At 36.1% G+C, this 144,179-nt stretch overlaps 2 protein-coding genes across 3 annotated transcripts; both read left to right on the top strand.

The window, feature by feature from the left end:
• Positions 1-28,397: 28,397 nt before the first annotated feature.
• Positions 28,398-81,400, top strand: LOC131037185 (uncharacterized). 2 transcript variants are annotated; one of them, XM_059211180.1, is made up of 11 exons: positions 28,399-28,732; positions 28,947-29,004; positions 31,493-31,619; positions 31,735-31,821; positions 53,147-53,232; positions 53,336-53,557; positions 67,040-67,242; positions 80,248-80,406; positions 80,504-80,584; positions 80,719-80,773; positions 80,865-81,400. In XM_059211180.1, exons 4-11 carry the CDS (start codon positions 31,737-31,739, stop codon positions 81,075-81,077), a joined length of 1,104 nt encoding a protein of 367 aa, XP_059067163.1. In that variant the 5' UTR covers positions 28,399-28,732; positions 28,947-29,004; positions 31,493-31,619; positions 31,735-31,736; the 3' UTR covers positions 81,078-81,400. The 2 variants fall into 2 exon arrangements, with proteins under 2 accessions (XP_059067162.1, XP_059067163.1); XM_059211179.1 differs by lacking the exon at positions 28,947-29,004 and having other exon boundaries at positions 28,398-28,732.
• Positions 81,401-122,799: 41,399 nt separating this feature from the next.
• LOC131037179 (thylakoid lumenal 15.0 kDa protein 2, chloroplastic) lies at positions 122,800-123,450 on the top strand. The gene has a single exon (XM_057969248.2). The coding sequence runs from the start codon at positions 122,800-122,802 to the stop codon at positions 123,448-123,450; it is 651 nt and encodes a 216-aa protein (XP_057825231.2).
• Positions 123,451-144,179: the final 20,729 nt, after the last annotated feature.

Here is a 144,179-nt window from a genome sequence, read left to right as displayed (position 1 = left end):
CTTTGGATTGGCTAGATAAGCATGGGCCAGTAAATTTTTGTTGCAAGATCATGATTATATTTGAAGATTTTAAAGTTTCTATTTTTGAAAGTTGTGAAAAAAAGTTGTAGAGTCAATTTTGAGGGCTTTAGAGGCTTTTAAATGGCTTGAAAGATAGAGCACATCATGACCTTTTGGCACTTCAAATGGTTCATCAATCAAAACCTAATTCAAAAGTTATGGCCTCTGAAAGTTGGGTCTCATGAAATGAGAAATATAAAAATGCATTAGACTCATAAATGAGTTGTAAAAGGGAGGCACACATGTTGATGTGTATTTTGACACTAGGGCTAGATATAAGATGGGTTCCACTTCATTGGTTGGTTTTAGTCCATGGTTTTGTAATATCATTTGATGGTTTCACATATTGTATCTTCTATATATGAGGTCCATGACATGGAGGTTGTGTATAAGAGTCTTATAACTATTAAATTTCCTCTAAATCTCTGATTGGTGATACTCTTGTGAAAAGCTTTCTTTGCAAGTATAGTGTAATCTATTATTGATTATTGAATGATATATTGGGCAGCTTTTGGAGTGTGGGGTTTTTCTCCCGAAAGGGTTTTTCCCACGTAAATCACTGCGTTGTGGTATGCATGTTATCTATGTTTATTTATGTTAAGTTTTTGTGACTATTGTAAGGATATCTATTTTTTTTTGCATTACTCTCCTCTCAAGGTTACTGTAGGAATTGTTTTCAGTACCTAACTTCCTTACAGTACTAGCCTACTAATGAATTAAAATTATAGAAACAAGTTCAGTAGCTACAACTGCAATAAAATAAGCTAATTGATGAGAAGATATGGTTACAACATAAATTTGAGGAAGAAATATAGGAGAAAGAAAATGAAATTGCAAGGTTAAGAGGTAAGGTAGATACTATGGCTACCATGGTCCCCCAAGTCGTTAATTGTAGACTGTTGGAAAGAGTTTATACATTTGATGTAGGAGCATCCAAGGTGTAAGAGCAATCTTGCATCACCCAAAAATATTGTCTAGTTTGTCAATAAGGGATAATAATGACAGGGTTACTATTTTTAGTAAGTTATCAATTTTGCACAACATAAGCCTTCTGAATGTTGGAATGAAGCTAGTGGTGAAGGAATTATCCCAATATATTGTGGCATTCAAGACATATTCATTTTTATTTTTTTTGAAATTTCTCCAATAAAACTTCAAATGCATTTTTTAGGGCCTTAGAGGCTCTAGATGGGCTTGAAAGTTGATTGAAGAATGTACACTCCATCACTATAGGTCTTCTCACAAGCTTTCCAACGTTGTTTGGCGATTGAAGATCCAACGATCAATTTGAAAATATGGCCCCTAAAGCTTCGCGTACTAAAAATTGATAGAATATTTTCTTAAGCCAAAAGTTGGTTGGTTAGGATTTTTGCGCCCAAAAATAAGGGATTCCACTTTCCAAAACATTCTACGATGGTTATACATTCCATATAAATAAGGTTAATGGGGGTTACCAAGAGAGAGTTCCAGTAGTGCAGATTGTGGCTCTCACTTACAAATTATTGTAATGAAAAAGCCCATGTGGTTGTAGCATGTTATTTTTTGAATGTTGTAATCTCTTTTCAATGAGATGAGAGAAAGAAAGTGTTTCATTTCTTGCATTTTTTGTCTATTTATCTATTGTTGTTGTGTATTTGGGTTTGTAAGGGGAGTACCTTTCATCAAGTGGTATCAAAGCATAATTTCCTAAGTGTGTAAACAGATCGCCAAACGTGACGTAGTTTGCACTAGGATTGTGGTTCCGGGTTTGTGAGAAAAGTGAGAAAAATGCCTCCATGAAGGAACCATGGTGGAAGAAATGTTGGTGTTACAGAAGAGAGTTTTAGAGCCCTCCAAAGACAAGTTCGGGCAATACAAGAGGATTTAATATTAGGGAAAGAGATGAAAGTAAGGATGAATTTGAAGAAGAATATCAATTCAAAGGAGAACAAGAAGTAGCCACATATCCTGATAAGGCTAGGTTTATGAGGGCCAATTCAAAGATTGGACAAAGGCCAAAAAGTGAAGTGTTCACATTTTTTTGAAAATTTTAATCCAAAAGAGTTGATTGATTGGATCAATGATATAGAAGAATATTTTGAGTATGATGAAGTGGATGATCCCAAAAGGGTCAAGCTTGCAAAGAGCAAGCTAAAGGATCATACAAGTATTTGGTGGAAAGAAGTTCAATTAAAAAGAAATAGAAGAGGAAAAGAGAAAATAACAAGATGGGATTGTTGGCAAAAATGCAACAAACTAAGAGGGGGGTGAATCAGTTTGCACAAAAACTTTACTTAACTTAATCACCATTTTAGATCTGATAATTAATAATAAAAGCATAAATGAACACCACATCAATAACACACATAACACCGAGATTTTTGACATGGAAAACCCGGTTAAGGGAAAAACCACAGTGGGAACCTTCCCACAAAGAGATGATACCCTGTTAGAAGTATATGAAATATTACAATGGGGAATACACATCAATTTAGGCACACTACCTAGAGCTCACTGCTCAAAACACAATAATAACAAGGGCCATAACCTTGGGGAAGACTCACTGTCTTACAAAAGGATTCAGATTACATCAAGAAGATCATGAACTGATAAAATAGAATCTCCTCATGCCTGGTTACATTCCGGTTAAGCACACAATCTGATCTGTTTTGTCACACTTCTACACACTTCTAAAAGATCAAAACACTTATTTGCACACCTCACACATTCGTAGATACCACGCAGATACATATCTCATATGACTATTACATATATTTCAAGGTCGGCTCAACCCATAACACAAATAACAAACATACAATCATACACGCTACAACAACATATGCAGACCAAAACAATGTTGACTAAGACATAGTTTGGACCCAAATCAACTCCTTGAACACAAAACACCTCCAATAATTATGGCTCGAACATCTGCAACATGCCACAATCATCTAGTCACCAAGAAAGTCACATAACATGAACATACTAGAGAAATTCATCAACAACGAGCACAACGATCAATGGGGACCATCAACACAAATAGGTCACAATCTAGAAACATCCACAAGCAATGTGAATTACCACAACATCACCACTTACTAGAATCTCCAACACCATTTTATCGAACCTCAAGAACACTTACTGAACTAACTATCAAACTAAAAGATTCACTTGTGGAGCACCAAATCATGAACCATTTAAAATTAAGGAAACACCAAAATGTCCCAAACACACTGCCAAATCCACAAACCAAAATATTGGAACACGAAGCAAAATCTAGAACACTGATCAACACTGAATAACTAAAAAAATAACCTCAATACCAGACCTCGTAACTCAATCAAATCACTATGCGGATCACAGAAACTTCAGCTGAATCAACTAGAGATACTTATCTCAAAACCCTTTAATCTGCAACAACTCATCTACAACACACTGGCCAAACCAACTCATTTAATCTGACTACAACACTGGAACACATAGAGGAATATGTTGACATCAATGACAAAACATTGTTCCAGCAAACTTCTCAACAATATCCAACAGGGATTGGATGGTGAAAAATTCGAAGCAATAATTGATTCATTCCTAATGATTATGAGCTTGATGCGTTAAAAAATATGCAAAGGTTAAAGCGAGTGGGAAAATATCAAAGAATATACAAAAGAGTTCTATCGAGTCCTAATTAGAAAATGCCATTGAACTAGGCCAACAAGTAGAAAGTTGTCAATTACATAAATAGGTTGAAGTCAAGTTTTCAAAAAGAGTTGATTGTTGGAAATTGACACTCATTTGATTGGTTTCAATATGTTGTCATTTATGGCAACATGTTCCAACTTTCATATTTTGGTTTGGTTATTTACTTCCAAACACTTCACCGACATCGATAGGTATTTTCATCGGTAGGAGAAACTCTATGGGTATTGGCATTGTAGGCCGACATGACTTCATCATTTTGGGAGATCCGACAATCGACAATTGATTTTGATATTTATGTATATATGTAATTGAGTCGACATGTATATTCACTTTGCAATTATCTATATAAGCCAACATAAGGCATAAAGGATTGTAAGGGTATATAGGTCAGTTGATTAGATCATTTTGTAATGGGAAAGGTGTGTTGAAAGATATGGAATGTTGCAATGCGAAGATTATGTAAGAGGTTATTCTAGTAAGGGTTTAGGGTAGTAGACCCGGAACAGACAGAGCTTGAACCAGAATGCTATCAGGCATAGCAGATGCAGTTTATGAGTTCAGTTTTATGTTTTCTTATTCAGAGTAACTGTAGTCAGTGAGACTCTTTGTGATGAGCAGTGTGCTCTAGGCTGTAAGCCTTCCTGCAAGTGTAGGCCCCCATATTTTATAATATCTTTTCATATGGATAGTGGATTGATATTGCGGGTCACAAATCCCACCATGGTTTTTCTTCTTTGAGGTTTTCCACGTATAATTCTTTGTGTTATGGTATTCATTTGTGTGATTGGATTATTGATTGCTTTACTTCTTTCATTCTTATATATATATATATATATATATATATATATATATATATATATATATATATATATATATATATATATATATATATATATATATATATATATATATATATATATCAATTTACTGGTTGGTGAATGCATGTTTTAATAAGGTTAAAATTGATCATTCTGGTATAACACTGATTCATCCCCCCCCCTCTCAATGTTCTTGGATTCCAACAATTGGTATTTGAGCTTTGTGCCTCAGAGGAAGTTTAACAGCTTGAGGAAGATCCTGAATTCGGAATCCATGGATATGAGTTTGGAAAAGAAACTTGAGATAGAGGATGAAGAACTTGAAGTTACAAGATGAATTAAATTTTGCTCAGGAATTCATTCTTATCCTACAGGAGAGGTTGTCGTTTGTTCAAGCTAGGAGGAAGGAACTTCTGCAAAACTGGGATAATAAAGAGAAGGATGCCTTTAATGAAAGATGTTAGAAGCTGAGTTAGAAGAACATGGTCATGAGGAATGAAATGCAAGACCTAACTATGAGGATGTCAAAGGAGATTGAAGACCAAAAGATGAATGAAGAAAACCTTGGGAGATCCCTGAAAGATAGATCTGAAGAATGCATTCAGTTGGTTCATGAAAATGATATGTTGAGAACTGATTTAGTGCAATCGCAGAGCAATGAATAAGAACTTGAGAGACAAATGATAATTCTGAGAGATGATCTGGCTATTGCAAGTGAGTATAAGGACAAATTCAAGGCTAGTTCAGCACAACTTGATGAATTATTGAAAATTCAAAGATAGAATGGAGATTCCAGTGGACTTGAATTTGAACAAGGTCAGAGCTCTGGTACTGCAAATGAAGATCAAAATTAGAAGGCATTGGTAAGGCAGCTTAATGCTCACAAATTTAATGGTAGATGCTTTATTTGTAATAAATTTGGTCACATGGCTAGGCAATGTAGAAATAAAGCAAATCAGAACTATAATTTTGCTCTTGGACAATGTTATAAATGCAATAAGTATGATCATAAGACAGAAGATTGTAGAATGAATGTTAAATGTTATGCATGTGGAAAATTTGGACATATGGCTAATCAGTGTAGGTCAAGCAATTATATCTGTTTTAGCAAAGCAATTCAAAAGAACAATGTTACATGCTATGCATGCAACAAGATTGGACACATAGCTAAGTTCAGTAGAAGCAGAAATCCACCGGTTAACAATGATGGATCAAATGATAAAGGAAAAGAGAAGGTTAATGAAATCCGGTAAGATCATATCAAGAAATGGGTCAAGAAGTCAGATGATCAATATGCAGATGGAAATGCTCCGGTTGCTCAACTGACAGAGGAGTTTGCTCATGCACCGGTAGGAAGCTCATCCGGTAGCTAAGGCAGATGCCTTAGGGGTAGGTAAAAATTCATGATAATACTGCTTAAGCTCCGGGAAGAGGTTTTGGAAGATGTTCTAGACATTGGAAATACTTATTCGGCATGGAGATGTTCGACCGAGATCATGTATCTTTCATCGGAAGTCATTCATATCAATGACAGATTAGGGTTTCTTGAAGGATAAAAGGTTGAATCCACTTCATTTCTGATCACTTTTCATTCAGAGCGATTCAAAGCGAGTCTAAGGAAATTTAGTGCGATCGATATCTTCTTGAGCGATTTTAACAACGATTGGAAGAGTTCTTTAGGGTTTCACTGACAACTATTTCTTAGGTACTTATCAAAATTATCTTTCATCATGGAAGCAGGATTATCCTTTACACCTACTTTTATTGCAAATCCTACTTTTGTTGAGGTAAAGGATCATCCTAGGCCAATATTTCAAACGATGTCCGCATATTGCCACCTTGGATGATTTGGTTGGCACTTTTTACCATGTCCCGGAAGGACTTGTATATGTTGAAGATGTCAGATCATACATCATTGCCACAATGAGGATTTGGGAACCAGTGATATTAAGAGCATGTATATGAGCAAGTTAATGGGAGATTCTGGAAAGATTAAGCCTGAGTACAAACATATTGAGGATCTAGGGTTTACCGACATTCTGGATATTCCTGAATTTGAGGATGATATTGTCATGTATGTTTTGAGCAGAGTGCATGGAGAATTCATCTGGTTGGACATAACTTAAAAGATCCCAAAGGAGGTCATTAAGGCCATCATCGGTTTGTCGCAGATTGGTCAGTGTCCAAAGAAGAAGATTTCTAATGATTAGGTTAACAAGCTCACCGACGCAACTTCAGACTGTTGATCGATGAGGGTTAGCACCATCACAGATAGAGACATCAAATTTAGAAGCATGATTATTGGATACAAGGCAACTCAATCAAATCGTCTGAACTCTGTTTCTAGCTCCTGCATTTATGCATCACATAAGATCATGAGGGAAAATGAGAAGTTAGATCTTTGTGGATGGATGTTAGATGAGTTGTTAATTAACTTAGGGAAGATCAAAGGAGAAAAGAATGGAACATTCCGGTATGGAAATCTTATTATCTATTTGATGCTATTTTTCATTAATGAAACTCTTAGTTTTGGGAAGAGACAATGGGCATTTGATATCCCGGTAGGAAGACAATTGAAACAATCTATTGCTACATTGGGTAGTTAGCGAGATGATAAGGTATGGGGTTACTTCAGGGCATTCTAGAAGGCTATGAATTCTAGAGAGAGGGTTCCAAGCAAATTATTGAGAAATACTCAACCGAGATATGCTTCATGGTTAAAAAGGATGAAACTTTGATGGAATTTGTCAAGCCCTGGAAGATATGGATTGAAGAGATAGGTTATGAAGTTGATGCACAGATTTTGGATGCTTTTGCAAAGTTGTTAATTGATGCACCTATTGATGAAGCTGAGAAATCCTTTGGTACTGCAAAATAGAAGAAGCAAGAGGTTGAAACTGAGTTTAACCGGGAGAAGAGGGAGAAATAATAGGGCAAGGTAAGAAAATGTGTTGAACAAGTATCTCGGGATATCAAGGCATTAATGGATGTTGTTCCAGAAAAAGGAAGGAAGAGGAAAGAGCCTGAAATTTTTATTGAACCTATTCCATCAAACTCTAGATCTGAAGATAACAAACCCTTAGCATTCAAGAGGGTATTGAGTAAGAAAGGTGAAGAGACTAAGGAGGAAGCAACGAAGCAACTAGTTAGGAAGGTTACAATCAAGGTACCTACACAAAAGAGAGCTCCAAAGGAAACACCTTCTGCTCCATCTGGTACTGGAAGAAGAAAGAAGATGAATGGCACTGATCTTACACTTGTCACTGATAATATAACTATTATTCCACCCTAGACTTGTGCAGAATTGGTTGATGAAATAACTAAGGATGGTATGTTGAAAAATGTGCAATTTTATTATGAGCATTTAGATGATGATGAACAAAGAGAAGTTGAGGAAGCAGTTTTATTGTATTTGCATATATATAAGAAAGCTTTGTTAGTAATTGAAAATCAAATACCGACACGGTTATATGACAATTTAGATGCTAGAAGATTATCAGCTATGGGGGAGGATAAGCATATAAAGATTCAAGAGTTGTTAACTACTTGTGCATCCATTACTCTAGAGGAGTTGGACAAGACTCTTGAGGTTGCAGACAGAAAGATCTTTCACAACAAGCACAGGATAGTTAGTCTTATGTTAGGTAGGGTTAATGAGATAATCACTGAGACCCACAAGGCATGGGTTCAATTCTTTGCTAAAAACCCTGGTTTCTATACTTCACCGAAGGCTAAAACAGATACTATAGACATCCCGGTTGAAGGGAAAGGTAAAGGTATAGTGGGTACCTCATCTACAATTTTGAAGGATATTAAGATATTGGATATAGAGCCCTCGATAGAATCTAATGTATAGGACACAGAGGTGATAGCGATAAATGTTAAGATACTGGAAGATTCAGAGAGTGTAAAGGTTACTAATGTTGAGGACAATAGTCCTCCAGGTCAAAATGTATAGGTTGAGGTTATAGTCCATAAGGAGGAACCGATAGTAACTTTTACTGCACCAAGTGGTGAAGCCACCAGTGCAAGAGAGGAAGCTATAAAAGTTAATAAGCCATTAGAGGAGAAGAGAGAGGAATCCAACAGGGAACCGGTATTGAGCGCATCATTGTTGTCAATTGACACCTCACAGGTAGAGCAGAAAAGCATAACCAAGATGAGTTCTACAGAGCTAATGATGATGGTTGCACAGATGATGATGAAGAAAGGATCTGTGGACAAAGGAGTTATTGATCAGTATATCCCTATTTTACATAGACTTGTCTTGGAGTACAAATTTGAAAAAAGGAGCAAGCCCATCCAGCAAGCTTAAAATAATCACAGAGCACATTTCTAAGGACTTTCAATCTTTACAACAGATATTAAATCGATAGGCATTGGAGAGGTTTACACAGGCTAAGAGAGCAACATTTGATTAGATGATTGAGTCAGAGAAGAAGGAGATTAATGATAAGTTGAAGTTGATTGATAATGCTTTGAGGCAATGTACTAATATTTACAGAGTATGTTGTAACACAGGTTTACTTACAACAGATTTAGATAAAGGGATTAAGGATATTCAGGAGAAGGTTGTAGGTATAGTCAATTCTTTTGATGGTTCAAATTCTTTGACTACGTCTATTGATGGTCAGATTTTGGTTTTGGAAGCTCAAGTTTCATCTCTTGAGAGGGATAAAGATAAAATTATAAGGAGAGCTAGAGGTCTTAGAGGATTGGTGAGTCCCCGGTTGGACTATTTAAGTGTACATAAGGAGTGTATTGATATGGTTGGTAAGCCCACACCGACAAAACTTAAGGATAAAGAGTCATATACCCATATGCGTAATGGACTTGTATCTATTTCTGGCACACTCAAATCGGGTTGGGATACCTATCTAGATATTTTGGAGAAAGCCTATCCAGAAATTTTCAAATATATTTATCTTCGGTAAGGTGTTTTGGGACATTCTTTGTATAGGCTTTCATTCTTCATCTCGATTTTTGGTATTTTTTTTGGCATTGATGTCAAAGGGGGAGGTATAGGTGAAAAATATATTCTTGACATTGGGAGGTATGGAGTATTTTATTTAGATCATGATCACAGATGGATATTCAACTCAGGGGGAATAGTCTCAGAGTGAAATCGACAGATGGAAACCATTATCATTTTTCACATGAGTGTTGTCATCAATGCCAAAGTGGGAGATTGTTGGCAATTGACACTCATTTGATTGGTTTCAATATGTTGTCATTGATGGCAACATGTTCCATCTTTCAAATTTTGGTTTGGTTGTTTACCGGTAGACACTTCACCGACACCGACATCGGCATCGACACCGACAGGTATCTTCACCGGTAGGAGAAACTCTATGGGTACCGACATTGCAGGCCAACATGACTTCATCAGGATACATGTATTAGAGGATGACATCATTTGGGGAGATCTGGAAATCGACAATTGATTTTGATATTTATGTATATATGTAATTGAGTCGACATGTATATTCACTTTGTAATTATCTATGTAAGCTGACATAAGCATGAAGGATTGTAAGGGTATATAGGTCAGTTGATTAGATCATTTTGTAATAGGAAAGATGTGTTGAGAGATATGGAATGTTTTAATGCAAAGATTATGTAAGAGGTTATTTGGGTAATGGTTTAGGGTAGCAGAACTAGAACAGACAGAGCTTGAACCAGAACTCTATCAGGCATAGCAGATGTAGTTTATGAGTTCAGTTTTATGTTTTCTTATTCAGAGTAACTGTAGTCAGTGAGACTCTTTTGTAATGAGCAGTGTGCTCTAGGCTGTAAGCCTTCCTGCAAGTGCATGCCCCCATATTTTGTATTATATTTTCATATGGCCAGTGGATTGATATTGTGGGTCACAAATCCCAACGTGGTTTTTCCTCTTTGAGGTTTCCACGTATAATTCTCTGTGTTATGATATTCATTTGTGTGATTGGATTATTTATTGCTTTACTTATTTTATTATTATATATATCAGTTTACTAGTTGATGAATGCATGTTTTAATAAGGTTAAAATTGATCATTCCGGTAGAAAACTGATTCACCCCCCCCCCCCCCCCTCAGTTTTCTTTGATTCCAACAAAGTTTGGTAAGAATGTTCACCATTGAAGATGCATATCAATGTGCTTTCAAGGTAGAAGAGAAGCTAAATAGAAGATTAAAAACAAAGCAAAATGGAAGAGGTTTAGTTGGAAAGACTGGTGGGTGGTCTTATGGAAGTTGAAATCAAGACCCGAAGAAGAATGAAGAATCTAGTAGTAGTTAGAAACATAAGGTAAATAATTCATATTGTCCTTGTGATAAAAATAATGGGGATAAAAGAGGAAGAGGAAGAGGATAAGGATCAAGAAGAGGAGGCTTCCATGGGACATGTTTCCAGTGTGGAGAAGAAGGACATAAAGCCTATGACTGTCCCCAACATCAAGGGACCTCTTAGACAAATAGAAAACTCAAGGGTAATGCACAAGCTACCCATGTAGATGAAGATGTCCAGTCTTCACATTTTGAAGATGCAGAGAGAGGAGAGGTTCTTGCTACTAGAAGAGTCTTGTTGAATGATGAGAAATAACCAACCCAAAGGAAGTATCTGTTTCACACAAGATGTAAGTGTAATGGTAAAGTTTGCGATATTATTATATATGGTGGAAGTATTGATAACCTTCTTTTAGAGGAAATGGTTAATAAATTAAAGGTAGAAAGAAGAATGTACCTGAATCCCTATCGGATTGCTTGGTTGCAAGAGGACCATAAGGCTTTGGTCAATGAATAATGTATGGTAATGTTCAAGATTGGAAACTATCATGATGAGGTATTGTGTGATATTATGCCTATGGATGTTTGTCATATGTTGTTAGGGAGACCACATGGAAATTTTATTGTCATGCAATGCATGATGGGTATGAAAATGCCTATTCTTTCACAAAAGATGGAGTTTGACACAAGCTAAAGCCATTGAAGGAGACATATAAAAAGGTATGCAATAATGCAAGAATATGTTTAGTTGATGGAAGAAAATTTATAGATGCCACGAAGCATGTGCATCTATGTTTTTCTCTAATTTCTAAAGCTAACAAAGAAGAAGTAGAAGATAAACCTATGGAAGTTGCAGATTTGTCAGATGAGTTTCAAGATATTGTATCTAATCATAATGTGTCTGATGGCTTACCACTAATGAGAAAGATTAACCATCAAATAGATCTAATTCCTAGAGCCAGATTGTCAAATAAGGCAACCCATAGAATGACTCTAGCAGAGAGTGAAGAGTTGAATAGACAAGTGCAGGATTTGTTGTAGAAAAGGTTGATTCAAGAGAGTTTGAGTGCATGTGCAATACTTGAAGTACTAGCACCAAAGAAAAATGGAGAATGAAGGATGTGTACAAACTCCTGAGCTATCAATAAGATTACTATCATGTATGGAACTGAGTACTTCACAAAGATATGTCTAAAGAGTGGATATCACTAAATCCAAATTAGAGAAGAAGATGAACAACCTTGGAAACAAAGGAGGGCTTGTATGAGTGGTTAGTCATACCTTTTGGGCTAACCAATGCACCAAGCACATTCATGCATGCGGCTCATGAACGGACATTAAAAGAGTTTTTGGATAAGTTTGTTGTCATTTTCTTGGATGATATTCTAATTTTTAGTAAAACATTGGAGGAGCATATAATGTATATTTGTAGGGTTTCTAAAAAATTAAGAGAAGAAAGGTTATTGATTAACCTGAAGAAGTGCAGTTTTGTGAAGGAGTTGATGTAGCTCGGATTTGTCGTCTCATTAAATGGTCTAAAAATGGACTCAAAGAAAGTAAAGTCTTTCCTTAAATGGCCTACCCTAAGGAGTGCTATTGAGGTGATATCTTTTCATGACTTGGCTAGTTTTAATAGAAAGTTTATCTAAATTTTTAATAGTATTTGTAGACCCCTAACTGAAACAATGAGAAGGGATAGAAAAGAGTATAAGTGGGCTATAGGATCAACAAAGAGTTTTGATTATTTGAAAAGAAAAGTTATCGAGCAACTTGTTTTGGCACTTCTAGAGTTTAATAAGTTATTTCGAGTAGATTGTGTAGCTAGTGGCAATGCTATTACATATGCTTTGAGTCGGAGAGATAAACCCATTGCTTATTTTGGTGAAAAGTTGAATGATGCCAAGATAAAATATTTTGTTTATGATCATAATTTTTTTGCTATAGTTCAAGCATTGAATAATTGGAGACATTATCTTTTTCCAAATGAACTTGTTTTATTTATTGATCAGCAAGATTTATAGAATTTGAATAGTCAAGGAAAGTTGAATTAAAGGCATTTAAAATGAGTTGATTTTTTCCAAAGTTACACATTTGTTTTGAAGCACAATAGTGCAAAGTCTAACAAAGTTGCAAATTTTTTGAGTAGAAGGAAAAATTTGTTGGTAGAGATGTAGATCAAAGTTGTTGCGTTCTATGAACTCAAGAGCTTGTATTTGGTGGATCCTGATTTTGGAGAGGCTTGGAGAGGTTGTATGGAGCCCATTACTTTAGACATGACCATATGGTTGGATTTTATAATCCAAGATGGCATTTTATTTAGAGGAATCCAGTTGTGCATTCCAAATAGTTCCATGAGGGGGGACTTGATTAAGGAGAAGCATCATGGAGGGTTGGTTGGACACTTTGGTCGAGATAAGACTACTCTTATTAGCGAGCATTATTATTGGCCACAGTTATAGAAAGATGTTAAGAAGTCTATGCACATTGTAGAGTATGTTAGATGGAAAAGGGAACTAGACAGAATAGAGGGCTTTATCAGTCATTGCCTATACTAGAGAGGGCATGGGAGGATAATAGTATGGATTTTCTTGGTTTACTAAGTACTCAAAGAGGGCATGATTCCACTTTTGTGGTGGTGGATAGATTCTTGAAGATGACACATTGCATTCCTTGTAAGAAGACTAATGATGTTGTTCACATGGCAAAGTTATTCTTTAGAGAGGTGGTGAGACTACATGGTCTACCAAAGACTATAGTTTTGGATCAAGATACCAAGTTTATTGGGTACTTTTGGAGGACAATGTGGAAAAATTTGAAGATAGATTTGAAGTTCAATTAAGCACATCATCCATAGATTGATAGGCAGTTGAATTGGTGAATAGAAGTTTAGGTAATTTGTTGAGATTCTTAGTAAGAGATAAACCCAAGGGGTGGGATTTGATATTTTTCCATAGGTAAAGTTTTCATACAATATTTTTGTCAATAGGAGCACTAGTAAATTACCATTCCAGATTGTATATGGAAGTAGTCCTAGAAATGCTTTAGAGTTAAGAAAGATGGACAAAGGAGAAAAGAGTTGTGCTAAAGCTAAAGACTTTGCAAAGCACTTGAAGAATTTGCATGAAGAAGTGAGAAAGAACATTAATAAGATGAATACTCAATACAAGTCTAAGGTAGATCATAGAAGGAGACATAAGAAATTTTAGATTGGAGATGAAGTCGGGATTCATTTGAGAAAAAAGAGGTTTCCAATGGGAACATATAATAAGTTGAAGATGAAGAAATTTGGGCCATGCAGAATGTTGAAGAAACATGATTTAGGAAATACTTATGAGATAGAGTTTCCAATTAGACTTAACATTTCACACATGTTTAATATTTTAGATTTGATAGAGTATCAGGAAGGAACTATTGAAGATGAAATAGCAGAAGTACAGTGGAATATTCTAGCACCTACTTCAAATAAGGAGGAGATAGAAGACATCTTGGATAGTTGTGTGGGTAGAAGCACACAGAACGCGCATTATGAAGGGTACCTAGTTAAATGGAAATAAAGACCTATTGAAGTTTCATCATGGCTATCCAAGGCAGAGGTTGACCATCTTGGTTTTCCTCAGAACACCTGAGATGTGACAAGGTCACTTCTCAAACTACCTCAGGTGTTTGATGCAAGAGCATCCAAGGTGTAAGAGCAATCTTGCATCACCCAAAAATATTGTTTAGCTTGTTAATAAGGGCTAATAATGATAGGGTTACTATTTTTGGCAAGGTTACTATTTTTAGTAAGTTATCAGTTTTGCATGAAATCTTACACAGACCTCCTTAAAGTTGAAATGAGGCCAATGGTGAAGGAAATATCCCAATATCTTGTGGCATTCAAGAGATATTCAATTTTTTAGGGAAATTTCTACAATAAAACTTCAAATGCATTTTTGAGGCCTTAGAGGCTCCATATGGGCTCAAAAGTTGATGGGAGTGATGCACACTTCATTGATGCATGTATCCTCAAAAGGTTTCCAACGATGTATGATGATTGAAGATCTAACAGTCGATTTGAAACTTATGGTTCGTAGAGCTTCATGTACCATAAATTTAATAAAATATTTTCATAAGCTGAAAGTTGGTCGGTTAGGGTTTTGGTGCCTAAAAATAGGGGATTCAACTTTTTAGAACATTATACAACAATTATACATTCCAGATAAAGAAGGCGAACATGGTTTATAGGAAGATATTTCCGGTAGTGAAGATTGTGGCTCTGGCTTGTAGATTATTGTAATGAGAAATCCCGTGTGGCTGTAACAAGTTATTTTTTGAATGTTGTAATTTCCTTTCCTTGAGATAATAGAAATCTAGTGTTTCCTTTCTTGCATTTTCTGTTTATTTCATATGTTCAATCAAGAGCATTATGCTCTTATATAATAGATGAAAAAAATAGAGGAAAACAAATGGTCACCTATAGAGAAATTGAAAAGACTACTATCTTGGCCCTTAGAGCAGAATCAAACAATGCAAATGTCATTCTTAATGACTGGGTGTTATTGACAAATAAACTTGTTGTTCAACAACAAGTGCTGACAGCTAGAGGGGAGCTTTATGCTATGTATGACAGAATGACACATATAATAGGTAGGGATGTGTTAGAATTTCTAGCACAAAGATGGCAGGAGCTTATAGATGAACTCAAAAAGAAGGATCTGCATTCTCTATACAACTATCATGCAACTATCAAAAGGGGAAATAAGTATATATAGCTAGTAAGAAGTTAGTAGCTTAAATGGACGACTCTTCTCTTTCAACCACCATTTATTTTATGGCTAGTACTTGATTGGAGAGGCGAAGAATAATACAGTGATAAAGCTGAGAAGCCTAGATGGTGAGGGATTGGTAGAGCCAACAGGTTCTACTCAAACTTCACGACATAGTATTTGGGTGTAGCAACTCATTCTGATTTTAGGGAAATGACATTGATGAGAAATAGGTTACTTATGCTTGCTTTGGAACAAGCAGGAGATTAAGTTGGGGGGGATGATGAGCTTATATTTTGTATATTTTCATAGCTTTCCATCAGACTTTAGTTAAGTTCTTATGTCATATATGTTGTAGATTTTTGCCATACTTGACTCTTTGCATTGCCAAAACCTCATATGAACACATTAATATGTTTATTTAAATGGACGATGATATAATATAAATATAATTATAATTATATGTGTGATGTTATGATATTGGATAGTTGGTATGATTTGTGATGTTTTGTATACTAGTTTGTTATGTAGTGGTCCGGTCAAGCTGACTGAAGATGTTCCTATAGCCAATACTCTATATCTTCTTATAGAAAAGGCATAATTTAGTCTGAACTAGTCAACAAATGACCTAATCAGTTGAGTTGTTGGAAGAATGTTGCTCACCTTTGGACTTCTTCAATGACATGATCAACCACATGTAGAAGTGTCAATGATTTGTTATGTTGTTGGAAGTGGATATTATACTCTGATATGGTTATGAGTTTTAGTCCTATTAGGACTCTTAGATGTTTTATGCTTCTCTTACTTGCAAATATAATCTCTTCCTATATCAGAGGAATGAGTCCTAGTTAGTTATAGATTGAGTCATCAAATTGAAGACTATATATGAGTTCAAATAGAACATGCAGAGGTTAATCCTATTAATATTATTAACATCTCCTTTTTTAATACACGTCTATAAAGAAGTAGCATGTATGGTTTTCAAGTATGAATGAAAATATATATTTTGGAGTAATTATTTGATTCTGTTGATTCTTTGAAGAGTGATTTACCCAAGGGATCCCACTTGAGAAAATGTAACTCGAAGTTTTGTTTATGCATTTCAATTATTAATCTTTAATTCATTGTTAGATTTCATGAAGTTGTAAGATTAGTAATTTAGATATAACTGTTATCTTGTAGTAACACTATTCCTTTCATTAAGATAGTAAGAGTTAGTTATATATGCTCTGATTATAATTAATTTTGTTGTCATTTTTTGTTTTCATTGTACTTGTTCCTTTTGCAATATTTCATTATCACTCATAGTAATCTCAAGCAGTTGATTTCCAGCATTTTTCTTTGCTGCAATTTTTCATGTTAACACGAGATAACAACCTAGGTGAAATCATAATGTGCACATACAGTGCAATCCCATTTCAATTTCTATGATCCCTAGGTTTGACAAGTTAAATGTAGCTTCTAGTCCGTGAAGGGTTGCTCAGGTTTGGATGCTTAATCCTTGAGTTGTGAAAAACTATTAGGTTTGCACCAAATCATAAGTGGAATTATTAAGCTATACACATCCTACTCAATTTTCAATATTAATATGCAATCTTGTATCACCCTTTAATGTGTACATCTCATTGTTGTGAATGAATTTGAGATTAAAATGAGGAGTAGAAGGGACTGTTTGCATAGCATGGAACCATGGTCTAACTAGGAATTACATGGATAGGTATGGGTAAGATCACGTGACTTACTTTAATAGGCAATGTAATTGTACCTAACAACTGTCTACCAACGTTATCAAAGTGACAAATACAAAGAGAATTTGTTTGAATGAGGGAGGTAACCACTTTGATCTTATGTAATAAGTCAATGCTACAAATATTAAGACTTGATATCTTACAATATTACCAATAAGGAGGACAATAATCATGAGGGGGTCATATTGATTTTGAACTTCTAAGGGGGGTAACTCATGTTGTGAGAACACACTATTTGTCATTGTTTTATACATGTGATCAAGAAAGCTTGCTACATCATTTGGTCTAGAAAAAGGTGAGGCAACTACCTTGTATAAGGCTTCTTGGAGCAACCCATAGCATGTATGTTAAGTTTGAATAAAATCCCAAAGGAAGATATTGGTTGGAGTAGCATGAAGTTGCTCAATAAGATCATAATCTTTACCACTATGTTGTGAAAGATGAGGGGGTGGAGGAAGGTGTTGGCATTTTGATGATGTTTTGATTGTCATTGATGGACACACACTTTCTTGATGTATGAGTTATGCTCAACCGGTAATTGTTCCAACCGATATTATGTATTATAGTCTTTTGACTATCGATGTTTTGCAGAAGATGTTTACCGATCACAAATTGACTGAAGACCTCAAGCGGTTCAAGGATCTCAAGCGGTACGAAGTAACAAAGTGATAGTTAACATTTTCTAGTCTTCATTTTTGACAACTGTCAATCGGTATATTTTATGAACCAGTATTACTCTGTGATGAGTTACCAACCAGTATTTCTATGATGAGTTATCATCCACCGACACTTTGGTGGTGATTTTGTGTTGTGTTACCAAATATGTCTAGATGCCCTGAACCTAGAAACTTGTAGTTTAATCCTATTGGACTAACATGAAATCGGTTTCCTTTATAAGGACATCATGTCTAGGGTTTGCATATGTGAGAGATGTATGAGAAGGTTATGTGCGATCTTTGCAGAGAAGATTAGGTCTGTGTGAAGAGTTAGAGTGTGGAGATATTGAAGATTGAAGTAATGCTGAAATGCATTAACAATGAGCTATCAAGGATTTAATCAAGCATATTGTGCTAGTATCTAGATCACTCACTTCTTGATTACTCACATCTTCGACAAGTCTGAAACCCTTAACCGAGTAGGCCTAGAAAAGCCTTTGTAAATCCTCTAACAAGGTGGTTCACAACTGTGGATCTGAAATCCTCTCAAAAGGTAGTCTTTAACAGGACTTATCTCCTAATAGAGATCTAGATTCCTAACAGGATCTATTCTGGCGAAGAACATTGTATGACCTTAACTGGTCTGGTTTCTATTCTGCAGATAGTTACTTGTGAGTTTTTTCTCACCGTGGTTTTTCCCATTTGGGTTTCCACGTCGAATATATTGTGTTATGGTGATTGTGCTCTTGTGGGTGAATGCTTTATTTTCTATTTGGTTTGCATTTATCTTAACCGGTTTATTAGTGAAACTGTTATACCGGTTATCTGCTAAACTATTTAAGAGTTTAAGTACAATATTTTTTGGTATACTAATTCACCCCCCTCTTAGTATTCATCAATTGGTATTAGAGCCAACCTTTATATAAGTCTAACCACTTGGAAGGAGATATGGGGGAATACACTATGAGGGAACTTACTCATCGTCTCACTCAAACTGAGAGAGCCTACGATGAACTCAAAGTCAAGTATAAAGCCTCTTTGGCCAATAGAAGAGAGCATGCTGAGAAACTAAAGGAACTTACTGAGTCAAAGGAGATACTTTCCAAATTCAATCAGAGTACTGCTAAGGTAGAGAAAAAGCTTGAATCGGCAAAACCGGTAAAGAATACCACTGGACTTGGTTTCTCTGGGTATGAGGAAGGTGAGACCTCTGGAACAAAAGCTGAAGCATCAAAGAAGAAACCAACATCCAAGGATAAAGGTAGGAAAAAGTTTAAACCTGTTTGCTTCAATTATCTCAAGGAAGGACATACTGCTAATGTGTGTAGAAGCAAGGCCTACAATAATTTTCCAAGTATTTTCTAAACAATAAGCCTAGATCCAATAGATTCAATCAAAACTGCTATGCATGCAACAAGTTTGGGCATAGAGCATTTGAATGCAAGTCTGTTTTGCACAACACTGGGAGATACCCCCCAAGGACTCAAGGAGTTATCCCGGAACCCTTTGTGAACCGGGATCCCAACCGGTATAATACCTATGACCATCGGTCAGGTGGCTATCAAGCGACAACTGGTTGGAGAGCAACCTGTTTGATCTGTCATGGTAGCGGTCACACTGATGCAACATGCAGAAGGAAGAATGGTAGTATGAATAATGGACCATGGAGAATACCTGGAATGGTATGTTATCATTGCAACAAACAGGGACACACTGCCAGAACCTGCAGAATGAGAAAGAACCTATCAGATGATATACCGATCACTCCAGAAGGGAAGATTGATGTTGAAACCATTCAAGCGGGAATGAATAAAACTTGGAAAAAGAAACCTGAAGAAGTGTCACAAGATGAACCAGTTTCTGCACCTAGTGTGGAAGTCTCTGAACTGGTAAACTGAGCTTCAAAAAAGCTTAGGGGGAGCATATCGGTGAAATATTTGAACCCTCGGTTTATATTGGTAAAGACCTTAACTGGTATACATTACTTGTCAATCGACAGAAGACTTGAAGTGGTAAAAGGCAAAATTAGGGTTTGTACCCTAATGGTGATGCATTTATTATGGTAGGTGAAAGATTGTTTAAAAGGGATTTTTGTCGTCATTTTCACTTATCTATTTTCGAGTGAAGAATTTTCAAGAGTAGAGCAACAAAGAGTGATTCGTCTAGTGATTCAAAGTGAATTCAAAAATCTTGCAGAGGAATCCAACGATCGTTTTCAATCTATTAGTGAAGAACACTAAGCGGTATTCAAGCAACCGAAGTGGTGTATTGTGGGAGACATTGCTAAACCCTAAATTTTAGTTTGTGAAGGTATTTCTAAAATTTCTTTCTTATCATGGCATCTACATCGTACTCTAGTTCTAGTGCACATGTAGATTCAGCTGAATTTATTCAAAAGAAGATGAAATACAATGCCCTATCTCAGATACCCATCGGAGTTATAATTGAGGAAGATATTTCAGGATATATTGATTGTAAATTAGAAGACCTAGGATCCCTGGTGATTCATTCCCAGCTAGGTCTGTTCTGTGGGGATGACAAGAAAATCAAACCTGAATATAGCATCCTAGAGAAGATGAAACTGCACAATGCGGTGTATTTTCTAGAAGAATTCACAGAAGATCACATTTGCATCATCCTTAGCAGAGTGCACGGTGATAAAATGTATCTCAAGTAGATGCATGACATCACACCATAAGTAATTCATGTCATCACCGGTTTCTGTAACATTGGAGAGGTGCCAACTCTAAGGAAGGTCACCAAGACTAAAATGACTAAGCTCATCGATTCTTTGAGTGACCAATGGGCGATGACCGTCGACACCATCAAAGATGATTTGGTGAAGTATGCTTGCATGGTGATTGGTTACCGGATATTCTATGCAAGAAAAATGAACTCTGTCCCTACTGTTGTAGTGAATGCCGCTTACCGGATGATTAAGGAAGGCACTACATTTGACTTATGTACTTGTTTGCAGAAGCAACTGCTATTGAACCTAAAGTCCATCAAATGGGACAATGCTCTAAGGTTCAGGTTTGGACAACTTTTGGTCGACCTATTCTTCTACTTTCAAGGCTATTTCCCTGGAGTAGGTGATGTTCAATGGTCTGCTGACCAACCAGTCTCCAAGCAAATTAGGGAAAGTCTTCAAGCAGTGGGAACCAGATATCCTGAGGTTCTTAATAAATATTTTGATGAATTCAATCGGAAAATGAGCCAGAGAATGAGGATATCTGGTGATATTGTGAAGAAATATGAAGATGACATCTGCTTCACAATAAGGATTGATGACTGCATAATGGAAGTAGTGGAACTAAGAAAGGAAGCAGTTGAACCAATGGGGTATGAAGTGATGTATGATATGTTGATTGGGTATGCCTTTACCCTACTTGCCTCACCATTAGATGCGAAGAAAAAGCGAACCGGTACCTACTTGGAGAGGGTAACACTGGTTGAAGAACCAAAACAGAAAAAGGATAAAGCAGTGCCATCAGTATCTGCAGCGGTTACCTCTGCCGGTCCAAAAGTGACCAAGTGGTCACCTGCTAAGAAGAAACCGAAGGTTATTCCTGCTAAAGTCTTTGAGAGGAAGCAGAAAACCAAAACCAGCTCACCGGAGTCAGAGGATACTGAACTGGAAATCCAACTGAAGAAGACAAGGCAAACAAGCAAGAAAGCCAAGTCTACCGGTAATGTTCCTGTAACCTCTGCACCGGTAAATATAGATATTTCCTCTTATAAGCCGATGGCACATTGTCAGAGGACTTTAAATAATATAAAGAGGAAAGTGCTTGATGATTTAAAAGAGTATTTTGATGATTTCACTGATAATGAGAAAGAAGAAGTAAAGCAGAAAGTTATCAAATATTTGTGTGTTAATGACCAATCGCCGTCTGAAATTAGATCGGTTACAATAGATTCTTTGTACAATTCTTTAGATAATAAATGGCACATTACCATTGAAAAGGAACAGGAAATAAGGGAGAGAGTCTTTGCACAATACTTTCCTAATGCCTCTAATTCTGAATTATTTGAGATAATGGATAAGAACAAAGGCCTCTTCTTCATGAGAAAAAGAAGACTTAGGCTACTCGAAGGTAAAGCTTCTGAAGTAGAGAAGGACACACATTTACATGCCAAAGCTACTGTCCGGTTACACCAAGTGTCTGAGGCCAATTTGAAGGCTAAACAAGCACCTGATCTAACATCAGGCAAACCAGATGAAGCATTTGATAGTGAAGGGGAAAGAGTGATAGAGCAAAATGATCCCATTGATGTGGATGCATTATATGTTGAGGATGTCACTCCAGACATAGAGAAGGAGAAACAAGACAAAGAAAAAGCATAGAAAGAGAAACAGGATAAGAAAAAAGCTGAAAAAGAGAAGCAGGACAAAGAACAAATGAAGAAAGAGCGAGCGGAAAAAGCAAAGAAAGAGGAAGACAAGAGGAAAGAGGAAGAGAAAAAGAAAGAGAAAGACACAAGGAAAGAGGAAGATAAAAAGAAAAAGGAGGAGAAGAGGAAACAAGAAGAAGAGAAGAGAAAAGAAGAGGAGAAGAGAAAAGAAGAGGAGAAGAAACAAGAAGAAGAGAAGAGAAAAGAAGAGGAGAAAAAGGAGGATGAAGAAAAGAAAAAGCAGGAAGAAGACAAGAAGAGGGAAGAATTGAAGAAGAAACAAGAAGAGGAGCAAAAGAAGAAAGAAGAGGAAAAGAAAAGAGCAGCAGAGGAGAAGGAAGCAGAGAAAACCAAACAAGCGGAGACTCCCAAGGCAACCGGTGGTCAAGCCAAACTAGTTGACACCACCAATCCGATTGACCTTCAATCAACAGATGAGTCCGAGCTGCTGTGAGGCATAAAAATGGCACAAGAAAGACTATAAGAGTTGAGGAAGAAGAAGTAAAGGGATGTCATACAGACTGCGGTTGATACCTTTACCAGTCTGATTCTCGGTACTAACCTCCCCAGTACCGATTCCTCTCTATCCAAGCTGAAACTTCTTTGTACTGTAGTGGAGGACCAGGTACAATGCTTGGAAGATGTTGTTGCAGCCACTGCCAAGAAGAACCATGAAAAGGAACTCAACACTGCCTTAGTCAAGAAACTGAATGAGCTCTGGCCACAACTTCTGAAGCAATAGAAGGATATTAAGGGTGCTATGGATGAGGGCAAATTACTGTTGAGTAAAATCTGCCAACCCCATCTATTTTGTGATGATGTGCTTGAGCAGAAAGATAAACTACAATCGGAGTTCCAGGCATACATCAACACCTTCAAGATGCAATATGATTCATTTACTACATATGGGCAAATAGTTCATCATTATCAGCCGCAGACTGCCATGGCGGAATCAGAAATCTACAACCGGATAAAAGATTTGAGGAGCTTCAACTGGTCTTATTACCCAGACTGCAAATTCTTCAGAAATGTTTTCTCAATCTGGAAGCCATCACGGTAACTCAAGAGATGAGTACCATTGATGCTATGGAAGAACTGGTATTCCAGATGCAGACAAAAAAGTGAGGTTGCTACCTCATTACTTGAGTCATGGACATTGGCCATGAAAACTTTTATGCAGGATTTTAAATCTGTTTTTGATAAGTTTTATTTCTTATTGTCATAAACATTTACTCTATTTTTATATATAAGGAAACAAGGGTTATTCTGCATTACTTTGTCATTGTTGGCAAAGGGGGAGTAGTATTTAATATTTTGGTGAATGTTACCATTTCATGTATACTTTCATGTTACCACTTTGAGGGAGTAGTATGCATTGTAATTTCTGCAAAAAGGATAGTGTATATGCTTAGGGGGAGTAATTTTGGTTATGGCATATTTTTTGTTGTAAAAACACTTAGATGTCAAAATTTTCATAAGTGTTGCCATCAATGCCAAAGGGGGAGATTGTTGGCATTTTGATGATGTTTTGATTGTCATTGATGGACACACACTTTTTTGATGTATGAGTTATGCTCAACCGGTAATTGTTCCAACCGGTATTATGTATTATAGTCTTTAGACTATTGGTGTTTTGCAGAAGATGTTTACCGGTCACAAATTGACTAAAGACCTCAAGCGGTTCGAGGATGTCAAGTGATACGAAGGAACAAAGCGGTAGTTAACATTTTCCAGTCTTCATTTTTGACAACCGATAATCAGTATATTGTATGAACCAGTATTACTCTATGATGAGTTACCAACCGGTATTTCTATGATGAGTTATCATCCACCAACACTTTGGCAGTGATTTTGTGTCGTGTTACCAAATGTGTCTAGATGCACTGAACCTAGGAACTTGTAGTTTAATCCTATTGGACCGAAATGAAATCAGTTTCCTTTATAAGGACATCATGTCTAGGGTTTGCATATGTGAGAGATGTATTATGTATGAGAAGGTTATGTGCAATCTTTGTAGAGAAGATTAGGTTTGTGTGAAGAGTTAGAGTGTGGAGATATTGAAGACTGCAGTAATGTTGAAATGCATTAACAATGAGCTATCAAGGATCTAACCAAGCATACTGTGCTAGTATCTAGATCACTCACTTCTTGATTACTCACATCTTCGACAAGTCTGAAACCCTTAACAGGACTTATCTCCTAACAGAGATCTAGATTCCTAACAGGATCTATTCTGGCGAAGAACATTGTATGACCTTAATCGGTTTGGTTTCTATTCTGCAGATAGTTACTTGTGAGTTTCTGCTTACCGTGGTTTTTCCCATTTGGGTTTCCACATCAAATATCTTGTGTTATGGTGATTGTGCTCTTGTGGGTGAATGCTTTATTTGCTATTTGGTTTGCATTTATCTTAATCATTTTATTAGTGAATCTGTTACACCGGTTATCTACTAAACTGTTTAAGAGTTTAAGTACAGTATTTTTTGGTATACTAATTCACCCTCCCTCTTAGTATTCATCAAAAGGAAAGGTTGGGTAGGAATAACATTAGATTCTTTCTTTTTGTTTCAAGCGTTATATGTGTGAGCTACTACATGATAATTGGGTTGTTTAACATTTTCACAAACAAGCATATGTTTCTTTTAATGCTGAGGGGCATCTTGACGAAGGTGGACAACAATTTTTGGCTTCATTTCATTGAATTGATTTGATTAGGTAATATATCCATAAAAGCTTCACATCTTTAGGATAGAGAGAATTAGAAAAGTTTCTAGTGATATCCTACTCTTGCACCAAAATTTCCTCATAAATAGGATTAATTGTGGGAGAGGGACAAGCATGATTCATCAAAACTTCATCTCTAGAAGGGATGCCATTAAAGTGAATGGTAGGCAAATTATCATGAAGAGAAGTATTAATGAGATTCATCCTCTTTCACTTAAATATCCTCATGGGCGGGACCAATTTTGGGAGAAGGGACGAGCATGATTCATCAATGCTCCATCTTTATAGGGGAGAGCATTGAGAAAGGTGCTAGTATGATCATCTTCTTGCCTCAAAATGTCCTTATGCATGAGAGGATCTTTAGGAGAGGGATGGGGGGTCATAAGCTAAAAAAGTATCACATCCATGAAATAACCTCATTGTAAAAGAAAATTAACTGGTCATACTTAAGCACACAATGATATTTTCAAATAAAATTATGCAATTGACAATGATATAATTAACCAAATGATAGAGAATTTTTCATAAAAAAAAATGTGATTAATTAACCAATGCAAGCACATAAGCAATAGTTTTAGAAATGAATGCACCTAAATCTAAAAAATCATGAAATTAATTAGATCTAAAAATAAAAATAAGAAAATATGCAAGTGCAAGACATGTTGAGTTCACCAAAATGTAATATAGTGGAAAGGGGGTTCACTAGTCTAAACATGCAAACTAGGAATCAAAGACAATCCCATCAATTACATTGGAGAACAACCAATTAGGCCCTACTTTAGACCCTTGGAAGAGTTGGACACTTGTAGTTTTGATTGTTCTCTTTTGATTTGATCAAATTAGTATTGAAAATGCAAGAACTAGGCTAAATGATTCAAATTTGATAATAATCAACATAAACAAATAGACATAGAAGTACAAATCAACTAAAAAGTACAAATTTAGAAATTATATGTAGAGAGGAACTTGTATCTGTAATCTAAGCTCAAAATAGTTGTACACTGGGGCTAGACACCCTAGTCTTGATACGTGTACAAGTGCAAAACAAGGATAAAAGTAGCCTCAAGAGCCTTTGAACTGCTTTTGGTCAAATTTTAGGTCAAAACACCTAGACTATGGTGCTAAGTGCCCTTGTCTTTAGGACAATGGCACTTGTTGTCATTGTCTTTAGGACAATGGCGCTTGTTGTCATTGTCCAGGGCTTTTCTAAAAAAAAATTCCTAAGCATTTCTATTTTCGAGTCCCAAGTGCTTCTGTACCTTCAAACTTTGATTGAGACCTATTTTCGAACTTGCAACAAGGAGGAGAAGGTGGCATTGGATGTATAGGGGCTTGCCTAATTCAAACCCTAGGTAGGTGTTAACCTCCATTACATCAATGATGATTAGAAAGAGATCTTACCCTTGTAGAATAGAGGCTAAATTTACAATGAAATGTCTGAATTGAAATATTAAAATGAAATGATTATACCTTTGATTGATGATGCAGTGACCTTAAGATAAGTCCTCCGAGTGTTGATACAATAACATGCTAAATCATAACAACATCCATCATGAAAACATGCTTGAAGATAGATTATTGTAGCTTGATACTCCTTGTACTCATATCTGCTCTTGATAGAAGAATATTTTTCTCCTGAAATGAAACTTGTGTATATGAGATGCGATAATGAATTATAGGTGATGTGTTCTATAGGGTTCTCAAGGTATTTTTGTATTTTGGCCAACTTAGAATGGTCATAGCTGAATATCAAGACTAGATCTAATAATGTTAATGCCAAAACACTACTCTCCCAAAATTTCAGACAAAAAGTGTCATATTATAGTGCCAATCCCCATAGTCTTAACAAAATAAGCCCCAATTTTTAGGGAAGTGATATAATAGAGCTCTAATATTAAATCTGAAATTTATATTAAGATTGACGATATTTAAGTGGGAAATAAAGTGCATCGATATTTAGGTGGGAAATAAATTGCATTAAAATTTAAAATAAGATAGAACCCTAAATAAGCTTGAAATGGCATAGGAGAAGGCACACTAAATCAAGGGCCCACTGAGGAGTGTGAAATTGTAAGGGGTTACAATTTATGACACTATAACTTATTTCATTGTATCTTACATGTACACTAAAGTAAGGTCGAATATAGAGATGAAAAGCGCACACTCAACACTATTCCCTTTCATTTCAATTCACTTAAAAAACCCCATTAAACAAGCACGATTTCAATTATTTTTAACCATTTAGAGACCCAATTGCTCTAAAATTTTCATCCCATATCAAAATGAGACCCTTTCCACATTTGTATGTTGTCCCTTTCTTGCCCTCATCCATCCATGTGATCTTGGACTCTAGCACGTTGCACTCCTATCCTCCAAATAAGATTATGTGCACTTATGCCCCCTAAATTCATAATAAAAATTTCCACCCAAACACTAACTTTTTCACTTCCAAAAACCCTAATCGACTTCCAATAATTAAAGAGAGTAGGATCCACTTCTAAAAAAAGACTTCAATTGGCTAATGCACATAAGAGGAAAATAAGAGAGAACCAATGCACACACTGTAGCACTTAGTGCATTCAAGTGAACACTAACTCACATAGGCAACAACAATCTCATATAACATGATCTCCATTACTAGACCACCATTGCTATAACACCAAACATCCTCCTATGATTAAAAGCTTTTAACACATTATCTAAACTTTCCCCAAATATGCCACATTGACCATTTCATCCAAGAATAGAGATTTTAGTGTAGCTATAGGTGCAAAGGGCATAATCAAAGTTTACATGTTCTTTTCAAAATTTATAGAGGATGACATGCTACTATACAAGAGTCTAGTGTGTAAGTTAGATGCCAACATGATTGTACATTAGTACGAGGATTGGATAGTATTATGATCAAACAAACAATATTGTGAGCAAATAGTTAGAATTGTGTTCGACATGATAGTATTGCCATAGTCCATTCCCTATTAACAAAAAAACTAGAATGAAAAATAAAACTGAAATTGAACAATTTTATTCCTCTGCAAACCTCCTCCATCTATTTATATCTAAAATAACCATATTATCATTGTAAATATACCTCTTTTTTCTTTTTTCTTTCCCTTCACATTTTCTTTCCTTTTTTAATCATAGAACTCTCGATTCATGATTCAATCTTAAAATCTGATATATACTTTAAATGTTTTAATATTTTTAATTATAAATTTTAAACCAAAAAAGAACAAATTTAGTAAGTAAATTAGTGAATCACATTGAATCTATTTCTATTTTACACACGAGAGCCCCACTTTATGTACTTCCTCCCAGCAGGACTTAGTTTGTGGTTCAGTCGACTATTTTCAATAGCGTCAAATATCTTCTTTCCTCTTTGGCTGCAATTTTTTAATTTTTGGGGTAGCATGCTTCCCTGGAAATATTTAGGCAACTACTTTCGGATTCCCACGTTATAGAACATTATAAACAAACAATTGCGAAGCAAAAGCAAATCTCACCGCAGCAGAATTACATAAGAGAGTGAAAAATGTCTTTGACAGGTCTTAAAATGTGTGAAGAGGTATGGCTCACATGCCTCACGCATGCCCTCTCTACCGAAACAGAGGAGGTCATGGGCCTTTTGTTCGGAGACATCGAGGTATTTCGATCATTTTCTTTTCTCTGTACATTGCTTTTTTGTGGGAAGTTTTCACGATTCAGAACGACCCTTGTCAATGAATTTTGCAACACAGCATGAAATATGGAGGAAGGAAAGTCAAAACTAAATCAGTTTTAATAGTCATTCATTTCAACATGCTAATTTGTAAAAATGCTCTTTATACTTTCTGAATGTAAGTGTTTTGTGTTGGTAGGTGAGTTAAGTTATCGGCTCAAACCTCATTGGGGTGCTGAGCAAGCTGGCAAATATTGGTTTTCAACTAGACCTTTTAAAACATTCCCTTTTTGAGGTTTAATTCAATTCGATCAGGGTTGCAGATTGGGTTTCGGCTAGTCCTTACGAAATCGTCAGCTCGTTGAAGTTCTAGTTTAATTTTGCTAGTTCTGCACATAAGCTGGCTAGGCTTGATCATATATACTTCCAACATTATCTACCAACCATGTTTATCAAAAGGGTCTGGATAGATGGTTGAAGAAATTGGGGTCTCTGTAATGGTCTGACATGTGGATAGCTGTGATGATCTTACATCAATAAGCTTGAACAATCGAAAATTCAGTCTCTAGAACAATAAAGCTATACTGTAATCTTAATGAATAAAGACGAGGAATTTGGCCATAGATTTCATTATAACTACTTCTAAGTGAAATACACTCTGAATTATAACTCTTGATATGCATTTAGCGGAGTCATCAGCATGTGGATGGCTAATGGTATGACGACACATATATACAGAGATCTTCTGTTACAGCTGAAAGCTCCATGTGTCGTAGATGGAAGAAATACAATAACAATATTTAGAATAACTAATCAGTTTAAAACCTTAATCTGTCCAGATGACAATAGAGTATTGAATCATCCTGCATAAAAATGGTAAAATAATTCATTTACACTTTAAAGGTACTATTTGTGATAAGATTCCATATTTCCCAACTATTATTCAAACAAAATTTTAGCATTTTTATTTGTTATTAATAGACTCGCAATCTTGAAAACTACAAAAAATATTAATAACAAGAAACTAGAGCAGCACTACCTCGTAGAATAGTTAGTGTAGCAATCATAAATGTGAGTTATATATATTCATAGTATAAAGACACATTGACTTAGGAATTAAGTGCACAGAATTAAAACAGAACAGCGTGCTTTACAAAACTAAGTAATAAGGATGGGTACATTCATAAACCTTTTACGTTAAGTTTAGCTGACAATTGGTTGGTTGTATGTCTCACTTTATGTAGTTACCCATTTCATTTTCTTATTTACTTGGAGAATAACACAGAAAGATTTGTCTAATTCTCCAAGTTTGTCTCTTGTCTTTGCTTCCTTTACTTTCACTACCCACATAAGGTAACGAAATCAGTAGCAACATCTGAAGAAATGAAAAATATTACTAATCCAAACTAGAGCATTCCATCTCCTGCATTAGGTAACTAGTCACAGAAGTAAAATGATATCAGTAATAGCACCAAACCCATAGTTGATGTCAACACTGGAACCGATTTTACTACTCAGTTGATGCCTATATCTTCTTGCATCTGTTGGCACATGAGGCCCTAGATGCTAGATCTCCTCAGGCTCAACTTCATACCCCTATGTTGTGGGCAGGAGCCAGGAGCCTTCCATGTGGCATGAGGGATTTCCTTCTGTGGTGAAGGGCAGCACCCTGTGGGGCTACGACTGACTGTTGCTTCCTGATGCAGCTCATCTGTAGCTGACAGAAGATGAAGAGCCCAACTAGACAGCAATCATTCATCTTTGATAATTGGTCTTTTGCCTTATATATCATTAACTAGATAGTTATGGTCATAGAAGAGATACATAAAGGAGGGAGCAATTGGTGACCTCCTTCAACAGAATGTCATGTATGGAATGTTCAGATTATTAAAATTTGTTTACTGTTCTATATAATTCTTTTGAATGTTTGGATGAATATTGTTTTGTTTCTAATTCTTATTTTTAATTCATTTCCATGTACAACAGATCCAAATTCTAGCTATTTAGAGTGTTGGTCACTGAATATCTTTTGGGATCTTAGATTGAAAAACTAAGAACTAAATCACATAAACTACAAAGTGAAACTTGTAATTTGTTCTGAACAGAAATCTGTAACGTATGTAGCTTAAAATTTGTAGTTTTATGTTTACTTGGACATGAAATCAGGCATACTTACACATATATGGGCAACACTAACCTAGTAAATGAAATTTTAAATCGAGGCAATCAGCTAAAGCATTGGAAATTTATTTTATAACTGAATGCTCATAGAGATCGTTTTCTAAAATCTGAAAAAGTAGACACTTTTTTAGATCCAAAATACTAGTGTGGCCTAATTGATGTTAAAATTCATCTTATCTAGTTGTTTGAACTGCTCAAAGCTAATTGGAAAATCGCATAATGGCTTATATGTTGGGTTAGTGCATCAAGAAGCTTAAGCTTATGAAAGCACAATTGTGGTTGGGATTGGGGGTTAGTAAGTTCCCTTTCTCAAATGCTTTGTTAAATTTGATTAGTATTTTGAATCTGCAGAGTGTAATTTCGAGTAGCAGTTGTTTTACATTCTCAAAGCAAATTGGAATATTACATTATTGTGTATTGTTGTTATTTGGATTGAGATACTGGGAAGCTTAAGCATTTAGAAATGTGGAAGGCAAGTTTTAGATGAGATTAGGTTGTAGTCTCTAGAGTCTAGACACGGGATTGAGAGTGAGGTGTCCCTGACATTTAATTGTGGTGCTGCAGTATTTGAGCAATGGGAGTGCCACTGCACTTGTTTGGGGTGCAGCTCCTCAGACCCGTTCTGACCGCCGGAAGGACCGTGTTGAGACAAATCCTGAGCAGTTAGCAACAGCATCTGCCCAAGCTGAGATATCCATTTTTAAAGCTTATCTATGCCATTGCATTTGAATTTCACATGTCATCTTTTTGCTTAAATATGCAATATGTGTTTCTATTGCCATTGTTTATCTTAACTTTATAGCACAAAATGTCAACTGCAATGGGAAGAACAACCAGAGTGATTGGGTGGTACCATTCACATCCTCACATTACTGTTCTTCCTTCACATGTTGGTAAGAGCGACAAGCCTTGGAGTTTCCACTCTAAATCATATTCTGAAATGTCCCAAATTTCATGCTTTTACATTGTATTCATAAAATTTTGAGAAGGAAAATAGCTTGATGCTGTACTTATGAGTGTTCCTCATTAGGATTTGAGTGGTCATATAATCAGCTGAATGGTATAATCTTGAAAATATTAATACTAGAAGCATCATTAATTTGCTATTAGGCAGTGAAACTTCGAAGAGGAAGAAAATGCTACATAGTTTTGAGATGAATTCCACTGGTTCAAAGACCTTTTATGCAATGTATACTACTATACAGCATAAAATATTGAATAAAATGCTTTTTAATTTTAAATTTGCATCCTTCAGCAATATGTACTATAGAACCTCCAGACTTAATAGTTTTCATGATTACTATTAGAGAGTTCATAATGGTCCATGTACTTGCCATATCTTGACTATCTTTATTTTGGCTTACTACAAACTAGCTTTCCTTACTTGGAGGGAAAAAAAAAAGAAAACTGATAGCCGGAGTATTTGTATGAATGCATCCATACTTGGACACTGAAGAAAATTTTGATTGAGCTAGCATTGTGCTTGGTCTAAACTACCCCTGTAGGGAAAGCATATATGGCTCTTCCACTCCTTCCATAGACAACATGCTACGGTTGTTGATCTTGATGCTATTTGTTGTTACCATTGCCTTTTTAATTTTTGAGTTTTTGGAGGTCACCCTTAAGTGAGCACACACATTTTTCTACCAATCATGAAAAGAAAGATATTCTAGCTTGTTCTTCAAAACCTGTTGCCTCCAAAGAGTAATAATTTAGTGTATGTGCACAAAGTACAACTCATCACATAATACATCTCTTATACTCGGTTAGCACAACCTCTATGAGTTTGCATTCTAGGAGTCGTCAAATTTTTAAGCTCAGAAATATCTAACAAGCAAAAACTGTATCTCCTAGTTAGGATTTTCTGTTGCATTCTATATTAAGGGATTGCTTCAACATGCCAATTTTGCACCATAAACATATATTTCATGGAGTGTGATCTGAAATGTTGATGCAACAAAATACTTACACAGTTATTTCCAGAAGCATACTAACTCATTTATGGAAACATCATGTCTACTGTATATTTCACAATATGTTTGTATTCTTAATTTATTTGTACTGCTTACATTATAATTCTTCTATGGATGCATACAATGTCACTTCAAGGGGAGTAACTAGTTTGGTCACTTAACCAGCATGAATTTTCTCATGTACGATGGATACACACGGGATATATATTATATTTGTGCATGCATACTTATAAGCATATGTTTATATTCACATTATGATTTCTTATTACATTTTTTTTTTACAATTCGTATCCGCCATGCCAAATGCTTAATCATCATAATGAGAACAAGGCACTGCAACTCCTGAATTTTCTTCAAGAATTGAATTTTTTGAACTTAAATATATATGGTATGTTTAATCATGTAAATTGGCCGTAGCCATAAGTGTAATAGGATATGCCAATGGATCAGCAAAATGCAAAGTTTTTTCTGAATCAAAATAATACTAGCTCATTTGTGACTGACAAATCATACGATTCACCTCCTTTGCTTAATTTTTAAAAAAAATTATGTTATGATATAATTCTTGGTTTTATCAAAGTGTAACATTAAAATCTATGGGTTGCAATCTTCTGGTCTGCATGTATAAACAACTTTGTTACACAAAGGAGATTAACATTGTATGCATTTTCACATTCATTCTTAGAGTTGCCATGGTACAATTACGAGCACTAGTATACCAATTACAAAATCTAATTATGCAGGAGTATGTGGGTGTTTTGGTTCACATGCATACACAAATATCTAAATTTTAAATGAATACGATTAGTTAGCAGTCATACCATGAGTCATGTCAACAAGGACAACTCTATCCTTATATCTTTTTTAATTTTTCGATCTTCAAGCTGTGCATGGCGCATGCTAGAGTTAAACTTTTATCCAACACCAGAGACAGGTAATAAAATATAATGTTTCATGACTAGGTAGTTGCAAAACCACACAAACTCATTCAATTGCAGTTTTTGCTGTTGCAGTGAAGCCAAATTCTTTGGAAATTGCAAGTAGCAAACGTTTTGTCTTGTTTTGAGTGAACTCTACAGTCTAGTGACCTTGCTTCAAGTCTGACATGTCTGTTTTGCTAAGGGGTTAATTTGATTATTATCTTTTATAAACATTTTGATATCAATCTTCTCTGCATACTTTTAACTATTTACATTTCCTTGTTTTCTGAACTGTTGACGATGCTTAAAAATAAAAATAACAAGAATCTGATTGATAGCTCAAGCAATATAACAGACTATAAAAATGAACGTTGAATGTGAATAGCATGCAGTATTCTTTTCAAATTTCTGCCTTAAATTGTACAACTGTTTTTTCATTTCTGCCTCAAATCAAACAATGTTTTGTTTCCTTGATGCCCCAAACCAGGCAATGTTTTGCTTTTTCACTGTCTTGATTCATGCAATTTTTCTTTTATTTTGTACCTTAGGACTCAGGAGTGCCACATATGATCTTTTAACGCACTGGTTAGTCCATGATAGGGATATCTCATTGTTTTTCACTTTAGTTTGGAATCCAACAGCCATCATATTGGAAGTTCAGTTATAGTTTTAGTTCTATCCAGTTAAATTCTGGAAGTAAGATTTGTCAATGCCAAATCCCTTTTTTGTGTATTAAGGAATAGTTTCTAGGGTCTTTGTTTTCTATCCCATTTCGAGTACTTTTTGAAATAAATGATACAACTATAAAATTGCAGTGTTTGTTTCCAGGACGGAGAGACCAGTGAAGGTGGGGGGGGTAGGTTTCAGGGATGGCAAACTCTTTTCCTGATTTAGTGGACAGAGATGCCTGTTAAAATTAAAAAATAATGCATAAAAATTAATATTTGAAAAATTAATTGCAGAAAACGGTAAAAGAAGTTGCAAGTTTATCATTGTAATATTATCAATATGAGTAAAAGAAGCGGAAATTCTATACAAAGTTGTACTGTGATATGACATTTTGCTCCAGAGACAACAAATCTTAATGTCTTTATCCCTATCTTCACTGGCAATTGTACTATTGACCAAGACTCCACTGTTAAAATTTGTAGGATCATCTTCTGCACTATCTGATGTCTCAGATTTGGAGCAATCCAAGCATATTACGGCACTGTTTCTCCAGTTTCTGTTTTAAAGATAATAAAACCTATCATCTTCTGCGCTACCTGATGTCTCAATTTTGGCAATGCTGTAAGCAATCCAAGCATATTGTGGCACTGTTTCTGCAGTTGCAGTTTTCATAGATGATAAAAGCCTGTTTCCATTCATCATCTGAGAAAAGGTTACTAGGCTCCAACATTAATCAATCAAATAAAAGTAGATACACCAATGCCAGCCAAATTTTGTATGGGCCATTCTATAATATCAGTTAGGAGCTTCAACATGCTCCCAAGTAAGGGATTCACTAGAAAATAGAACTTGACAAAGAGTTCTACATCAAATTGCAGTGCCAATGTACACACGTCTCAAATCCAAGCATCTTCACTAAGACTGTTATATTTACTTTCTAAATTTTTGGGCTATATTTATAACCATAGTGGCATTACTCAGAATCAAATTTTGTCTCAGCACACCAAAAGTAAAAAATTGAAGTACTCAGGAGTCAGGATTTAATTTGGTGTAGCTTAAAACAATTTTTTATTTTTTTTGTTATAAAAACTAGAGTGGGGGTCTGGGGTCAGGGCCACTTGCATGTTCCCTTTTGTGATACAAAGTGGGGTTGAGGGATGAGCTCCCACCACCAATTCAAACTTAAGCCTTTAAAGCCACATGGACCTTCATGCTGTATGCACCTTTTTGTTTGTTTCTTAAGTTTGTTTTAGTGCTGAATGATTTATTTTTACTGTTTGCAGGCAATGTTCTCTTCCTTTTTTGGTGATTACAATAGAGCATATGGGATAGGTTATTGATAAATTCTAAGGTTGGGCACCTTGTTGAGCCTTCTATTTAGGTTTATGGTTAGGTTTAATTGTTTAGTTGCAAGGGTCTTCTTTTTTTGACAGCGAGGGATGTCTTGCCATCCCTGAACATCCCCTAGAGAACATCGCTAGGGACGTCCATGCATGCATAGAACCCTCTTGGATGTCTCCCTAGAGGAGAATGTTCCTAGGATTGTCCATGCATTTTAAGGGCTGGCCTAGGGATCTGCCTCTCTGGGTGTTCAGACCATGGGACTTGGTAGTTGTTTCCACCTATCCTATCTCCTCTATAATTTCTCATTTTTCAAGGAATGGGGTAGAAATCCCATGGGTGTGTTCCTAGGGAACACTAGAAAATTATATGTTTCAATGTTGATCCTTTCATGTTTACTTTGATTCTATACTACATTACTTGGGGATGCGTCCCAGGGGTGTCCCCAAATTTGCAAAAATATCTAGGAAATGTCCTAGAATTTCGGGGTCGATGCCCCTTGATGCTAGGGACGTTCAACCGTCCTGGGGACAACTGAGGGACATCAGGGTGCCATTTAAAAAAAAAACACACACACAACTTAAAAAAAATAAAAAAATATTCTTTTGTGGGCTCCACCTCCCAGCTTTCTCTAAAGGTCAATAGGCAAAACATTGACTAATTTCATCATTTGTGTGAGGAAAAAAGTGGAGCAGCAAGAGGGTTTGAAACAAGCCATTGAAAGAGAAGCAATAGGGGATGGAAGGTTAAGAGGTTCAATCTAGGGCATATATCTTGCTTGAAGCTTAAAAGACGTAAGTTTCATCCTTAACGTTTTTTTTTCCTTTTGTTTTCAAAGTTTGAAGCCTGAAATGTCTGATTTTAACCGAGGGACATCAGGGTGCCATTTAAAAAACACACACACACACACAACTTAAAAAAAAAACCCAAAATTATTCTTTTGTGGGCTCCACCTCCCAGCTTTCCCTAAAGGTCAATAGGCAAAACATTGACTCATTTCATCATTTGTGTGAGGAAAAAAGTGGAACAGCAAGAGGGTTTGAAACAAGCCATTTAAAGAGAAGTAATAGGGGATAGAAGGTTAAGAGTTTCAATCTAGGGCATATATCTTGCTTGAAGCTTAAAAGAGGTAAGTTTCATCCTCACATTTTGTTTTCCTTTTGTTTTCAAAGTTTGAAGCCTGAAATGTCTGATTTTTTTATTTTTTCAGTTTAAGGTTGCATTTGATCTCAAAAAAATGAGCAGCAGGGAGGGTGATAGCTGTAGTGAGAATGAAGTGGAAGTGTGTGGTGGAAATACAAGTGTAAGTGTTGAGGGTGGTAGTGGACAGCACCCAAACTTATTTAAATGCCCTTCAACAATCATGGAAAAATATGCAAAGGGCCCTTTCAACAAGAAAAAAACCTTTTCTCCAATATCTTACACCTAAGAATCAAAAGACAATTTTTTTAGGGGGGAGTTGTTATGACCTAATCACACATCACCCCGTTCAAAATGGGAACCCTCTACTTTTTAGGCCTTTGTCTTTTGGTTTGGGTTTTGGGGTCTTTTTGCGGCAGTCTCTACGGTCTCTCTCTGTTTTGCAAGTGAGTGGGTCCAATTAGATCAAGTCTGCTTTTCGTTTGAGCAATTTTGGATGTCTAGGCCTTGTTTTGTCAGTTTTAGGGTTTTTTCCTTTAGTCCTAGATTTTAGGGTTTTTGAAAAACTGAACATTGCACTGAAATCAAGACCCTTCAAGGAACCTCCCAGTGAAATTTGATCGAATTCTGAGCAACTTTCTATTTTTAGAAAGTTCCTATTTTGAGGGATTTCACTACCTCTCAGAATGTCTTCATTTCACCAAAAATCAAACTTACTATTTTTAGAAATTTCTATTTTTTAGTAAGTTTCTATATTCAATAAGTCCCCTTGTGCCCTGTTTTGCTCTAACTCTGACAATTTGAAGCACTTTCCATTTTTGGAAAGTTTATTTGTGGTAGGCTCCTCGCAAGCAGACATTGAAGCCTGAGCATTCATGATCATCTCTAAATCCGGAAAAGTCAAAGAGTAGGCCACATGGACCTATTGTGACCTTTTCACACATCACCCCATTGCAAACAGGGACCCACTCTTTTCTTGCTTTCCGCGTTGGTTAGTTTAGGGTTTTGGTAGCATAGTGGGCAATTTTGAGTTTCCCGTGCCCGAGTCTCAGAATTTTGATCATGCCTATTGTCATTTAGGGTTTTTGAAGTTATAGGATCAAGCACGTAAAGTTGAGATTTTAAATGATTCTAATTTTGTCTAAGTGTAGACCTTTTGAGTGTTAATGTGTTTTTGAACATCCACGTCGGTGATTTTAAAGTGCTAAGGTGTTTTAGAACCTTTTGGAGTTGTTTTCTCGCTCCTAGGAAGTTATTCAAGTTGATTTTGCACTTTATCCCGATAGGTTTCCTTTTGTTTCACTCAAACTTTTGCTAAATTTGCCCAAGTCTAGATGAGTTTTATTGAGTTTAGAAGTTTCCTAGTGATTTTGAGTGGAAAAATCATCATTTTCCGGATGAAAATCCATATTCCAAGGGTTAAAAGGTCAAAATTTCACACTAGAGGTGCTTTTCCCCTCATATTCCTGACTACCCATGATTTTCCCCCACTCAAAATCTAGACTGGACATAGATTTTCCCCCATTCAGATTCCATACTAGGATCGATTTTCCCTCGGGATGCTTTAATTTTGACTAAGTGTTGGGATTTTTTCTTGACTGCCTTCGTTTTTCCACTGGGAGTATGGATAAGTTTGCAGATGACTTTTATGATGATTTTTGACATGGATCGATTTTCCACCAGGACCTTTTGTGACAAGATTTTGTGGATTTTTATGCGGATGTTCATTCCAGAACCTAGGCGAATTTCCACTGAGAGTGATTTTGATAATTTTTGTGTTCGGATGAATGTCCAGACTAGGATCAATTTTCCCCCAGGAGGATTTTTGTGCAAAGTGATGAAGTTTTAGTTGGAATTTTCATTCCAGACTCAAATTGATTTTCCCCTGGACCCATTTTTGTGCAAGTTGGTGAAATTTTGATAGGGATTTTTATCACTACTTGGATTGATTTTCCCCAAAAGGGATATTTTAATTATTTTTGTTGGGATTTTTATCCCAAGTTAAATCGATTTTTCCTCATTGGTCATTTTTGATTTAAATTTTGAAATATTTTAAATGAAATGCCCCAAATTTAATTGTTTTATAAAGTGCAACGATTATTTAAAAAATAAAAATAAATTAATAAATGATTTGCAATGAACATTAAATGAATTTTACCTTCTAGAAGCAAATCGATTTTTTGCCAGGCAAGTATAAGAACAAGTTTTTTATCCCACATTGCTTGTGTGGTGAAAATTGATGGTGAAAGCAAGTTTAAAAGGAGAGATCCCAGCATTATTATATTATTATATTTGCCAAGTGTGTGATTGCAAAGGGTGATTTTTCCTCCAACTGGTGATTTTTGGTGAAGTGTCAAGTTGACACCATTGAGCTGCAAGTTGATTTTATTGTTTTTCTTCCTCCATTTCCAGCTGGGCAAATTGTTTTGGCTGCCATTTGAGTGCCATTGAAGCTTCATTTTCAGACTTAGACGATTTTTGGAAGAGGACGATTTTTGTTTTGGAGGATTTTTCACCTCCATTTTTGGTGATTCTCTTCACCATTTGTGGCACAATTATTGGGGGACTGCCAATAATTGTTTTCAGGTCTGATATTTCGCCATTGTTGAGCTTGTGTGACCTCCATTGTTGGCTGGTAATTAATTTTCAGACTTCAATTTTGATTGCCCAGACAATTCCAATTTAGGCGATTTGCATTTGGAGGTGTTTTGTGGAGTTTTAATGCATTTTTCAGACCATTTGAACGCAGGGCTGAAACTCCATTGTAGGGGGGCTGTCCTCAGAAAATCTTCATTTCCAGCCACCTTTCCACTTTGGCGATTTTGCTTGGAGCTCATTCCTTTGTCTTTTTTCATCATTTTCAAGGATTTTTACTACTTTGCAAGGTGCTGGTAAGTCTGAAATAATTAATTTTCAGTCTTGTCCTCAGAAACTTTATTTTTACCAGCCATACTTATATTCCTGGATATGATTGTTTTCACTATTGAGGTTGATTTTCATCAATTTTTTGCACATTTGGGTTATTGCAACATGTTTTTAGAGATTAATTTGTGAAGTTGCAGGTTGTCTTCAGATTTGCTGGCAACCATTGTTGACTTTGGAAGGTGTCTTCAGACATAGTTTTGTGTGAAAACACAACCTTTCACCCCTTTCTTAGTCATTGTTTGATCTGGTATACTCCTATGCACCATAATTTGAATAAATTTCCTAAATATAAGGAGGTGTTTTTAGAATTTGGTCTGAAAATTGTTAATTTCAATAAATTTCATGAGGGTTTTATACCCTAACCTTGTCACATTTTGCTTTCAATTGTTGAAATCTATTGAGAATGTGGATTATTTTCATGATTTCCATACCCAAATTTGTCTAAATCATTAGGAAATCAGAATTTTTGTCAGGAATATTTTCTTAAGTTCTAACTTCTAGCTTCATACAGGTACGATGTCGAAGTCCAGACTCAAGGAAAGGAGAGAGCAACAGAAGATAGTTGAGATTGGATTCTATCCAGAATCCAAGATGTCATCCAGATGGAAGGAGGTTACAGACACGAATATGCATTTCCTGAACATGAGTCAGATGCGACAACGGATGTTCAAAATTGGGAGCCAGATTCCTTCCCCAGCTTATGTGAACATTATGAAGAGTGGCATTTATCAGGCTGCTGGATTTCCGCAATCCATACAGTGTAGTGAGCCTATCTTGGAGTGTGCACGATGTTATGATCCTCGCTCTTGAATGATCAAGACTCCTAAGGGTGCCATCATTGCCTACCTTGCTGAAGATGCGATTGCTGAGGTGTTTGGAATTCCACGTGGAGCGGACATGAAAGATATAACTAAGGATGGATATGAAGACTGATATAAGAAGAAGATGGATGCATGCAAGACCGTAGTAAATAAGGAGTGGATGATCGAGCCTAGGACTCATTATTCCAAGGCTCCCAAGACACTCATGTGCATAGACTTCAAAGAGGAATATAGTGATTTAGTATTCCTGCTTAACTGAGTGATGGGGATGCCGCAGGGTGCAATATACGATGGATGGATATTCTATTTTATCTAGGATTGTCTAAAAGGAACATTGATAAATTGGTCTAGAATCATAAGTGACAATCTGGACTTTCAGTTGAGGAATGTGGAGCGGTCCAGATCATTCCCCATGACTTCCTATTTGGTGTACCTTCTTGCACGTTTTGTTACATACAAGGGATTGATATGCACAAGTGAAGTTGGGATTGGACAAGGACGATTCGAGAGTTATGAGTGCTATCCACAGCTGAACATGTATTGAATTGAAGATTATAAGAGAGTGAATGATGTATTCACAATGTACATAACGCGAATGTTGCAAGGTGGAGTCCACAGGAGGCTGTCCAAGGAGGCAATAGAGCTGATAGAGAAATATAGATGGTGGTATATACAGTTTCCCACTTTCACATACCTTAGGATTCATGGGTTTCAATCCGTACCCTACAGGCTTCCTAGGTATCCTTCTGATAGAGCGATCTTGTTGGAAGTGGTGAGATAGCTTTTGGAGTTCGATTCTATCCAGAAGGAAAAGCACAGAACGGACATGTCATTTCCTATTTCAGTTGGGAAGACATTGGAGGTTTGCCAGTTTGCCTTAGCAGCTAGCACATCAAGTGAGGAACTTGCATTCTATCAATTTGCAACATACAAGAGAAGAGAAAGATTTGATCCAGATAAGAAAGTTGGAAGGATCAGGGGAGAAAAGTTCATCCACAAGGTAGACATAGAAGATTATTGGGCCAACTTGATGGACGAGCAAGTAGTAAAGAGAAGAATCTGGTCCAGAATGTCAGTGGATTTCATGAGGAAGTGTGTATTTTTTCTCATTCCTGACCAAGTGTTAGATGACGGGGATAATACGCATCCACAATATGAAAATGAAATGAAGGCGGCGATTCTATTGCCTAATTGGTCAGAATCAGATGAAATAGATTTGAATGCATTTTTGAGAGAGGTCTTGAGTTTCTCCCGAGCATGGGTGGTTATTCAGACGAACAAGTTAGTTGATATGAGTGTCACCTTCACTTATGAAAAGATGAAACCGGAGGAATCCTCTTCCGAAGATGATCATAGGACTATCAGCGATATCAGGATTCATGCAGATGAGGAGAGTCAAGCTCCCAAGAGAAGGAAGAACACACTAGGAGAAGTCAAGGCTAGAGGGAAGAAGATTGAGGAGGTCAAGAAGAAGAAACAAAAGACTATCATTCCTTCGCCTCTCATTCCTTCACCACCCCTCAGTGTCTCATCAATCAAGGAAGTTGAAATGCCGAAACAAAACAAGGGAACCGAGCAATGTTCCAACACAGTGATACTACCAAAGAATATTCAGGATTTACATGCCACAGCAACATCTGCTCCACCTAATGAGGATGATGATCAGCCGGGATCCCCTACTATCCTTTTGGAGGTTACTTTGGGAAAGAATGTATGTGATTTGACCAGGGATAATCCTGATGATGATGATGATGATGATGATGTTATCTCTACATTGAGAGAGCTTGATCGAGAGATGTGTCTCGATGATGGTATGGAGATGGCCGCTATTCTTGATTGGCTGAAGAGGAGTATGGAGAAAAGTAAGAAAATGATAGAGGCACAACCTATTGATGACATTGGTGACTACTTAGCTAGGAGAAATAAGGAGAAAGAGCCTAGGAGAGCTGAGATTTTGTCACACATAGTTAGAGATGAGACAAGAATGTGGATTGCGTAGAGATGGAAGGATCAATTCATGATATTCAGTTGAAGATCCTTGCCTCATTTGAGGAGTTATTGGGGATTGATGTCAGTGAGGCCAGTGGTTTACACTTGGCAGAATTAAGAGACAAAATGAAAGTCATGTATTTCAATCAGTTGGACTCTTTGAAGAAGAGTCAGATAGATGATTTGGTCTCTTTGTTGATTCATGTTCATAATTCATAGAAGCTTATGCCAGATTGGGAGAACACTTTAGATGCTTGTTTGGATGCATTGGATGTGATTGATTTACAACAGGATACCTTACCCAACATTTCCATGGAGGAGTTAGATTCTGTATTGGCTAGATTCTTGGAGTATGCTAGGAGAGAGAGAGAGGTGTAGGGGGGAATCTTCTAGAATATTCCCTATTTGATGACTAGGTATCTTTCTATTGGGCTATATGTTGGTGGCTCCATTTTTGATGTAAACCCTAATTAGGGCAACTCTAGAGTTTTGTTGGCATGATCTTGGCCCTTGATTTAGTTTTAATCTTGACCATCCATTTTGTATGAGACTCTATACATACCTCATTGCCTCTTATTTGTAAGAGAGATTTTATAGAATTGTTGGTATATGCTGCAGCTATTTGAATATAAATCATTGTTCGACTTGTTGGTGATTTTGTCTTTCAAGTGTTGTTTTGCATTCAAGGTTTTCAATTCCTCCAAGTTAGATTAGAATTTGCTTTCAATGTTTGTTGGATTGAATAAAAGAATTGTTGAATATATTTGTGTGGAATCTATGAATCCATACCACTAGCCTCTTGCTGATTGTAAGTGCGCTGTGCGTGGTCAACTGGAAATTGATGCAAACTTAACTTCGACTATTACATATCCATTGTTATGCATCAACTTGGATGGTCTCAATACTTGATGGTAATAGTTTGAAAATCTATGAAGTATACTTTAGATGATTGCACTAAGCTCGTGTCAAAATCTGTTCGATTTGATGGTGAGACCTTGCCTAGTTTGATTCCACTAAATTTGTTCACCATTTCCTACATTCCTAGGCTTAGAATAGATTTCTTGAACCCTATTCCCTTTTGCCATTTTTTTTTAGTAAGTCTTGAGTCTAGAACTACATTGCCATATCCTAAGTTATCAGCACACCCATTCCATATCATGATAACTGAAGTTGATTCAAACAATTGTGTAAGTCCCCAAGTGAAAACAACAATTCACATCGACCATTGAGTTACCCACTCGTCAAGACCTGACTGTAGAAACCTTGGAATCATTTTAGTTGTTCTTACCTTTAGCATCTGAGGTGATTTTGTTCAAGAGAGGTAAATTACGTTGGTATTTTATTCTAAATGTTATATGCATAAAACACACATCAACAGGACCAAAAATGGCTGTGTGGGGATATTCATTCTAGGAATGGAAACCTTGAAAATCAGAGTCCGAAAAATTCACCTCAATTCCTGGAGTGGCGTCCTGAATTTGGAAACATTCAAATTGGCTAAGTTTGGAAATTCCTTCGTCAAAGTGGAAATTGTTAAAGTCCATGACTAGGGTGCCAAATTCAAGACATCCTAGAAAGTGAGCAAAATGTGAAATTCCACCACAAGGTGATTTTGGCGCCCAAGTCAAGATATGGGCGCCAAATTGGAGTCTTCTTGGAAAGCATTAAAAAGTGAAAATTCCATGACAAGCAAAATAGCGCCCAAGGAGATAAAAGGGCGCCAAAAATGGGTAGTCACGGAAAACCTTCAAAATGCCAAATTCCTTGTCTAGGTGAGTTTATTGCCCAGGTTGAGTAGTTGGGCGCTGAAATCAATGGGTCATGGATAAGTGAAAGTCATGAAAATTCCTTGCCAAGAGGGTACAGTCAAGTGGGTGCCAAAACTACATTGTCTTGGAAAGATAGAAAAATGTAAAATTCCTCCTTTGCATGAAATTGGCGCCCTAGGTGCAGTCAGGGCGCCAAAATCAACTCTTCATGGAAAATGCAAAAAGTGTGAAATTCCATGACTCATGCAAAAAAGTGCCCATGTCATGAACAGGGTTCCAAAATGACCAAAGTGTGGAAAACGTGGGAAATGATGAATTCCTTCCTAGAGGTGAAATAACGCCCATACTTGGAAGAGGGCGTTAAAATCAATCAGGCATGGAAAATTCCAAAAGGACCAAATTCCATGGCATAGAGGAATCAATGCCCTGGTCAAGGAAAAGGTATTGAAATGACTAAGGCAAGGAAGAATTAAAAAAATGAACAAATTCCTTCGCACAATGAAATCCACGCCCATATCAAGGATTGAAAGTTTTTTCCAAGGCAAAGGGCAAAATGAGGGTCGCGAATGGTGGATAGAAAAGCAAAAGATTTACTCGAGAAAATTTTCGAAAAATCCATTTTTAGACATCAAATCTGATCAAATTTTGAATTTTTTTACAGATTTGGATTCGTGAGAGAATTCTCTCTCCTGGACCCGGTTCCTAAATTTTAGGAAAGTTTCTAAGAAATAGGATATGGTGGAAAAGTGTTGAAAATCCCCTCCAAAGCCAGAAAAGCTAAAAGAGCTTCATGAAAATTCTTCTCAAGTCAAGAATTCTTTCTCCTAAGATTTTCTCTCTCCTAGGGTTTTTGTGCCAAGTGGATGGATAAAGAAGGTCATCAAGTCAAACTTTAAAAAATCCCTCCAAAATTCAAAAAATTGAAGGTTGGCAAGTTGGCAAGAGAATATTCCAAATCATGACGCACAACACGATGCGTTAAGAGAAAATTCCATTTCGGAACTCAACCATGATGGTGGGGCCCGTTTGCATGGCGTGTTGGAAAGGAATGTATGGGGCATCATTAAGAGAATTGCCTAAATTGACCTTCGCCAATTTAGCAGCATGTTGGAAGAATTCTATATAAACGCACAAGCATAATTCATTCTTCACGTGCGAATTTGGAGAAAGAAGAGTTGGAGAGCAAGTGAAAAGAAGTCAGACTTGGAGAATATTGTATTCTTTTCAGGAGGCGTTGTTTGCAAAAAGTGATAATTTATTCCTGAAATGGTAGATTCAAGCAAGGCGGCAACCATCACTAGGCAGGCACAGATAAAGGTTGAAATGAAAGGATTCCTTCCGAAATCCAAGATGGTGTCCAGGTGGAAAGAAATCAGTGATACAAATTTAGGAACATTCAACATGGCTGCCTTCAAATTCAGGATGTTTGGGACAGTAGGGCATAGTCCATCTCCTACTGCTGTCAGAATTGCCAGAAGTGGAATTGTTGCGGCAGTTCGTTTTCCCCCTTCTATCCAATGTCTAGACTTGATCTTGGAATGTGCAAAACATTACAATCCGGAGAGAAGGACAATTTCAACATCAGATGGGAAGCTTTTGGCCACTTTGACTTCGGAAACAATCGGGGAACCCTTTGGAATTCTCTCTCATCATTCCATGACCTACAAGACCATGAATGGAGCTAAGGCAGTGTACGAAGCGGGTCTTGACAGATGTGCAGATATTATTAACAAGAGTTGATTGCAAAAACCTAGACCACACATCTCCAAAATGCCTAAGATACTTACCATTTTCGAATTCAAGTAGGAGTATGTGGACCTAATAATGATGTTGAGTAGGATAATGGGATGTTCACATGCCGTAAATTTCGAGCCATGGATGTTTTTCTACATTGGTGAAGTCATGAATGCCAATGGGTTGGTAGACTGAGCCAAATTAATTAGCCATTACGTGCATGAACAGCTGAAAGATTTGAAAGAAAAGAAGTCCCAATCCTTTTATATGAGCTCCTATGTAATTTATATGCTTGCAAGGATGGGTAGCTTTAATGATCTGCTGGGAAAAGGAGCCTTGGGTTGCGGACCGACACAGTTGAAAGTTCATGAATGTTATCCTCAGCTGCACTTCTACAATACTAATTCTTTCAAGCTAGCGAATGACACTTTCACCATGTACCTGACCAGATTTATGCAGAATGAGCTCCACACAAGAGTGTCACCACAGGCTAGGGCATTGGTTCAGAAATTTGGAGCCACGTTCTTACAATTTCCAAAGTTCACCTACATCAGGACACAGGGATTCAATTTCCAGCTGTATAAACTACCACGGTATCCATCCGACAAATTGATACTGCTAGAACTCATGAGGCAGTTGACAACTCATGACCAAATTTAGAAGAAGAAAAAGAAGCTGTTTGTTGAATTTCCAGTTGTCCTCGGTGACTATGTAGAAGTGTGCCCGAATTTGGCAGCAGCTGAGAAAGCAACAGAGGAATTGGCATTCTACCGCCTGATATTCTACACATCCAGATCTCACTACGATCCATATTGTAAGATCATAAAGGTTGTTGGATTGAAGTTTGTACACAAATTTCACTTAGAAGATTATTGGGCAGGTGCCAAGGATGATCTTGAGGTTGGGAGAAAATGTTTTCCTAACTGCCCTTTGACACCATCAGGGTAGGTGAAATAATGCAGGTGTCGGATCAAGTAAAGGAGGATTTGGACTTAGTGCAACTTGAATTTGAAAAGGTGAAGGATCAACCCATCCAGCCTCTAGATTGGTCAGAGCCTGAAATAGATGATCTGGACATTTTGGCCAGACCGGTTTTGAAATTCACCAAACATTGGGTAGATCGGCATATCAAGAGGTTGAAAGAAGGAAATGTCCACCTGACCTACCAATTGATGGGAAGTCTAGATTCCCATGGTGAGGCTATTGAAGGATCTTCACAAGCCTAGGCTGTAGAGGGAGAAGTTCGACAGAAAGGAGTCGAGCTTGACAAAGGAAAGAGTGCTCCAAAGAGGCCGAGAACATTAAAGAAGAAGGAAGTCCAACAAGAAGCCCAACAGGAAATCTAGTAAGAAGTTCAATAGGAAGACCCACCGCAAAAAAGAGCAAGGGTGGAAAGGATGCAATCGTCGGCTAGCTCTTCCAACGTGCAGGAGGTAGAAATGTTTACGCAAGAAGATCCATTAAATCTACCTCAAGTCAATGTTCCCTACAACGCTCCAACATAGGATGTTCTTAGCATTAGCGCCTCACATAGGCCAAATCAGCCGAGGATGTAAAGACAAGAACTTTCCTCTCATCCCGGAGAGCCACACCAAGATGGTTTCGTACAAGCCATCCTTGGCGAAATGGAAGAAGTCTCACAGGAGCATGAGCATATGGAGATTCAAAATCGACCAATTTCTGCTCCTAATTGGCTGAAGGATAGATTGAGGAAGGAACCAAAAAAAGAAGTAGATCCAACACGAGAGTTGGAAGAACTCCTAAAGGGGATGGATAAATCGGAAGAGAAGAAGGCCCCCTAGAAGTTCTCCAAAGTCGTGAGAGATGAATCTGGATCCCGAATTTTGCATATAGCTGAGCCTGCAACAGATAAAGATAGGAACGAAATCATGCCAGATGACTGCGTAATCAGACAAGTTGATCTAGGGCATGCTTCTAGAGGGTAGGTGATAGAAGACTTTGAAGGATCTTCCCTGGCTATGAGGGAGAAAATGCAGAAATTGAAGGAAAAATGCAGCAGATTGAAAGGTGAAAATAGGGCCTTGAGCGACTATGTCAAGAGATTTAAGCATCCGCTCAGGGAAGGTGATCCTTAATTCATTCCTCCTTCCTCTCTTCCTCGAGAGGACGTTGATGAAGCTGAAACAATCAGGAGAATTGCCCAAAACGCTAAAGAATGGATGGAAGTTGTCTTTGTTGTGGCTGGGAAATTCATTGAAGACCTGGCTCATCTTCTTTCCAGGCTTGTTACCCTTCTCAACAGATTGGAAGTAGTGGAAGGTCTATGGGAGGATGTTCACATTTATCACGACTTAACCATTCCGCGACTACGAGCTCTAATGAAAGTTTCGAAGCAAGCATTAACTGATGGGAAAGTGATTCAGGAGAATTAGATCTGTGATTTCCCTCGATGTTCTTGCGCCGTTTGCTTCGGAAAGAGTATCTTTGAAAGGTTTAACATGGAGTCTTTGACTTTTAGAAGGGTACATGAAGAAATCATCAGCGTGATTGAAGCATTGTTTGCCAAGAAGCTGAATGAAGATGGAGTAACATTGAACTTCCTGAGAATCCAATTGCATGAATTCTTCTTTGTAGGGTCATTTTCTAAGGAACATTTTGAGAATGTTTCAACATTTTTCCAGCACGATGAAGAAGGCGTAGGAAATGATGGTAGAATGGGAGAACTTCTCCAAAAGTGAAGAGGAAATCACCTTGGAATACCATATTGAGAGTGCGCCAAGTGTTAATGTGGGTGAACTAGAAGCCATCATCTCCAAATTCATCACGTATGCAATTAATGAGCGAAACAATGGTTGTCCATTCTTGGACGAGAATCTTTTGATTGAGTAATGGCGACACACTTATTGCTGAAATATTTTGACTAAGTGGCGGCTTGGCCAATGCATGTTGAATGCATGAAGAATTTTTTGCATGCAGCTGCCATATTTATGATTTTATGACAGATTCCTTCCGCATGTCGCTGTCGCATGGAGAATTGATGGGCATTTATTTCTTTATGATGAATATTCATTGTATGTTGGGCGAACTTGATGTAAGTGGTGCATTTAATGCACAAATGGATGCCATTTTTGGGCATGTTTGAATTAATTGTATATGGGTTTCATGGGCATTAATTGCTGATTTCCACCTTGTTACATCATGTGTGGGGAATCTTTTGGGTGAAACCCTAATTAGGGTTTGCATGTCCTCATGGTTTGAGGCTTATATAAAGGGGTGACCCCCCTCATTTGCAAGGGAGGAGAGATTGTATTATGAGATTGTTGCTATAAGTTTTAAAGTAGTCCACTTAATACATTGTTCAAATTGTTGGTGTGTTCTTGTGTTTTAAGACTTGCATGGTCTCACTCTCTTCGTTTAGATTAGATTTGCTTTCAAGTATTTAGATGAACGGGATTTGATAAAGTTGCTTGTTGTGAAGTCCGTGCTCATACCTTTGGTTTGCAGCTGATTGTTGCCGATTGTGCAAGGTTAGTTTGAGCCTCTTATATGTGTGAACTTAACTTCGATCATCCGGTGAATGTTGTTCAAATTGATGGCCTTCATTTGGTGACATGAAAAATTATAACACAACTGTTGAAGATTGCACCGCCTTCGTGTAGTTGTGCTATGCTGGTAAAGTGAAGTGTGGTTTGATTTTGCGCAAGTGATCCTTGTCTCTTTGTTCATAGGGTTAGATTAGATTTAGCATAGTTCTCTCAAGCCTTCCTCTTTACTTTCCGCATATTTTATCCAAAATCCAAAAAAAAAGAGATCTTTTATTGCAAATCATTCGCAAAGTTGTCCTTGAATTCACAAATTCGTCAGAATCTTCTTTGAGAATACGTAAGGCCCCTTGGATTACCAGTAAAACACATCTGTCGACGGAGTCACGTCCATTGCACAAAGGAACCTTGGAGATAGCCGTTTGATCTTATTGCAATCTTAGCGTACGGTTTAACTTTGATCAAGAGAGAGTGAAGTGATCGTTGGGAACTTTATTTTGTGTTAGATGCTGTCCTAAAAAACACGTCAACAGGAGTAGGGTGTGGAATTGTCATGTTTGCTTGACATATTTTAAAGGTAGCTACACAAGGGTTAGGTTTCATTTTTTGAGGGTTGCATGCCATGGAGTTAAAGCTTGTCCAACACTAAAAGAAGTGGAGAGGATAGAGTGCCATAGATTGCACACGGAAGCAAAATTTCAGAAACATGGAGTGGCAATGCTGGCACTTTCTTTTGCAAGTGCACAATTATTTTTGCATATATCATCCACTATTGGTAGTAGTCGTGTTGGCACAAGAAGAAAGGGGAAGGTGAGTGGTGGTGACAAGGGAGGGTCAATTGAAGCTATGTTTAATGTGCAAGCATGGGAATCTACAGAGTCTTCCATTGCCAAATTCTTTTTTTCTCATGCCATCCCATTTCATGTGGCCCATTCATCTTACTTCAAACAAATGATTACAAATGTAGCCACTATTGGTCCCTCATTCATGCCCCCTGGAGATCATAAGCTACAGACTACCCTCCTAGACAAAGAGTATTTCAAGGTTAATGTGCTAATGGAGGATATGATGCAAACTTGGATGAGGTTAGGTTGCTATATTGTGATAGATGGGTGGATTGATGTTAGATGTTGACCATTCATCAATATCATTGTCACATCCCCTAGTGGTTCTTATTTTTTGAAAGCCATGGATTGTTCAAGGAAGCGCAAGGATGCAAATTTTCAGTTTACCATTTTGAGAGATTCCATAGAGGAGGTTGGGGCTGCTAATGTTGTATAGGTGATAATTGATTCAACATGGGTGTGGAAATCAACTGGTTTGATGGTGGAGGGTGCTTACAACACATCTTGTGGACCCCATGTTGTGTTCATGCATTGAAAAATGCTTTGAAAGACATAGGAAAAATAGATTGGGTGAAGCAAGTGGTGGCAGAAGCTAGAGAAATTCAAATGTTCATTTGCAACCACCACACCTTGCTCTTTTTAGGTCATTTTCAAAGGAGTTCCTCAAACCTATCGAGACAAGGTATGCCACTTCATTTTGTTTCAATATATGGAAACATTGGAAAATTAAAATTTTGAAATTTCAAACATTTGCATTCCAATTACATTGAGCCTTATATTGCTTTTAATGAATATAGGTATGCCACTCACTTCATCTTGTTGGAGAGGATGCTTGAAGTGCCTGAGCCTTTGTAGTAGATGATGGTAAATTCTGAGTGGACTAGATGGCCTAATTCAAGATCTACTTAAGGAAAATCCATCAAACAAAAGATCCTTGATGACAATTGGTGGTCCACTGTGAGATAAGACATTGTTGATTTTATTAAAAATTAAATATTAGATTGCTGATTTTCATATCAAATTTCTGATTTTAATATTTTTAATTTATTGTCCAATGTTCCAACTTTCGGAGTTTCTAACTTTTCAATTAACTTGTCGATTAATTCTTTTGAACTTTTTGTTTACATTTTCTAAATATGTTTGCTCTTTCATCTCACCTATTTTAGATGTCATTAGATATGTTGATACAAACTCTCATAGTCTTGGAGAGATATACGAGACATATGACAATGTGCTTGGGAAGATAAAGCAAACAATTTTGGCTAAGGATCCTACTTTGGGTTTATATGAGCAACATTATAGGCCCATTGTGATGCGGAGGTGGAACACAATGAACACCTTGCTTCATATAGAAGCCTATTGCTCTAAATCCCAAACGGTATGCACCAAGGGATGGATGGGTGCCTCCATGTGATGACCAAGAGGTTTTAGATGGGTTCACACGGGTCATTGATAAGATGTATTAAGAGGAGTAGGCTTCAATACTTCCCACACTCTTACTTGACTTTACAAATCTTCGTGATCCACCATTGAGTAAACCACAGGTGAGGTTGGATGGGATTATATTAGCTCAAAGAGATTCTATTGGATGGTGGACATGGCATTGGAGGTATACACCACAATTGAAGTTGCTTGTCACTCGCCTCCTTGCACAGATTGCCGATTTCTCTTTTGTAGAGAGGAATTGGTCCACATATGGCTTTATCCACTCTATCAAGAGGAAAAGACTTACCTCTAGATGAGCAGAGAAGCTAGTGGCCATCCATAGTGCTCTTCGACTTTAGGATCGTCAAACTGCAGTGTATCGACAGACTCCAACTTTACAATGGGATGTTGATCGTGAAGATGTGGCCTAGTTATGAGGAGACACTAGGGTGATTGTTTAGGATTCCATTGGATGACGTGGATGTGGACCATGATAGTGGCAGTGACTCTTAGGGGGACTTTGATTTTGATGCAATGTTGGGAGATGCAAATTAGGGGCAGTAGTGTACTTTGTTTTTTGTATTTTATATCGTAATTGAATATGAAACTATATGGCAGCACTGTAGCCTTTGGAAATTTTGTATGTTATTTTTTAAATTTCACAATGTCACATGCATATTGACAATGTATTCTGAATTATGAATGCACATTGAGTATTGACAATGAATTCTGAACACAAATGTGGTATATTAAGGTTCTATAATGTGCATATGCATGCTTTATCCATGTTTTCATATGAATATAATGTATATATGCATGCTTTATCCATGTTTTCATATGAACATTTAAAATTTCACTATGTATTTTAAATTTTTATTATATTTTATATAGCTGTCCCCTAGCCGTCCCCAAAATTGGCCAAAAACTTTCACAGTCCTAGAAACATGTTCCGTTGTTCCCTGCCATCCCCATCCTAGAGACTCAGGGTTTTGTAGATTCTGTAACATTTCTAATTTGTTTTAAATCAGTGTTCCATGGAAACGCGTTTCCCCCTCCCAGGCCCAAGTCCCCCCGTCCCCTCGTCCCCAACAGCCGTGGAACACTGTTTTAAATGTTATGTACCTCAGCACCTAATAAGATTTCATATTTTCCTTTCTTTTGTAGATGTTCGAACACAAGGAATGTATCAATTGCTAGATCCGGGGTTTATTGGTGTGATATTTTCTTGTTTCAGTGAAGATGCCCAGAAGGTAAGGAAGGTGTAAGTTGAAGAACATTTTTTATGTTGATGAAAAATATTTTGTTTAATGCCTACATATCGTCTTAAGGTAGGACTTTACTGTATTTTCACAGGTTGGTAGGATTCAAGTTATAGCTTTTCAGGCCCTTGATGGGAAGCAAAGAAGCCTGACAAGACTTCCTATTCAAGTAGCTCCATTGCAAGTTGTTGCTGGTTTAGAATCCGAGTCTGGAAGAACTAAGTCAGGAAGCCCTATCCCAAAATCAACTCCTATACGACCAGAGATCATTGATTTAGACCCTCTGAATCCAAAGGCATCAGTCAGTGCTGCTAAGGTAAAAGTATCACATTTTCATTGATATTGTAGTAGATTCACAGGTTCCTATTGTAATGATTACACTAGAGTGAAGGTCTGATATGCATATGTAAAAGTAACTGGGAAAATTTGGAAGATTGGGAGTTTCATGTGTTTCTGGAAGCAGAGAAGACCAATCCCTTTTGCATGTTACAAATTAACTACTAAAACAGCTTGTGATGTGCATCAGGTGGTGTTGCTTGACATATAGTATTAATTACTTTATTTTCAGCCAGCAAAATCATTTTTGAGATCACTTCCATGCAAATTAGCATAACCCATATCTAGTTCTTCATTTCTCTGTTAATTAGGCAGAAACCATATTGAATTTTTCACTTCCCTTTTGATTGGCAGAAGCCCGGTTCTTCAGATAGGGATTTAATTTACAATCTCTCTAAACATATGTGCATATGTTTAACGAGGCATTTGAGAGAAATTAAAAGTTTAAAAGCCAAAACACCATGAAGACTAGCACTTTCTCTCTGATATCAATTTCTTTTTTCTATCCAATATATAATCTGGTTTGATTTTTATTTGATTATTAAAACCAAAAGTATCATAAAATTAATAATATGATTAAAGACTACAATTCTCAACAAATGGTAAATCATATCATAAATCTGGGATTGAATAATGTAATGTTCTCTCCAAGTTTAGGCCTGTTTTAACCATAATTTATACATCTCAACATACTTGGGACTTAAACTAGATTGATTAGGAGAGAAACTATCTTAACATGAATCCAATCAGTGATGACAGAGAAACTTATATCCTAATATGTATTATTAATATACATATATCTTTATATATATTTATATATGTTATTTATTCTCAGATATTATCATTATATATTACTGCAGATGCGGTTCTTATTAAACATTATAATTATCTTATTATTATTATCTAAATTTATATCACTATTAAATTCTGCATAAGAATGTTACCGGGCTTCATATATTAAGCATACATATTAAGCACATCCCCATGCATACCACCAAGAACACAAATGTTACTTCCTGTAACTCAATAACAGTTCTGTTCTAATCTGATCAATGGTCCATTCGATGGTTGTAGATGATATATCTTTTCCTTCCTTGCGATCAATAGTGCCGTCTCATATATATAGTTATGCACTTGCAACCGATTTAGCCAAGTAGACAATTGCTCAAATGAGCAGATCCAGTTAAGGATAAGAGATAAATAAGTTTCCAAATCCATGATGCTGGTTGAAGTGATAATGAGTGCCTTCTTATATCTTGTAATTGAAATGATAAGTCACATTGCAAAAGACAGGACTCGTGTCTATTCATCATTGCCTCCCTTATACTAATTGCATCCCTTCATGTTGCCTTATACATAATCAGTGTCTGATTATTGTAATGACTGATGACTAATTATTATTGTGACTTCTCATAACTTAATCACAATTGCTGACCATAACATTGATTATTATATCTTCCCTAATCATCGATTAGGTATTCTTGACAATGTAGCTAAGGGATGTTGATCATCATGACAATAGCTGTTACTTAATATGAATCTCTTGCTTATCGATCTGTGTTATTATCGATGATTAACCTTCTAACAATATCCATAGGAATTGTAATCGATAGTTAAGATATTTGTCTTAATCAATTACTGATGCTTGTCTATCATTCGCTGTCAATACTAGTCATTCTTATCATAACCTTGATCGACTATCTTCTTTGATGCTTGATTAGCATTACTTAGATTGATATGCGCCACTCGATAGTTATTCTTCGCTTATCAATTCAGGATAAGAGATGGATGAGTCAATTACTGCCATTCGATGATATTCAAGACTAATGATTGATTAGTCGATATTATAATCTCTTTATTTCTTGATTGTTTATCGATGCCAGAGTTTTGTCTTCATAGATGCTTTTATGGTTACCATTACACTTTTGAAACTTACCTTCAAATTTGTCTCCATAGGAGACTTCCTGAATTTAAATGATCTCAAAGAACTAACCTTTGATTGGACGGGGACATCGCAGTCTATTGACAAGCATCGATCAATGCTCCAAGACAGCGACTTATTAATGTTAAACAGTATCGCTCTAAGGAGAAGATGACTAATCAGATGATTAGTCATGAATATTGATAATGATTGATGAACATGAAAATACAATAGTTAGACAGCGATAACATTTGGTACAAAACCAATTTGGTTGTGTTATAAAGAGGCACAATTAAGGGTGATAATGGCAGTGATTAAGATAAAGACAGCCATTGGCATGATTAATGCTTAACAACAATTATGATTAGATAAACCAGTTGTTATGAAAGATATGACTTGCTTAAGGGTATGTATAATTTATTTTTTATTTGAATATTTTCAAGAATATTATTAGTAATAAATATTAATTAAATAATAATTTTTAATAAATAATTAAATTTCAAATATTCATTCGTTGGTAATTAATATATTAATTAATAATAGTAATTGTTTCATTTAGTTTATATATAACGATCAAGGAGGGGACATGACAAATAATAAATTACACTAACCCTGTTAGAGACTATAAAACATAAGACATCAAATGCAGTACGAAACTATAGGAGAACAGCTCTAAGCTCAAAATAATTCATCTTTTAGTTGTCAAGGTTATCCCAATTTATTTAACTGATCTGTAAGGAAAGTTATGTTGATTAATTCTAATCTCCAAGATATGTCATCATATAGCTTCATCTTATCTTAACTAGATTTTTTAGCTTGTATCAGATATGGACCTCGTCAGCCTATCAAAACCTGGACAGAACCATATTCATCTTACCAAAATGTTCTTTCCTACAGTTATTTTCAGATTGAGGATCATCGGTCACTGTCATGCTCCTTATTTTTTCTACTAATTTCCCTTATAGTTATGGATAACTTCGATTCAAGTGCCTTGGCTTTCTTGAGCTTTTAAATTCTCTTCTTTTGGATTATTAAATGGCACTTTATTTGCTTCTATCTTTGTTGTATTATTCTCTTAATTGTTGCTTTTCTCTCAATTTCTTCTACAGTTTTTCCAAATTCATTTACAGTCAAGTAACTACAATTTTATTTCTCAATAACAATGGACAATTCTTCTTAAATTAATTTCATAATTTGCTGTTTGCACTGAAAACATTTAAATTGACTATGTATATGAATCAACTTACAAATTATTTCTCTTACTTTATTATTCATGCTAGCATTATAAGGAATGCCAAGTTATTTTGCTGCTTTTGACATCCGATCATGCGTAGAGGAATCAATCATACCTTTCCCCTTTTCTGACCTAGTGTACCTCTTAAGCCAAAATCCATTTTATTGCGTGACACAGTATTCCAATAACAAAAACAATGAAATGCTTTATCCTCCTCTTGAATGCTTCTATATTTTTATAGTGTTCTCCAAACTGTTTCATGTAATACTATAGTCTAATAAAATGGTTATCAAATTATTTGTTATATTATGTTTTAGACTTGTGCAGTGCATAGGATTCACAAGTTTTTTTAATGAAACATGCTGATCAAAAACATCTAGAGTTTAATCGAGAAGATTTTTTAAGAGGGTGGTTGTTATTCATACATGACTCTGGCAACTCTCTGTTTAATCTATTATTGTCAAGGGCAAATCTTAAATGAGGACTCTTTCCGTCACAAAATGTTAAAATACTCTTTATATAAGATGAAACAGTACACTCTTCAAGCAAACAATGTCCATTGTATGGGCCGTCCAACTCATTTTGATGTGTTTTTTATGCACTTTGAATACACAACAAAATACCAAGTATTCTATCCTCTCTTGAACAAGGAAACCTTATATGCTAAATGATATGATCAAGTAAGGTAACCCCAAGGTTTCTTTAGTCAGGTCTTGACAATGGAATGGATAGACTCAGTGAATATGATGTAATATGCCGGTATCACAAAGGGACTTACGCTTATGAATCACAGTTGGAACCTGCAAACTAACTTAAACAAAGAAGGTTCAAAAGGGAAAGGGTTTAGAGAAATGAATCCTAAGAACAATGATAATAATGAATAATGCTTTGATAGACAAACTCCTTCAAACCAAGCTTTGCTTCGTCATGATAACGACAACTACACACAACTGGTGCGATCCCCTAAGGTAGTGAATGCTTTTCATTATTGCGAATATTTATACAAATACCCAATGTTAGCGCAACTTGAACAAATATCCACAATTGAACTTAGCCACAATAACAAGGTTCAGGCTAACTTTACACTGTAGCTTACAATCAACAAACCACAAAAAGTATGAACCAAATAATTCATCATATATCATCGCATTGCTCCATTAAGATCAATGAACTTTAACTAAACTAATTGAAACTTAAGTAGAAACCATGCAACATGTTGAAATAACACACAAAATCCACCATATCTTCAATGAAAATAGTATGTTTATTCCATCAAGTCTCTGCAACAATTGCTATCTTCCCTTCAACTCTATTCCTACTTGAATCTTCTAATTAGGAACTTCTAACTATTAACCTTTACAAATGAAAAGGCAAAGCCTTTATATAGAGATCCCCATTACAATTTAAGGGTCCAGATTGATTTGAAACCAATGGCCAAGATTTGGACAACAAAACCCTAATGTGGGGTAGTTACAACTAACTCCTCCTTGACCAATGAGATCATTGCATTGCCTTAAATACACGTCCTTTTAGGACCAATAAGAAATGAGGTTAGGTACTTTGAACTTAGTGCCCTCCACATGTGTGATTGTTGATTGAATCAAGTTTAATGCACTTGGATGCTTTGATTTGGAATCGCTTGATTGGTGGATGAAGGTGAGTTGTCGCCACCTCAGCTACTTGCACGCCTTGTAGGTCATCACAAAGAAGTCTTTGTGTTCTGTACAATATCTCTTGATACTCATCATTATCATGTAGCTTTTGACTGATTGTGATGGGCTATATTCCCAAATTGCATCATCTTCTAGCTTTGATTAACTCTTTTGAAACTATTTGCTCAAGAGATGCATTTGTTGCTATTCATCTTCTCTCGCCTTCATGATGCCAATGCTTGATCTTCATGTGTGGTCGTTGCAAGGGCATCCTCCATCCACATTTGTTACGTGTTCATGATGTCCTTGACTGGGATTACTTCCTTGTTGTATTGACCTTGATCTTGGATGTCAAAAAGAAATTCAAGATTGTTGTAACCTCTTTCACTTGTAATGTTTTGAACATTCTTTTCAAGTGATGAAGTCCTTCATGTCATCCATTGTTCATCTTCTTGCATATGTCAATGTTGTTTTCTTTGATCTTGTTGAGATGTTCTTTGATCTTGCTAACACTGTGAAGCTCTTCCTTTTGTTTGTTGGTGAGTCTTCTTTCATGCATCTCATCATTCATGCTTATGAATCTTGACCTCTTCATTACATTGTTGAGTCTTGCATCCAGGCATGAGTTGCACTTCTACATTTGTGATGTTGATATCTTTCTCATGGGGGGTAGTCCTTCTTTCTTCACCATCTTCCTTGATTATCACCTTCTTGTGTATTGCTTTGCAGGACTTTGGAGTGATTGCACATTATAGTGGAGTTTGGAGAGAGTTATGCACTACATTCGCACTCCTTTGTGTGCTTGCAAGAGAGATAAGGAATTCCGGCCCCTATCCTTTTGACTTAGGCAATTTCACTTCATAGACCTTGAATGTGATTGCATTCTTTGAGTGCACTTACAATTGCAAGATTTGTGGGTGCGATTGCAAGAACCTAGTGGATTAGTGCCCTTGTTATCGTCATTGTGAAGCCTTCCTCTTGATTGTTTTGACCTTCTTGAGTGACTTTGATCTCTGATTAGCATTGCACTCATTTTCACCGTTTCTTCATCTTGAACTTTCACTTTTTCTTCATCTTGAGCTTTCACCTTTGTCATGGCTGCACCCTTCTTCGCAATCATCTTGAATGTGTGGATCTTGTCTCTTGCATTCTTCCTTGAAGTGTGCTAAATCTTAATGTTGTCTTTTCTCCTTGTACATCTTATCTCATGCCTCAAGTCCAAATCTTAGTGTTTCTCTTCTTGCCTCAGACCTGCAAAACAAACACATACTGAATTAAAACATTATGAAATGAAAAAGAAGAACACTTAACAAATCATGCACCTTAAAACTTTCAAGTATGAAATAAGAACTCATATCTGGAAATCTGATCTTTGGGTCTGATTTTGTTTCTTTCATGTCTAAATTCATCTCTGCTCCTGTTGTGGACTTTCCTCTTACAGGTCTGATTTCATTTCTGCTCCTGATTCTCCTTATGTTTGCTTATAATTCTGGAAAAAAATGTTGCAAACATCTACCCCAAAGGTCTGCTTCAAGGGTCTGCCACAATTTGCACCTATTCAATGTCGAATCTGGTCATAAAACTTTATTCAAAACCTGCTCCTTTAACTTGCCTTAGGTCTGCTGCAAGGGTTAATCATTGTGTATTATTGCAAATGAATTGATTTTAAACTGGACATCCTATATAGGTGCCATCTTGATTCTTAACGAGGTTAGCTTAATTCAATGTTTTGAATTGTTTTCTTTCACCTTCAAGGGGGCCGACCTTATTTTCATTATTTTTGAATTGTTCAAGGGCTCATGCTATGAGCTGACTTTTGTGATGTTTTCACCCATCACTCCATTGCAAATGGGGACCCCCACTTTTTGCATTCTTCTTAGGTGTTTTCGTTAGGTTGTCTTCTAGCTTGACAATAAGTTTCATAGTTTAGTCCTTTACTTGTGAGAAGAGGTTGGTTTTGTCAGTCCGGGATTGAGGTTAGTTGCCATAAGGGATGGATGATAGAGCATGGAGTGGTAAGTTTGCTTGGAGTTCTGTCAGGAACTGCAAGCGCATCACCTTAAGGACAATAGTTACAAGATCATATTGTGCACAACAACATGTGAAATCCACCTAAGGCTATGAGGAGGCGATCAAAATTGTTCAAAGTTATACATGAAGGTGGTGAAAACCCGCCCTTCATGATTAGATGTGAATGATCAATTCGAATGGTGTGATATGCTTTATGGATCAATATCCTTAAAAAGGAATGTTTGTTGAGTGCTTTGGATTGATTAAGTTGAGCTTGATGAATTAGTTGAGCCCCCTTCGAATGGCTTAAGTCTTGCAAGTATGATAAAAGGTGACGGATCAAGAAACTTTTGTGCAAACACAAGCTTCAACTCCGCCCTTTCATTACATGCAATTCTCTCAAGTCCGCTTAGCCAAGTGATGCATTACACAAACCCTTGCTAAGTCCACCACTCATTTGAGGGAGAATTTCACAAAGGCAAAATACTGGTGGAGTTGCTTACAAGTCTGCCATTCTCCTTGGCACAAGGTGGGAACTCTCACCAAGTCCACCATTCTCCTGGGCACAATGTGGGAACCTCTCCAAAGTTTGCCACAAGTTGAGGGATTTAAGTTTGTAAATGGGTGTTGAGCATTGACAGTCCGCTGCCAATGTGGATGTTAAGTTGGAAAAAATTATAAGTGACAACAATGCAAGACTTGCTCCAAAGTCTGCCATGGTGAGAATACAACACAGGAGATCCTTGTAAGTCCGCCATTGAGGTATGCAACATTGAATACCATGTTAAGTTTGCCAACATCTCTCCAAGACCTTAAAACTCTCACTTGGCTCAAAATTGCACTAAGTTACAAATGATGTAGGAGATTGTCTTTACCTCGCTATTGGTACCGTAAAATAGAATACCGGAGTTTACATAATGTCCGCCATTATGTTTGGATTAGAAATTGCACTATGTAAGTTATCATGCCAGACTTCACATCAAGTCCGCCATGATTCTTACCTCTCAAAACTCGCATTGAAGGCAATCGGACTTGTCATGTTTCAATGCCAAACTTGTCACTAAGTCTGCCAATCATCTTGAATGTCATGTTCCGATACTGGACTTGTCACTAAGTCCGCCAATCAACTTGAATGTCATGTTCCAAGACTAGACTTGTCATTAAGTCAGTGAGTCAATCTCAATATTTTGATTCAATGCCGGACTTATCACTAAGTCCGCCATTCAAAAAAGGTGATCGGCTTGTCATTTAATTGAAATAAAAACTCAAGGTGAGCTGCGATTTGCAAATGAGATAGAGGCCGACCTAGACATGAGGAATACAATAAAACGTGTAGAGAGATGTAGGACTAAGCCGACCTGATGTTGTCTCCTCTGACGTGAATCAGACATAACCCTAGCCGAGCCTTCCACAATGAGTTTAGATCCATACAAATATAAGGCAAGAACATTCATTTATCACATTTAAACTTCATTCAAATCAAAATTTGAGCAGTGAATTACAACAGCAGATCAACAAAGTGAAGTACAGAGACATGAATCCAGGCATGAGGATGTGAGTTGAGGTGAATCTTGTCAAGGAAAAGTAGCAGAGATGAAGCAAACTCAGGTGGAAATTAAAAACAACACAATCTGATTCAAGGTTAAGGAAGGAATTGCAAGACAGAACAGGGACAGATCTAAATCACATAGGCAGATCAGACCTAACAGAAACGAATTCGGCAAAGTTAGATCCAAATCAGGAACAGATTCCAGTCGGAGAAAGGGTGAATTTTGTGTAGAATTCAGACCCCAAGTTGACATTGAGTGCTGAAGGAAGTAATTTGTGAAAAGAAAAACTATACCTGACTGGATTTTCTCACTAAACTGAGCAAAATAGACCTGAAGCATCAAGATTTCTAGATTTAGAGAGTCATTTCCAGATTTGAAAGGGTTTTGAAAACATGATCAGTGAAGTCATTTTTATTCATGAAGTAAGAGTGTAGGATTAAGTTTTATATTTAAATTTTCTTGATTCAAAATATATTTGTTTTCAGGTCTAATACAAAGGAATGTGAGGAAGTCAAGGCTTCAATGAGCAAAAGGAAGATGACACTACAAAGCAAGTGTAGAGATCAACATCAAGAAAAAAAAGGTAAGACAATCTTGAATTTCCTTCGGAAATCCAAGAATCATTGCTAGTACAACAAGGAGACAATCTAAGACAAGGACAGTGAACACAAAGCGAATTCCCTAACATGAGAGTGAAATGCAAAGCATCACAAGGAATTCCAAACGTCATTGAGAATGTCCAAGACAAAGAAGTGTTTCAAGATTTCCGAAAATTAAGATGAAAAGTGAAAGTGATCAAGAGATAGTTTCAGAAGAGTTAATCAAAGTTAGAAACTTGATCACTTAAATGACACAATTTGGGAATATGTCCCACTACCTTCATCATGTTGAGCGATTTGGATAATGTTGAGTATCAAGAGATATGTCTTAATCTCAAACACTTTGTGATGATCTAATAGGAAAGCTAAGGTGGCATCCTTCTCATCATCAACCAACCAATTTGTGACAAGTTAGCACATCCAAATGCATTGAACCTAATTCATTTCATGGTGGAGCAAGTGACACATGGCACTTTATTAAAGTTCACATACCTAACCTCAATTCTTATTGGTGCACATTTAGAGGACATGTGTCCATCTGCCATCATATTGTAACTTTCTCATTGGCCAAAGGGAGTTTGTTATAACAAACCCTAATTAGGGTTTTGTTGTTAAATCTTGGCCATTGATTGGAGAATCAATCTAAGCCTTCAAAATGTAATGAGACCTCTATAAAAGGCCCAGTCTTCTCATTTGTAAAGGTTAATAGTTAGAGATTAGTAAGTAGTAGTAGGAGGAAGCTTAAAATTGTTGCCAAGTTATGTGGAAATCAATTCAATACTTTCATTGAAGTAATGGTGTATCTTTGTGTTGTTTTGACATTTTGCATGGTTTCTTGTTACTTCTCAAGATTAATTAGAGTTCATTGATCATGGTGGATGCTTATAAAGATATTGTGATGAATTTCTTGGTTCATGTGGTTTGCTGATTGTAAGCTACAATGTAAAGTTAGCCCGAACCTAATCATTGTGCTAAGTTTGATTGTGGATAGCTGTTCAAGTTGCCCCAGCACTGGGTATTTAAGTGATGTATTTGCAATGTGAAAATCTTCCATTTCCTTAGAAGATTATATCAAGTTTGCGTAGTTGTTATCATCATGGTGAGGCAAATCTTGGTTTGAGGGAGTTTGTCTATCTAAGTAACATTCATCGTCATCATTGATCTTAGGAGTAGCATGGTCTCTCTAAAACCTTTAACTCTTTTGTCTTTATTTTCCAAAGTTTGTAAGATCTCATGTTCCAGGAGTTCATAAATGTAAGCACCCTTGTGATTCCAGCAAAATCACATCAATTTCGCCGAGTCTATCCACATTGTTTAAGTTGCATAGTTCGCATTGTAAACCCTGGGGTCAACTCATTCTATCATGTTGCATAGCATATGAGGTTTCATTGTTCAAGAGACAATAGAATACCTTGGTATTTTATTCTGTGTTTGAGGTGCATAAAAAACCCATCAACACTGAGCTCCTTAACTTTCTTCCATTTCATCCATACGCCTATGATAACCTTATTAAGGTCAGCTTACATTGCATGTTATACATTTTTATCTTGTTTATTTCATGTTCTAGGTCGGCCCTATTTCACTCTCAAGCACTTGCATTTGCACTTTCTTGCCCTAGGTCGGCCTTATGCATTTTCACACCTTGCATAGCATATATATACACCTGTCGGGGATTCATTGTTAGCATGTATTTCCAACTTGCAATTCTAGCTCTGCTCTGCACTTTTATTGATTTGGGGTTTTACCAGCAGTTATGCACAAAATTGTTATTTTTGGCTTCACATATACAATTTTGGGTTTTAAGACTTGCCATGTAAGATTTCGGATTTCAGGCCTGCTCATGCATGATTTCGGGTTTTGAGGGTCTTCATGTACAATTTCGGAAATCTGACCCTGCTGTGTATAATTTTGGGAATTTTAGCAGCTTATGTATAATTTCAGGATTGTGATGAAGTCGTGTATAAGCTTGTCTTTCACCCAAAGTTTCCCCCTCTTTGTAATTTTGCAATCAACACTTAGCTCCTTCACTGAATGCTTGACCTCTTTTTGCTGAAAATTCACCTCTGAAATCCTTCAGTCTGCATTAGGCCACATGAAAATCTGCTACTCAGGTCTGCTCTTCAGGGATACAAAGGTTAATATTTGGGCGAAATTGCAAGGGGACCTTGCAATTCTACCCTTGTCATAACTACAGTAAGATATCTAAGCTCACCTTTCAGGACTTCACCTCCAATCCCGGACTCACTCTTGTTGGTGTTGGAAATAAGCCACACCCGGACCGACGATGGACTGGTTCAAGAGGGGCCAGTAGGTCAGTGGTAGAGCACTCCAGCAGCGTATGGAAGGTCCTAGGTTCAAGTCCTAGCTGGTCCATGTCTCAACATGGTATCAGAGCCAGGTCCAGGCTAGGAGCCCCAAGCACACGAGAGGTGTGGCTTAAGGGGGGGTGTTGGTGTTGGAAATAAGCCACACCCGGACCGACAATGGACTGGTCCAAGAGGGGCCAGTAGCTCAGTGGTAGAACACTCCAGCAGCGTATGGAAGGTCCTAGGTTCGAGTCCTAGCTGGTCCATGTCTCAACAATTCTTAGATTTGGTAAGACAAAACTCTCCCACCTAAGGCTAAAGATGACAAAAATGCTTCCAAGCTGAGACTCAACTCAGACAAAACACCTAATCTAGCCAGCGAAAACAGGGGTCCCCATTTGCAATGGGGCAATGTGTGAAAACGTCACAACACACTTCTCATGAAACAAGCTTTAAAAAGTTTATAGAAAGGAGACATCCATCCAAAGAGCTTGATAATCTATCAGAAGTGCTGGTAAAATGTAAGGGGTTCATCTTCAGATTACATTTCTGTGACACATGATTGGAATCTTCGATTATCAGAACTACACGTATTCCAAACCTGAATTTCTAAGTCTAGCACATCACTTTGTTGGAGCTACATACTCCTTATAGTATTTTGGTTGAAGTTACATACTTCTTGTAGTCTTTCTATTGTCATAACATCAACATCAGTGAAAGAATTTTCAATATTTGATAGTTTCTTATAATCATATCTGTTTAAGAATTTGAAAATGTCTTGGGAAGAACCTAATGGATGCCTTGCAAGATTCTTGAGAGCTGCAGATGATATTCGCAAGTTTATAGCCATATCTGTTTGAATCACATGCATGGCAATTCCTTTTCTCATCACCGATCTCTCATGCAGATATGGTAACTATTAGTTGACTAGTTTCTGGAAATTTTTTTAAGTGAACATATATAATTATTAATAATACTTCTTAGTTTTGAATGTCATAAAGTCCTCTTTTTCACTGGACTCTCAAATTTCTTTCAATATTCAACTAATTTGAGAGAAACTGGATGTACTATGGATAAAACACAGGCATTCTTTGCCTTACAGATGTTCTGTATGCTTCTCATTCCCTTCAGCTCTGCAGGTCACTCAAACTGTTCTTTCACTTATTCCTGTTCCATGCTGTCAGTCAATGTCTAGTTTTTGTGATAGCTTCATTCTGTTTTAAACTGTGAAATGAATTTGAGGGCAAAGTATAGTATAAATACTGTTCCTATTCTGAGTGCAAAGATAATACTCCTCCATCGTGCCATTGGAGGCTGGCTATCAAGATCAACAATGTGTGACACTTTTCTTGCTGGAGGAATATTCAAACAAGAAGAAGCATACAGAAATATCCAAATTATTAAAACAATTATATCATTCACCCCATTATATTGATTTGGCATGAGATTTATTCATGACCAATTCCAATTTGACTTGGACTGGAGCATATCAAGGTCAGGACATGAATTTTGCTTTACTTATTTTGGATAACTCTGATGTTCTAACTTTGAGGGGGTGAAGCGTGAGAGACATATAGAAACTGGGACAGACTTAAGGACCTTTTAAGGCGCAAGGTCATGTAAACCATCATTTGCAGATGCAAAATATGATGCTTATTGAGGACTTCTTTGTGAGAGCAGATCCCCAATTTATTTCCAAGTGATACTTTTACATGTAGCATACATAGCATAAACAAAATTCACAGGACTTCATGCTCGTAGAGGATTAACGTGAAAGGCTGGGTTCTTCGGCTTGAATCACAGCGATAGTGCTCATATAGTCATCTCATAACCATTTTGTGAAATCCTAGTCAGATCTTCAGTGACATCAACCCCCAAGAGCAGACCACTTTGTTTTTTAGACCACTTGTTGCTGATTTGGGGATTATTTTATTGAAGCATATAACCTTTTTGCAACGTTGACACATTTTAATATTTTTTTGTTATTCTGTCATTGATTCATTAGCTTTAGTCTTTTAGAAATCAGTCGTATTAGGCTTTAGGAAATTCCTGTTGACCATTGTTGGACTCTAGAAACATTGATGTGATTTCAATTTCTAGTATTTGCAAATTATTAGTTTATGAGTCATGGATGACATTGAGTATCTGTTTTGGCACATCTTTCAGATTTTTCTTGTGCTGCATTTTCAGATTACAGACAAAACACAAACTGCTTTGGACAAATTCTTTGATCATGCTGATGCTGAAATATCTGGTAGAAGGGACACAATGGCTCAAGATTCAACCATGCCTTATCACAGTGGCAGTGGGAAAATTAAAAATGATGATTTGGATTCAATGGATTTGACTTCCAGGATGCAGGAGGCTGTCCATCGATCACATTTGGATATTAGGTTGTTATCATTTATCTTTGTTGTAAGCTTGCTTTACTAATACTTTGGTTTGTGATGTATTGCTTCTGTGTGCTTTCATAAGCATTGTGTTCTTAATAGTTATTTAGACTTATTCCATGTCTTCTATCTTGAGTTTGATAGGTTGCAGAAATGGTGAGGAATGCAGATTTAGGATGTTCTTGTCACAATTGTGCTGCAAAGAAATCATCTTGATGGCTAATATCTGAGTTATTGGAGTGGGCATTTGAAATATTTTAGAGTTTGTACAATGTTTTGTTTTTAAAGTTTTGGTTGGAGAATAAAGCTAGCTTAGTTAAGAAAATATGGAATTAATTCCTCATACATAACAGAGTATCAACTGTTAAGCATAACCCGCATCCTCAGGGTTACACTAATTTAAATACAAGATCTGTTAAGGGTCTCACTTCCAAATATATGTCAACTTAAATACAATCAAAGCAAGGAGGGCTCAATATCAAAGGTGGGTAGTTTTTCAAACAAGAAATGGCTATGAGAATGGTTTTGAGGCTCTATAAAACACCCCACACTTCTTGGGCTGAAATTCTGAATAGAAAATACATTTCACCCACCAGCCCAGCAATCTTGAAGGATTATTCGGCTCAGATACTTTTTTCTGTTGGTAGATATACCTGAAATGGTTTGGCACTATTGTTTAAGGGGATAAGTTGGCAGATAGGAGATGTCACTGAAATAAAAAATTGGACTGATTCTTGGAATCAGTACTCACCTCTCACCAGGTTGCAATGCAGGGAGCTTCAAATTACTATCAAAAGGGATAGGCTGGTTGCTATGACTGCCTCTTAAGGAAACAAATATCAATGAATCCTGAAGTTTTTCAACCCAATCAGGAAATTAATTGGCTAGGTAATTAATCTTTTCAAAAGTGAGTTTCTTTACAAGTAAATCCTCTCAAGGGTAAAGAAAGATACATACATATGGGCAACTCAGGATACATGTCATTGTACCATTGCTTCCTCATAGTGACACTTAACAGGACTACCCCTAGTTGTATTTATTTCATCTCCAACTTTTTCATGGTCACTACTATCATTGTCATTGCTGGTGGCCAGGTTTTATGAGTGTAATCATTGCAATGCAAGTTTAGAGAACTGAACTATGAGGGAAAAAAAATCAGACATTTGATGGACATTTCTTCTTCAAACTTTGAAAAACATTGGAAAAAAAAATATAAAAAATGGAACAATGGACTTACCTGGAGTGGTTTCTATGTTCTAAAATGCTCCTTCAAACCTTGCTGTTTCCTCTCTTTTTTCTCTCATATAACTGCTGCTTCTTTCACCTTTTTTGCTCTTCTAAACAAAATGACAACACAATGAGAAAATTAGGGCTTTTTGCCTATTTAGGGTGAGCTGCAGGTGTGGGGGCCACTTAGCAAAGCATATCTTTTTGAAATTTAGTTATTTTTTTTGAAAAAAAGGGACATGTTCAGGAGGGACGGCCAGCTGTCCCTGAGACAGTTGAGGGATGTCTTGGACGTCCCCAACTGTCCCCCCTGGATGTGTCCTACATTTTTTCAGGTTTCCAAAACGTCTCCGGCAAAATTGCAGACACTAGGTACGAGAAGGGGATGTTTCTCATCGTCCTCCCATCCCCCAAACGTTTTTGTTTCCGAAACGGGCGCAAGAGGGGAAATGAGTCCCCAGGTAACACTAGAAAATCGCGATGCTAGGATTAGCAAACAAACAAATACCAAGCCCCTAGAAAGTCACCAACACCTAAGAGTTGAAAACATCACATGCTGGATTTTTGAGTGATCCCAAGAAGAGCTAACAAGCAGTAGAATTACTTGAACAGAGTTTGGAGGGTGTCATGACTACAGTTCTGATCATTTGTGATCTCTACATAGCCACCCAACAAAGGATCATTACTTCCACCATAGTCATGTATCAACATTTCATGACAATGGAAGATCTCATTTGAAGAATCAATGAGCCTCTTGGTCTCCTTCCTACCCTGAAAATGTAGCATGTTGCCTGGTGGCAGAGCAGGACTTTCTGCACAATGTTTTGTAGCAATGTTTGGATAGTGCAGTTATCATACATTGCTTAGGCATATAGATATGCTATCAAGTCATCATCTACACAAACATCATTGAAGATTGTTTGAAGACTCTTTAGGCAATATAAGAAACCAAGGTTCATTTCTTGGTGGCATTTAATGAGTTGATCCACAAAAGTTTCCATTACCCCTAAGATCATGCAACCAATTCCTTTTCCTCCGTTGAGGCCTACCAAGAACTTTTGGTACATGAAGCACAAGAAGTAGTTGCTTTGTAAGACTGGCCCAACAATCCCAAAGTGGAAGATTGTACTAAAATTATTTGGCCTTCAACAATTTTGGAAGTAGAGTTCAACGGCACTATCAATAAATGTCAAGAATTTTGTTCTTCACTTATTTTCAATTTTTTTTTTTGTCAAGATGGATTTGCCCAAACAATCGCCTTTTCCCCCAAGTGATGCATTAGTTACCTTGGTCAATTGTCCTATTATTTAATTCATAGTTTTCCGAGTTAACTTCCCTTTCCAATAAGTTTTGTAGTTTTCCCAAAACGCTTCTCAGATTGATTGGACTCACCATTGTAAGGTGTGCCAATAAAGAAATATCTGACTTCGGCTATTGAAAAATCTCTAGTCGTCACAAGGACATCAATCTAAACTGTGGCAAAAGAACTTGCTGACTTTAGAATCATGATAGAACCCAACCAAAGTGTGTTGTGTGTTCAAATATCTACCATTAATAGCAACAAGGCAACTATAGTCACTAGTGGCATTTTCTCAAAGCCTAAAGGCAGCCAACGTGCATTCAAAGTTTCCACTTGCTATTTATATGATAGCCTAGTTACAATTCAAAGCACATCGAAGAAATGATTATCTTTTCTCTTGGCCTAATGCTATTTGTGAGCAAGGACAATGAAGAAATGGTTTTACAAAGTTAGAAGAATCCAACCTTTTGTTGGCTCAACTTGCATTGGGAGTTGTCCTCTCAACTCTTTGTTTGTGGAACTTCATGGATCTTTGTTTTCACTCACTTGTCTATCTCATTTGAGATGTTTGTTTATATGCTTCTATCTATAATGACCAAAGTTATATCAAAGAACCTATGTGTAGATTGGGATGATGGCTAGCACTCTATAAGGTTATGACCTTTTTATAAGTTGCTAGTTGTTCCTCATGTTGGATAGCATGGCCTAGGCATTTATGGTCCCCAATCAAGAGCTTGGATGCATTTACTCAACTCAAACAACGAACATTCAAGATTGCTAGTAATATTTGCAAAAGGACACTTGCACATTGGGTGTTATTTGGGTTTCATCACCTTGATAATGAGTTCAATACTCTTGGATAGCTTGAACGAGAAGAATCCCAGAAAGGATTTCTATTCAAGGGAAATCTTTTTATCTAGTAATATGTGGTTGGTTGCTTGTTTAGTTTGGCCTTCATTGATGTTTTCTTTTTATTCGGTTTGCCCCCCCTTCTTGTTGTGTGGTGCTTTTTTGAAAATGGGTACTCACAATGTTGACAAAGCACATCTAACCTATGGCATCTCTATAAATATGGCTTTGGATTGGCTAAGGCATGCTCTTGTGGTGAAGCAATAGATAGTATTGGCACGTGCATTATTTAACGTACTGTTTGCCTAGGAAGAAAAGTGGGCTTTTTTTTTGAAGCAACAGCTGCGCAATTTTTTTTGATGGTATGACTCTAGGCCCAATGGATAATGTTTTGGTATCTCCATCTTTCAAGCAAGATGTCCTTGTGAGTCACTAGAAATGTAGTGTTTTCTTTGCACATAGAGCCACTGAGTTATCCATGTTAGTGTAGATGGATCCCTTGGGTTTTCTTCAGCAAATCTCTTTAAATTATGGATCCCTTCTGGGTTTGTGGGTTTCCCCTTTTTTTAGTTCTTGATAGTTCCTTGTCATCTACATGACTTGGTGCTTAAGCCACAAACGATATGATTTGTAGGGAAGCTTTTTGTTAGCTTAGATTTGTTCTCAAATATTGGCCCCTTGTTCTCAATTATTGGCTAAGTCCTTAGCCTCTTCAAAGAGCTTTCCATGTCATGATCACCAATATTAGAGATTTCTTTTGCTCTCGAATCTCTCGTTTGTATGATTTTCATTGCCTTCTTTTGATTGGCTTTGCAACCATTTTTGTCCTTCTGGCAACTTAGCAGGCCAAAATCATCACGAGCCATTCATTTTTCATTTGATGGCATGATTTGTTCCTCAATTTGTTCATGTCATGGTGTGCTCCACTTCTTCATTAGCCAAAAGTTTTCAAAGAAAGCAACCACATTGACATCCTCTTGAATGCACTTGCCCTTGATCTTTTGAATACATCCAATGGTTTCATTGCCTTTATATCATACCGCAAGGTTCCACCACACTTTCAGATTGTTCTAGCCATTGATTCCTTTAACAACATCCAAGGATCCAAAGTACTTTGGCCCTCGTCATTGTTAAATAAAGTTGGATCCTCTTTTCTTGAATCTTCCTGTAGAAGCTATCTTTTCTCTATGGCACTCTTCTTACTTCTACCAAGTATGTTTGACCCTTTTGGTCAAATCAATGCTTATCCAATGTGATGCATGCCACCTCATGTTTAGCACATGCTTTTTACTATCCACAATGACCATTGATCATTAGCCACCACTGAATATTTGTTGTGATTGGCTGTGTTTCATTTATGTGGGTCCTCTATTCATAGAGATAACAAGTGGCATGTGTATGTTGAAGAAGCCAAATGACCCTGGTTGTCTGTGGTTGAAGCTTTTAATTGCTTGTGCATGTTTTCCATCCATTGATTTGGTACCGATTGAAGATTATCTGGTAGATGTTGTGGCTCCTCCAACATCTATCCCCTCATTCTTTATTATTTTGTAAAATATTCTTGGGTTCCTTTGGTTACGATTCCATAAGGATTCCTATAGCTATTTAAACAAGGGCCTATGACCTCTTGTGAATTTTTTTTGACATTCTAATATAGAGTCAGCTTTTGGATTTCTATACTAAAGAACTATTTGGTAATGGTCTATTAACTTGTAGGAATGTGAGTGTGTTTTAACATTTTGTGTTCTTTGCTACTTGTCTCATAGAGCATCTCATAGTTTGATACTGTGGATTTATGCTTGTTTTTTTAAACCCCTTGAAGCAAAGTGGATTTTGTGCATATATTGAATGCCCATTGGTTAAAGATGTTAGTTAAATGTTCTATAGCAGGTAAATCTGTAACATAAATTGAGGCCGCCCTAACATAGGCATATGTTCATTTGTAGTGGAGAGTTGGTTGTGTTGTAGAAAACAGTTAACAAGTCGTCTTTCTTTGGCGCTTTGTTGCACTTTTTTTCATTTGTTTCTATGACACTATCTCCTTTTTGAATCATTATTCTCTTTCCATCCATTTTTCTATACCAATTAGATAATGTGGGTTAGATGCTAGAGTAGTTTCTAATTTTGCATCACCTATAGCAGTAGCATGTGTTTAGTTAGTTTATTCTTCAGTGCAGAATAGAATAGGAAACCCACCTTCTCCGAAGGTTCCCTTGAAGATATTTGAAAGCAATTGTTGATGCATGGGGTTCCTTGTTTGTTGGAGCTTCTTATGTAGTAGCAAAATCAGCAGGTGCAAAATTTCAGACTATATGTAATTTCCCCTTTTGGATGATCCTAAATTTTGCCCTAAAATCACAAGTTCAATTAAAATAAGAAATGGAATATGGTTAGAATTATATCTTTACCAATGAAATGCCTTATCAAGATAAATCCTGATTTAGGTCATGCAATCATGTTAGACAATATATGAAATATAATTCATAAGACCAATTATTTCTATTAGGGTTAGGGATCCAACATCAAATATAAGTGCATATATATCAATAATCATCTTAATCTATTTAGATAAATCACACTAGCTTTTTTTGAACTTACGAAACCAAGCATCAATAGCTCTATTTCCCATAATCAACCATAGTAAGGTTTTGGAGAGGAAAACCACAAAGGGTGCCCAAAGACTGTTCAGCCCAATTTTAGCTCAAGAACGTGCAACAAATGGCAAGAATATACAACTAAGACAATTACATCACTTGGGGTGGCCTACTTAATTCAAGGGAACCTAGGTTATTGGGGAAGAGTGTTCAGCCCAACCAAGAGCGCGGAGCATCCAACTAAGACAACTCACCCCTTAGCCCACAAATGGCAGGAACATCCAACTAAGACAATTCCATCATTTGGGGTGACCTGGTTAATTCAAGGGAACCGGTCTACTGCCTCTCCTTGACATATTTCCTTCCATCCTTGTATGATTGCTTGTGTGAATAAAGAATAGATAAACTTATTTATTAATTAAAGAAAATAATAATTTTACGAAGTTTTATTAATATCTTGATAAAAGATATATTAAAGAGTTTAGATGCATAATAACATTATCTATATCGCATACTATTATACATATACATCAAACATATTTATATTTCCATGCATAGCAGTCTAAGACAGAATTTTGCTATTAATTGCTGTTGATATATATTTCTAATCTGATTTGATGAATGCAGGTTGCAGATTATAATATTCATCTCCTTTTCAATCCTTCCCTTTGAGTATTGATCTGTCATTTATATCCCTCCATCAGTAGTGGAGAGTTATGTTCTTCCTATAGCCACGTCCCTTCTAAAAATTGGCGTCTCCTTAAAATATGACCATTGCCTTTTGGCGTACTAAACCACTGTCATTTCTAACTTAAACTTATGCCTTTTCATGCATCGCATCCTTTGGGAACTCTCAGCCATCACACCCCTTTGGAGACATCTTGTTTAAAGATTTGTTAATACTTCAGACTGCTTATGAAGGGAATGAATGCCTTAAGGGCTTTGGTTTTAGGTATTAGAAAATTGTGAAGTCTTATTATCTAAGACAATCTTCTGATTTCATCTATTTATTTTATTATTTTTGATATTATTTATTATGACATGATTGCGGGGGCATGACACTATTTTGTATGTGGTAGTTGGGACTGTAAGGCTTGAATGCCTAGGTGGTTTGGTGTTTGTGCTTGTCTATGAGTACAAGGCCTCCCCCAAATGCTCCCCTTTCTATGATAGCTTTACCCCAATGCTTGCAGTTGAAAATCCACTGCCAACACATACCAACTTGCTTTTTTAATGCTTGGAAGATAAATCCATAAGCAGATGCCTAGAAGAAGAAACAATAAACTCCTTTAAAAATCTAGAAAGGAAGATCTTCAATACTGCATATGTAAATGTTTGGACCCACTGCATTTTTTCTTCAAGTTTACAAAAGGAAGATATTAGTATCAATCAAGAAAATTCAAGATTGTCAAGGTCTTCCCAAACCCTTCAAGCACCAGCAAAATGAACCAGGTCATAAATATAAATGAGGAAGAGGCTATTCCTTCTCTAAACCCTCAGCTTAAGGTATTTTCCAAGCCCTAGGTAGTATCCTTACCAGGGAACAAACCCTAGTATCTTTTCTGGTCTTCACTCTTATAGATCTATAGAGGAGTATGTAGAGCCACTCAATTTTTCAACCCAAGATAGCTCTTCTGTCCCCCCACAGAAAGAGCAATGTCCATTCTCATTTTGTTGGCTTCAATGTTATTACTCCCAAGACCTGTCACAATTCTCCTCTCCATTTGGATTTAAAGTCGACTACAATTGAAGGCTTGTTAAATAACATTAACATCTTTCCTATTTCCAACCATCAACCCACTTCTCGGAGACGCAGCCCTCAGCTTACTAAAAATCTTGCCAAGAATCAGCTTCTAACCATCCTTTTTAACGCAAATGCAGCCAACCTATATTTGACCATGTTGAGACATGGACCAGCTAGGACTCGAACCTAGGACCTTCCATACGCTGCTGGAGTTCTCTACCACTGAGCTACTGGCCCCTCTTGGACCAGTCCATTGTCGGTTCGGGTGTGGCTTATTTCCAACACCAACACACCCCCTTAAGCCACACCTCTCGTGTGCTTGGGGCTCCTAGCCTGGACCTGGCTCTGATACCATGTTGAGACATGGACCAGCTAGGACTTGAACCTAGGACCTTCCATACGCTGCTGGAGTGCTCTACCACTGAGCTACTGGCCCCTCTTGGACCAGTCCATCGTCGGTTTGGGGGTGGCTTATTTCCAACACCAACAGACCATGACTTTAGAAATCAAAGACAAGGAGAAAAATGACATCAAAAGTCTTATGAAGATCATTGCAAGTCCGCTCCATCAACAATTTGAGGGTGTTTGAGAAACTCAGAAGAGTAATAAGAAGCTTGCAGACTGTTGGGAGTATCTATTCTTTAGCCACCACAACCTTTTTAAACACACTGAGGCAATTGAGTTGATCTGTATATTTGAGAAACAAAAGGGGCAGCTCTTTGACGCAATACATAGCCACAAAAAGAGACAATAGGAAACAACATTGCTTTGTTGAGAAAACGTCCTATAGAGGTGAAGGAAGAGGGACAGGGGGCTGTAACAAGGGCTTTAGTAGGAATTGCTTTAGATATGGGTAAACAGGTAGTTGGGTGTTTGAATGTCCCGAAGTCACGTGTGACCAATGGCATGCAGAGAAGCACACATGTCGTGCAAGTTGAAGAAGCAAAAAGTGTAGCAGAAAGTGTGGCCTTGGAGGCTATGAAGGATTTGATAATGTGCAAGTCTCTGTTGAAAGCTACAAATGAGGAGAAAGAACCATTGTTGAGGAACAGTTATTTCTGCTCTTAAGTGCAAGTTGGGAGAAAAGTGTTGCAAGTTGATATTGATGGGGGCAGCATATACAACTTAGTGCTCACGTGGTTTAAGCAAAAGTTGGGGTTGAAAATGTGCACCCCATGCCGTATAGAGTGTCTTGGTTTCAAAAGGGATAAGTCTGTAGAACTCAATTCTACTACTGAGAAGGGGGGGTGAATCAGTAGTAGATATAAAATTTTAATCCTTAACCAATTTCTGAAACAAGAGAGAGAGAGAGAGATGCAATCACAATGAAGACAACACACGAGAGTTATGTGGAAACCCAGGATGGGAAAAACCATGGCGAGAAACGCTGCTAGGATCTACTGTCCTAATCCAACCTCACAAATAATTCAATTACAATGTTCAAGGGCACTGACCCTAAGGAGTCACCAAACCCGTCTTAAGAGCACCAACTCAATCACCTTAGAGCACCAACTCTAGGAGCATTACAGTTACACAATATGATTAACCACCACTTCAAAGATTAAATCTACAAATATATTTCGACAATCTGAAACATCAATGCATTTTTGAATAAACTGAAGAGAAATGCACTGAAAAACTAAGAGACCAGTCTGGATATCAAATGCCTCTGTATAAGGATGATACACTGAAAACAAAATGGACCAAACCGGAAATCAATATGTCTCTGTATATCTGAAAGAATGATGTACTGAAACCAGAGAAAGACCTGCAAACGATACTCCTCAAAATATTGTCATTTGTCACAGGCAATAATCTGAAAATTAAATCTGCAATGCTGTCATTGTTATAATGTCACAGATGAGCATATAATCTTCTGTTGAATCTGCTGTCATGGAAATTCTAATCACAAAATAAGCATCTGCAAAACTGTTACGCTTATACCTGAATACCTGAATATCTGAGATGAAGCACAATTAATGGTGTCTCTCCTGAACTTCATTTTTCACACATATCACTTCTTTCAACAGTCCTCCATTCGAACGGCAAAGATCTTCATTAGGCAACGAGTATAAATTTGTTCTGCTTATCTTGTTTGCAGAGTTTTGAACACCACACACTCATCTCCAGAATTCACGTTAAACTTACACACCACATTATCTTTTGATCGATTTACCTTGGACTCTTTAAATAATGACTTTTCAGTTGTAAGTTGGTTCAAGGAAGTTATGCTTTAGTTAGTTATTGTCTTAACTAATAACCAACACACTGTTCAATGATCATGTGTTTAAAACTTTATCAGTTTGTAGTAATATTTAATTAACCCAATGGCAGTTATATCAACTATATAACCGGATTTCTACAACAATAAACAAGTTGATGATGTCTCTCAAAACTATAATACGAACTGAATGACTTTTCCATGGTGAGTATGCTGTCACAATGATACGTTATCACAATATGGAGAAACTCTTTCAACAGATATTTGGACAAGAAATGCACTGATATTATGCTGGCTCAAACAGTTCATTGCCTCTGTCTCTTATATGGAACAGATTCTGCATCAAAGGTAACAGATAATTGATCTTGGTCTTTGGAAATCAGCAAAACTTATCTTGTTGTTATACCTCTTGAACTTGTCACGATTGCAATGGCATTGTGTATGACTGTGAAACTTTGTCTGACAGCGTTTGAATAAGACTGACATCAATGACAAATATTCTAACAAACTCACAGTGACAGAATAATGTTGAGTTGCATTCCATTTTGATGATACACAAATCAAGTATGGCGTGACATAATTCCCATGGATGCATGCCATGTGTTGTTGGGCAGATTGTGACAATATAATAGAAGTGCAATCCATGATGGGTGAACCGTGAAAGAACATCTTCACCATCACAAAGGTGCTAAAATTCAGACCATGATAAGCAGATTTTGCACTTAAATAATCTAATTAGCAAACTGAAATGTCAATCAAAAGTTGTGTTTTTTAGAGAATGTTTAACTTGCAAAACAGTTCTGTTGAATTGAACGTACAGATACCAACAAATAAGATGAAATCAGAATTATATTATATGTTGTCTGAAATTTTTTCTTATTTTGAATTTTTGTGTTACAGAAGTGAGCACCCATGGTCATTAAATAAACCTGCTAACTTGTGTGCACAAAAACATAATCAAATCATTAAATAAAGTTGGAGCCTTATCATGTTTTCTCTTGTTCAGAATCTCTCTAAAAATAGGAAGAAGTTGCTTCTGTGCCCAAAATATAACTTATAACCAAAAAATTAAAAAAACAAAAATGTCAAAGAGTTGATTTGACTCCCATGCCTAAATTTGGGAAAGCCAGCACCAAATAAAGTGTCCAATTATAACAAGTTTAATTCACTAACGTTTTACGTGTTTGTGTCCAACGTAAAGATTAATTGTTGTCACACCAGTTGGAAAAAGAACATTTAAGCGATAAAATAGTTAACACTCCCTCTTTGTGAGGAAGTTTTTCTCCACCAGACCTAGTTTAGCTCTTAGAATCTCAAACTTTCTTTTGACAAGATTTAGAAGAACTAGTACTCCCTTTTGAACTTTCTCTAAGAAAATAATAATGAATATCTATATGCTTGGAGTGACCATGAAATAATAGATCTTCTAAGAGCTTGATGCAACTCTGATTGCCATAGTATGCTATAGTTGGCTTTGACATTTGATTAGTAATTTTTGTTGTCAACTTCTGAAGCCAGATAGCCTCAAAAGTAGTAGAAGAAGCTACTATGTACTCTGTCTTGGTTGAACTTAATCTCGCTATTGCTTGTTTTCTAATGAACTAGGATATCATAATCAACCCCAAGCTAGAAAAAAACCCTAAGGTGTTCTTTCGAGCACTAGCATCACCTGCCCAGTCTATATCCACCAAGCCATGCAATATTTGTTGACTTGGTGGTCAGCACCTCCTTGGGGACTCTTGACATGGCTTAACTGCCTCCAGTGGGTCTGGTTAAATCTGGCATTTGTATTGGGTGTTGATAGTTTGAGCTTTTGAGACAAGGGCAAACGATTCCAACAATTGGTCTCATAGCCTTGGGTCATGGGTTCGAGTCTCCCTTTAGTGGGTGTTGAAGGCTCAGTTGGTGCTTAGGGGAAGATTGTTGACTTGGTGGTCAGCACCTCCTTGGGGACTTGTGACATGGCTTAACTGCCTCCCATGAGTTGGGTTAAATCTAGCGTTTGTATCGGGTGTTGATAGTTTGAGCTTTTGGCACGACGGCAAATGATTCCAACAATATTAACTCTTCATCTCCATCATACCTTAGTCCATAATGAATAATGACCTTTGAATATCCCAACACATGTTTTGTTGCAGTATGTGAACTTGTCTTGGCTCAACAATAAACCAATTCAATGTATTAAGTTTATACAATGCATTTTGCTTAAATTCTCTCAGCAGCATGTCTTTTAGTTGTATTTGTTGATGCTGCCCTTCACTATCTTTGGACTCGTCCCAGCTCAAGTGAATGGGAAGGAATTAATGAATCATAATTCATAAACAAATTAAAATAGTTAATGATAAAATACAAAACCCAAAATTAGTCAAAATTGAGCAATAATTTAAACGTCTTATTTGTCTAAAGAATTATTGGGTTATAGAAAACTATGTTTACTAATTTGGACAGTTGTTTCAATGGGCATTTAGAAATGAAGTTCCCAAGCTTTGTTTGGTTCTGATTTTATTTTTTCACGAATAAAGTGGCAATTACAAGTATCTTTGACAATGCATCTAATATCATTTTAAAATGAATGTGTTAGAAGAAAATGAGTTTTGTCTTCTATTTTAATCAAGTTACACAACTTACAGATTCTTTTTTCCAAGATGTTTAGAGAAACATGTCAGTGATAGCAACATTTAAATTCCATCATGATACAAGAACCAGCTCTCAATTCTAACAAAGCAAATTAAGCTCCTGTGCTGGTGAATGCTTACTCTCACGAAGCGCACTTATTTTCAGAGAGTTGAAAATTTATACAGAGAAGCTCCTAGTATCTGACAACCAAGAGATAAGTTTTCTAGGACTATCTTTCTAGGTTCCCACTACCACTGGTTCTCCATTCACAGAATTTTAAATATGTGGAGCTTGATATCAGGAAAATGAGAAGAGGAAAGGTTGTATGAACTGGAAGGAACTGTTTGCAGAATATTGAGTCTTCCCACATAAATTTTATGCATTTTGATTTTGCTATTTCCTTTAATCTCATGACAGAAAAAGTTTCCAGACTCACTTGTTCTCTCATTGCATGCAGTGGTGCGGAATATGTTAGGAAAGAGGTTCCTTTGCAAGTTGTCCCTGGCCATTCTATTGCTAAAGTTGATTTTTCTTTAAGTTCATTTGTTGATTTACAGCACATTCTCTTTACAGAGGAAAAAGCTGCTTATAACCAAGCTATGTCACACAGTATGAGGTAAATATTTTTGCATTAAATTGAAATCTATGTTAGTTTGGCTTGTGACTTTGCTGTCCATATCTGGTTATGTGACTTAACATTCCATGTGTCTCAGGGATGGTAAAATTCATCCCCTTGCGGCTATCCATCATTCGTCACAGTACCAGTCATCAATGTGCAAGCTGATGGAGTACTGGTAAATAAGTTTCTCAGTTGTAGGATTTTTTTGAAAGTTAGGCAAAGTCAAATGTAAAATTTACTTGTCCTGAGTATGGGCTTATTTTTGTGATTTGTGAGTTCTTGACCATGATTATCTATTGCTTTTTACAGTTTATCTCCAGTTATTAGTTCTCTGTGGGATCGTCTGGAGGAGAACACACTAAGGGTGTGTATATATTGCATCTCCTCTTTAATAAAGACTTACACACTTTCCCAAGTAATTATTTGTGTCTAATATGTGATACTATTCCCTACAGCTCGCACAGCTGCAAGAAGAAGCTGTTTCATTAGAACTTGAAGTTATCAGCAAAGGCAACATTAATGTCTCCTCTCCAAGACGTTCTTCAAATAGGGGTGCAGTATATACTGGATCCCTGGAGCCTAAACCTTCAACAGGTTCACCATCAAATGTTAGAGGCTCCAGTTCTATGGGTAGTGTAATTCCACGTCAAAGCTCAACTCGGCATTGAGATACAATTTATCCATTATAATAATAATAATAATCAGAAATGGATTGAGTTTGTTCTAAGTAATCTTTTGGTGTGCAGAAATTACTATGCGGTTTAGTGTATCATGTATTTACTCGAGTCATTGTGGCATTAGAAACATTATGTTTCTTATGAACAGCTTGTAATTATGTTGTTTTTGTACAGCTTATAATCTCAATCTTTTCGAGTCATCATAGGTTATACGATGACAGTGATAAGAGCTTTTATTTTTGTATGCCATCAGCCTTGTAAGAAGATTTCTCCTTGCAGCAATATTTAGTTGCAAACGGAATCAACTAGATCTAGATCTTGTGTTAATCCTATTGAGAATCTATAATTGTGTATTTAGCTGCCCCATATATTAGTGTTTCTATTTAAATGAGAACAGGTTTCTCATTTAAATGATAACGAGTTTCTTCAAAAGATGGTAGATGATCTTTCAATTAGTCAGGTTAAGGAATTCTAGTTCAACCACGGAAACTCAATTAGGATTGAAATGGACATATTTACAATGCATTTTTGATCGACTAGGTTGAAATTTGGAAGCATCCTCTGTTCATGAATAGAGAAAAACTTTTTGTTTGGAAACTTCCATAGAAAATAGCACTTCCTATCTTAGAAGAGAAAATAAAAGAGGTTAATATTCAAAGTAATAATTTAAAATGGTATTTATAGAGAAAATACAGGAGGGCAATAAATAGATTTCAATCCTTTATTCATTTTCTAATAGATTGAATTCAAGGGTTAGCAATGAGAGTTATCTTTGCAAGGCAAGAAAAGGAACCTTTCTTGCTGTAGCAATTTCAATTGCAAGCATTTTTTGAGAATGTGAAGACTTCCTAAGTTATATCATCTTTTGAGTCTATGGAACTGCAAATCATAAAGATTCTGGTTACTATTGTAGTTGAAAACCTGATCCTTAAATATTGGATTCTTAGTGGACATATTGACTTAATTTGGATTGAGAACAGGATGCTGGTAGCTTGTTTGTGCAGTTGGTCAGGATAATGGATGTCTATGTGTAGTTGTCAGCGTTCTAATTTCAGCAGAAAGGTTAAATTTACTTATTTATGATGTTTGTAATAATGATACATTAATAACAGATATACCATTTGAGTCGATGATTTGTTTTTTTTTTCATAATATTTGTCCTCAACAACAAAAGATAAGTTGTCGAATGTATTTTTATTTATTTTTGATCAATAAAGGCAGAGCCAAGAGATTTAATATTCATTAAAATATTAAATACAAAATAATACCATACGAGCAGTATCAACTAGACATAAAACGAGTCTGAACAAGGAATTTGAACAGAAAACAAAATAGAGGATTCATACCTCCATCGGGTCCATAATATACTAATAAAACAAAAGACCAATAAACTTTCAAAAAAGAACCTAAGTTCTAATCAGCAGAGCTAAAACCTAGCTTAAAGTCCTCTGTTTTTGGCTGTCCAGAGAGGTTCCAACTCGACCACTGTTCCTGTGGAGCGAAGGGCGGCCTCTGCCATGCCCACGACCTTGACCACGGCTACCCGTTCCAATTCGACCCTTGCAAGAGTGTCCTCAACCACAAACTCCCGCATTTTTTGTAAGAGGATCCACCAGTCCTTCAGCAATCCCATTACCATCTTCTGCATTTTGGTTTTCAGCCAACTCAACTCCACTCTCCTCCTCATTAGCCTCCAGGAAGCCATTTAGAATGGCAAAATCTTCAAAAATAAGCTCCTTATCTTGGTCTCGGGACATGTCGCTCAAAAACCTCCATTTGAGGTAATCTCTCGCCATGCAAGCATACTGTCTATGAGTTTTGAGCACTGGTCCTTTTAGGTCTAGAAGAAAAGGGTAGAAATTAACGGCGTCACCAAGTTCACTCAAAGCCGCAAGGTCCCCTAGTCTAAGCAAGCCTGCACCCTTCAAAGCGTATTTTAAGGCTCTCTCTAACCCACCAAGCAATTTAGCTTCAAACAATTCCATAGTTAAAGCCCTAACCTCTTCTTTAGAGAAACCACAATCCAACAAAGAGGTAACAAATCTAGATGAAATTTGGGTATTATCTCTGTAGTACTCTTTCCTATCTAGGTGACCTTGTCCAAGCACCATCTTTGTTGCCAAAATCACCATAGGATTGATGGTGCAGAGAATTCGCTTAAGCCTCAAATCCAAAATCTCCTTGAAGGTGCATTGTCGATAAGGATTCGTTAGAGAAGTTGGAGTGTCAACCCCAAAGCAGGCTACTGGGTTTGGGAAAATTCTTATGATAAATTTAGGAGGCTCTTCCAAAGATTCTGCCATCTTGAAGAGAAAACTAGAGCTCAATTTTTTCTGGACAAAATGAAGAGAGAATGATTTTGCGGAAATAACTTAGTCGAGAAGCTAGGAATAGTGGTTATGACAGACGATACCACTTGTTTTGTCATGATTAATGAAGGCAGCCGACAACTCCTTACAAACATGCCATATTGAAGCAAAAACACTCCAGCGAAGTGAAAAATCAGACGAGATAATTGATGCATTAACTCCTCCATCCAAAACGGGTACAAAACAAGGCAAGTGGGCTATAAGGCTGCCGTTAGAAAGGTGGATATGAGCTTGCTTGGGGATCAAACGCCTTGCCAACGATCGTGGAGTATTTAATGAGCATCGCCTTGCTTATCTCAAAGAGAGTTTAGCCTTCCACCAAAATTGTAGGCCCTCTATCTTGGGAAGATATTTAGCTCCGATTGCCAAAATTAGATGACCTCTCTTATCAAGAAATAGAAGAAAAGGTGGGTCCGCAAGATCCACTCAGGCATAAAGGGACATGTAGGATTCCACGTCATCCAAGGTTGTTGGAAAAGTCGAGATCATTCAAAGAAAATAATAAATAATAGAAAGGAAACGTTGAACCTCAAAATGCATTGGATTTATAGACCATTAATCATTTCAAAATTTGGTGAGAAAGTAGGAAGTTTGAAATTTGAATTTAAACTTTTAACACAACTACTCAATAGTTTTCCTACAGACGAAGCTCATCCGACCACCATGAGAGTTCGACTCCTTCTGCTACTGACTTTGAAAGCAAGTCTGCTTCCCCATTCGCTTCCCTATATATATGTCGACATGAGAAATTGTCCAAACTCCTCATGATTGGTAAAATTTTCTCCAATAGAGCTTGTAATCTCCAACTAGGGGTTTTGGTTGACATAACATCATTTATGGTGATAGCAATCCCCTTTAATCTCTAAAAACTTAAATTCCTCTATTAATACATTCCGACAGGCCAATTAGAAGGGCACCAAATTCTGCTATGTTGTTGGTATCTGGGAGAATGGGGCGAGAGATTTTCCCTTTGACTATACCTTCATGATCCCTAATTATGTATCCTATTCCAGACGACCCTGGATTGCCCTTGGAGGCACCATCAAAATTCAATTTTAACCATCCAAGCCTAGGAGGGACCCGGGCAACCTGATTCCTTCTTTGATTTGAACTCCCAAAGTGAGGAGGGATCTTTAGTCCATAACACCTTAAAGACGCATTCTTGCATCCCAGTCCGTAAACTCTTAACTGATATTTTCATTCAAAGCTAGCTTCTTGTTGATATTTTCCACTATTGACATTTTTATAGAAATGAGGATTGAATCTACCTGCTTTGCTTTGTTGTAAAAAATTCTCGTGTTTCTTTCCTTCCAAATTTCCCATATTAAAGTAGACGGGCTGATTTCCCATAATGAGCTAAGTAGACCATCTTTTGGCCTTATAGGCCAACCTTGAAACAGGGTCACTATATAATTAGGGAGAGCTGAAACCCAACCTAGTCTAGCACACAACCACCTCTAGCATCTGGTAGGAAACGAGCAATTTATAAACAAGTGATCAACTGATTCCTCTTGTGCCTTACATAGGACACACCTAGAGGGTCCTTCATAGCCCATCTTCTTAAATCTTTCTGTTGTCAGAATTTTCCTTTTAAGAGCCAACCATGCAAAAACCCCCTGCTTTTGGTATTAGCTTTCCACTCGATAAGAGTTTTTGGGAGATTCCCAAACTATTATTATCCTCCTGATTAGCTAAGAGAGAGTAACCAACCTTGACATTGTATTGACCAGACTTAGAGGGAGTTCAAATTAATGAGTCACGACCACTTCTAATAATCACTTGGCATGTCTTTAGTATCTCTTGCAATTGCAAAACTTCATCATTAGGTAGAGGCAATCCTTCAAAACTTTTCCATTTCCAAGTCATGGAAGCATCATTTTATGATACAACTATGTAATCTCTAAAAACAACACCCCAATTATGTTTGCACCAAGATCTCAAACTTTGAATCGAGACTAAGTTGTCAATGCACAGATAGCCCCCCCACGAGTCCTCCCAAAAGAGACAGGATGATCCTTCATGGATATCCCAAGTAATGAAATTTGCAATAAGGGGTCGGTTCCTAATTAAGAAGTTCCAAATTCTAGAACCCTTTGGGGGTTATTGACTCTCAAAAAATTCCCAGTGTTTGCATTATCAATATATTTGGTCTGCATTAACCTTACCCATCTTGCTGATGGGTCTTTAATCATTTTCCAAACAAGCTTTGCTCCTAATGCTCGATTTTGAAGAAGTTGATCCCGAATACCCAAGCCACCAAGAGCCTTCAGTTTACAAATTTTATTCCATGCAATTAGAGCTACTTTATGTCGTTCCTTCGTATTTTGCCAAAATAAATTTCTCATTTTCTTAACAATAAAGGCATTCATTCCTATCGTTAAAGTCAGATATGAAAACAAATAAATGGGAAGAGCTGAGATAACTACAAGAATCATTACGAATTTGCCTGACCAAGATAACCATTTACCTTTCCAAGAATTAGTACTAAGATCAAATTTAATTTTCAAAGGATCCCATAACTTAGAATTTCTCAAACCTTTATCCAATGGGATACCTAGGTCAATACATGGAAGACTACCCTTTCTGCAGTTGAGAATTTTCAAAATTCCAAGCTCCACTAATTGGGAGGTTGAGAAGAAGACGATTTCTGATTTCTCCTTGTTGATCAACTAGCCCGATGCCTTTCCAAATGAGGTTAAAAGATTGAAGATATGCCTAGCTTCTTTGACTTTGGCAGAACCGAGGAACAAATTATCATCCACAAATTGTTGATGAGTAGCAATGAAATTCCTTGTTAACTTTACTCCTTCAATCAACCCATTGTACTGGAAAAACTTGATTGCCCTACCAAAGGCTTCTGCCATTATAATGTAAAGAAAGGGGGACAAGGGATCTCCTTGGCGAATGCCCCTAGATGATGAAAAGTATATTGCAGGTTTCCCATCAATAAGCACTGATAACTTGGGGGTTGAAATGCATTCGAAAATCTAGTTAATCCATTGACCATTAAATCCAAAGGCCTGCATTACCTTACATAGAAAGTGCCAATCTACACTATCATAAGCCTTCAAAATATCTAGCTTTAGGATCATCCCTGCTTTGTTTGTGTTCTGAAGAGTATGAATAGCTTCTTGAGCTACTATTATCCCATCCAAAATAGATCTCCCTAGAACAAACCCATTTTTTTCTTATGAAATTATGTTATTCATTAAGGGTTTTAATTTGTTTGTCAAAGACTTTAGACAAAATTTTATACACCGTGTTGCAAAGAGAAATAGGCCTGAAATCCCCAACTTTAGAAGCTTTCTCTTTCTTTGGAATGAGGTCAATAAAGGTATTATTGATCTCTTTCAAGATATTCCCAGATTTTTTGAGTGACTCAAAAGCTTTCACCATCTTTGAACCTAAAATATACCAACACTTTTTTAAAAAGCCAGTAGGGAAACCGTCTAGGCTAGGTGCTTTATCTGATGGGAGTTGGTTAGGAGCCTCTGTAACTTCCTCCAAAGAAAACTTCTCTGCTCGTCTCATGTTCTGCTCATCTAAGATAATTTTGGAGATGAATGCAATGAATTTATTTTGTTCCTTGAGATCAGATCCAGCCTCATTATTTAGAAGGGTGGTGAAAAAATTGATGATCTCTTAACTAATTTCCCGAGGATCTTCAGAAATACGGTTTCCTATTACCTCCAATTTTAGAATTCTGTTTCTACTCCTCCTTTTCTTGGTAACATTATGAAAAAACTTGGTGTTTTTATCCTCCGCCTGAAGCCAAACTTTCCTAGACTTTTGCTTCCAAAATATTTCTTCCTTCATGAGGATATCTTTATATTCCGCCAATAATTCCCTCTCTCGGACAAAATCCTCTTGCGACATACCGTCTCCGAGGATCTTATCATTCAATTCTTCTAACTGAGACTCTAAGGACTTTGTTGTTTCAAAGATGTTCTTAAAATGAGAAGCATTCCACGGTTCCACCTTAGTAACTTTCTCTTGATGTTTTTCAACTTTGCCACAAAACAGTACAATTTTGAACCCTCAAAACAATCCTCATTCCACCATTGTTCTATCATGGACAAAAAATTAGGGTCCTTCGTCCACATATTCTCAAATCTAAAAGGGGCCTTTGATAATTTGAAATCCCCCACCATACTTAAAGTAATAGGAAAGTGATCTAAGCCCGAACAAGGGACAACTCTATACTCCAAAAAGAAAGGGAATGAGGAGAAATCTCCAATCCAGAAGAATCTATCAATTTTCTCAACTATATTACTAAAGCCTAGTCTTTTGTTAGTCCAAGTGAAAGAATCCCTAGATTCTACCTCGAGTAAACTGTTCCTGTCTATCCAATCATTGAAAACATGCTGAACTCTGCCAAGTCTGTTTAACCCTCCTCTTTTGTCCTTTAGACTTCTAATAGCATTAAAATCTCCCCCTATGAAGATAGTCTCATTTTGTAGCTGGGATAAGATTCCATCCAATTGAGTCCAAAAAATGCTTTAGAAGCAGGGGACACAGGGCTGTAAACAATTATTAGTTCGAAGGAAAAGTTGGCTAAGAGAAGATTGACATCCACCATCAACCAACTAGTGTCTGAATCCACTTTTTCTCTCTCTCTACCAAAGAAGGTTTCCAGATTATAAGCGGGCCCCCAGACGATCCCTCAGCTTGAACAACAAGGGATTTAGATCCATAATACTGAATTTTAAGCCCATTTCCAAAAGCTTCTGCTTGTTGAAGATTGAACTTTGTTTCCTAGAGCATGATCATCTCTGCACTGATCAAAAGAATTCTTCTCTTGATCAAGCAACTTTTGTTAGAGGCATTGAGGCCTCTAACATTCCAAGATAGAATTTTCATTTCTATTCAGGAAGGGTCAGGCCCTTTCTTACTTTCAAGAGGCCCATAATCTTGATCTGACCATCTTCCTTGCCATCTTCCTTGCCCTCTAAAGATCTATGCTAACTGAAAGATTTTTTTTCCTTTGTTTGAGAAACTATGCCAAAATCAGGTTTAGAATTACCCTCATACAAATGTTTGATAAAGAGCAACAAGAGGGGTATCCAAAATACTTTCAGGTTCTTGGTCCTCCATCATGCAATCCTTTAAAAGCCTTTGAGTGTTTGAATACAAACCCACATTAGGAAGGAAAGGATATTGAAGGGGATCTTCCCAAGAATTTGGAACTTCTGAAGAAAGAGAGATCTTGGCCGAACCATTCTCAGGGGATAATAAAGACGAAGACAAAAGCTTAAAGCACGAAAAAGGATTTAAAGAGTTTGGCTCATGGATTGGAGAAGAACATGGAGACTCCTTAGCTGCATTCACTTGATTTGGAACTTGCTGACTCTGTAGGGAACCATCCATATTTGCTACTATGTTGACTTCCTGGATAATATAGATTCTTTCAGGCATTCTGTCGCAGAGAGAAGTTCCGAAAGAATGACTTCCTTAGATTTTGACTGAGCTTTTTGAGGATCAACTCTTACATCTTTATTCTTTCTGGGCCTTTCCCTTTTCTTCAATGCTCGCTTATGGAGTCCTACTCGAGCTCCCCTGTTTAGGAAGGGCACGTTTTTGAGAATCTTATACTTGCTCTTTGAAAAATCAATATCACCAAGGTCAGAAGGGGGTTCCGGAGCCTCCAATAAAGGATTTGTAGAATCCGAACTACAATGAGGCACAACAGGGTTCAAAATGGGAGGAGCCAGAGAGTCCCAACTCGGGAGAGAAAAACCCTCAGAGTTTGGGCAGACATAATCTTGACTTTGAGGATAGGTTTCATTCTCTTGAAACAAAGGACATATTTGACCCTTTAATGAGCCTCTAGAAATAATCTGATATCTGAGAAGACACTTACGAGGAAATCTGTCTGTAAGTCTCGTGACCTTTTGTTTCCATCTACCAACTTCAGAGACAATTTCCAATTATCCATAGAATCCAAAATCTAAATCAATCTCCACATAAATATTCGACACATCTCCAAGTTTTCCATTTAGAAAATCCTCTTCTATTCCAACTAGAGTACCCAAGGCATCTCCAATTTTTAGTAGAGCCTCAACACACCAAAATTCGGAGGGGAGACCAACCAGTCTAAGAGATGAAACGACGATCCATGAAAAAAATTGGTTTTCCAGGAGAATACAATGCTTTAGGGAGGAATCATTTTGCAAAGCTCGTACAAAGACCAAGCTTAGACAATAATGGAGCCACCAATCTAAGAGCTCTTGAGTGTTACCCCCAACACCACACCATTTAGCAAAAAAACCTCTCTCTTTGAGATGAGGGATAGCGGGATTTATGGAATCAGACAGGAGGACAGAGTTTGCTCCCAGGGCTTTTTAGCCATTTCTTGTGTGGAGCTTTTGATTTGAAACCCTCAAGATAGGATGAGGGTTCTTCTTTTCTAAATCCCCGTTAACGATTTGAAGCAAATCTCCTCTGGAGGAAATGATTCCCAAGCATGAAACCTACCACAGACTTATGGTTGGGGAAGTGACGTAGAGGCTCGGATTCCTTCCATTGCTTCTGGCTGCCATGTTTTCTAGAATCCTTCCAAGCCTTCAGTATCTATATTGTAGAGGGTAGAAGGAGCTCTCCCACTATCAGAAGTCTTAGTGCCTTTTTTGTCTCTGTTCCGGAGGAAAGAAGGAGCTCTCCCACTATCAGAAGCCCAAGCAAACATGCCTTTTCCTAAGGGAATATGGTTAGCTCCCGTTGCAAATGGAATGGACCAATTTCTGGAATTGGGACAATTCTCCTAAGAGCTGGGGGCTTTACTTCTATTAAAAGCACACTTGGTAAAGTCAGGAGATGGTGCAGGAAGACCCTGCTAGTATTGGGAGGAGTGAACAAAGCGAATTGGGCCAGGTCGAAAATTTTGACGATTATAATCAAACTGCTTCTGTTGCTGAGAGAAATTCCGAACCAAAGGATTAAACCCCAATGAGCGATTGTGGGGTAGAGAAGGTTTCTTAGAACCATTCCATTTCAACTTGTTTGAACGCAAAGAACCATTCCAACAAACAGAGCCATTCCAAGCTGACTAGTTTGGATGTAGATAACCGTTGGAACCCGCCATTTTGATTATTTCACTCAACCTATGTCTAGTTTATTGTTGTGAATGCATTTTTTTTTTATGTAATGGATTTTATGACAAAGTCTTTAGTACTCGTGACAAGGTAATATGAACCAAATATACGAGTAAAAAAATGTCGTGTAATAATTTTCCTGGATACCATTTCTTTTAAAAATTGGTGAAAGATGAAATTTATTGGGGCTTTAACCCATGACTCGAAAAATTGATCATGGGAGAGACTTTTCTAATAATAGAGAAAAATAATCAATGCTTCTATTTTTTTCCCTATATTAAAGATCTATCTACATTTTTAAATACTTGTTATTTTGTTATTAATTAAAAGGAATAAATTCAAAAAAATAATTAAAAGACATAAATTATTAAGAATTTAAAGAGTAAATTAATGCTGTTATTATCATTTTTAATTTTTATTTTGCAATTAATTTTTTTTAAAATTATTTAATAATATTTTTCTATAATACATAACTTTTTATCACAATTTTTTTATTTATAATTCATTGATATTAGTATATTGACTCTAATGTGAATATTTTCGATATTGTTTTTTAATTTTTCTATTTATTATTGATTTTTGAAATAATACTAATAAAATCTTATATTGTTTTGTAGTATATTTATTTAAAATTATATATCAAAAATTAAAAAATATATTTAAGCAAGGAGCTTTATGTGGAGCGCTATTGTTGTATAATTTTTTTTAACAATAATAGTTTCCTTAGTATTTTGAAAAGAAAACAATATTTTTTATAATGAATTTATGTTCATTATAAACAAAAGAAAATATTAAAGAAAATACAATTTGTATTATAATTTTAATAAAATTATACTAAGAGGTAACATACTTGTAAAATTACATTTATAGATGATTTCATTTTTTTAATTAACATTTTGAAAGTGTAGAGGAGACTCTATCATATTTGATTAGGGGCTTGATTTAATCATAGAAGTGTCTATCAAAGAGGGTTTGATGTAACCACTCTAGACTTAATTACTATTTTAAAAATAATAATAAGATTTCAAGAAAAAAACAAATTATCCCACAAACAACACATTATTGTGAAATTTGTTGAAATTGAAAATTGAACTAAAGAAGATAAGATCTTTGATTGATAATAAGATAGACTTAGATGAATCCACCATAATGTGGACCTTCACAAATATGTTTTGATAACTTGTTGCTCATCAAATTTGATTAAATCCCAACTATTTGTACTAATCTTTTAACCAAAATGGGATCCCTCATGACTAATCATGGATTTTATAAATGATTTCAAATAGGAATGTTGGTGGTTGGAGTAGTTTATGGATTTAGGAAAAGGAGACCAAGGGCACACACAAATTATAAGATTTGGTATAGAATGCTCTACGACATGCACGATTTGGTTGAGAATTGTAGCCACCAAAGATTTAGGAACTTTTATGAAAAAACAAGAGACATTAGATATGAGAGAATAATTTTATTCTAGCAAAGGATGCAAATATACAATGATGAACAATTTGTACAATTAGTGAGATTATGAAGGGAACCCCTTGGTTATATAGACCAAGAGAGACACAAGATTGCATAAGATTATGACGTGTCTTAATCTTGTCATAATGTTATGATTTAAGACATAAAGTGATAAGTAGCTTATAAACTTTAATTAATTAGTGTGAATAGGACCTAGGGGATAAATTATTACGTAAAACACCCCTTTCACACTAACACCCCCCATTAAATGCAACTTAGGGAGAACATACAAGATGCATTAATGCAAAAATGCAAAGATGGATCTTGACTACTAAACCATGTTAGGTACTCATGTACAAATGCAATCTTTCACAAACAAAGAAAAGAAGAAACTCAAGTGGGATAAAACTCCTTAAAAGAGAAAAATGTTTTCAAAAAAATATGAGAAAACAAAACCCTATGCGATCAAAAATTTCACCCATAAGAGATAAGAAAAAGAGAGGCAATGCAATCCTCACTTAAAACTAGTCAATCCTCACTTAAAACTAGTCTTTGCAATGACGATAGATGTCATTGAATGTTAGAGATGATCCAATATTGTGAACAACATTCCTCCCCTTAGGAAGAAACAAAACCAAGAGTGTACACAACATTTATTTCCATTCCTAAAAGGAAGATGAGAGAATAAAGATGTGTAGGAGCTCTTGTAGGAGTTCTAGACTCCAAGATCACTTGCAAAAATAAAGATGATTCCACAAGAGAGTATGCAAGATAATGATCTTTCTTGGATATTGAGATTTGAGATATGGGTTATGGAATATATTAGAAATGTACACGAGCCTTTCTTATAAAGTCAAGGTGAGATGTAGTATGAGATACTACCTTGTGACAAACATTAAATGCCTAATGCAAATATTAAATTCTTAAGTAGCTAAAAGCAAATGAAGTGAACATGGCCCCATTGTAACTAACTTCTAGAATGACACCTACAACCTAAGTTGACCTAACATGTGAATATGCTTTCTCACTATGAAATTACAAGGTATAAGACCTTAACTAAGTACTAGACATTATTCACTCTAACTTCACCCCTTAAGTGCAACTTAGGGAGATGAAATTATTATGCAAATGTTGCAAGGATGGATCCCAACTACTAGGCCATCTTAGGCACCTATGTATAAATGATCTCTCACAAATGAATAAAAAAAGAAAAACCACTTGAGAAAAACCCTCCACAAAAGAGAGAATGCAAATGAAGATCACACACAAGTGATAGAATGAGTTATGTATGGAGGGTTCATCAATAATCCCAAGAACTACATTCATCACAAAGATACAAGAGATAACCCCACAATAAGAGAGAAAGAGAGCAACTAAGAAGCCCCCCATAATGAATAATCTCCTACAAAATGGTAACTATATGAAGACAAAACACAATCCAAGGTCTACAAACCACTTGTCTCCCCTTAGGAAGAAACAAAAGGAAGTACAAATGCAGGAGTGCTTCCCACAAAGGATAGGAATTGAAAGATGGAAGCATGAATTGATAGTTCTGATACTAAATGTTTAGTACAGATGCCAAGCTAACAAGATGAGAAGGGGGGGGGGGGGGTGGTGGGGGTGAATCATACAAACTTAATCTTTCATAAAAACAACAGATTCAACCTCGGTAACCTTATCAGAAAAATAGTAAATCATGCAGACTCATAAACAGATAAGATCACAAAACATATAACACCAGATTTAACGTGGAAACCCAAATAGGGAAAAATCACTGTGGGATTTCAGACCCACTAAGAAATATACTCTTCTAGAGTATGCTCGGTTAAAAGCAAATCTTGTTAAAGATTACAAACACATTGCTAGATGTGACCCGGTTAAGGGATTTCCCTAAGATCTGTTAGGATCTTCACCTTGTTAGAAGTGACCTTCTTAAAGGATTTCAAACACTCAATCAGAATGTCACCTTGCTAGAGGGTTTTACAAATAAGACTGTTAAGTCCACTCGATTAAGAGATGTTCTGTTACTTCACAAAATAACAGTAGTAAAAATATATCTGCAACTTCACATCTAAAAATGCTAAAGCAGATTCTTATTTTCTCAATACAATCTAGTCATAGGACTTATCTTGTCCCTCTACTGGGCCCTATACTCTATTAATCAAAAAGGTCTTTAAGCTTATGTGCTCGGTAATCACTATGTAGCATCCCTGTGCTTACATTTGCCTGCATTCATTGTTTATCAATAGTTCCTTATTTATAAACAATTTGCTAACCGCTTAATCTCCCTGATCACATTTCCCATGATCAATCATAGCCATCAGATCTTCAAACTTGACCAGGTTCAATGTATCCTTCGATTTGAAAACATTTGACCTCGCCTTGGAACTGGCATACATTTCTTGGAACTTGTGCTAAGGTATTGCGGTTCAATCTGAGCTGTAGATCTTCCTGCCGATCTTCCATTGCCATAGATTCTTAACAAACTTCATGCACGTTGTATCAATTATTTAATCATAAACCAGCTCATCAGCTTTCATCATTAAATAACACTTTTATTCATTCAATGCATTCTGTTATTACTCGGTTGCAACTCGGTGAATACTAAACTTCACTCGGTAGACATTCCGCCTTCATTAACCGATAGCGATAACCTTAGGGTTTACCGACTAGGTTCTTTGCTCGGTAACATAGTATAGTATTAACCTTACAATCAACAACATATGTAGGATATCAAAACAATCTAAACATCATGATCTCATCATTGTCTAACTTGGTAATAGTTGCCCATTGAATAACTTAATCCTCCCCTTATTCATCATATTCTTTTTATGTCTTTTACCGACATCTTAATTCTCTTCAAAACATACTTCTTAAGATATGGCAACATCATACAGAATTAGAAAATCAATTTCTTGACATCAATGAAAAAATAATAATATTAAGACAGTAAACATCCTTAATCAGTTATATCCATAATCATCAACAACCTTCTCAATATCCTTTTTGAAATGCCAACAATCTCTTATTGTAATTGGAATGCTAACAATCTCCCTTTGTCTATTATAATGCCAACATGAATAACTATGATGATGATGTCTACTTGTGTGTCTCCTTGTTCATGAAAGATATAGATGCCAAAATCCGACCAAGTACAAGCCAATCAAATTTGGCAAAATAAAACTTTGCAAAAAATGATGTTGAACAACCTCCAAAACCATGATCGTTTGATAACAAGAGAACAATGGTTGTTATCAAAGAGGAAAGTTAACCCCTCAAATGTGTCTTCCAAATCTGAAAGACAAAGATGGTCTCGATTAACAAGAATGATGGAAGCCTTAATCAATGACTTTGCACAAGGAATCAATGAAGGTGAAGGTACATAAAATGTATCTAAAGAAGAATTAAGGGCCTCTAAAGAAACCTCATCCTCATTTTTTTTAGTTTTAGAGCACTTCAAAGATTCTACCCTCAAATAGTATGACAATCATAGGGTATCATTTTTGAAAGTGAAAAGGCACAAGACAATATGAAATAAGATCATTTGAAAATGGTTGAGTTTTAGGATCTCCATATAACTCCCAAATTTTAGTCTAAAGAGCATGAGGACACTCAAAATCAATAATAGGCATCAATACGTCATCATCTAAATGCATAACCATAACTCTTAAGACATGATCCCTTTACACTTTCAAGCAGATCTCTAACTAGGTGTACTAGGTAGGGGAACAAGGCCATAAAAATGTGGCAACAAATGAAGCCATCCAAGATGCTTTATGATGTCATCTCTTCAATGTTTATTGTTTCCCCTTTTTAAGATGATTAGAGAAGGATGACATGAAAAAACCATTACAAACTATGATATTTATCCAAAATTACAAAGATAGAAACACTCACATGAATATAGAAGCTCCTAAATCTACATTAATACTGCAAATGAAGTATTTCCAAAAAGACACAACCTTGCGAAGAGTTATAATGTCGAAGTAATCAATTACAATGCTATATGGTAAAAAAATTGAATTAATATACTTAGGGCTGAATTTGAAAAAAAGTGCTTGGCCATAATGATAGAGCTCTTCAATACATACACTATAAAATATGCATAACCAAATTTTTGATGAAAACTCATTTGAAAAAAATTGATACCTTAAGAAAAAGTTATAACCGAAAGAAAAAATTGCCTATTTGACTTGTTAGAGGGTCAAAACTTGACCCCTAGGCACTTCACCCTAGGTTCTCCATATGACCTAAGCACTTGGTGCTAGAAAAAAGGGCTATCATCGAGGGTGGTGTTTCCACCCAAGTAGTGACACTGGTTGGAGTGGTGGAACAGTGGTAGGTGCCCACACCCCCCACAAGCTTTTAACCCTTAATGCTTAATATGGTTGCACAAAGTAACCATATGCCATTAAAAAATTAAACTTGACCAAATATTTTTTTAATTAAATTAATTAGCCAACTGTCTCCTACCTATGATGTAATAATTGTGTGAAAGTGACGTAGAAGTACAATTTGGTATAGAGTGATGCAATGCAAGCATTAGAAGAAGAATGTGATGTGAGAATATTCCTAGAATTTATTTTCCAACCATACCCATCAACTTGCAAATGTTGACGTAGACTTGTACAACTTGTATGGACCATATGCCCAAGGAGGAATTCACGTGGCCACTAAAATAGGCTAAAATATCCTCTGATGGATGAGGTCAAGGTTTTGAAGATCAACAAATTTTTTAGGCATTCCTAGGGTTCTTAGCCCTTTCGAATGCAATGGCAAGGTCTATTTTGACCCAATCTACTTCAAAAAGTTTAGCTACCTCCTAGATCTAGTAACTTTCCCCAACTTGAAACCTTTATAAATTTATAAAAAAAATATTGGATTAAGACAAAATAAAAGGCAATATAAAAATTCTTAGTCATCTTGAACTCAATGGTGAGCTCATATCTGCTCTAATATATGCCAAAAATAACTTACAATTAAACCCACAAAAGATCTCTGATTTGGCAATAGCTCTATCCTAAGATTTGAGAAGGGTTTTGCATGACCATGGATTTGATAGTATGTAGGAGGTCATGAAGGAGTTGCAAACTCAAAGATCACTTGCAAAAATAAAGATGCCTTCCACAAGAGACAATCCAAGATAATGAGTTTTCTTGAATTTTGAGATATGAGTTATATTACAAATGTACAAGAGCTTTGATTATAAAGGCAAGGTGAGATGTAAAATGAGAAACTACCTTGTGACAAACATTAAATTCCTAATGCAAATATTTAATTCCTAGGTAATTAAAAGTAAATGGGGTGAACATGGCCCCATTTTAATTAACTACTATAATGACACCTAGGTACTAAGTTAACATGTAGATATGTCCTCTCACTAGGAAATTACAAGGTACAAGACCTTGACTAGGTATCAAACATTATTCATTGCAATGAGATAAAGATGTGTGATGTCTTTGATTTATGTTAAGTGTCTCCATGTCAATGCTAAAATTTTCCACTACCAATTTAGGTGTTCTAGGCCAAACTCATGAAGATATGAAGATGACAATCCAAAATCTAGTGGGTATGGATGTGAAATAGGGTCCAAAGAGAAAGATATTAAGATAAAAATGTCTCCTCTAAATGTTTCTTAAAAGTATTCACAATCATGTCAAACTATGATGAATGATCATGTGGAGAATAAAGAAGAGGGTCTAATTGTTCCCTCACAACAACTAATAAGATCCATCTCCATCAAAGAGAAGATGGATGCAATCAATGGTGTCTCCCAAATTTTAAATGCGTGACTCTATGAACCTACAATATTTTTCAAGTATTCATCTCAAGCTATCATATTTGGAAGACAATGTATGTCTTGTTGCATTGAATCTAGCCATGAATATGACAACACAAGCATCGTTAAATACAATAGTAGATGAAGGATATAGAATATAAACACATGTCTCTATAACTTGAATGTGTGAAAGAACTATGAGATTCAAATGACCATACCAAATCTCCTCAAATTTATCCACACTAAATGCCATAGTGTGTACATTGGTCAAAGGACCGGTAAGAGAAAAATGTGAGAAGGTTTAGACTCAAGATTGATGATCAAACTCTCTAATTGCAACTATGTATCTTTTATGCACATACCGAATGATGATAAAATTTGTTGTGATATCAACACTCTTTTCTATTCCGCCAGGTGTGATTTGATAGATATAAAGGATATTGGTTAACAATGAAGTTAAACAAAAAAAAACCATGAAATGATATGTCATCAAATTTAATAGAACATTTTTCACAAAAAATGCATATATATGTTGCTAGCCAACATGATGTGTTGTTAGCCATCAAGATGTGTGGTGATGAATATAACTCAAATACAGAGGACATACTTCACAGATGGAGCCATATGATGAGAAAATCCTGAATCAAGTATCCATCATTTTGATTTAGAATCTATAGCTATAATTAATACTTTCCCCTTTTGTTTCTCTAAGTCCGATGAAGTAAAAGAATATCTACCCTTTGACATTGTTGAAGAAAAATTAATTTTACTCTTACTTATAAGATTCATCAACTCATTAAGCTATTTTGAATAACTAATGTTCATGCCCATTTTCTTGCAATATAATCACTTAGTCCTCTCCTTCTTAGATGATTCCCCTTAAGAGGAAGAGGATTCCAAATAATTGTTTAGCTTTTTTTCTTATTTTTCTTCTTTTCAAGTTTCCCTAATTCTTTTAGTACCTTAGGCTCACTAGCCACTAATGCTTGCAACTTAGAGGACTTGAGGATACCTATTTGAATTAACATTGCTTCGTCTTGGGTTAGGAGATTTACAAAATCATCAAAACTAGGATCAACATATGTAGCTGCCATAGAAATTCAATGGGTATGAAAGTAGAAAAAAATACTAAATACTTAGGATCAAGCTTGGATAACACATTCAAAATCAACTGTAAATAGTCCTTAACATCATCATCATCATCATCATCAACAACAACATCATCACCATCACCATCAACATCACCATCAACATCAACATCACCATCACCATCACCATCACCATCACCATCACCATCACCACCACCACCACCACCACCACCACCACCACCACCACCACCACCACCACCACCACCACCACCACCACCACCACCACCACCACCATCATCATCATCATCATCATCATCATCATCACCACCACCACCACCACCACCACCACCACCACCACCACCACCACCACCACCATCAGCATCAGCATCATCATCATCATCATCATCATCATCATCATCATCATCATCATCATCATCATCATCATCATCATCATCAACTTCTTACATTGATTGCACTCATTTATCCCGATGATGGATCATTGAGAGTGATCATAGAGAGTGATTCCCTAGAAGCCACCTAGGCCTTGACACTCACTTGGAAGCCACTCCCCCTAACTTGCACCTAGATACCACTAACATATGGGTAAAACAAGTGGATCAAAACAATATCATATCATCTGTGGTACACATAATGATTCATCATCATCATCATCATCATCATCATCTTACACTAATTGCACTCATTTATCCCAATGATGGATCATAGAGAGTGATTCCCTGGAAGCCACCTAGGCCTTGACACTCACTTGGAAGCCACTCCCCCTAACTTGCACCTAGATACCACTAACCTATGGGTACAACAAGTGGATCATAACAATATCATATCATTTGTGGTACACATAATGAATCATCACAATCACATATCATAAGTAAACATATCATAAATTGAATTAAGACTTCCATAAGATCCCAATCAACATAGAGTTACAAACCCAAATCCAAGCCTCTAGACTGACCTGAGCTGACACAAACTCCTAAAACTTGATCCAGGGATCAAATTGTGAAACTGCGCTTATGCCAAATAAAGTAGCACTTTTTCAACTTCTTTTAGTGTTTTCTCAACTTCTTTTAGCACATATACATGTTGTTTTAGCATATTTACAATAACAACAAGACTATGACCCTGGGTTGACTTTGGGATCAAATCCCGACAACCAGATGACCAAAAATGCAAAACCTAACACAAACCCATTTGAGCTAGGTGACATTCCTACTAAAAAATGTATTTATACAGACCCCATGACCAAAAATTAAGTCACAAGACAACAAATACCAAAAATAACCCTTTAAAAGATTGTAATGAGAGCACCAGAAACAACCATTTAACAAAATAACAAAGCATGAAACCAAATCATTTCTAGAACTTTGAGAACATCGTTCAAACACAATGTAAACACTTCTTTTCATTTTCTAAAAGAAAAAGTACATAAAACATGAATATATCAAAAAAACCCCAACCTAGAAGATGAAGATTAGAACCATGAAAATGAAGACGAACAACCTCCTCATGAACAACAATCCAACACGAACCCAAAATCCTCCAAAATGAAATTTAAAATGCAATCCAAGTCTTAAAAAAAATCTATGAACCCCCCTTGCAATCTTCACGAATTCCCTTCTCAAATTCTAATTAAGATTCACTCCATACACATGTAGATTGAAACCCTTCTCCACAATCCAAATTTACAAAAAACCATTCACAAAAACCACCATATGAATCCCCCAAAACCACACTCCCAAAAATTACCAAATCACACTCAAATGCAAAAACATCCCTTTCCTCTTGCTCTGAGGACCAAATTAGAAACTCCCATTCAAACAAAAGACCACTCCAAAACAACAAACAAAATGAAATAATAATTAAATCAATTACCAAATAATATCTCCCACAATAAATATAAAATATAATAAATCATTCCCACATAATATAAATGCTAATAATTGTTGGAAATTGTTGCTGCTAGGATATATTTTTTATTACAAAAAAAACCAGGTTTTGAAGGGACCCGCAACCCTTTACATCAAGATTAAATAAGATAGATCATTTTAAGCCCATATAGAACAAAACCAACAGACAAAACCAACAGACAAAACCCCATAGGGCTGAGAGACAACAAATACAAACAAAAAAGCCCACCTAGCCCGCAAAGACAACAAAAAGCTGGCACCGACACAACAACATAAACAAAAAATCAACCCAAATTTTTGAGATTCCCAGCAACGTCGACACTCAGCTGATGCATCTTCTTGGCAACATTCTTCAAATCTAGGATGTCCTGGGGCACTTCAGTGACTCTCTTGTTCAGGATAGCCCAAGTACGCTTACTTGGAGGACCCGATTCTTCCACACCAACAACCATATCCTTGTCCACATCCACCGCAGTCCTTTCCATATGAGATTTCTCTAACTTGTTAACCATGGTAGACATAGTTTCAACAGAAACCTTAACATTGTTCCAACTGCTCTCCATTATGCCCCAAAGGGTAGTCTCGCATTTGGCAATTCTGGCCTCCATGTTCACAAAATTTTTATCAGAATTCTCCTTTGCTTTTTGGGTGGCTTCCATTCTTTTAGCCATATAATCAGTCATGACTTGCTTTTTGCTTTCTGTCCATAGAGCACCCGCCGAAGCCCCCTGAACCACCTCTTTACCAGTATTAATAGGATGAGCACTAACAATAACATGTAACATATCTCCAACACTCACATTAGCCTGCATAACTTCCATCTTGGAAGATAAGAATCGTTGCTTGAGATTAATGTTCTTAATCTCATAAAACACCCACCTGAAAAGACAAAAAACCTCCAGAGAGTTGTTCTTGGCAATTTTGAGCACATCAAACGGGATCTCCTGTTTGGGATGAAAACCTGTGAAGTAAAATCCACCGATTCCTAGGAATTATGTTTAGAGCCATGGGAGGAAGAGGATGCCTCAACATTGTGAGTATGGTCCAGGGAGTCCTGATCGTTAGAGTTGTTTGAAACCTTCAAAGTGGCCTTTCAAGCTTTACCCTTAGGTTGTTTGCTCGAACCCTCTCCACCAACATCAGAGGACTCCTTACTAACACTCGAAGCAACCAAATTATGCCCAATTTTAGCCTTTTTGTTGGTGTGAGGGATGAAATCCCCATCATTGTTGTTAGTCTCCCAACCCTCTAATTCTGAGTCCTCACTATCATCAATTTCTTCTGCAATAAAGGGAGAGGGCTTGCTAGGGTTTTCAGAAGCCCTAGCCTTCAAATGCTCATAGATAAGAGAGATTAAACCTTGGTGTAAAGCCGGATTAACATGGGGATTCTCCTTAAAATCAGGGATACTAGCACTCAACGAAGACAACAGATAAAACAGAAAAGACATTTTCTCATTGTGACGAAAATGATTATGGAACACAAAATGATACCCGTAGATTTTGGTGAACCTGCCATCCAAAGTTAAAAAACTCCATAATTGCCTTCAAGAGCCCCCTCTAAATGGCCTTAATCTGATGTGGCTCAAAGTGGATCTTGTTTGCTTTCACCAGGCGCTCACGCTCCTTCTCTTTCTTGGGGAATCTCTTCACAACAACATCAGAGTTTTTTATCTCTCTATTTAATTTTATCCCTTCCATGGACATATCCGTCACTTCAGCTATGAGTTCTTCATTAATCTCTATCACCCTACCAAACAGATTCACCTTACCATCCTTCCAACCCTTCAAAAATTTTCTGGTAACACTATGATTGTGCCCATGTAGTTTCTCCAGGAATGGTGCTACTCCTCCCTTTTGTAATCTATGTCAAATGGTAGGGTTCTTCTTCCTGTTAGCACAATTAGCTAGTTGCTAGGATATGTTGTTGTCATTGATGTCAACATATTCCTGTGTTTTGGTGTTGCAGAGAATTGTTTTGGTGATTCGATGATTGCAGTTAGTTGATCTGGTTGGTTTATCTGTTTGAGATGCAGAATCAACTAGAGATACTTCATTCTTTATTGATTCCATGATGCTATGTGATGATTTGATCGAGTTGTGGATTCCGGTATGGAGACTGGTTATCTGTGTTGCAGTATTCTGGTGTTTGATATGTTGTGCTCTGGTATGATCATATATTGTGTTGTGGATTTGGGAGAATGTTTGGGATGTTTGTGTATATCTTCATTTCAGATTTTTTATGATTTGATGCTCCATAAGCCATCTTTCTTGTCTGAATTGTTGTTGTTAACTATTCTTGAGTGTTAGCGTGTTGATCGATGAAGATCTGAATAAGTGGTGTTGGTGCAGCTATTGCGGATGGTTCTAACATGCTTGTTGGTGTTTACTAATCATGCCTATTTGTTTTGATGGTCCACATTGATTATTGTGCGTGTTTTTGATGGTCTTATGGGTTCGATGATATTGTTTGTGTTATGTAGTATTTTGGTGGTGTAATGTGTTGCGTTTGATCTTGGTGAGAATTCTAATGGTAGTGCATGATTGAGGAGTTGATTTAGGTCCATGCTATGTTGTAAATGATAGTGTATTGGTCTAGTGGTTGATTTATGTATTGTGTGATGTAAATTTGTAATTAGGTGTTAAGGGTTTGGCTGACCTTGTAGTCAAGGTTGATGATCTGTATAAATAGGTGTTATATTCATGCAATTTGGTGGTTGTTGTTGAGTTTGTATTATCAGAAAGTGGTATATGTACGAACAAGTGAATTTATCTTTCGGTGTTGTGTATTGAGTAGAGATTGGTGAAGGGCAGACATATGAGCTTAACTGGAACTGTCATCAGGCATTAGCAGATACTATTTTTGCAATTCATCCTTTCCGGATTGTAGTCCGAATATTTTTGTAAGGTAGTGAACCTTCCCTGAGGGACGCTGTAGCCTTCTGGGTCATTGTAATTTGAGAAGTGAGCTCTAGGTAGTGTGCCCGAATTCATGTGCATTCCCCATTGTAATATTTACATATACTACTGCAGAGTATCATCTCATTGTGGGTAGGTTCCCATAGTGGTTTTTCCCTTAACCGCGTTTTCCACATAAAAAATATTGGTGTTATGTGTGTTGTTGTTATTGTTGTTATCTTTCTTCCTTTTGCAGTTGATCAAATATGAGATTGTGCTTAATTTGTTTAATCTAGTGAAAACCGATTCACCCTCCCCCCTATCACTTTTACCTCCTTTCTATTGCCAAAAATAATAATTAAAAATATCATAACATGAGACCCACTTATTCATTCACACTTAGGACTATACATTATAATTTATTTATTATTTACCACAACCATATAACATCAAACCATCAATAATATCAAATAAAATACAACATACATAAAACCATTGAAATCCTAACAAGACGACTCTAGACCAAGAACATTGGAACTCACATAGGACACTAACTAGGGTTATATATGTAGTAGGGCCTTAATGTCACCTTCAATCAATTTCCATTGGGATTAAAGGAATTCTTAGAGCTGTGAGACTAGGTGAAATTGATGCCTAGTACGTGCATCCTACATAACGCCAAAAATCTATACACAAACTATGTATAACCATAAAATACACAAGTAGGTGAAAGAGAATTGCAACATCACACCTGTTCATATATGAGTGATGTGACATTGTCCCTTTCACATCCATAGAAGTAAGACATCATAGTAAAGATATAACATAATAAATAACATCAACACCATCCACATCTAATGTAATAATGAACAAAGGTTAGCACATGTCAAGTCATCATAGCTAATAAACATACCCCATCTACTAGATAATGAATAAACATTGATTACGCAAACATAAACCCTAACATCATAATTAATCCAGAGTATAGAATCAAAATCATCATAGTAATCATAATGAATCCACCAATATCAAAGAGAATATCAATATAAAGAGTCAAACAAGAAGCAAAGAGTATCATGAACACAAATAAGTCCATAAGTATCTATCATAAGCATCATAAATTATGATTCATGGAAGGGCACTACATTTGGTAATACATCTTTTGACACTAATAACCCCCTTAAGTGGTACTTAGGGAGAAAGCTATACTTTAAAAAAATATGAATTCCAACATGCCTTACTGAGGTACTCATGTACAAATACAAATATCTCACAAACAAGGAAAATGAGGAAACCCAATGGGAATAAAACTCCTCTCCAAAAAGGATAAAGAGAAGGAATAAACCTTCCTAAAAAGATGTCCCATGAAGTTGAGGAACTCTTGAAGCATATAGAAGCTAAACTTTATTGAAGATGAATTCATGGTGTTTGTTGGAATCAAGAAACCTTCGATGAATGTAGATAAAGGTAAGAGATATAAAATGTAGCATGAGTGACATCAAGTACACTACTCAACCATGCATACACATATGTCACAAAGACAAGAAAAAATTGAAGTTGAAGATGTAGGTAGTACTATTAATAAGGAGCACTTAAGCATTGCATGAGTGACCTATAGTACACTACTAAAATGTGCATGGTGCTCTACATAGGTACCAATATATCATAAATTATGATCAATTGAAAATTTAGAAGGTTGCTCCATTGTTCCAATGAAAACAAGGAAGCATTAACATGACCATGTGATGATAGTACTACCCTTAACATTGATAAGGGAAAGGTTGTAAAAAATCTATTAAAGTGTGACACATAAGTGTGGAAGAAAATATAGAAGCAAAATCAAGTCTAATATTCAATGTAGAAGTAACTAAAAAGGGTGTGCAAAAAGTAAGACACAAAAACATGAAGCAAAAATCATTAGGACTCATTGTTATCATGGAAGGGCTAACACTTAAGAAAGGCATGATGGTGAAAAATATGATATTACATAACCCACATGTAACCCATATGACACTTTATAACATAGTGCAAGCAAAAATAAGCACAATAAATGTGCAAACTCCCCCCATATGGAACATAAAATTAGTTTTGGCACTTTATATGAGTGCATTTACAAGATATGTTCTTGAAAAAATTACATGGTTACTTAAAAAATATAATTACAATTTATGTCGTAGGGTGAACAAAGAAGCCACATGGCTAGCATGCCTTACAAATCTTAAAAAATGATAGAAATATAAATTTAAAATCCACTACAAAACATTTGAACTCCTTAATAATTTTACAATGATGTGACACTTTATATGTAGTGCATTTATAATTTTCATAATGTTGATTTGATGACATATATTTGTAAATAATCAAAAAGAGAGAATTTAAAATTATATTTTTATAATATATTCAAACAAAAAAGTTATACCTTAGCATAATGTAAAAAAAAATGTAAGTTAAAAAATTGAACCCAAAAAGGAGTGAGTACATTCCTGAACAAGCCCTTTAATGTTCCAAAAATGGGAACTATACATGGTGACCTTTGATAATATGTGATTAAAAAAAAATATGTACGTAAAATAGGAAAATGAATTGAATCATGAGATAATGCTCTTTGAATAAAAAAATTGTTAAAATGTGGTGACTGATCAACAAAGTACTGTACACTCAGCATGTATCCTCGCCGGGGTCCGGGGCCGGGCCGAGCCCCGGGCAGGGGTTCGGGGGTGGCAGCGCTTGAGAAAATGGGGGTTCGGGGGCGAGAGCCCCCGAGAATTTTTTTTTTTTTGCCATTTTTCGTTGATGAAAACCGACATTGTAATAAAACCCTAAAAAGGCCGACTTTGTTTGTTGCCCTAAAAACGCATGTTATAAGCGGTTGGGATGCTTAAGGCATTGTAAGGTTGATGTACTGTTTTTGCTGGATAATAAGAAAGATTGGACGACTGTGTATGGTGGACGTAACCCATTCTGGGTGAACCACGTTAAATCTCTGTGTTATCTGTGTCCTGTTTTATTTCTTTATCTTTTGTATTTAAATCTGCATATAATTGTTAGTTCATATTTGCTTCGGATCTGCTTGAAACCCTAACAAAAATTGCATTGAAAAATGTGTACAAATGAGCAAAATAAAGGTCTCCAAAGTTGTCCTCATAAAACAAAAGATACAATTGGTGAGGGGTTTGTTCTCTTGGTGGTTCTTGAGTGGAGTTGGGGAGGTGGTGGGGCAGATTTTTTCTTTTATTAGAAAACTATTTTTTTTGGTGGGAGACGTAATCCTCCACGTAGTTCTCAAAGTATAAGGCCATGACTAAACTGGTTCTAAAACGACACAAAAAATCAATAACACTAAATTTGTCAAAAATTATAGATCATTGATCTCGTGATCAACAAAATGAGTAGCGACTTTGATTTTTTGAATTTTTTTTAAAAAGTCAATAACAAGATTTTTTCATGTCCTTTTGAAGCCAATTAAGCCGCGTCTTGTTGGAGTAGTTAAAATCTATTATAAAATTTAAAAAAAAAACACTTCCACAAAATAAGAATATGCAAAATGAAAAATAAATATCATATGCAACATGTACAAAATATCCTTGTATATAAAGGTGAAGATAAGGAGGTGAGAAGGTGAGAGTGAAACTCTAAATACCTATCCAAAAGTTAAACACATGTATAACTCTATGGAAAAGTATTAGGGCACTTGGAGAGTCCAGATGAGATGAGATAAAAAGTGAGATGTCTTCCAAGTGAGATTAATAGTAATGTGATTAGAAACCTCCTAGATAGACTAAAAGTAAACTATATTGGTAAAAATTCTTTTCATACTAACAAAATATTCTCCAATTCCATTATAATTTGTCAAGAAAAATCAAAAGAAGTTATTGAATGTAGTAATATGGGATATATGACTTTTTATTAATCTACAAGAGTCAAACCATCCATCATCAAGTTGTTCTACATTATACTCTAATCCAACAATAAACATAAATACATAAAACTACTAACAACGAAGAAAACGAATGAAAACTCCCCAAATAGCTTTAAAACATGCCTAAGTAGATGTTAGTTCTTTCCAAAATTCAGTAAACCCTTGGAAGGCCAAATGAGCAAGATGGAAACCAAGTTAAAATCCATGCCATGTTCAATCTACTCCTATTTGCCAGTTTGTTGATAGTTCATTCACTAGTTTTGAATATGTGCATTGGGATGAACGTTTTGTTTGCCCCTTATATAATTTATGACCTCTCATATTTTTGCTAAAAGCATTATTTTTTTTTTGAAATCACACCATGTAGTTTATTATTATTTTAGATGATCTAGCCTAATATGAATAAGTGAATGAGATTTATGATTAGAATCTAAATATATTGACATATCTTGAGAATTGTGTTATACATTTTGTATAGAACAATTTTGTTATTTTATATATTCCTAGAAATTTATTTTATTGACTCTATTTGGTAGGTTAGAATAAATTCAATAAAAATTCCCTCTTAAGTTATCCAAGTAGAAGCAAGATGCTAGTAGGGTCTACATTTTATAAAGTTTATTTTCTTGATTTTGTTTCATAAAATGGTTTTGAGAAAAACTAGGCATTTTTTTATGAAAAGTTAAAATTTATCTTAAGTACAAAGAGGATGTTATTATGGTGCGATATCATCTAAGATCCACTAGTTTAGTACATTATTGTCCAAATGGGGTGCTATTAGTCATTTGATGCTTTTTCATTTGTATTGACTATGGATTCTAGAGGTTTTATATTTTTCTTGAGTGTGTATGACTAAGCTTTTATCGTTTGAATGGTTTAGAGTCAATATATTATGATGTGTAATGTTTTTTTCATTTTTTTACATGGATTAATTTTATTCTAGTTATATTTAGTATTTATCCAACTTGGTTTGGTAATATATTGTCTCCTTAGGGAAATGAACCTAAATGGTTAATTACTTGACATTTGAATGAAGTTAAAGTGAGGTTGACTGATCTTCATTAAAAAAAATTGTTTCTCTTAGGGGTGTAAACCGATATACCTTTAAATTTGTGTCATAGTTAATTATGTGGCATCCTTTCTGTCATGGTTGATTATATTTATACATGACATATTTTTTTTTATGGTTGATTATGTTTAAATGTGACATGTTTTGTGTGATGGTTCTACTCACGAGAGTAGGGAAGTGGTTATATGAGTAAGTGATTTATTAGTTATCTCAAAATTTCTCAACACCTAACTATCCTATGTGTTAGGATGGTTGAATATTAACTTTCATTGGAGGTGATAGGATTTAGGGAGTGGGTGAAGTTAAATGCTCTCATCCTAGATGTATACATCCTGACATCATCTTTTCTACTTTAGTCCCAATAGGTTGAGACACTATAATTTTATGTATTGATAATTTCCAATTTATCAAGATACCCACTCTATTTTCATTGACTTGACTTTAAGCATACTAAATGGTTTTAGGTATCATTTCACCTGACAAATGAATCAAACCTCCTCAAAAAATGTTGATGGGATCGCCATCATTTTATAAATTCAATCTCTCCCCAACAACAATTCATATCTTATGCCTTTGTTGATGACCATGTAGAACATAATTAGGGCCATTTTGGGCCCTAAGGAGACTAGAAGTATTATCTTTCCAATGGGTGAAGTTTTCAAATTTTTGTAGCCTCCTAAGGTGTCTCCATAGGTAGTAATGTTTGTGTGACTGTATTCCATCTTTTTAAGAAGGGAGAATGGAACAATGTTTAATATTTCCATGGCATCTATTAAATTTATTTGGATGCGTTTTCTTATAAATACATACCAATAAATATATAGCATGATCACCTTTTTTTTATAACATAACCTTTGAAGGCGTTTAATTTAGGTAAAAAAAGAACCTATGATTTTTTTTCACTTTTGGCAGGTTCATTTCTAATTCCAATTGGTTTATTTGTTCTTCTAGTGCTAGAGTTATGTGATTAAGGTACTTCAATTCAACTTCCTATAGGAGGATTACACAACGTGATAGATAATTTATGAAGATTGAAACAAAAAAATCTTAACATAAGTTATTTTAAGATCTTTGACAAGATTGTAAGGGTTAGTGTGAGTTGGTGTGAGGTCTATTATTAATATGAATCTCTCATTATAGTTTGTCTCTTAAATGATGTTGGGTTTGGGGTTTTATTCTTTTTGCACTAAATCTACTAAACCTAGTAGACATTGCTAATCCCAAAAGATTTTTAAGATGAATCTATTGCACTCTTGGGATGTATTTGTGTTATTTTGTCTTTCTTTATGAAATTAACAATACCTATTAAGATCATAAGAGTGATTCCAAATTTCATACCTATTATCCTCAAATTGATGGTTTCCCTACTAAAATTATTGTTATTGCAAGGATAATACATAACATTGACATTTTGATCACTTTGGCTAGGATAATTTCTCCTACTATAGTTGTTGTATCTCAAATTGTTATTGCCACTTTTTGATGGGTAAATGTCTATGACCTTTTCACTTTACATTTATGTCATTCTTTAATATTTATAGGCAAGAAAGGTTATTTCATTATAATTTTTATTATTTTAGCTAATCACATTTCAAGTGACAAACCTTCCATTGGATCTGTAGGACTTCCTTGTATTCTCAATGGTAGCTCCAGGTATATTCTTAAAAACACTTTCTAGAGCCTTTTCATAAGACTTATAAGGCAATTTTTGACCTTATTTCTCATGTCCCTATTAAGTGTGTAGGGAGAGCTCACATAGTTCCCTATGATTCATCTTTGGTGTAATTTTTGATGAGTAGAGGACTTGCTTCCAATTTGTTATAAAATATACCATTGATTCATTGGCATCCTATTTTATGCTTAGGAATTTTGAAATTTCTGTCTCTATGAGAGTTTTCATCTCAAAGTCTATGAAAATGCATAGATGATATTGAAATGAAAAAATTAATGCTTTGGGAAAGCGATAGTACCAATCTAAAAATATCCCTCTAGGGTCTTAGGAAATATTCTAGTAACAAATCTAACCTCAGGTAGGATTTCCCTTACAATTGTTGTGCATGATTTAATATAATTTTGAGTCTCTCTCCTTTTAAAAGATCATAGAAAGGATGTGATAACATGTGGCATTGTGAGTGTTGAGGTCTCGATTTTCTTTTCAAGTACTCAAGATATGCCCCTGAGAATACATTTTGCATGGAAGTCATTGTTCCTCTAAACATAAACTCCATAAGTGGGAGTTTCTTACCAAGTTGAACTTTAAAAAAATGAACATTAGCTTGATATTGAGGTATAACATGATATATTTTTTATGTGTTTAATGATTGGAACCTTGGTGGTGTTATGTAGTTTTTCATCATGAGTATGATCCCACTTTGTTTAAATTTATGTGTTTGTTGTTGAGGTGGCATAAATGCATAACTGCTTGCATGTCATAAGTAAAAATTGAGGTAAGGACTAGTTGAGTTTCTCCTTTAGTATTTTTTGGTGTTAGTGAACATATTAGTATGTGACCACCACTTTGGAGATATAGGTTTTTTATTGACTATTTTGGAGAGGTTGTTCATTTTAGACAGTTCAAATAACCAGAAGACAACTGAGAGTGGGGGGGGTTGTGAATTAGTTATCACCAGATTACCAACACCTTAAGCAATTAAAACTTTAATACCGAAACCCAAAAGATCAATACTGGAATGCATAAACCAAATACCGAAATAGAAGATATACCAATTAAGCATAAACAACAATCAGAGAATAAATACCATCCACATAACACTAGGATTTGTACGTGGAAAACTTGGTAAAGGGAAAAACCACAGTGGGAAGCCTACCCATAGTCAGATAATACTTGTGTAGTAAGTATGCGATTACAATTGAGGGGACTGCACTTGCAGGAAGGTGAACTTCCTAGAGCACACTGCTCATCACAAAAGGAGTCTCACTGACTACATAGAAATCTAGACTACAATCTGAAGGATTGAATGAACTGCAAAGATAACATCTCCTATACCTGAATACAATTTTGGTTAAGCTCAATACCGGCGGACTAAATCCTCTTACATAAACCCAACTCGATCACCAATGATCGACCAAATCCTCCACCTGAATGGTTATTACATTATTCGCTCCTATTACATTCCATAACCCTTACATATATGATCTACAATGAGATCTTACATCATATATATACAAACCCTCAACCACAAACAATAAGGTCGGCCACCAAACAATAAAACAATTACATAATTACAAACACATGTTGTCTTGAGACCAAACAAATAATATCCAACCCATAAGATATCCCAGAAACACATTGAGAAGTCCAATCCACACGTTACATTAAGCCAATCCATAACCTAGATAATACCGAGACCCAATTTAGGTCCACACATGCTAAAGAAATGATCCCAATCAACCAAGTCTCAAACATGATCACCATCAACATCCCGAATCTCTACCAGAAGCCACACCAACACCACATGCATATCATCAAAGATCTTCAACAAAGCTCTGCCGGTGAAACCCTCGCCAGAACAACAAACTATACTTGCGAGCATACAAGATAGCATCCGATCACCAGATCAAAACCAACTAACTAAACATGAATCTAAGTAGCATGAATAAGCCAATTCCATAACCCAAACATACTAGAGCGTACCAGATCATCATGATCTAATTCAACTAGAAACCAAAAAACCTACTGGGACCATAAGGATACCGGTAAAGCAACCAAAACAGCTAGTGTTGACATCAATGAAAAAACATCAATGCAACACATAATCAATTCCTCCAAATGGCCAAAAATCTCCCCCTTTGGCATTGATAGCAACACTAGATGTGAAAAACATCCAAGTGCCAAGAAATGCCAAAAAAATATCCCCCAATGGAAGACGACCAACAATCTCCCACACAAAGATATAGCAATGAAGTTCTGAAACAAAGACCAAACTCCCTCTATGAATAATATCTTTGTAAAGCTTTTTTTTTCACATATATCTCTCCCCCTTTGACATCAATGCCAGAAATCTGACAAAAATATCAAAGCAAAAACCAAAAACCACTGAATCACAAGGCTAACTACTCCCTCTGAGCAGTAGCATCCCCACATCAATCCAGAAAGAATGATATCTCTGATAATACATACTAGACCGGTGCCAAATAACATCAATTAGTTCTCTACCGGAGGGGCATAAACCCCTAATCTGTCTCTCGGGTACTCAAACGATTCTTTAGGCAAAGGTTTAATGAAAATATCAGCAATCTGCTATTTAGTGTTCACATAAACCAGTCTAACCTCATTTTCTTCCACCTTCTCCTTCAAAAAGTTATACTAGATAGATATGTGCTTTGTCTTAGAGTGAAATCTCGGATTCTTTGATATGTCTATAGTAGCAGAGTTATCACAGTGAATAAATACCGGTCCAATGCAATGCACTTGAATATCCTTCAACATTTGCTTCATCCATAGAACTTGTGTACAATTAGTAGCACCAACAACATACTCAGCTTAAACAGTAGATAAAGAAGTACATGATTGTTTCTTGTTGATACATGAAACCAACTTCTTTCCAAGAAAGAAAGCTCCACCAAAATTACTTTTCTGGTCATCAACATCACCTGCCCAATCTGCATCTATATATGTACATAAAGTAAATTCATCATCCTTAGGGTACTACAAACCATATTCAGATGTACCTTTCAAGTATCTAAAAATTCTTTTCACCGCACTCTCATGCTTTTCTCTAGGATCACTTTTATATCTAGATGCAATGCAAACAACATTCATTATATCAGGCCTAGTCTGAGTCATATATAACAAACCTCCAATCATAGACTTGTATCTTGTAGGATTTACTGGTGCAAATTTATCTTTCCTTGACAATTTCTCACTTGTAACCATAGGAGTACTTACCGGTTTAGAGTCTACCATACCAAATTTCTTCAACAATTCCCTAGCATACTTAGTTTGATAGATGAAAATACCTTTATCAGTCTGAGTAATCTGCAACCTAAGAAAAAAATCATTTCCCCAATCATAGACATTTCAAATTCTTTCTCCATATTTTTAGAAAATTCCATGCACAACTTATCTTCACCACCAAAAATAATGTCATCAACAAAAAATTCAATAATCAATATATCATCATCAGTAACTTTATAATATAGATTACTGTTAGCATTATCTTTAGTGAAACCAAGCTTCAAAAGATATTTATGTAACCTTGCATACCAAGCTCTAGGTGCTTGTTTCAATCCATGTAAAGCTTTCTTTAACCTGCAAACCGTGTTTTTATCATCTGAAAGTGAAAAACCATCAGGTTTCTCAATATAAACTTCCTCATCAAGATCCCCATTAAAAAAGGCACACTTAACATCCATCTGATAAACCTTGTAGTTTTTACGTGCATCATAGGCAAGAAATAATCTTACAGCTTCAATCCTAGCTACAGGTGCAAAAGTTTCACCATAATAAATTCCTTCCTTCTGAGAATATCCTTTACAAACCAATCTAGCTTTATTCCTTACAACTTGTCCATCTTCATTTAATTTATTCCTAAAAACCCATTTAGTTCCAATAACATTCTTATTTTTAGGCTGGGGAACTAAAGTCCATGTGTTATTCTTCTCTATCTGATCTAATTCTTCCTCCATAGCTTTCATCCAACATTCATCTTTACATGCTTCAATTAATGATACCGGTTCAACTTAAGAAATTAAATATACCTCATTAGTTGCCAATATCCTTCTTGTCTCACTCCATTGTTTTATCCCCAATGATCTGTTCTTCTGAATGATTCATCCTTACATACCTAGGAGTCTTCTGGCTCTCTGTTCCTCTTCCCGGTTCTTCAGTTTTTGTTGAATTTTTTGATACTGTCGGAGTAATTGGTTCAACATCCTGTTCTGGTAAAGGTGTTACCGGTTCAGTTATGATCATTTCCACTACCGATTCTTGCTCATAAATTGTTTTGACTTCTATTCAGCTCATCCACCTTGACATTAGCGCTCTCCACAATTCTCTGCAATCTCTTGTTATAACACCTATATGCCTTACTTTCATTAGAATAACCAAGAAATATTCCTTCATCACATCTACGATCAAATTTTCCAATGATATCATCTCTCTTGATATAACATTTACTACCAAATATTTTGAAATACTTAACTGTAGGTGTATTGCCAAACCATAATTCATAAGGTGTCCTATCGGTTTCTCCTTTGATATGTACTCTGTTGAATGTATACACTATTGTGCCCACTTCTTCTCTCAACTAGATATGAGGTAGATTATCTTCCATCATCATTATTCTAGCAACATCCAAGATAGTTCTGTTCTTCCTTTCCACAAATCCATTCTACTGAGGTGTCCGGGGAGCAGAAAATTGTCTCCTTATGCCATGCTTCTCACAAAAGTTGTTAAACTCCCCGGATGTGAATTCTCCACCATGATCTGACCTTAAACATTTAATCTTCAATCCTGTCTCAGTCTCAACTTTAGCCTTAAAGATTTTAAACTTTTCAAAAGCCTCAGATTTCTCTCTTAGAAAAGTAACCCACATCATTCTAGAATAATCATCAATGATTAACATAAAATATCTATCACCATGAAAACTTTTAACTCTAGCAAGGCCACACAAATCGATGTGAATAATATCAAGAAAATCATTAGATTTATCTTGTATACTCTTGAAAGAGGTTCTAACCTGTTTTCCCATTTGACATTCCTTAAATACCAGATTATTGGGCTTCACAATCTTAGGTATATCTCTAACTGCCTTAATTGAACTGATCTTTACAATGCAATCAAAATTCACATGACATAGCCTTTAATGCCATAGCCAAATCTCATCAATTTGTGCAATCAAACATGTCTTCTCACCGAAATTCAAATGAAATACATTACCTTTTGTCTGAGTACCGGTTGCAATCTCCAAACCAAATCTATTAATGATTTTGCATTTTCTACCCTTGAACTGTAATTGAAATCCCTTATCCACCAATTGTCCTAGACTCAAAAGATTAATGCCTTAAACCTTCAACATAATAAACATTATCAGTATTGTTCTTACCATCCAATGATATAGTTCCTTTTCCTTTGATCATACATGCTTTGTCATCTCCAAATCTAACTAGACCACCACCAAATTCTTGCAAAGATAGAAACTTCCTTTATCTCCAATCATATGATGTGAACATCCACTATCAATTACCCATTCATCATTATCTTCAATTTTAGCAGCAAGTGCCTTCTCTTTAGGTACATTCTCTTCCAGTGCTGAAACATCTTCCTTGATAGCCAAGAACACCCATTCCTTTCCATTTCCAGAACCACTAGCAGAGTCTTGTGTTGGTTCATCATCAGAATCAATCACACCTTCCTCATCTGCCATGTAGCATGATTTATCTCAGTTTTTAATGTACTTATACTTATTGTGATATCCAGGGTTAGGCTTAAAAGATCTTCTAGCTCTCTTCAAATCTTGAATTCCTTTCAGGACATATAGATGCAAAATGACCTATCTTATTACATGCAAAAAATTTAAAAGGTGCTTTTCCTTCATACTTACTTCCTACCGGTCTTTTAGGCACTCTTCTAGCAAATAGGGCTTCAAGTTGCTCAAATTCTTCATCTTCTCTCTTCATATCATCCAACTCCCTTGTATATAAAGCTTTCCAATCTTTCTTGCCAGTTGATTATGTAGATACATGAAAAGTAGGTTCAGACTTCACAGCTCCAGAAGGTCCAAATTCTTCAAGCTCAAAAGCAGATAATTTCCCAACCAATTTATCTCTATTGACAGAAGTATTAGCCATTGTTCTCAGTTCATTAATTGCAGCAGCCTTCATCTTGTAAGCCAATGGTAAAGCTCTCAAGACTTTATAAACTATCTCATCTTCACTCAGAGTTCCACCACAACATTGAATTCTCATAACAATTTCATTTACCCTTTCCATGAATGCAGTAATCCTTTCATCTTCTTCCATCTTCAAGTTTTCATATCTCACCCGGTAACCATCAAGTTTAGAAATCTTAGCAATAGGGTCACCTTCATTAAGAGTCTCCAACTTGTCCCATATAGCCTTTGCTAATGATTTGTCAATTAATCTCATTATTTGTTGATCAGACAATGCACACAAGAGGGCTTATCTTGCTCTACAATCATTCTTCAGTTCCTTATCCAAGTTTTCTAGAGGAGGTTTGCCAGATGCCAGATTATAAGGTGTAACACCATTCTCTATGATCTCCCAAATTTCCTTACTGAGACATCTTAGATGAGTCTCCATTTGAATCTTCCATACTCTGTAATTTGTTCCATCAAGCCTAGGAATATCTCTTCGCAAGATAGCAACAGATGAACTAGATGAACTTGAACTGTTAGTTGCCATAGGATCTTCCTCAAGCGGTTAAGCTTCTGCAGAGAGGACCAGAGCTCTGATACCAATTGTTAGACAGTTCAAATAATTGGAAGACAATTGAGAGGGTGGGGGGGGGGGGGGTGAATCAATTATCACCAGATTACCGGAACCTTAAGCAATTAAAACTTTAATACCGGAACCCAAAAGATCAATATCAGAATGCATAAACCAAATATCGAAATAGAAGATATACCAATTAAGCATAAACAACAATCAGAGAATAAATACCATCCACATGACACCAAGATTTGTATGTGGAAAACCCGGTAAAGGGAAAAACCACGGTGGGAAGCCTACCCATAGTCAAATAATACTTCTGCAGTAAGTATGTGATTACAATTGAGGGGCCTACACTTGTAGGAAGGCCAACAACCTAGAGCACACCGCTCATCACAAAAGGAGTCTCACTGACTACATAGAAATCCAGACTACAATCCGGGGGAATGAATGAACTACAAAGATAACATCTCCTATGCCTGAATACAGTTCTGGTTAAGCTCAATATCGAAGGACTAAATCCTCTTACATAAACCCAACTCGATCACCAATGATCGACCAAATCCTCTGCTTGAATGATTATTACATTATTCACTCCTATTACATTCCATAACCCTTACATATATGATCTACAATGAGATCTTACATCATATATATACAAACCCTCGATCATAAACAATTAGGTCGACCACTAGACAATAAAGCAATTACATAATTACAAAACATGTCGGCCTAAGACTAAAAAAATAATATCCAACCCATAAGACATCCCAGAAACACATCGAGAAGTCCAATCCACATGTTACATTAAGCCGATCCATAACCTATATAATATTGAGACCCAATTTAGGTCCACACACGCTAAAGCAATGATCCCAATCAACCAAGTTTCGAACATGATCACCATTAGCATCCTGAATCTCTACCAGAAGTTGCACCAACACCACTTTTGCATATCATCAAAGATCTTCAACAAAGATCTGCCAGTGAAACCCTTGTCGGAACAACAAACCAAGCTTGCTAGCATACAAGATAGTATCCGATCACTAGATCAAAACCAACTGACCGAACATGAATCTGAGTAGCATGAATAAGCCAATTCCATAACCCAAACATACCAGAGCATACCGGATCATCATGATCTAATCCAACCGGAAACCAAATAACCTAGCGGGACGAGAAGGATATCAGTAAAGCAACCAAAACAGCTAGTGTTGACATCAATGACAAAACATCAATGCAACACATAATCAATTCCTCCAAATGGCCAACAGTTCAACACCTCTAACCTCACATATCTTGATCTATTAGACTAGGATAGATCTATGAGATGTTTGGAAGTCAATCCCTCTACACTACATATAATGTTAGAGTATTTCTAGAGCATAGTATCCTGGCTTTAATTTGGGTTGATAAAATTTATAAAGTTATCTAGATTTAATAACATATAATTTGATTCAATATCTTTATAATCATAATGATTTGAGATTGGAGCCATTAAGTTTAGTGGAAGATACCTATCCAATGCAGGGGAAAGATGCTCATTAAAGGTGCCTCTACCTAAGCTCTATCAAATTGTAACATATACTGGGGCTATTGATGGTATTGCATATTTAATTATATGATTTTGTGAGAGATAAAATAAAACAAATTATGAAAAATAAAAAAACTCACCCCAAAGAGCTTCAAGTTCACATTGGATTCAACATATATTTTATCAATAAAATTTGACCTATTACTATTATGTATAGATGAGAAATTATAAGTTACACACATTATCATTATGTATCTGGTGAGGGGCGAGTCACTCCTATAGGCATGCCAATAGCCAATGTTGTACAAAGTAACTGTTGGAATATCTTCATCCCAAGGGAGAAGGGTCTTGTGAGTATAAATAGGGTTCAAGGATGAAGTGAGAGTCACAAAAATAGGTTATATCAGTTCATCAAGGAGGAACACCTAGTGGCAAACAATTATGTCTATTTGATGAGGTGTATTTAGATGTTATCTTTTGAATTGTTAAAGAGTTGTGATTATGTGGATAGATGAATCACTGACTCTACTTTTGTTAAGTTCATTTGTTGCAAAGAGATGGAATGTGTTGAGACTTAACTCTTATAGTTCTATTAATTATTCCAAGAGCATGAGTCCTCTTGCATTAAACTCTTTTTTGATGCCTCTTTTTCCTTTAGATTGTAGATAGCCCTAGGATTTTTATTTTTTTCTTAGGTTTTCTCTTTAGTAATCATTTCTTGAATTGGTAAATTTTATTTACTTTAAGTTAACATTGTCTTAGTCCATTGCTTCCTTGATTCTAGGACATATGGAGACCGAGATGTTGATTAATGAAAAGGAAAATCAAGAGAGTTGTCTAATATTTTTAATTTGATTTTAATTGTTCAATGAGTTTGTTTTGAAGCATTTTATATTGGTGAATATTCATTGGGCGCCTCGTGATGTTATAAATGATTTTGATCTACTTTATTTTGGTATTTTCATAATTTGTTGATGAATGTTGTCAATGAACTAATCTAGGTGCATGCAAAAAAATATCATTTTATATTTTTAGAAACAAAATGTCATCTAATTAATTTTATTTGTAAAACAATTTTTTTGGTATTATTAATGGACGTAGTTAAATAACTTTAACTTAAGTTATCTAGATATGATTTTTACATTTTATTTTAATTTTAATTTTATTTTTTTTACTTTGACTTGAATTACCCCATATTAGAACCAATGATTTTATACTTACACTTCTAAAAAAATGAAGCTAAATTAATCTAACATAGTCTAGAAAATAATTTAATTTTTAAATAAAATAAAAAAATTCTATTCTAATCCAAAAATTAAGAAAAAAATGTTGCCATCCTTAGGAAATCTTGATTTACTAATACTATTTATACTATAAAAAATGAAAGCTTCGAAAATATAGAACTTGTTTGAATCTTCTTTGAAATGGCATGTCCTTAGGTGGTTCAACTCCTATATCTTCTTCTCCAACAATAGGTTGCTCGTCTTTGATGGTAGTGGGAATTTAGGAAAGATCTAGATTTGGGAAAATTGAATAATTGCTCGGCAAATAATGAGAAGCCTTGAAGCTTCAATTTAAAAGGTTCGGAAAAGACACATATGTCCTATATTAGGCATGGATATATTGTGGGGGTTTCTAAAGCAATAGTAGCCTAAGAGTTCTAAGATAATTCATAATCCAATTGATAATGAGGGAGATGAATGAAGGCTTCTTGTAAATAAATGGCCAGGAATGCAAAAAACAACCTCCTAATCTATGCTAATGACAAGGGAAATATAAATAGGTGAAGAAGCTTCATAATTAGGGGAGATGATTGAGAAATAAAAAGAGAGGTGATTGTGAGTTAAGAGGAGAGGAGATTGAGTTAAGGGATGAAGAGTTTCAATAAAAAAATTAAATCAAAATAAAGAAAGGTGAAAAAATGGTTGAAAATGAAAAAATCACATGTTCTCCAAACATGATAGAGTTGCTCCTTTTGGGGATCTAGGTCACTTTTTTACTAGGGCAGGTCACATGAGTGAGCCTTTATCTTAACCCAAGTTGCTTGGGTAACCTTATTGTTGAATGTCTAAAAAAGGGTTTTGAGATGGTATGAAGGCTGAAAAGCCAAGTTGAGGGTTGAAAAAGGTGAAAAAGAGGCTAGGAAGGACATTGGAAGCACAAAAGATTGCCATCAAATTAAAAAAATGTTAAGAGATATATTTGATGCCATATGGGTTTTGAGTTGGATTACCAAGTTATCATTAGATTGCCATGTTCACTTGTATGATCTTGGGAACTTACAATTCTTATAATGGCTAGCTAAGAGCAAAATCCTGTTGGTTATTCCATGATAGTCAAACCATGTGACTAAACCAAACTTCATAGAAGGAAGAGGAGTCGTAGGTGACACATGAAGGGGATTACTAGTAGGTGGGAGTGAAAGAGGAGCAGTAGTGTACTTTGTTGGGGTTGGAGGAGGATCCATTTTTTCAAGCTATTAAGACTTGAACCTACAACCTATTTGTACAATTTTCAAATGTTGTATCAGGAACTAAAATCTTGATGAGATTTTCATTACATCAACAACCATTGAACCCTTGATTTGCATAAAAACTTTGAGAAAAATATGAATTACCAAGACTAGAACTTTTATTTGACACTAACCAAAACCAAACATACATGGAGGAACTTTATAGAATCAATATAATCACCATGTATATATTACATGGCTAGGCACCAAATTGCCATGTAAGTTTTGTCTTCTGAAAAATATCCAACACAAAAATTACTAACCAAAGCTAAAGCAACAATAGTTGTTGCTTGCAATTATTAACCAAAGCTAAAGCCATAATGCAAATCTGGGCCCATTTTGGGATACATGCCAATAAATCACCAAGTTTACAATTAGAAATTAAAAATAGTCAACTATTATTATATTAATCTTAAATTATAGAAGCCATGTAAATCCGAGGACAAACAAAATATGTGTTTTTGGTAGCTCAAAAACCAAAACAAAATATAATGTGATACACATCAATAGTATTAGGAATCATGTGTTAGAAAACATACCAAGTAGTGGACTTTGCTAGAAAATGTCATTAATTAATACAATTTAAATTTTTGATCTTTAATAAATACAATTTAAGTTTTTGATTATTACTTTTTGTTAAAAGTAGTAATCTTATTATGCTTTAGAATATCTCACAATTCTTTAATTATCAATTTCCTTGGTGCTCTTTTTCTGATGCAGCTAATCTGGTTCCAAAACGAGGTTAGCAAATACGTGTTATTAACACTTCCGAAAAATTGTAACCGTTCTTTACGAAATCAACAGTGTATAACGGTGTTCTTTAAGCAATTAGTGCGCCATAAAATAGACAAAAAAATAAAATAAAATAAAATAAAAATATGGCATTTGTGATTATCTCGCCAACGATCATTAGTACACAAGGGCTTCACAATTTCTATCTTCTTAATTTTCTTCCTGTATATTGCAGTATAATTAAAAGAAGCCCCTTTTAAGTTGGTTCCCAATCCGCATGCCTAAATGCCATGTGGTCTGAAACTTTCTGCAATTGCATATGCAATCCTCCACCATATCTCTGAGATATGAATGGGTAAGAGTTTTCTACTACTGTTCATTGCAAACAATGCCTTCTATCATGTTGGGGACACGGAAATCACTGGTATCTCCTTGCTCATTTCACATGCCATTCAACCCCAACTTTCTTTCCTTTTCTCGATCACGTTCTCCATTATTTCTCTTCAAATACAAGCTCAATTTCACTAACAGAACTCACCACCATCCTGCCAAACGATGCATACTCTGCTCAAATGGTCACAATTTCATCTTGAATCAACTGGGTTTGTCTCCAGATCAGATAAATTACAAGAAAATCAATGCCTATCACTTCATCAGCTCTAAGCTACAAGCACATAACACCCCCAAAACACTCAAGGATATGGGTAAGCATGCTTTCTCAATAGCTTCTTTGTTTTTATTTGCATTTCTGCTGCAACAACTTGAATTACCAATCTGTTCCGCAATCACCCAAATCAGAAATTCAGACTTCCAATCCAATCGAGAAAAAAATTTGAACTCAAATGACTTGCAAACAATACCAATAGTAAGAAATAGCTCTAATTATGTCATAGACATAGCCAAGGTTTTATCACCAGAAAAGGCAATGGAAGTTGGGAGTGATCTAGAGGCACTACAGGATATCTCGGACTGGAAGATAAGGGTTTTGACAAGGACTGGTCCATCACCATCTCCGTCGGAGAATCCTCTCAGAGACCTGTGGCAACCAGATGACAGAACTGTGATTATAGTAGAGGATATATCTTCCCCCAATATCTTGAATTTCGGTACTGGATCAATTGTAGCTTCCAGGCTTCCTCGTCAATTCTTCATTGAACTTCAATCCAGGTATGGGAATCAGTTTTTTGTCTCAGATGAGGGATACCAAACAGCCCTTTTGAACACGATAGATGCTATTAAGCAATGCCTTGTAAAGGAAGATGGATGCAATACAGTTCCCGGTTTAACAGATGATCTGTATTTTCTTACCCTTGCAACTTCGATGGCTGGGGGTGCAGTTTTTGGGTTTGCAGCCCGCTTGACCCCTCAGGGTAGAGTGGATGAGTCATGGCAATGGGTTGTTCTTCTCTCTCCTCTGTGGGTTTTGTTGTTTGTTTTGCTTGGAATACTTCCAATAGTGGGGAGGACTTCAGATTTGGAGCCTGTTTTGAAGAATGGCTTTGGGTTCTTAGGAGCTGCAGCTGCATTTTATCTGACACCCCTTTTTGGGAAATCCCCTATTGGAAAAAATCAGTAGAAGGCAGCTAACATGTTTGAGAAAATGTCCTTAGTTGTCTTTGTAGTAAAGAATCTGGATGCTGTGGTATATGCTGAGGCAAAATGGGTACATAGTGATTAGAGAAACTTTGATGACTGCGCCAACCAGTGGAAGATTCATGGCAATGGGTTCTTCAACTTTCTCCTCTGTGGGTTTTGTTATGTGTTTTGCTCGGAATATTTTCAATAGTAGGGAGGACTTCAGATTTGGAGCCTGTTTTGAAGAATGGCTTGGGGTTCTTAGAAGCTGCCGTTGCATTTTATCTGACACCCCTTTTTGGGAAATCCTCTATTGGAAAAAATCAGTAGAAGGCAGCTAATATATTTGAGAAAATGTCCTTAGTTGTCTTTGTAGTAGAGAATCTGGATACTGTGGTGGTTAGAGACACTTTGATGACTGTGCCAACCATTAGAGGCCTCCATCCACCATGCCCTTGTAATCAAAATTTCAAATAGGATACTGACCTTTACCACCAGAATCAGAATTAGAGAATCGACTATATAGTCTTTTGGATTCTATGTTTCATTTATCAAAACAAAATAAATTAGTTGTGAAAATTTCTCCTGGATCATTCTTGTGCTGAACAACTACTTCTGATTGCACTTGTGCTCAGCAAATAAATTTTGAAGTTTTGGTTGCTATAAAATTAGAAAAACATTTCGCTTCTTTCATGAATTCAATTACATTAAGGTTGACTTCAGTTTCATTATTTTGTGATTGTTCTTCGGCCCAGCATATTGTTGATTTTAGCAGGTTACTGGATTGGAGAAGTATGCAAGAGAGGTTTTTATGTATTAGACTTGTTAGAGCTGAAATATATGGTGGTATAATACAGGTAACATCTAGCTTTGCATACCACTGTATGCTGATAATAACATAATGGGCAAAACTGAGGATGCAGATGATAAACATTCAGAAAACAGCAAATTATTATGATGATCAGACTAGAGAATCTTCAATTGATCATCATAAGACAATGGGATACATGCATATGATGATTGAAAGCAAATCTAAGAGTAGTTTTCGCTCCGATGTTACAACGAAATCTGAAACTTTGATGAGGCATACATCCAGATAGCATTAAACAAGAATTCAGGAGTGCCTTGATGCTTTGATAACTGATATGAATGTCCTTAAATAGTTCCACTGCAATTGTCTCATTCAAGAACAGGTTATATGTGCATATAAGGAGAGGGTTACAGAGTTAATTCTTCAAATAAAATTTGTCTCCATGTTTAATAGTTGGAATGGGGCTATTTAGTTAGAAAAAAAGCTGGGTATTTCTTAAATTTTTTCTTACTTTTGTTCATATTTTAAAGTATCTATATTTATCTTCTTCATATTTTAAAGTATTTATGTTTATCTTTTACATGGTTTTTTTTAATGTGTAGAAATGTTTTGATGTGTATATTTATGTTTGCACATCTTAAAGATGAAGTAAGAGAGTAATTAGAAGACAGTTGAAAAAATTCTCAAATAAGATTATTCCTTTCTGGGAGCAACAAAGACTCAAAACTAGATCATTTTTTTGCTGCACTATAAAAAATAAAAAAGACTCTTGTGCTTCACATTCTCCGAGCAACAAATGTTGGTTATTCCCTTATCACAAAATAAGTTTCAAATTTTCAGCCATAACAAGACGTCTTGTCTAATTCAAGGATTCTTAATGCTCTAAGTTTCAAATTTTCAGCCATAACAAGACGTCTTGTCTAATTCAAGGATTCTTAATGCTCTTGCTTTTGCTGCTAATCGTTTGGAAGTTTAAAAAAATGAAAGATTCACTAATAGAGATTAATATTTTTTTCCAAAAAAGTGAAAGATTCGCTAGGGTTTTTTATATTTTTTTAAGAGGGGTTTCTTAAAGTTATTCCTAAATTGAGGTCTTGATTGTAATCTAAGTGTTAAGATGGATAACCTTGCTTAGTGTGTCATTCTTGGATTCTTGGATTCTTGGATTCTTTCTATCTAGGGCATTTTGTTTTCCAACTCATCCAATTTCCCTATGATGTTGCAAACATCCTCGAGCATGTTTCAGTGATCCTTGTTAAATTAACCCTTAACTTGGGATTATGGTTAGTCCCTATTGGCTAGTTGGTACAATAGGGCTATTCTTATTTTTACTCTTTCATTCTCTATCATGAACTATTTTTTGTACTAAAGATTCTAAACCTTCTCAAGGGAATCCAAACTATTTTACAAATATTTCATTGAGATATCTTTCTCTATACTAGTACCCAAAACTTACTAATTATCCCCTTCCTTTCTTTGCTTATCATCTTTTTGAGAATCCAAGATTCTACCATTTTACCCACCTTAAAGGGCACCTTCAATTTATTCTCTTTATCTTTTTGAGCATTTTCACCATCACCTTAAAATTGATTTTTTCTATTCCTTTCAACTCCTTTGGTAATAGTGCTAGTATCATCTAGCTCAACATTATTAGATTCTTTCAAGCATCTCTCTCATTGTGGCTATTGTCTTTCAGGCCCACTTTATTTTTACCTTTTCTATGTCTAATCTTTGGCCTCATATTAGAAGTATAATCTAAGGGAATTTTAATGACTATAGATGTGGGAATGTCATTCCTTGCTTAGAACAATCCTAGAATGATTAGATGGGCCTTCTTTGTATTGGGCTGACTTAATAATAGTCACATTCAAGAAAAGTTTTGGAGCCACCATTTTGGCCTTCACCACTTGATAAAGAAAGTAAATTAAACCTTGGTAGAGTGGGCCTTTGCCTAGTTCAACCAAACATCAACAATCAAGCATTCCAAAGACATTAACTAGTAGAAAGGGAGACTCATCAATATTTTGTGCTTGTAATGGCTCAATAGGGTGAAGAGATTGCAAAATACATATTTATATACATACCTTCCAAAGTAAAGCATTTGATTATTTGGGTGCTCGACTCATTTCATGGTTGAGGAAGAGAGTCCCTTAGGTATTTGATTTAAAATTTGACCATTTTTACCATTCCTCTTAAGAGAGCCTTAATCTCTTCACTTCTAGCATTCTTCGCCTTATAAACCATCAAGCTTTCCATGGCAACACCATGGCCTCTACTATGCTCTCCCCAAGCACCCTAGAACAAACTAATCTCATAGAAACTTTTCTAGCATACCAAAACTTAGTGAACTCTAGCGAGAGGATTGGATCATGGTTGTTCATTCTTTCCATTAAATAGGTAATGCCACCTCTATGAAGGATATGCTATATCATAGTTTATTTCCACATTCCTTCATAGGATAAAGGCTCAATCCATAGTCATTTATCTCCCATAATGTCATTAATAGCCAAAATCCCTAGCATTTGTACTACACCCTAGGAAGTACTTGATTGATTGTGGAAATCCTTGTTGTCTCCAGTAGGTTGGTGCCTACTTAATATATGTAAGTGATTCATTATTTTGTGAGGCTGGATTTGGGCAATAGATCCAAGCAACTATTCTCACCGTGGTTTTTCTCATCCTAGGTTTCCATGTATATCTAGTATTCATTGTGTGGATGCGTGTTGTTTTACATGTTTTAGTTGCTACATCATTGAATAATTTCAGATAAGTAGAATTGGTGATTCATGTCTATTAATTGGAGAAGTTATTTATAATAATTAATGTTTAACATAGAGTAAAAATTGGATATACATATTCACCCCACTACCCCTCCCTTTTAGTATATTGTGTGCCCTTAATTAGTATCAGAGCAAGATTCCTTGGATAAAGATTTTTAGATTGAGATAGATTTTAGATGACACACTTAATTGCTCAAGAAGGTTTGTTTGCAAATCATTCCCATTGTGCCCTTTGGAGTGGAATGATGGAGTCCTATTTGATGACGTTAAGTTTTGAGGTGTGACAATCTGTTATAGTTGGTTATGAGTGCCCTGAAAAATCCCCTAAGGGATTAGGTTGGTAAGAAAGTTTGTGAGAATAATGCTAGGGCTAGAAATGCTACCATTTGTTGTTTGGCTAACCCTAAGTATGTGAAAGTAATGCATTGTAAGGCAACTAAGGATGTGTGGACTAACTTGCATACAAACTATGAAGGAGATGAAAAGGTCAAGGTATCAAAATTAGAGACCTGTAGAGATCAGTTAGAAGGCATAAGGATGAACGACCTATGAAAACATTGTTGCATTTTCACTTCGGATGGATGGGATAGTTCGCTTTATTAGAGGGCTTGGTGAAGAGTTAATAGAACCAATCATTATGTAATGCCCCTCCTATTTTATTTTTCACATTTCATGCTTCTTTATGTGGACTTGGCCTTGTGCTCATGGATTGTATCATTTGCAGTTATTTGTGGATCTTCTATATATATGCATGAGCAAGTACACTTGACGTGTGGATGTTTTAGTGACTACAGGTACCATGCATCGACTCCACCTAGATTCATAGGTCTGAGCATGCTTACATTCCCTATCGGTGGTTAATAGGAGATAGCGTGCACTAGCCAAATACCTGAGCCTAAACCTGTGCCCTTGGATTATGCCAATTCCCTTGATTTTACTATTTCGATTTTTAAAATTTTTAAAATTATTTTATGGTTTTGAGCCCCGACTACTATAATTGGTAGCTTTTGGATAACCAGTCATCATTTGAGTCGACTTGTAATGATTGTTTGTGCATATTCAGTTAGTTGGCCATTTATCGTATGCATCAATGGTAATTTGATATTATTGAGGTAATTTAATATTTTAGTAAAAAATATGTCTTATTTGTATTCGATTAAATTATATTTGAATTATTATTTATCGGGGTCTATTGGGAGTTTATTTGATAATTGTATTTTAATTTGATTTTATTATTATTATTTTATATCCCACTTCAAAAGTGAGTTTATATTGTGCTATTGGGGGTCTTTTTCAACACTTAGTCATTTTCCTTCTTCTTTCTCTCCCTCAAACCCTCTTGATGTTGGATTTTTGAAATGAAGGGATTGAATCCATTTGTGGGTGGAATTGGATGTCGTATGTTTCTTTGGAGTAGGAATTCGGAGGTTGCTATGTTGTCTAAAGGATGCATGAATCGGTTGGGTATGTTAGGTGATCTTGCATTCTTCCAATTTGGGGCAAATGAGGTAGGCTATCTTCATTCCCTCCTTTCTCTTCAATTTGATCCTCCTTGAATGATGGAAATGCTATAGAGAATGAGTTATTATCATGTTTATGCTTGTGTTTTGACCTCCCAACTTTGTGTATGGGTGTGGGGTTTTGATGTCAAAATAGGGTGAATTCAGGGTTTTGACCTCCCAACCTCTTGATGTTGGATTTTTATAGGAAACTTATATGAGTGGTTTTATAGCATTTTTTTAGTTTCATGAGGTGGTTCTCAAATGGGGTGGTCACCGATTTGGCCTCCCATGCCTCATTTTTGTCCAACTAGGTGCCCTACTTAGCCTCCCGGACCTAGATTGTGTTTTTGTCCCAGTATGATGCATCTGCTATGTAGTGGTACATCTGATAAGAAAAGTGACACTATTGATATGTGGAGTGGCACTTTTTCCAAATTGTGGTTCTATTGATGCCCAAAATGGCGCAATTGATGCCCAGAGTAGCATATTTGATCAACAATGTGATGCTTTTAATCAATGTTTGCCAATAGACCTTGTTTGGCCCCGTTTTGCCTCCCGTTTGATTCATAGTGCCTAACTAACCCTCATGTGAATGAATCTATATGGATTTTGCATGATTTTGTGGTGTGTCAAAAATAATTGCATTCATATGCTTGATTTGGAATCAAACTGTGATGAGAATCTTGACTTAGAGACCTAAAGGTTGCTCCTTGAGTGTGGCCTTGTGATGCTTTGTGTATATGATTGAACATGTGAAGGTATTATGATGATTAGTGTATGAATTTATGTTGAGATGATGCATTTGATGTTGGTGTAACATTTTTATTGTGATTTATATGATTGCATTAACTTGTGCCTTCTTTGGGTGTAATAGTATGTTAGTTCTTGATATGAGTAGTGGAAAGAATGTTTGAGTACCTCATGGGAATCTTGATATATGTGTATGCCTTGTATCTTCTTATGAGATGTCATTTCATTGTTGGATCAAGTGGATCGAAGTCTCTCAGTAGCTAGACCAATTGAGTGTGATTGTACATGGATGAGATGACATTGTGCTAAAAGAGATATATGTTGACATTGAGAATATGACAAGTGGATCATTACTTTGTGCTCATTTTTGATACCTCATTCAATTGAATGGGATGAGCCTAGGACTAGGTACTAAACTGGGTTAAGAGGGTGGCTCCCAATGTGCATCCACACCAAAGTCGTATGCAGGCAATCATGTTGGGGAGTTTCTTAATCAAGTGATAACTTAATAATAAACTTGGGTTGGGTTAAAACATTATGAAGAGATAAGTGGTTCCCCAAGCATGACTTGAGAACTATTATGAGGCTAAGGATGGCTTAGGAAGGCATGCCCACACATGTAGGTGTTGGTTCTTACCTGAATTGGTTGGCCTACATGTGGCATCAGTTCTTGCATGATCATCATTCTTGTCCATATGAGAGTGATGCAGGAGCATCCGGTGGTGTAAGGGCAATCCTGCATCACCCCAAAAAAAATTCCTTTCTAGTTAGTTTTCTTTTAATGTTTTTGCATTTCTGGATACCCATCTGGATGAATAAGAGATTCCAACTTTCAGAATTGTCAAGCTTCTTTTTCTTGTTGACTGCCAAAATAGAAAGTTTTTATTTAAAGGCGAATGGAGCCCAAATTTTGCGGGAAGCTTGAGAATGGAAAAATAAGTGCATTGGTGAAAGAATCAAGTTAAAATCATTAACGGTTTGAAAGTTATTCAAGTTTCAGTTTCCTAAAAAACCGGAAAAAAATCTTCCAAGTCAAATTTGAGGCATTATAAAATTCCAAACGGGCTCGAAAATAGCGATAATCAACAAAGCGAATTCCTAGCATATCCTTCACTCATAAAGCTTTCTGACAGTTCAAATGACACGTCAATTTGATTCCTGAATCAAAAGTTATGGCTGCAGGAAGTTGGACAATTTTTCGGAAAGTTTCCAGTATTCGAATCTGGCTAATTTTTCAATTTCCAATTTCATGTTTTGGGCATTTGTTCAGCAAATGGTAATTTCTATATTGTAATTTGGCTCCAAACGAAAGAGAAGCTATTTAGGACTCATTTGAGGAAACTTGTTTTAGTTTTTGGAGAGTGAGTTTTTGGGAGTTGAGATTTGGGGTTGGAAAATTGCATTGTAAGGGTTTTCTAGAAAACTCTGTAAGTTGTTGTATTGCAGCCTGTGAGGATTGATTCCTCTTATTTGTAATTGCATGTATTGAAAATAGTTTTCAGATAATAATCAAATATGGATTTTATTACTCTTTTGTTGTGTTTTTTTGTTCTTCGGATTGTGCCCTCATCAGAGAGAATGCTTCGGTTCTATGTGGTGCATCCTCATGAGCACACATGATTACACTCCCTACACTAGCAATATAGTATCTAGCTCCTGATAGTTGAGTAACACCCTATGGATTTACTGTTGCTTGACCTTTTGGCTATCTCATTGTGATATATGTCATATGGAAATTTGGTGTTGCTCTTGTGGGTTCCTCCTTGTTCTTATTGTTGTCGATTGAGGATACTTCCTCATTCTTTCGGTATTTTACTTGTTGACTACACCAAGACCTCCTCTTACTTGATTGTCTCTCTGATATGAGTGATGCATTTTTGGTCTCCACTATGTTCAATTGGTTTGTGATGCAGAGGTAGGGGTAACACAAAGACAACTCTAATAACAATCAACAATCACAAGGATAGGATGCTTAGGACAACAAGACTAGATCATGACTTTTCCTCAAAACCCTTCTTTCAGGACCTATCTTTGGATTCTTAGACTGATGGTATGATGAAAGAATAAGTATCTGGTCAACTACTGAGAGGGGGTGGGGGGGTGAATTAGTAGATAGAAAAATTGATACAAACTTCACCAATCTCAAAAATCAATCTCTCAAAGTAAACTTAGAACTATCAATGTAATACCACTATCAAGATAAAAACTCATAAGATAAATCGGTTGACTGTTACAAGAAATTAACAGTAAACAACTTCAAACTCATAAACATCTAAATTCTTTTTCATATGTCAATAGACTTCATTTCTCAATGCTTCTGGTTATCATAACTTATCAAAGTAGTTAAGTAAAACAACCATTGGAAACATAACCACAAAAACATTCACCACTTGACACAAATATTTTTGACATGGAAACCCAAATGGGAAAAACCACGGTGAGATGAGACTCACAAGATAACTATCTAAACTCTTTTGAAGTTTGCCCTGTTAGGAGCCTAGCCTGTTAAAGCTTTACAAAAGTACTGTTAAGAACTGATCATGTTAGGAATCACTCGGTTAAGGGATTGACTACAATGCCTTGTTAGAAGAAATACCTTGTAAGGAGTAACCTCGGCAGAGGATTTGAAAATCCAAGCTAATGGATCACCTTGTTAGAGGATTTGAATAATACCAAGCTTGTTAGAGCTTACCTGGTTAGGGGATTTCAATTCTGCTGTAATTGTTAGAAAATAATAGGAGTTTGCTGATCTGTCTGAATAGAACTACACTTGCTTGATCAGATCCATTTCATGCTCCTATATGCCTTTACTCAAACTGCATATACATCATCCAATTCGACAACCACACACGCAACTGGTCTTTGTTAACTCTTTGTCAACTCATTAAACTAAACAAATTCATCGACCTTATAAACAAATCAATTAGGTCAATAACACAACAAAAACCTAATTCTCATAGAGATTACAAACAAGTTGGTTCAAGTATGACCGTTGGATTACATAGCAATCTCTGCACATCAATCAAGAAAACCTTGATTGCTCCTTGATCACCGCTTCATCAAACTTAGTAACTCATCACACGCTTTGCATTATATGAAATACATTTGCTCATTTCCTAGACAAAAATAGTTACAACAGTTTGCCATAATCACTTGAAATTATCTTCATACAATAATCATACGTGTCATAATCATTGTCGCTCATCATCAGATTATAGACCAATATAACCAATTCACCAAACTTAATCGGTTAGGGTTTATCAAAAACAACAAGTAGGGTTTACCGATTACTGGTTCAACTCTCAAATTCTTCCTACCGGTTACAGTTTCCTTCAATTGTTCATCCTACCGGTTACAAAACAATATTACAACAATATCATTACCAGTTAATTGACATCAATGACAACATAACAAATCATTAATGCAATCTTCATGCAAATGCCAACAATATCCCCCTTTGGCATTGATGGAAATATAAATATCAATACCATTGATTGGTGTTGTGATTGTGAATAGGAATCTTGGTTTACACTACTAAGTATTCACCATGCTCTCCATGTCTTCAGCTTGACATTGGTTCTTCTTCCCATAATCACATAATTATTCTCCCCCTTTGACAACAATTCCAAATTGAAAGTAAAATATGTAATGTCAAATTTCACTGTGAAACATCAACAATCTGCAACTTGATGCTCCCCTTGTGGAATAAATCCACTTCTACACCAATCCTTTTGTAAAATTTTGCAAGTAGATCCGGGACTGATGTAATCTACATCATGCTTAACTAACCTCATGAAGAAGGACAACCCCTAGCTGACTTCTAAGATACTCAAAAATAGTCTTAGGCGGAGGTTTAGTAAAAATATCTGCAAGCTGCTCCTTGGTAGAAACATGCTCCAAGATCACATCTTTACTCTGTACCTTTTCCCTTAAGAAATGATACTTCAATCCAATATGCTTGGTTCGTGCGTGCAAAACAGGGTTCTTGGAAATATTTATGGAACTTGTATTATCACATAAAATCTTTATAGGTTCTGAAATCTTCATCTAAAAACCTTCCAAAATGTGCCTCATCCAGATAGCCTGAGTACAATTCATGTAAGCTGCAACATACTTAGCTTCAGTAGTAGATTCTAAAGTACAACTCTGCTTCTTACTACTCCATGAAACAAGTCTTCCTCCAAGAAAAAATGATCCACCAGTTGTGCTTTTCCAGTCATCGATATTTCCTGCCCAATCTACATCTTTGTACACCTTCAAGTCAAAATTTCTTGCATATGGATACCATAATCCATAGTCAACGGTACCTTTCAGATATCTAAAAATTCTCTTGGTTGCTATCAGATGTGTTTCCTTAGGATTCTTTTGGAATTTAGCAACTATGCCATCTGCATGAGCTATGTTTGGTCTGCTGTGAACAACATAGTGCAATTTTCCAATCATTGACCTGTATTCCTTCTCATCAATAGATGTGGATTCATCTTCATTAGAAAACTTACAACCTGTAACCATTGGTGTCTCAACCGGTTTATAGTCACTCATGCCAAATATCTTCAAGACCTCTTTCACATACTTAGACTGTGTGATGAAAATACCATTCTTCATTTGTTGTATTTGCAAGCCTATGAATTTTTTATTTCTCCCACTAAAGACATTTCAAACTCATTTTTCATTTCATCTGCAAAACTATTGCTCATGTCATAATTACCTCCAAATATGATATCATCTACAAATACTTTGCTGACCAGTATTTTATCTCCTTTAGATTTGAGATATATGTTACTATCATTACTGGTTCTCAAAAAGCCTATCTTCATCAGATGTGTATGAAGCTTTCATACCATGCTCTCAGTGCTTGCTTGAATCCATATAAAGCCTTATGCAATCTGCATACCATGCCTTTCTTATTAGTCAAAGCATAACCATCTAACTGCTCAATGTATATTTCTTCTTCCAGTATTCCATTCAAAAATGCTGACTTAACATCCATCTGGTATACCTTGAATTTCTTGTGTGCTACAAATGCAAGTAAAGTTTTGACACCTTCCAGTGTTGCCACTGGTGCAAAAGTCTCACCATAATCTTCTTCTTCCTCTTGTGCATAACCTTTACAAACCAACCTAGCTTTGTTGCGAACTACAACACCATCTTCATTCAACTTGTTCCTGAATACCCACTTAGAACATATCACATTTTTATTTATTGGTCGCGGTACTAGGGTCCATGTGTTTTTCTTCTCAAGTTGATCTAATTCCTCCTCCATAGATTTAACCCAATGATCATCACCAAATGCTTCCTTAGCAGTTCTTGGTTCAATAGTGGAGATCATGCAAGAATTCTCTCTGATTCTTCTTCTGGTTAGTACTCCAGCATCCTTATCCCCAATAATCTGTTCAGGATTGTGATTCAGTCTCACATATCTTGGAATAACATGATCATTATCTTCAAGTTTAGCTTCTTCATTATCATCAGCTTCTTCTAAATTTATCTATTCTGGTTGAATTGGTACATCAGTATTTGCTTTGCTGGTTTTAGATTTCACAGTTTTTGGTTCCAAAAACAAAATGCAAGAATCTTCATCTTTTTTCTCCAAATTGGTTTCCTCTGAGACTTCAGAATATTCATCCACTCGAACATCAACACTCTCAATAATTCTCTATGTCCGGTTGTTAAAACACTTGTAGGCCTTACTCTTGGTGGAATAGCTAAGAAATATACCTTAATCACTTTTAGCTTCAAATTTGCTAATATAATCACCTCTCTTAATAAAACATTTGCTTCCAAATATTTTGAAATAACTAACATCAGGTTATCTTCCATACCAATATTCATAAGGAGTCTTGACCTTACCTCTTTTTACCAAAATCTGGTTCATAGTGTAGACAACTGTCCTGACAACTTCTCTCCAGAAAGTTTTTGTTACACCTCCTTGTATCAACATCGTCCTAGCAGCTGCAACAACTGACTAGTTGTTTCTCTCTGCGATACCATCCTGTTGTGGTGTCCTCGGTGCAGAAAGCTTCTATTTGATACCATTTTCTTCACAATACCTAGTGAATTCCTCAGAAGTAAATTTACCGCCTTGATCTATCCTTAGACACTTTATCTTCTTACCGCTCTCCTTCTCAGCTAAGGCCCTGAATTCCTTGAAATTACTAAAAGATTCAATCTTATCCTTCAAGAATGTGACCCACATCATCCTTGAGCAATCATCAGTGAGGATCATAAAATATATGCCACCTTGAATACTTTTTGTCCTTATTGGTCCACAAAAATCTGTATGAACCAAATCTAACAAATGTTCTGCTAAAAAATATTTTCTCTTGAAAGTTGAGGATGTCATCTTTCCCAACTGACATTCTTTGCATAGAGCATTAACTAGTTTGTCCAACTGAGGCAATTCTCTCACTGTCTTGGACTTACTCACTTTAACAATGTTATCAAAGTTTATATGACAAAATCTCCTATGCCAAAGCCAACTATCATCTATCTTTGCAATTAAATGGTTGTTGACTCTAGGATTAAGGTGAAACAAGTTACCTTTAGTTTTCTTCCTGGTCGCAATCAGTTCACCTTTGCTGCCATAGATTCTGCACATACCATTCTTAAACTCCAATGGGTATCCTCTATCATTGAGTTGTGCCACACTCAAAAGATTGTACTTTAAACCTTCGACCCAGTAGACATCATCTGCACTGCTATTTCCATTAAGAGAAATATTTCCCTTACCTTTAACCATGCAGGGTGAGTCATTACCAAATCTTACAACTCCACCATCAAATTCCTTCAAAGAAAGAAATTTTCTCCTATCACCGATCATGTGATGTGAACAACCACTATCAATGATCCAATCATCAGAGTTATCCATCCTGGATACTAATGCCTTCTAGTCTGATATCTCTTCTTTAATGGCTACAAACACAATGTCTTCATTAGCATCACCATCAGATTCTTCATCAGTGATACCACCATCAACAACAATAAGACAATCTCTTTTGCCTTTACCCTTATACTTCTTGAATTTCTCTCATTTGTGCTCATTATCACCATTAGGACAGTTATTAGCTATGTGTCCAATCTTGTTGCATGAAAAACATTTCAAAGGTAATTTACCTATATATTTACCTATACTTCTAAGAAACCACTTGGCCAACAATGCTTCAAGCTCAACTAAACTGTCTTCATCATCAGCTTCTCTGTTGGATTTGGATTCATAATTGTGACGGGTATCTCTACTTTTCCTCACAGATGGGTTAGAAACATAAGCTCTAAATGTAGACTCAGATTTCTATACACTACCATCATAACCATTTAATTCAAAAGTAGTAAGCTTTACAATGATGCAGTCAAGAGTTACCCTAGTTTTGTTAATGGACTTCAGCTCCTAAATAGCTACAACTCGGATAGCATAGATCGGTAGTAGGGTTTTCAGTACCTTACTGATCACTGTGGAATCTTCCACTTTACCTCTTGCACTCTTGATTTCACCGACTATCTCCTTTATCCTTTGATCATACTGCTAAATATTCTCACCTTCAGCCATCCACATGTCATCAAACTTTCCTCTTAGACTCTCTTCTTTAGAAATCTTAACATGTTCATCACCGCCATTAATCTCTTCAAATTTTTTCCATACCTCATATGCAGTCTCTAGACCATGAACATCTATGTACTCTGCATTAGATAAAGAACTGTTAATAGCCTCTAATGCTTGTTGATTCTCTTGTTGCTCTTTCTTTTGATCATAAGTCACCATCTCAGTGGGTGCAACATATTTAGTATCAACATGTTCCCAATATTGGCTTCCCAGACTCTTGATATAAATTTTCATTCTGTCACTCCATATCCTATAGTTCTCTCTATTAAACTTCAGACCTTCCTTCTTCATCATGATATTCAAGATCTTTACCTCAAGCTATTAGGCTTAGACCTTAGAGGACCTGATAATCTCTAATACCAATTGATGGTATGATGAAAGAATAAGTATCCGATCAACTACTGAGAGGGGGGGCGGGGGGGGAATCGGTAGATAGAAAAACTGATACAAACTTCACCAATCTCAAAAATTAATCTCTCAAAGTAAACTTAGAACTATCAATGTAATACCACTGCTAAGATAAAAAATCATAAGATAAACCGGTTGATTGTTACAATAAATTAACATTAAAAAACTTCAAACTCATAAACATCTAAATGCTTTTCCATATGTCAACAAACTTGATTTCTCAATGCTTCTGGTTATCATAACTTATCAAAGTAGTTAAGTAGTTAAGTAAATCAACCATTATAAACATAACCATGAAAAAATTCACCACTTGACACAAGTATTTTTGATGTGGAAATCCAAATGGGAAAAACAACGATGAGATGAGACTCACAAGATAACTATCTGAACTCTTCTGAAGTTAGCCCTGTTAGGAGCCTAGCCTGTTAAAGCTTTACAAAAGTCCTGTTAAGAACTGATCCTATTAGGAATCACCCGGTTAAGGGATTGACTACAATGCCTTGTTAGAATAAATACCCTATAAGGAGTAACCTCGGTAGAGGATTTGAAAATCCAAGCTAATGGATCACCTTGTTAGAGGATTTGAATAATACCAAGCTTGTTAGAGATTACCCGGTTAGGGGATTTCAATTTTGTTGTAATTGTTAGAAAACAACAGGAGTTTGGTGATCTATCTGAATAGCACTACACTTGCTTGATCATATCCATTTCATGCTCCTATCTGCCTTTACTCAAACTACAGATACATCATCCGGTTTGGCAACCACACACTCAACTGATCTTTGTTAACTCTTTGCCAACTCATTAAACTAAACAACTTCATCAACCTTATAAACAAATCAATTAGGTCGGTAACACAACAAAAACCTAATTCTCATAGAGATTACAAACAAGTCGGTTCAAGTATGACCACTGGAATACATAGCAATCTCTGCACATCAATCAAGAAAACCTTGATCACCGCTTCATCGAACTTAGTAACTCATCACGTGCTTTGCATTATATGCAATACATTTTCTCATTCCCTACACAAAAATCATTACAATAGTTTTCCATAATCACTTGAAATTGTCTTCATACAATAATCATACGTGTCATAATCATTGCCGCTCATTATCATATTATAAACTAATATAACCAATTCACCAAACTTAATCGGTTAGGGTTTATAAAAAACAACAGGTAGGGTTTACCGGTTACCGGTTCAACTCTCAAATTCTTCCTATCAGCAATAAAACAATATTACACCAATATCATTACTGGTTAATTGACATCAATGACAACATAACATATCATTAATGCAATCTTCATACAAATGCCAACATAGACATTTATTGTATTTGGTTCCATCCAAATAATTTCAAAGGCTTGACACATGACATAAATGTCTTCCTTTAACTTCCCAATAGGGAATCCTAATCATACTTCTATCTTAGGACCTTTTACCCTTCTTTGACAAGTGGAGATGAGAACCATCTTGGGGTCAATGACCAAACAACTCACAATCTGCCTTCACATACTTGGGAGGATTTAATCACTTCTTATCATGTGCATAACAACACTTATAAACATGATTTAATATAACAAGAAAGGAAAAAAGATGAGTGTCCTCTCCTCGGCACACCTAACCTCCCATAACAGACCTAGGGCTTGGAATTTTGGTGAGAAAACAACCCAAACCATTCAATGCTTTATGCATTTGGGGTCCACCTTCAACCCTTCAAATCCTTCCACAACTATCCACCCTCAAACCCTAGCTTTCATATCAAAATTCTTACCTTTTCATCCTCTTGCCAGACTGATACATAGAGATATCAATCATACTATCAATGTTTTGCATGTGCAACCCTTGTAAAAACAATCTGCAACTTTGGAATATGAAAAATGCATATGTACAGATCTTTCATACAAAAATTTAACATTTTCCACCATGTAAAACAAAAAATATTACATTTTTTCCCTCTCGGGTAACCCTAGGTAGGGTTTTAGATAGTTTTTGAGAAAAATGCAATAACTTTCTTAATTCTCAATGGATTTGAATGAAACAAAAAAAAATAAAAGTCAAAATTTCATTGCCAATTGGTCTTAGATCATTTAATGGACTGCACAATCCATTTCATTTGCTGCAACAACCTGCAACTTCCAAAAAAAAAAGTCTTATAGGGATGCCTATGATAAAATGACCATAACTTTCACCAAAATCAATGAAAAACCAACAACTAATTGCAAATGAAAGGTGATTCATTCCTCTATAGGATTCAATCATGTTAGTTTCATAAAAATACTTTATAGACCGCACAAAATCAAAAGAACAGTAAAAAACATGAGAAAACCACTAAATTTTATTGCTCAAAGATGCAAATTTTTCATTCCAATTGTTCTCCAACATTCAACAACCCTTGTAGTCATGTGTACAAGGCATAATTATCCTATTACAATTATTATTCCCCCTTCAATCGACCTCCAACTACTTTTTGATAACTTTTTAAAAAGTTGGCATTACAATGTAAAGTTGTCATGGCAACATTGGCAACTTTTGAGCAACTTTTACAGATTTTGACCAAATGACCCTTAAACTTCCAAAATGACTCCAAATGATCATTAATTGTCTAAAATGGCCTTATTAACATGAAACAACATATAACAAGATAAAAACTCAAACTTTGACTCCTGGAGGCATGATAGGCTTGTGGGTGCTCCTGCACCATACTCCCAAGGGAAAGAAAACTTAAGTTCCACTTGAGTGCAGGTCTTCTTTTTCTTCCTGGCCTTCCAATTCTTTTGCACTATTTCCTTGATGTCTTCTTGGTTATTTATGTATGTCTTCAACTTGTTTTCTCTAGGTTGTCTTCTCAGCTCCTTCGCTTCTTTCTTCCTTGCAAGGTATTCCTCTTTTAGCATCCTCCTCTGAACCTGATCTCTTTCAAGAGTCTGCTTCTCAATGATTTGTATCTCCTTATCAAATAAACCTGCACATATATAGTCCAATGAAAGATTAGAAATAAAATACGGAGACCTAGAGGTCTCCTCCATGTCTCCTAGCACCATACACTCCACTTCAACCCCCAGGAGATCCTCCATGTGTTCTCTTGTTGGCTTAGGACTGAACTTGTCCTCTAAGGGTCTCCTGTGATAAATAACATCTTCTAACACTTCCATCTTAGTTTTTAATTGCTCTTGACTTTCATACACAAATTAGTGTTTCTCTTTTTCCAAACCTACCATCTCCTTTCAAAAGATTTGATCAATCTCTATATATGGATAGATTACTTCTTGTTGCACTTTAGGGCTACATTCATCATTGAACTTTTCAATTTTTCCTACAACTACAACCAACTTATCATTCATATCCATGTCTTCCAATAATGAAGCATCCAATTCATCATGCATTTCATCAAACATTGGTCTTTCTTTAGGAGAACACAAAACATATTCTTTATTCATCAACCTTTCACTATTAAATATAGAATTAAATATACATTCACCGAGTACCTCACCTTCCTCAGGAGGACACAATATTCCATCTTGTTCACTTGCGATTTTTTCTTCATTTACTATTATGCTTGCATTTGTATGATCAACTCTTTCATTAATTTCAAAACAATGAGACTTACTTTCCTCCACATCTGTTTCCTTGGATGGCTTGTTAAGTATCTCCAACCACCTCCTCAATCTATTACTTCATGTTGCTTCCTTCACTTTTCCATCATTTTCTTAAGAGGCCACTTCACCTTTTCCCTAACCTCTATAAATAATCCATGTTATGTTATTCCATGTAGTAGCTCTAGTATGATTCCTAACTTGTTCAAAATTTCTCTCATCTCTTTTATCTCTTTTTCAACATCTTGTTGTGGCTTGGGTTGGTTCCTTTTTCTTATCTCTTCCTTAAGCTTCATCACTGTACGCAATTTTTCTAGTTCCATTTTCCCACCTCACCTGTGTCTTTTTCACCTCAGTCTTTTGCCAACTTCTCCTTTGAGCGTTACTTGTGCTCTTCTCCTTCCTTCAAGCCTATCTAGGCTTCTCCTTCTCTAACTACCCACACAACTTTCCACACAATACACACCTTGCAAACTAAATAATTTAACAAAACTATTATAGTCTCTTGTAGCATTCACTTATTTCTTCCTACCATCTAGATCTTTTGGGCTTTGAAACTAACTTTCCTAGACCTTTTAATCTCTAATACCAATTTGATGTAGAGGTAGGGGTAACACAAAGAGAACTCTAATCACAATCGACAATCACAAGAATATGATGCTTAGGACAACAAGACTAGTTTATGACTTTCCCCAAAACCCTTCTTTCAGTACCTATCTTTGGATTCTTAGACATCTGTTGTATTTGGTTCCATCCAAATCATTTCAAAGGCTTTACACATGACATAAATGTCTTTCTATCACTTCCCAATAGGGAATCTCAATCATACTTCTATCTTAAGACCTTTTACCCTTGTTTGACAAGTCGAGATGAGAACCATCTTGGGGTCAATGAACAAACAACTCACAATCTGGCTTGGGTTTACTATTTACAACCTTGGGAAGATTTTATCACTTCTTATTATGTGGATAATAACAATTACAAACATGATTTAATATGATAAGAAAGGAAAAAAGATGATCGTCCTCTCCTTGGCATATACCTAGTCTCCCATCACAGTCCTTGGGCTTGGAATTTTGGTGAGAACACAATCCAAACCATTGAATGCTTTATGTATTTGGGGTACTCCCTCAACCCTTCACATCCTTCACAACCATCCACCTTCAAACCCTAGCACATATCAAAATTTTGCCCTTTTCATGCTCTTGCCAGACTGATACATAGAGACATCAGTCATACTGTCAATGTTTTGCATGTACAACCCTTGTCAAAACAATCTTCAACTTTGAAACATGAAAGAATACATATGTACAGGTCTTCCTAAAAAAAAATAGCATTTTTCATATGTAAAACAAAAGATATTACATTTTTTCCCTCTCAGGTAACCCTAGGTAGGGTTTTAGGAGAAAAATGCAATAACTTTCTTAATTCTCAATGGATTTGAATTAAAAAAATCAAAGTATATTCACCAAAATTTCATTCCCAATTGGTCTTAGATCATTTTATGCACCGTACAATCCAACCATTTGCTGCAACTTCCAAAAAAAACAAAAAAAAAAAGTCTCATAGGGCTACCTATGGTAAAATGACCATAACTTTCTCCAAACTCAATGAAAAACCATCAAACCAATTGAAAATTAAAGGTGATTCATTCCTCTACAAGATTAAATCATATTACGTTTATAAAAATGTCGTATAGACTATACAAAATCAAAAGAACAATAAAAAACGCGAGAAAACCACCAAATCTTATTGCTCAAAGATGCAAAATTTCATTCCAATTGTTATCCAACATTCAACAAATCCTGGGGTTATGTGTAAAAGTCATATTTATTCTATTACAAGACCTCCAACTAATTTATAACTACTTTTCAAAAAATTGGCATTACAATGTAAAGGTTGTCATGACAACATTGACAACATTTGAGCAACTTTTACAACTTTTTACCAAATGACCTACAAACTTCCAAAATGACTCCAAATGATCATTAATGGTCTAAAATACTCAAACTTTGACTCCTGGAGGCATGATAAGCCCATGGGTGCTCCCGCACCAGTTTGAAACAATTTATCATGTACTCAACCCAATTTAAGTGTTCAATGGGTAACCAATTGACATAAACAAAGGCTCATTTAAATTATCAACCAGGGACGTATCTCAAAGATGGTATTGGAACTATATGTGCATTGAAGGGTTCTATCTCTTATCATTTCATAAAGAAAGTACATTACCTATAAACAAGATTAAAGCAATTGAAAATAATTGACCAATAGTGGTCATGGGTGCTTTTGTAGCAACACAGTGGTGGTTGCATGTGCAATTTTTTCCCTAAAACTGAACACCTATGCAGCTAAGGATGGTTGCAACTGAATCAATTAATTATACTAGCTTCATTATCAATAAACTTAAAGTAATAACAATTGCAGATCAACGTGAATTAATCCTTTCATGCATGCAAATGAACGAATAAAAATAAAAAGGAGAGTTCCACGTTACCTCAAGTGGCTTGCTTGAGTAATGTGGTCCCTTTGTGAGATAATAGTACTACTTATAAAGAGTTCACCAATTCTTCATTATAACATGTATGCAAAGTAACATAAAAAATAGTTCTGGAGAATCTAGATCAATATATTTATTCACTCTCATGGATGTAGTAATATCTGAGTACAAAAATAAACTAAAAACTAATAGAATAACTCCTCTTTCTTTCTTATCAATTAATTGTTTACATAGAACAATAGATCTCTATTTAAACATTGAGGAGGAAGTTAATCATTAGTTATTCACTATTTACTACTAACCACCCATCGCTCATGTTTAAGACTCAGGCAACTTATTCAATAGAAGGAACAAAACTAGCTATGGGAGTTTGTTACAAAAGAAACTCCTTTATTAAATAGTTACAAAAGAACATAAATGAATCCTTTGCATCACTTTGGAAGTGATGGCACATAAAAAAAGATTGATTCAAACAACAATTACATTTAGACAGAGGCAGAGTCCACAAAGACTTCTCTTGTTTTGACTATTCTTGCTCCTATTTATCCCATGTGCATGTGCATTCAATTCCTCCCCTTTGACTAAGGATGACTGGTGCAACAAAACTCTCCCTTCATTCAACTTCATTCTCTTGTGCCATGTTAGTACTAGATAGAAATAACACACACACAAGCCATTATTCACAATCATTTAGTGCCAAATATTCATCAAACACATAATATATGTATACCATTATGCCATTTGAATATGTTATAATTAATAGTAAGTATAGTCTTTTAGAT

Source organism: Cryptomeria japonica, chromosome 9 (genome assembly GCF_030272615.1).
Source record: "Cryptomeria japonica chromosome 9, Sugi_1.0, whole genome shotgun sequence".
Taxonomy (NCBI): Eukaryota; Viridiplantae; Streptophyta; class Pinopsida; order Cupressales; family Cupressaceae; genus Cryptomeria; species Cryptomeria japonica.
Note: the sequence above shows the minus strand (reverse complement) of the source record. Positions and strands in the feature narration are given on the sequence as shown.

Coding starts and splice junctions, on each gene's coding strand:
- LOC131037185 (XM_059211179.1), top strand. CDS start 28,622: ATGTCTTTGACAGGTCTTAAAATGTGTGAAGAGGTATGGCTCACATGC. Junction 80,407..80,503: donor GCTATGTCACACAGTATGAG/GTAAATATTTTT, acceptor CATGTGTCTCAG/GGATGGTAAAATTCATCCCC. Junction 80,774..80,864: donor TGGAGGAGAACACACTAAGG/GTGTGTATATAT, acceptor TATTCCCTACAG/CTCGCACAGCTGCAAGAAGA.
- LOC131037179 (XM_057969248.2), top strand. CDS start 122,800: ATGGAAGTTGGGAGTGATCTAGAGGCACTACAGGATATCTCGGACTGG.